This window comes from Gastrolobium bilobum, unplaced genomic scaffold, assembly GCF_033153095.1.
Source record: "Gastrolobium bilobum isolate Gb01-03AN ecotype WA unplaced genomic scaffold, APGP_CSIRO_Gbil_v1 utg3810, whole genome shotgun sequence".
Taxonomy (NCBI): Eukaryota; Viridiplantae; Streptophyta; class Magnoliopsida; order Fabales; family Fabaceae; genus Gastrolobium; species Gastrolobium bilobum.
Genome location: NW_026899073.1, coordinates 276,689 through 378,312, shown reverse-complemented (window position 1 = coordinate 378,312; position 101,624 = coordinate 276,689). Strand labels below are relative to the sequence as shown.

The following is a 101,624-nucleotide window of genomic DNA, read 5'->3' as shown; positions in this document are numbered from 1 at the left end:
GGTGAAATGCTAGACACGCGAGACTCAAAATCTCGTGCTACAGAGCGTGGAGGTTTGAGTCCTCTTCAAGGCATAATATTGTGATCCGTTATTGAATTGAAATAAATTCGGCAGCAGATCACGAAATGTTGGTGATCTTCTCTATCTAATAAATGAGAAGTCCGTTTTGAAATCATCTGCCCTGCACCCACCCCCCGAGTATACGCTTCAACAGGAATCACACAGGGGTAGATTAGAAACCTCTGGTAAAATGCCCACCTACTCATAACCCAGCGGATAAAGTACATTACATAGTCCGTTTTAGGGATTGGCGACTTACCCATTCAATGACTTTGGCACCGGACGTTTCCAAAATCAAATGGGTACTGTACTCTCGGGTCGAGGGAATTCAATAATAGACACCTGTTAGCATTCCAACCTTCCTTCTCCTTTCAGGGCCTATCCGAAAAGAAAGAGAATTCAGTACTTCTTGGTCGTGAATATCTGAATAGGACAAACCGCCCCGTGGATCTCTTTGCTTCGGAACAAAACAATTCGAATTAGGCTCGGTCAACTGGAATGTGTATTATCGATATAGGGGATCTTTCAATTGAGAAGATCGATCGACCTGAGACGAAGAGAAAGAAAGGTCTATCTATTTTATTTAGTTATTCAGTTAAACCAATTATTCGTTATTGGAGCAGATAGCAACAACCATCTCATCCGGGAAAAGCCATCTTTTTATCAACAATGTCTTTGTCATTTGATCCAATAGCGTTCCGTTAGATAGGAACATATTTGATAAATATTGATAACTCTCGGATAGAGTATTAGAAAGGCAAAATCCATTAGATAATGAACTATTGGTTCTAAGCCATCTCTGGCGATGAATCGACAATTCGAAATGCTTTTCTTGCGTATTCTTGATAAGGCGGACATTATTTATAGAATAAAAAATAATAATATTTTAAAGACATGTGAGATTTTTGTCAATAGAAAAATTACGTTAGTGTTTGGACCATGTTAATTTGATGCTTCATTGAGCCTCACACGTGTTATAGTTCAAGATGAGAAATTTAATATGGTTTGGGACTTTGGTGATCGACTTAGAGTATGTTACTTGCATCAAATTTTTATTTTTCTTTTCTTTTCTTTTCTCTTTCCTCAGTCTTTTTTCTCTTTTTTTCTCTTTCTTTCTCCTCGCTTCCACCAATTCAAAAGTGCTATGGGAGCACTAAATTCCTGCTCCGTCCAGGATGCTTTTGTTGGGTTTGGTCAGGGTCCCCACTTAAAACAAAGGGGAGGTAAACAAATCAAATCATGGACCATTTAGGAGCCTTTTGACCCGGCTCGTGAAGGTCTAAGTATATATGTCTAAGATTGATTATTAGAATCAAGTTTGGACTTGTATAAAAGCTTGTTTAATAAAAAGGTCTCAGACTACAATTCAAAAGTACGGCCTTAGAGCTTCTTAGGCTAATCTATTATACTAACTTTTAATTTTATTTTATATTTTTTATATTACTCATAATAGATCTCTCTCTCCTCAACCCATTTCAACTCATTTTATTGATTATACAGAATTTTTGAATAATTTTGTTTTATATTATGTTGTTTGGATATCTCTAGATTTAAGAATCTTTGAGGAATTATTAGTGATGTTGATCGTATATTTTATTTGTATAAATTTTTATTGTCTTGTATTTTTTTAATGGGTTAACATGTTAAACTAGGTTTTTATTTTTTTGTAAATAAGTCAGGTCATAAGCCAATAATTATATTCATAATAGGTAATAGACTAGGCAAGAATGATATATTTAAACACAAACTAAATTTTTTAAGATCAAAGTCAGGTCCACCCGTTAACCCCCTAAGAATATCTTATAGTATAAAATAAAATTACCTTATAGTATAAAACTAAATTGAAATTATTTTGAATAGTTATTTTAATAGTTTTATATTAAAAATGACTGGTGAACTCTATTAATACAAACAGTAAGTATTTATTAAATATAATTATAATTATCAAATTAGTTAAATATATATAATACAAAAATGATCAATAAAATCATTAAACATCTCGTCCAAGCTATCAGATAAGACAATAGACTTTGTTATCAAATTAATGCATCAGTGTATAATTACGTAAGAAGGGCGCTCCTTCTTCGAGGGGTTATTTATTCCAGTCAAACACGTCTTGTTTACTTTTAGGAGATATTTGGTTGAGAAGAAAATTTTTGAATACTAGATAAATGTAATTAGTAGAGAAATGGTTGAAAAGTAAGTTTGGTAGAAAAATGTTAAAAAAGTTGTTTGGTTGGAAAAAAATTTACCGGGAAAATTAGATAAATTTTATAAAGTTTATGTTTGATTTGAGGTAAAATATAGATGGAGAAATAAGTAGCAATTACGAAAATATTCCTGTTTTTAAAAAAATTTGAATCACCTACCATTTACCTTTACGAAAATAAGTAGCAATTAGCAAAAGGTGAGGATATGTTCGTCATCTAACTTTTCACCCATTTCTCCATTTAGGTAAACAACCTCCAATATCACATTTGAATTGAGAATCGGTTGCCTTGCATTTGAGTCCAATAGATATGCAAAGTAGATGGCTGAGGGAGTGATTTTCGCTAGCCAAATATTCCAAACTCGTCAACTAAACACGGTCAATGAAAAATCTCACTTCTCCAATGTCTATCTATCTCATGAGATAACTCCAACCAAACGTCCCTTGAGACTCGTATTACAAAGAACAAATTGAATAGATTGGAAAAGAATATGAATTTGATTCTTACTGAATATATTTTTAAAGATGGTTAAAAAAGTTAATTTTAATTGTGATTAAATCTTAATTTAAAATTAGTTCTATATTTTCAAAGAGTGACTTAACTCAAAAAAATAATTAGAGTCTGTATACAAAAAATTGCACTTGAATTACAATTTAACTTTTATCGTATTTATGTGCCTTTTATGCCCAGCGAAACCCCCCCCCCCCCCCCCCCCAATCCATTGAGTAATTACAAGAACATTGTTTCGCATAAGATCAAAGGATACACATGCATATACGAGATTTGACTACCCTGACTTTCTGTAATTAATGCCATCACCATGGAGCAAATATTACAAAAGCACTTTCTGTTAGTGAATTGATTCTTTTTTATATGTGTGTATGCTCAAACATTTTAGGAGCACAACAAAAAGAAACAAAACAGGCAACTATTTCAGCAATTATGTCATCTATAAGACTTTTGATAAAATAAAAATGTTGTACGATAACTAACCCTTCGAATCCAGAATAACTAACTGGCATTACTTTATTATTATTCAGCAATAAAGCATTTTATATGGTGCTTTGTTTTATTTCTCTTATTATATAACCAGCGGCGCTAGCTATGAATCCTGCTAGCTAACCCTTACATACAAGACAAGTAATTTAGTCACCGCAGTCAACAAAGTCATAGTTAACGGTAAGATGGCCTTGAGCATTCCCATTCCCGTCCGTGTCCAGCTTTTGGAACACACCGATATCCAAGTCAAGGCCCCCGTTGCTGCACTGATCAACAATTCTCACTGTTTCCTGAGTGTTTGTTCGAGTGTTTGTGACCTGCAACGTAACACCGGCCCCATCAACAATTTGTGTCATTATATATACATATATATATATATATATATATAGCTTCATCAAGCATATATATATAAGCAAAAATTAATTAGAATATGTATATATGCATGTACATGAGTAGAGTAGTGCAGTGTTTAATTAGAAAGGAAAACGTACCTTCAAGCACTTGCCACAAGCTTGCTGGCCCTGAGGCCCAGAAGGTCCACAGAAGGCTGTCCAACCATATTTGCTGCGCCATGACAAGGGCTTGTCAGCATCCCAAGTTGCACAATATGCACTCACTGCGAGTAAGTCCCAGTTATGCTGCTCTGGTTGGTATAAGTGATAAGTAGCTCTTACATTGGTAGCACTCTGAGCAGAGGCCAAAGCTAGAACACAAACCATGCACACTGCCAACAGAGAAAGCTTTGCCATTATCGTACTTGTTTGTATATATTGCGCTTAATTTAAGCGCTACAGGTACTTGTATTTATAGGGCTTCTCTAGGATGATGAAATTATGCAAATACCCGTCCTTTATTTGAAAAGTATGCAATTTCTATTCTGTTAATTCTCGACTTCTCGGTTAATTACGAGAAGTTATCATTGAGCGAATATTGTCCAAGAATAATATAATAGAAAATAATAAAAACATCTTTAACATTATATTACTACGGGTTTTACAAAAAGTGATTGTGTTATGTTATAGAGATTTATTTTCTGTGCCTTAGTTTTTTTTTTTTGCTTCAAAATATGCGGGTCCCACAAAATATTGTGCGTGTAGGAAATTTTTTTTGTAAAATATTTTTACTACCAATCCATTACCACTTTAATATTATTATATATTTTTAAAATTACATTAAAAATTGTTTTTTCATCTTTTTCAGAACTTTTAAGGGGCCGTTTGGTACAAGAATTTTTTTGGATTATCTGAAAAATTGAATGTGGTAATCTTATTTATCCATGTTTGGTACAAAAATTTTAAAATTTTCCCTAATTTTCGCGAGATTTTATTTTGTGTGTAATTTTTTTTTAAAAAACCATCCAGGAATACCATCCAAGAGGTGGTATTTTAGGATTTCTATGAAAAGGAAAATTTTAATACAACTAAATATAACATCAAGAAAATTAACCCAATATTCCCAAGAATATGTTAGTCTACCAAACAACTTTTTGGTAACATTCCCAAAAAACTCATTTTCTCATCATATTCTTGGAAATCGTGATTTCTGAATAAATAAAAAAATTTACTCTACCAAACGCCCCAATATTGTCCGATGAAAAGTGAAATCCAAGTATCCAACGATAACAGTTAAATTGAAGGGGTTTGCATTTGACATTTAACATGACACAACAAACTTTCGTACACACACAACATTTTGTGGGACCCACATTTTTTGAAGAAAAAAAATTACGGCACGCAAAACGAATCTCTATAACATTACACAACCACTTTTTCTACAACATAACTCTTATAAAATCCTAAATTTAAAAACTTAAAAGTTAAGTGAAAATATTTTATTATTTTATAATATATTATTTTTTAACACAACTAACAAATAATTTAATAAAAATAGAAGCGGTTTAAATAATTTAAATATTATTTTTATTCATGATATAGATAAACAGGACACATGGCTTGAGGTGCAGCCTCACATGTAGCAATTTTTTTTTAGTTGTACCGGTGTGGACCCTTCACAATAAGGTCTACCATCATAGTCGACATTGTGCCAAACATGTTATTTTTAGAAGGAAAATTCAAAGTCTTGAAAAAGATTGCAGTAGTTGAACATTCTACATGATAGATAAGACGAAGATAAAAAAAGAAGCTTCTGATTAATAAGATACAAGTTTATGAAAATATTTTGGACTTTATCATGGTGGATTTTACCGTGCACCACTTAAATTTACCTTCTTTTTTTTTTGGTAAGCACTTAAATTTACCTTTAATTTACACGTTTTGCCTCTTTAAATAAAATAAATTTTCTATTAGTAATTTTGTTTGTATTTATTAACAAACAAATTGTCTTCAATGGATGAGGTAAGCAGTCATAGTGGGAAAAATAAAATTCCATTGAATCTTCTACCAGCGTTGATGGCTTGTTGTATAATCGAATTATAGAGCTGCATACACAAAAAATATTTTTTTTTTTTTTTTTTGATAACAACACAAAAAATATTTTAAACGCAAATTTAGGAGAATATTGATGTCTTTGTAATCTGCCTGGCTCAAATTGAATTGATCGACGGTGAAACGATGGAGAAATATAAAAAAAATGCATATTCAATACTTCAAATAAATTTAATCAGACACTAGATAAAATAAAATTAAAAAAAAAAAAAAAAACAGAAAGAAAATTGCACCTAGTTACTTATTCGAAAGAAAAAAAGATGCGTATTGGATTTTGAAATGAGAAGTCAGACCTATATGTTGGATATAGCCTAACGGAATCAAAGAAATTCGACAAAAATATGACGACGGTCACCATAAGAAATTGAACTTCTTTCAAATATCACGAGTCCTTTATCTAAAGATGTGATTTATGGAAATTTATTATAAATTTGTATGATCACCCCGTAAATTTCGCAACCACATGCGGCTTGATTCGCTTGAACAAAAGTTTCAGCAGCCTTCTATAACAGGGATTTCATTGACCTCTTCCACATTGTAGTTTCTGGCTTCTGAACATTCTAAATTCTGAACGGAGTAGGGTGGCGCAAAAGGTAAAGAAACAAGGAAAATTAGTATCTAGCAAAAACACTAGCTCTTCACGGCAACCACGCCTCCCCAGTGAGTTTTGCATAAAATTATGAAATATTTTGCTAATAAGTTTTTTAAACCGGATAAACTTTAATACATCTTATTTCACTATTTTTATATCGCTTTTTTTATTTATTTCAAAGTTTTCATACATCTAACTCCTCTATGATGTAACCTTTTTATCAAGGTTTTAGTATTGATTCTCTTTTAAAGAGTTACTCATCACCTTGTAAAATTTCACAATATTGAAAATCGACAATCCCACGACACATACAAACCGAAAATGAAAAGAGAAATGTGAGAGAAAAATGACACGGTAATTTATCCTGGTTCAACCAATATAGACTACGTCCAGCTTGTCTGTATTATATTCACTTCACCGCCACTCGTTTTCAAGTCACTTGATTTACAAGAGAATATAATTTGGATTTAGAAAACCCTAATAATAGCAGTTATTCATTGACTCAAGCCCAAACTACTAAGAAAAATAAAATTATAATAAATCAGAGACCCACAGTACCATATCTCTGCAGGCTCCCAATTGTCGTCTTTATGCTGAGCCCGCCAACAAGAGCCCTCTCGTCAATATTTGAAGTATGAATCATACTCAACACCAACACGGAGGAGGTAAATATAATTTATTTTTATTCTGTAATAATCATAATTTAAAAATGGAAATGTTTACTCATCAGGTTGATATCAACTCATGAAATCTGCATGCCTTCCCAAAAAATTGCAAGAGGTCCTGGAATCTACTTATAAAGAATCTTGGAATACACCACCCCAAAAGCTAGCTCAAAGGGTGGGAGTGATCAAGGCCCTATAAAGGCCACATTAGTTGCCTCACACAATCAATGCGAGACTATATATCTCAACACGCCCCCTCACACGAGAGCTCATTGGCTTGAAGCGTGAATTATGCACAGACCCAATTTTTGGTTTACCTTTTTGTGCTTTTTATTTTAATTCCACTTTAAAGTGGGGGCGGTGAGGATCAAACTTGTGACCTTATAGTCACTCAAACGCTGATACCATATAAAGAACCTTGGGATACACCACCCTAAAAGCTAGCTCAAAGGGTTGGAGTGTCAAATGTCTTATAAACTCCACATTACAACCAATGTGGGACTATATATCTCAACACGCCCCCTCACGCAAGAGCACTTTAGGCTATAGAAGGGTAGAAATTACACAGACCCAATTTTTGGTTTACCTTATGTGTTTTTTATTTTAATTCCACTGTAAAGTGGGGGCAATGAGGATCGAACTTGTGACCTTGTAGTCACTCAAGCTCTTATACCATGTAAAGAACCACTTCAACCCAAAACCTTAAGGTGTTGGTGAGGGCCTTTTTAATGATTTATATTATTCTCTAACACACCCCCTCACGCAAGAGCCCTTTGGGCTTCTTTTTAATGATTTATATTATTCTCTAACACACCCCCTCACGCAAGAGCCCTTTGGGCTTGAAGCTTGGATATTGCACAGGCCCAATTTTTGGTTTACTTTTTTTGTGCTTTTTTTTTTTATTTAATTCCACAAGTGGAGGCGGTGAAGATCGAACTCGTGACCTTCACTCAAGTTCTGATACCATGTTAAAGAACCACTTCAACGCAAAACCTTAAGGTGTTGGTGAGTGCCTTTTTAATGATTTATATTATTCTCTAAACTACTACTACAATAAGTCATATTCTCTCTTCCACGTATAAAATAAAATTCATTAACAAGATGGTAAAGAAACGATAATAGGATCTTTATGTACAAGTGATCATATACATGCTTTTGAGAAGTGATTTGGAGCGAAGACCATCATTTGAGAAGTGCTATGTATGCGGATTAATTTTGTTGAAGAAAGATAAATAGTGATAATACCACTATATAAACCTGACAGAAAAGAAAGATAGACACAGTCATGAAGTCCAAAAATAGCAGATTATGAAAATAAGTGTTTCAAGTACCGGTCTAAAGTTTATCATATGACATAAAACTATCACTTATACACATATAAAAGTGTGTGGGACTTGTGGATCTATGTGAGAAGAAGAAAAAAAAATTAGACATCACACAATTTTATATATGTAGAAAATAATTTTATATTATGTTATTATTAGAGTTAATAGTGGGAATCAAATTTAATTGGTTCCCAACTATATAATTAGCTAGCTATATTTGAAATGGAACCCCGAAATGGTAGTAGTGACAATGAATAGTTAATCAATAACTTTTGGTTCAAATATCATGAATTTGTTACCTTTAATTAAAAATTTAAAGAGTCACACTCAATATAAACTCCACAATACTAGAGGTGAATTAAATTAGTTAGGAAACAAGAACTTAATTCAGATTAACTCAATAACGCAATTTACAAAGCGATAACTATATATAATTATAAAATTATACAATTAAAATTTAATATAAAATTATATTATAAATAAAAATACTCACAATACTTGACGTACAACACAAAATCGGTAACCAACTATAACCAAACGGGTAATGAGAATGGCAAGTCAAAAATGAAAAAAAAAAATGTTTGACTTATAGACTAAGTTAGGTCAAACAGGTTTTGAAAAAAATTCTTATAATAAAAAACTCTTTTTTTATGACTTTAATGTTTCTATAATAAATGTATATAAGTAATCTACATTCACTACCAAAACGACGTCGTTTTGCGTTAAAAAATTAAAAAATTATAATTAAAAAGACTATTATAACTCCGGAATAAATTATAATTAAAAAAATATCTTGATTTTTGCCTCAAAACGATATTATTTTGGGCTCAATGTAGATAAATTATCTACATTGACTGTAGAAAAACGAACCTTTTTTATAATGGAAAAAAAAAAACCAAAATCTTCTAGGAGGAGCTTTTTTTAAAGCTCTTATCTGCTTTTCTTGAATTGTGTGCTTTTTTAAAATGAAAAGCTATAGAGATAGAGATAAATAATTTTCATGAAATATGTGTTTTTAAACTAAAAAAATTATGTAATTACCAAACAACTTTTAACTTTTTTTTTTAAACTCTTTTTTTTAGCTTTAACTTATAAATAGCTTCTCGTTTAAAAAAAAAAAAAAAGATCCAAACAGGCTAAGTGCCTGTTTGGATTCTCTCTTTTGTTAAGTTAGAAGCTACTTATAAGCATAAGTTAGACCAAATAAATTTTGAGAAAAGCTCTCTTTTTTATAATCAAGAAAAAAGTTAAAAGTTAAAAGCTTCTAGGAGGAGCTTTTTTTTAAGCTCTTATCTGCTTTTCTTGAATTGTGTACTTTTTAAAAAAAAATGAAGAGCTATAGAGATAAAGAGAAATAATTTTCTTGAAATATGTACTTTTAAGTAATTTTTAAACTAAAATTTTTATGAAATTACCAAATAGCTTTTAGCTTTTTTTTAGCTTTAGCTTATAAGTAATTTCTAACTTAAAAAAAGAGAGGATCCAAACAAGCTCTAAGTGAGACGAATTTTGCCACGTTTTTTTACCGATATATTAATAGCAAGCTAGTTATCTAACAATACAACAAAAGAAATTACGGCATACAAGGCATCAATTTTGGGCTGGGTGTTCTGCTAGGCCCTATAGTGTTGGGCTTACGGTGATGAGGTACTAAATAGTTACTTTTATATAAAATTATTATTTAAAACTTTTATTTTGTCCCACTTCTTTCCTTTGCTGCCTTATCTAGTTTCTTTTTTATATAACGATTAGAAAATCATATGGTAATCATGCGGAAGAAAATTTGAAAGAAAAAAATTCATTAAAACTAAAATAGACAAAATATGGTGTTAATTGTAAGTATGGAAACATAATAAAGTTACTCTTAGAGACCAAAATGTCACCGGCTCGAATACAAGAAACTTGAAAGAGATCATCCGGGCACCATCTCAATCAGCACATAGACTATTGACGCTGATTTCAGTACTGGAATTTCTTATGTAAGCATTCTCTCGCCGCAACTACCACCATGTAGATGTAGGAACTATATCGCGATCAAACTAATAATTTCTTTGGTAGGGATCTAAAATTTTAATTTTAAAATCCACCTTAAATTAAATTAATTAGAAAACAACGAATCGATTAAAATATTTATAAAATAAAAGCTATAATATCAATAATATAGCTATGAATTATTTTTGTTATCTTCTAGCATTATAGCACAAGATTATGAGCTACGTACATAGTGCAACTGAAGCAGGTAGCTTTCATGTGGGACAGATATGCTCGGTACCTAGACCAGTCCACGTCATGTCCTTCTAGCTGCTTCCATAAATAATTCATTCTCGGTTAGGCACATGAATTCATAAATAATATATCATAGATGGCATATTCGAATATTATCATTATCAGAATAGAGTTTAGGAATTTCACTTGTTATTGGGAGAATAGGGGAAAAATGAAAAGAAAAATTATAAATAATAGAGGGATTAATTTTATCTCTCCATACATATGTAAGTGAATGGAGTCTTATAAAAGAAAAAATAATAAATAAATAAATTCACTTACTTCCATATGTGTATAAATGTATAAGAGATAAAATAAGTCATTAGAATTAGCCTAATGATAAAGGATTTGGGTAAGTTGTATCAGATTATGGGGAATTCTCACTAAAATATAAAAAAGTATAAGAGATCAAATTAATTTATATTTACAATAAAAAAACATGAAAATCTATAATAAAAATATAAATAGATAGAGAATTAATATATATATATATATAAACGGAAATTATGACTATTTTTTATTTTAGTGAAATATTTAATTTATAAAGTCTTGAAATAATATATTTATACTTAATTTTAAATTAAATAAATAAAATGACATGGAAGATTTGGAGTTTTTTTTTTAAATTTAGTTAAAATAAGAAGACAAGAAACTGAATTTTTTACAACAACAAAAAAAAGATAATTGAAAAATTGTTAATGGAAAAGTAAAATTAAGTCCCACTAATGGACGTACAGCACGTCAAAATATTAAATATGTTTTTACCGGACACTTTAAAACCTGTTGGGCTGAATTGATTATTGCTCCATATTGATAAAGGTAACAAAATGGATCTGATGTATAAGGGTCGGTTCATTTAACACAACTACTTTAACAGGTTGAATTATGTATTTTAAACCACCAATCCAATAAATTCATATTATTAATTTGAAGGTTGGGATAAATCAACTCCCAAGTTAATTTTTTTTAATATCTGATACATAGTATATTAGTATGTTTTATGTGTATGCAAAACTTCTTGTTACATGGAAAAAAATTGATAAACCATAAATATTCTTTGAGAGATAATCTTATTTAAGGTGAGTTCAGTATTAAAACTTTAAACATTTCCAAATATAATACTGGGAAGGATCGAATACATACTCTTATTTTCAACTGCTCAGCTCTCATGTATCAACTAAATTACCATCATCCTCCTGTTGTGACATGAAAATTTTTTATTTCCTCTATAAAGAATCATTTGAACACTTTAAATGAGTTTATATTAATAATTTTATATCTATATTACGCACATTAATACAAGAGCCATGGATGAAACATGAGGCAAATGAGCAGATCAAAAATGTTAGGTAGTGTTCCAATAATTTCCTACAAACTTTAGATGGCAGTCGGACTGTATAAAATTTGTGTAGTCTGCGTTAACCTCAGGCTTATCTGTCATCATACTTCAATTTGTTCTTTTTTGCGTTACCATTATATTTCAACTTTAAAACTTAAATCAACAAATATGATTGGTTACCTTCAACTTTCAGTGGGTTTTTCCAACACAAAACACTCTTGCAGTTTGTACCCAAGTCGAAATTCATAAATTTTGATTCTGAGAGAGAGAGAGAGAGAGAGACTGTAAGAAATTAGGCTGATGCATGATTTTCATCTCATTAAGGATAACAAAATCCATGCCTAAAGGATTATTCTAAGCATGAGCACGTAGAGTATGATGTCTTTCCTAATGGAAACATATACTCTAGTCTCACACTCTGTTAATTACTCACACGGTCACTTTAATTTATTGATTATTGTTACAGAGACAGAAAGCAGAAGATTTACGCAGTTTATTGGTGAGCATCGAGGATTGAGAGTAAAGGGTTGATCAACTCCAGTTCATTCCCACAGTCCACAAACTGATAGTTGACAATTAGGTGGCCCTGTTGGTATCCTCTGCCATCTGTGTCCAATTGGTTGAACACGCCTACATCCAAATCTAACCCTCCGTTGCTGCATTGATCTACAATTCTCACAGTTATCTGCGCTCCCGTTCCTGTGTTTGTCACCTGCATCACCATTCATCCATCACATTTCACACCACGTTCCTTTCACTAATTCAAAATCATCTATTAGACTATATATATTGTATGACATGACAGATATAGAGAGAAAATATATACATCTAACAATCTCTAAAGTCTAAATAATAATTAAGATTAAGATTGCAAATATATATAATACATGATATTAAATTTTGATATGTTAATTAATTAATTACCCTGAGGCACTTTCCACAAGAAGCTTGACCGTGAGGTCCAACGGGGCCACAGAAAGCTGTCCATCCATATTTGCTGCGCCATGAGTAAGGTTTGGAAGCGTCCCAGGTGGAGCAGTAAGCACTGACAGCGTTCAAGTCCCATCCATGTTGCTCCGGTTGATAGTAATGATATGTAGCCCGAACATTAGATGCACTTTCTCCGCCGCTGCCGCCCCGACAGTTGCTTTGGCAGTTGTTAGAGGGAGAGCAGTAATCATCGGTGTCGCCACAGTAACCGTATTGGCTGCAGCACAGATTGTTTGGGCATGTCTGCCCACCCGCTTGTCGACCGCATTGTTCACCGTTCGCCGTCACTATCAAACACGCCAATACTGCAACGCTTATGATCCCAACTTTTCCCATGTCTCCTTCCCAACCTTGACATTTTTGCCAATGTTTGGTTCAGCATTTATATAAATAAGGGTTTTATTAGTGTTATCTTACATGATTTAAATGTTGTTTCCAACACACACGAATGGAGAGAGAAAATGGAATGATAAAAGAAAAAGAAAAATATGTGGACCCCACCTCTTTAGTGTGTGTAGGAAAGTGATGTTATATCATGATACATGATAAACATATATAAAACCCTATAAATAAATATATACCAAACCATCACTTTCCATTGGCGCTTTCTTCTTTATGACACAATACATACCCACATACGGCGGCTATACAATGAGAATAAAGATATCAGATTTTGCATGTAGGCTCGACCTGACCGATGGATGTGTATAAATTGGGGCGGCTAAACTCTAAAGGTTGCACAGTTGGTCAACAATCGGGTAGGGACTAGTCGGCATCATTATCTGTAAGATATTATTAGAAAATCATGACTCACTATCACTGATTTCTTTCTTTTTATTTGAATTGAACACGCAACCTACCCAAACCTCTCACACACACACCAATCCTAATACTCTTCAGTGACTTTTTCAGATATGGTAAATTATATGTTATCTATTCACATTTATAAACACCCATTATTTAATATTTGAAAAAAGTATTTATAATTTTAAATGACATAAAGTTATGTCGTTTTAAGAGAGATAGACACAGAATAAATTTTTTATTTAAATTTTAAATTAAAAAAAAACTCACCTACTTTCTCTCTTCTATGATTTTTATTTTTTGTGTTTATTTCTCTCTTAAAATAACATAACTTATATCATTTAAAATGACAAATACCAAATCCTTAATATTTATATCCAATTTATTATTTGATTTTAACTCATTTCGTATGGTGGATGGGGCACCGTGCATTCTTTTAGGTAGCGTTGGACATGAAATAACATTATTACAAATTTTGAGAAAAAATTATTTCATATATATCTAATACGTACTAGACATGGGAAAGTGACTCACTTTTAGATAATATCTTACTTTCTAACTTTGTTTGTTAGCAATTGATTAAAATTAATGAGTAACTCAAATTCTTGTAGTCATGAGTAACTCAAATTAACAACTATTTACATTCAATTATGTGTGTAAGGGGAAAAACCCAAGTGGACTCAAAGAATCGAAAAAGTACAAGCTATTGTCAAATTGAAAATTAGTGAGCCCATCAAGTAGATACGAACTCCGAACATCATAGAACCGAACCCAATAAGAGAAAGAAAAAAAAAACACATCAGTAATTTCGGGGGATACTAGATTATTATAATTGGGCAATTATTTTCTCCTTTTAAAAGAGAAAAAAAAAATTATTAGAAACTCATAGCATAACTGGGTTCTATTTTATTTTATTTTTCTTTCTATTATTTTGTAAACTCTACTTTTATGTCATGAGTCACTAATACCAGAAAATATTTTCCCTTATTATAATGGGTTTTATGTTTATCATGTGACATAATCTAACTCCATTTTCCTACACACACATCAAAGAGGTGGGGTCCATATTTTTTCCCTTCTCTTTCATCATTTCATTTTCTCTCTTTTTTATTGTGTGAGTAGGAAAATCAAGTTGAGTTATGTAACATAATAATCATAAAACCCTATTATAATTACACATATCATTTTAAAAGGAACTGTTAAAACAGTTCATAAGTGTGTCAAATCACCTAAACTCTGATGAGACTCCTACTAATGAAGTTAGGCTCCATCTAAATCCAGTGGATTATATTGTAACGTTTCTTCATGGTTAAATGGAGAGAAAAAATTATCAACTTGTTCAGAGAGCTTTTAAAAATGATTATTTCTAGAAAAAGTGAACTCTCAAAAATTTTACAAGATCATAATATTTCACATCTCGTTCACCCCAAATTTTTTTATATATATATTTTTGGAAAAGTTATATGTATCCTTTACAGGAGGCAATTCTATTCGAAGAGGATCTAGAGTTAAAACTTTCAAATCCCTCTCAAAAATAATATTAGAAAAGATCAATCAAAACTTCTACAAACTTCTATCTTTCTTTCTTTTTTAATAAATTTCTATCCTTTTGTCTTGGTACAATTAATACTACTATTTATACATGTCATCTCATGCAACAATCCACACTCTTCATCACCCTAAATTATTATCTTGGTAATAGTATTATGATTTTATATATATTGACATTTTCATGCTTCAATTAAATCCCACAATGGAAATTTGCTTTTTGAATTATAAATTTATTTTGGTAATAAATTGCTTTCATGATAACAACACTACTAGAAAAGTCTTTATTATCGACGGAATTTTTCGACGGAAAAAAATTCCGTTGAAATTATTGACGAAATTTTCCACGGAATCTGTTTTCCGTCTAAAATTTCGACGGAATTCCTTTTTCGTCAAAAATTTTCGACGGAAAAGTAATTCCGTCGAAAAAGTTTGAAAAGATATAATAAAAACAAATTATATTTTATGGACTTCTCGACGGAATTGAAATTCCGTCGAAAATTTTTGAAAAAAATAAAAGAAAAAGAAATTATATTTTGTGGAATTTTCGACGGAATTTCGATTCCGTCGAAGAATTTCAACGGAAAAGGAATTCCGTCGAAAATATTTGAAAAAAGAAAAAAGAAAAAAGAAAAAGAAATTATATTTTGTGGAATTTTCGACGGAATTTCAATTCCGTCGAAGAATTTCGACGGAAAAGGAATTCCGTCGAAAACTTTTGAAAAAAATAAAAGAAAAAGAAATTATATTTTGTGGATTTTTCGACGAAATTTCGATTCCGTCGAAGAATTTCGACGGAAAAGGAATTCCGTCGAAAACTTTTGAAAAAAATAAAAGAAAAAGAAATTATACTTTGTGGATTTTTCGACGGAATTTCGATTCCGTCGAAGATTTTCGACGGAAAAGAAATTCCGTCGAAAATTTTTGAAAAAAGAAAAAAGAAAAAGAAATTATATTTTGTGGAATTTTCGACGGAATTTCGATTCCGTCGAAGATTTTCGACAGAAAAGGAATTCCGTCGAAAATTTTTGAAAAAAGAAAAAAGAAAAAGAAATTATATTTTGTGGAATTTTCGACGGAATTTTGATTCCGTCGAATATTTTCGACGGAATTTCGATTCCGTCGAAGATTTTCGACGGAAAAGGAATTCCATCTAAAACTTTTGAAAATAATAAAAGAAAAAGAAATTATATTTTGTGGAATTTTCGACGTAATTTCGATTCCGTCGAAGAATTTCGACGGAAAAGGAAATTCCGTCGAAAACTTTTGAAAAAAAAAAAAAAAAAAGAAAAAGAAATTATATTTTGTGTATTTTTCGACGGAATTTCGATTCCGTCAAAGATTTTTGACGGAAAACGAATTTCGTCGAAAATTTTTGAAAAAAGAAAAAAGAAAAAGAAATTATATTTTGTGGAATTTTCGACGGAATTTCGATTCCGTCGAAGATTTTCGACGGAAAAGAATGTTAATCTCCTATGTGTGGTATGTTTTCAGGATGTTAGTCTATGAGTATGTCAATAATGGAAACTTGGAGCAATGGCTTCATGGAGCTGATAGTCATCCATGGATATCTTACCTGGGAAGCACGTATCAAGATTCTCCTTGGCACAGCCAAAGCGTGAGTATCTGCATCTGTGCTTCTTTTGGTTTTCTTAGTCCTCATATAAAACAATATACTTGTTTCAAGCTTGCGAATTTACACGAAGCAATCGAGACAAAGGTGGTGGTGCACCTTTGAGTCAGTATTTTGTCCTCTGCCCTATAGAGAGATGAACTTTTCCCATGCTCAATATTGTTAAACTTTCATAAAAAAAATATGTTTCTTATATTCTTTTTTGCTCTATATATTTCTCAGATATGTGGCTCTGAATATGCAAATACTGGCCTTATATATAGATAGATAGGTACGTGACTTTTTTGCTCTAAATATAGATTGCTTTTTATCAATGATTTAAGAATATAGAGTTAAATAATAGTTTAAATGTTATATCTTTTATTATTTTTTCTCTGTTATTTTTTGTACTAATAGTCTAATGGAGTAAAAGGACAGCCAGATAGAGTATTTCAGTACCCCCATTAACTATTTTAATTTGATAGTTAATTAATTTTGTTCACGTTATATCAGGTACCCACCCACTTACATTGGAACAGACATGAATTACAATTACAATCAGGTAGGCATAATAATCCGGTAGAGTTACAGTTGCACAATTTAATACCAAAATTAATTAAATGTATATATGAGGGAAAAAATACTTTTTGACGTAAGAAATATGATTTACAATTATAAGGCTACGTAACTTATAAAAGTTACGTTAGTTATATATATATAACATACGTAACTTATAAAACTAAAGTAACTTTTATATATATATATATATATATATATTAAAAAATTTGCAAAAAAATAAAAAATCCTAATATATATATATATATATATATATATATATTACAAATGAATTATTGTTGGTCTCTTTTCCTTCTTTTTTCCCCTCTCTGTTTCTTATGTTCATTTTTGGTTGTATTTGTAACCACAAGCTTATATCTACAATTTTTATCTGTAGACCATTAATATTACCTTTGCAGCAGTAAATTGTTAACTTGAAGAAGCCATTGGAAAATATGAGTAAGTATTTTTGGTTGGTTGTATAACTTCAGATTATATATTATGTTAGATTTGTTGTGCTTTTCCAATTATTTGTGTTTTAAATATTTTACATGCCTACAGGTACAGTTGCACAACAAGAGGAAAGGGTTGCACAACAATAGAAGAGGGCTCCACAGCAACAGAAAAGGGTTGTAAAACATGATTTTTGTATCTTGTTTGGATGTATATGGCATGGACATAGACTTTTTTCATTAGTATATAAGAGAGACTTTTGTACACATAATTATATTAAGATCAATATGAATTTGATATATTATTTACTGTCTTTATATTTGTTAATCAAGTGCAAAAGATAAATAGGTATTAATTTTGTAGAGCAAAATTAAAATAAAATTTGACAAAAAAACAATTTCGTTGAAAATTAAGGCAATAGTTTTTGACAGAATTTAATTTATTTTTTGTAAAAAATGATTACAAAATTTTTTGACGGAATTTTATTCATTTTCTATCAAAAAATTTCGACGGAATTTGTTTTTCGTCAAAAACTTTCGACGGAATTTATTTTTCGTCGAAAATTAATACAAGATTTTTCGACGGAATTTCATTGATTTTTCGTCGAAATTTTTTGACGGAATCAGTTTTCCGTCGAAAACCATTACAACAATTTTCGACGGAATTTTATTCATTTTCCGTCGAAATTTTTTGACGGAATTTATTTTTCGTCACAAATCGAGACAAGATTTTTAGACGGAATTTCATTCATTTTTCGTCGAAAATTTTCGACAGAATTATTTTTCCGTCGAAACTTCCTACAGAAATTATTCCGTTGAAATTTTCATCGAAATTTTTCGACGGAATCTGTAATTCCGTCGAAAAAATTGTTACCCACGAACATATATTCGACGGCTTCATTTCCGTCGAAAATTCCGTCGAAAACATCATTTTCGACGGAATTTTAATCATTTTCGATGGAATTTTTCCGTCGAAAAAAAAACATTTTCTAACAGTGCAATAATCTCAACTTTAAAACTTAAATCAACAAATATGATTGGTTATCTTCAACCTTCAGTGGGTTTTTCCAACACAAAACACTTTCCAGTTGATGACCGAATGGAATTCCATCTCATTAAGGATAACAAAATCCAGAACTAAAGCATTATTATGATAATGAGCACGTGAGTATGATTTCTTTCCTAATGGAAACATATACTCAAATCTCAGACAGTGTGTTACTCACACGCCCACTTTATTGATTATTTCTTCAGAGACAGAAAGCAGAAGATTCACGCAGTTTATTGGCGAGCATCGAGGATTGAGAGTAAAGGGTTGATCAACTCCAGTTCATTCCCACAGTCCACAAACTGATAGTTGACAGTTAGATGGCCCTGTTGGTATCCTCTGCCATCTGTATCCAATTGGTTGAACACGCCTACATCCAAATCTAACCCTCCGTTGCTGCATTGATCTACAATTCTCACAGTTTTCTTCGCTCCCGTTCCTGTGTTTGTCACCTGCATTGCAACATTCATCCATTACGTACATTTCACACCACGTTCCTTTCACTAATTCAAAATCTATTAGACTATATATTGTATATGATGACATGACAGATATAGAGAGAATATATATATATATATATCTAACAATCTTTAAATAATAATTAAGATTAAGATTGCAAATATAATACATGATATTTTAATTTAATATCTTAATTACCCTGAGGCACTTTCCACAAGAAGCTTGACCGTGAGGTCCAACGGGGCCACAGAAAGCTGTCCATCCATATTTGCTGCGCCATGAGTAAGGTTTGGAAGCGTCCCAAGTGGAGCAGTAAGCACTCACAGCGTTCAAGTCCCATCCATGTTGCTCCGGTTGATAGTAATGATATGTCGCCCGAACATTAGATGCGCTTTCTCCTCCTCCTCCTCCGCCGCCCCGACAGTTGCTTTGGCAGTTTTTAGAGGGAGAGCAGTAATCATCGGTGTCGCCACAGTAACCGTATTGGCTGCAGCACAGATTGTTTGGGCATGTCTTCCCACCCGCTTGTCGACCGCATTGTTCACCGTTCGCCGTCACAATCAAACACACCAATACTGCAACGCTTATGATCCCAACTTTTCCCATGTCTCCTTTCCAACCTTGACATTTTTGCCAATGTTTGGTTCAGCTATTTATATAAAAAAATATATACCAAACCGTCACTTTCCATTGGCCCTTTCTTCTTTATGATACAATACATAACCCACATGCGGCGGCTATACGATGGGAACAAAGGTATCAGATTTTGCATGTGAGCTCGACCTGACAGATGGATGTAAACAAAAGGGGGCGGCTAAACTAGAAGGACTTGCGGGCATCAAAATCGGTAAGATATTATTAGAAAATGAATAAGGATCAGTTTATAATTATTTTTTTTTACAAATTACACTAAATATGACAGGTGATACACTCTTAATTAAAGTATGACAGGTAATTTTTTTTTAGGCCTGATTCTATTTTTTTAAGTATGTTAATTAGTACGAATTATACTAATTAATGGAATGGAAATCGATCTGCATTTCTGAATTCTATTGTATTCTAGTGGTATAATGCACTCTACGGATAATATAAAAATATAAAATACTCTTTCAATCAAAAAAATCTTTTTTAAAATTCTATTCCCGTGTTCATATTTTCAAAGAAAATGGAATACAAATCGATTTGTATTACTTGTATTCCATTCCAACCGAAATATTTTTAAGATTTATATCTCGATGAACTGGCTTTTGCCAAAGTTATATATGAAAAATAATAAGGAACCGCGGAACCCCTACCCCTATTCTATTTTTTTGTCCCCTTCTTTTTTTTTTCTAAAAAAAAAATAGTTCTATACTATTAAACGGATACAAAATAGTGTAGTTTGTAAACAAAATATTTGTAAATATAAACTTTCCATTAGAAAATAATGACTCATTATCACAGACCTTTTTTTATTATTATTAAACCAAAGGTATCTCCACAAAAGAGTCAATTTTGTTCGGTGCGGATTCAGAAGTAAGATTTTAAATTTCTTCCAAAATATTATATCGAGGAGGATTACTTATTTTTTGGGATATGGTAAATTGTATTTATTCATTCACATTTATAAAAACATATTATTTAATATTTATATAAAAGATAATATTTTTCTTATGTTTCATAAAAAAAAAAATGAATATGAAACAGAAAAAAGTTGGTAAAGAGAAAAAAAATAATTATTCTAGAACCCATTTAAAAAATGTGAATGTAGGAGATAATAATTATCTTATGCAACATGAAAAAAAGTATTACCCTTATATCAATTTTATTATTTAACTTTAACTCATTTCAGGTTCTTATGGTGGATGGGCACCAAGCATTCTCTTAGGTAACATTCGACATGAAATAACATTGATCAAAATTTTAAGGAAAGAGTTATATATTTCATATCTAAAAATAGATATGGGAAAGTGACTCACTTTTTAATATTGCTTTCTAACTTTGTTTGTTTGTTTGCAATTGATGATGAATATTAATGAGTAACTAAACTTCTTGTAGTCACGTGAGTAACTAAAATTAACAAGTAAAACTATTTACATACAATTATATGTGTGTGTGTGCGCGTGTAAGGGAAAAACCGAAAAGGTACAAGCTATTGTCAAATTGAAAACTAATGAGCCCGTCAAGTAGGTACGAACTCCGAATATCATAAATCGAATCCAATAAGATAAAGAAAGTAAAACAAATCAGAAATTTCGAGGGATACTAGATGATTATAATTACCCAAATCCTTTTGAAAAATAATTATTAAAACATTTCATAAGTGTGTCAAATCACCTAAACTCTTATGAGACTCCTACTTATGAAGTTAGGCTCCATCTAAATCCAGTGGATTGTATTGTAACGTTGCTGCATGTTTAAATGGAGAGACAAAATTATCAATTTGTTAAGAGAGCTTTTAAAATTGATTATTTCTAGAAAAATGCACTCTTGAAAAGTTTTACAAGGTTATATTATTTCACATCGCGTTCACTCCAAATTTTTATCTTTTTGACTTAGTACAAGAACCGTTAACGAGGCTAGAGAACCAAATATGTAACTCTAGGAGGTGTAGTGGTTAATATAGGGTGTTTTGATAGCAATAGTATGAATTATGCCAAAAAAAAGTCTCACGTGATGTGTGTAACAATGGGAGCTAGGTGGTGTAAAATGGCTACTATAACTCTCAAAGTTGACAGAGTAACGGTTCATACAAAGTAAGTGATAGTGTCCCTTTATGATGTAAAAGAGAGGGGTATTTATAGTTAGGGTTGAGCCCTTATTTATGTGAGGAGTGAGTCAAATCAATTACCATGAGAAAAAGCCATTTCAGCCCAGTCTTGCAATGACAAGATGCTTTGCAGCTGCTGCATTGCAAATAGCAACTGTTGTGCTGGAAAAGTATGATGGAGGAGACACTTTGGGTGCCTGTAATGAAAAATGGGACGTGGGAGTATCCAAGTAAGACATTCTGATGTCTAATATTAGGAAAAATCTGCCGTAGTGGGTAGTGGGCCAGGGTTGACAACATTGTAAATGTTGCTCTGGTGGCACTGGTAAAGTGGGAAGAGGTTGCATGGACCCTTTGGTATTGGGCCGATAATATTGGACCTATCGAGTGAGCCAGCTAGATCAGTATAATACATACCCATATTGACATTTTCATGCTTCAATTAAATCGCCCAAGGAAAATTTGCTAATTGAATTATAAATTTATTTTGGTAATAAATTGCTTTCATAATAACAAAAATCTTCTATATAATCTCACAAGGATTTTTTATTTTATTTTATTTTTTTGAATGGAAGAGACAATTGAGTGAGAAGGGGAAGGAAGGTCATAGGAAAGAAAGGGGGAACACGTGATATAAATTCAGTAGAACCCTCATTGAAAGGCTGTTGCCTGAAGCACATGATCTAGTCTGGCGCACCTTATCACTTTGTCCCTTGATCTTATGTATCTCAACCGACCGGATCCTACTCCCTAATAACGTGACAGATAAGTGCACGTTGCATACTGCTTGAGAATCATATAATTGATGCTGTACAAAAAATAAAAATAAAAATAAAAAAGAATCATACATTGATTACAAGACCCAAACACAACCAAGTTAATACGTATACGCTGTATACGTTATTACGTACAACTACGAACGCAGATATTCTTATTAAAAAAGCAAACCAACGATAGATAATTGTCACATTTTTTACTTAGAAACAATAACGGGGGCTCATATGAACATACTCGATATCATTTCTTGCCTAACTATTTTGTCATAATATATATAAAATACACAATACATTTACAAGAAAACTATTTCATATAAACTTGGCTCCTATATTAGACTCGACCTTGCTCGAGCCAATTTGCTTCACTGGGACGCCGCAGAGATTGTTGACGAACGTGGAATCTAAAAAATTGACTTCAGCTTCAGTTCTTGCACTTTTCCAGTGCTCTCGGTGCTGTAAATCGGTAAATAACAGTCAGACCTAGGGTCATTACACCACATTAATTAATTAAGATAAGATCTTTTGTGTTTGAAACTTAATTTGGATCACTAACCTAGCCCGATTGCCTCATATCCTTTCATAATGCGCACGCGCTTGCATGATTCCCCGAACATTCTGTGAAATTATCTAATTTAGTAAGCAATAATTACATAGTAGAAATTGTGGTAAGATAAAAAAAAAAAAAAAACAATATTGCTTGTGGGCTCGACCTGACCGATGGATGTATATAAAAGGGGGCGGCTAAACTGTAACGGGTAAGGACTAGTGGGCATCAATATCTGTAAGATATTATTAGAAAATCATGACTCACTATCACTGATTTTTTTTTTCCGGATAAACTAAAAATATTTTTTACGGAAAATAATTTTGTTCAAGGTAGGTTTGGATTAAGATTTTAAATCTTTCACAAATATAATACTTGGAATGATCACTTACTTTTTAAGATATGGTAAATTGTATGTTTATTTACATTTATAAACATGTATTATTTAATATTTATATCAATTTTATTATTTGATTTTAACTCATTTCAGGTTCTTATAGTGGATGGGCACCAAGCAATTTTTTAGGTAACATTGTACATATAAGTGTATAACGTTAGATCAAAATTTTAAGGAAAAAGTTATTTCATATCTAATAATAGATATGGGAAAGTGACTCGCTTTTTAATAATCTATTGCTTTCTAACTTTCTTTGTTTGCAATTGATTACAATTAACGAGATACTAAAATTCTTGTATTCACGAGTAACTAAAATTAACAAGTAAAAATGTTTACATATAATTGGAAAAAGTGTGTATTATTTTAAAGGATATAAAATTATATCATTTTAAGTATAAGAAAGAGATAGATAAAAGAGGAGAGAGAGAGAGTGAACAAAAAAATATAAAGATGTGAGTCTCACCTCTTTATGAGAGTGAAATAATATAAGTTGTATCATTTAAAAAGACAAATATTTTTTCCTAATTATACATGTGCAAGGAAAAAAGTCAAGTAGACTTAAAGAATAAAAAAGTACAAGCTAATGTCAAATTGAAAACTAGCAAGCCCATCAAATAAATACGAACTCCGAACATCATAGAACCGAACAAAACAAAAAAAGCAAATCAGTAATTCCGAGGGATACTAAATGATTATAATTAGCTAATTTCCCAAATCCTTTTAAAAATAATTATTAAAACAGTTCGTAAGTGTGTCAAATCACCTAAACTCTTATGAGACTCCTACTTAGGGAAAAGTATCATTTTGAAGTTTTTGGACAAAAGAATTGCCCGGTTAAAACTGATTGGATAAGTTTTTTCAAAGTAATGCAGTCAAACATGTCGCCTATGCTGACGGGACTAGTCTCGTCACTGATACTGACGGGACTCGTGCCACGTAGGCAATCCAATTACCATAAATCTTCGGAAGACCATAACTTGTGACTCGGGTATCCAAATAAGATGATTTTTTTTTTGATTTCACATAACTTTTTGAGATCTACGCAATGATACCTCGTTTGACATATTTTATCTCCCACAAACATAGTTTGAATTTGTAACAATTGTATCACAATCACAAGAGTGTTTATCTATAAGACTATGTTTGTGGGAGATAAAATATATCAAATGATGTGTCATTGCGTAGATCTTGAAAAGTTATGTGAAATCAAAAAAAAATCATCTGATTTAGATACCCGAGTCACAAGTTATGGTCTTCCGAAAATTTATGGTAATTGGACTGCTTACGTGGCGCTGACATGGCACGAGTCCCGTCAGTATCAGTGACGGGACTAGTCCCGTGAGCATAGGTGACATGTTTGACTGCATTACTTTGGAAAAACTTATGCAATCAGCTTTAATCGGGCAATTCTTTTGTCCAAAAACTTTAAAATGGTGCTTTAGCCCTCCTACTTATGAAATGAGGCTCCATCTAAATCCAGTGGATTCTATTGTAACGTTTCTGCATTTTTAAATGGAGAGAAAAAATTATCTAACTTGTTAAGAGAGCTTTTAAAAATAATTATTTCTAGAAAAATGCACTTGGAAGAGTTTTACAAGGTTATATTATTTCATATCACGTTCACCCCAAATTTCTATCTTTTTGTCTTGGTAAACAATACTACCGATGCAAATATTTATGGGATTTGCTTTTCTCCTTTTGCAGAAAAATTGGCCAACTTCCTACAAATACAAAGAAACAATGGGTTCCATCATTTCATAAAAAGAAAATAAAAAAAATGAGACACGATTTTCTGTTAGTGCAGGAAAACAAATTCATTTACCTCCGGCTTAAGAAAAAGTTTGCCCAATATTTATACATCGTATCTCTTACAACTATCCACCCTCTTTACCACAGTAAATTATTATCTTGGTAATAGTATTATGATTTTATACTGACATTTTCATGCTTCAATTAAATCCCACAAGGGAAATTTTCTTTTTGAATTATAAATTTATTTTGGTAATAAATTGCTTTCATAATAACAATAATCTTCTATATAATCTCACAAGGATCTTTTATTAAAAACAATATATTGCTTTTAAATTTAGTGGAACCCTTATTGAAAGGTTGGCCCACCTTATCACTTTGCTCCTTGATCTTTTGTATCACAACGAACCGGATCCTACTCCCTAATAACGTGATAGACAAGGCCATTATTATTAAACCTGAGTCGTTTATTGACCTGGTCGAGGTACTTGGTCACTTGTTCAATCAGTGAGTCACTGGTAGGGGTGAAACTGGGTCGGATTGGACTACAGGGGTCTACGGCTCGGCCTACATCAGCCTAGACCTGACTTAGTATATTTTGTATAATAGGCCGGGCTCGGGCCTTAAAAAAACCTGTTTAATAAAAAAGTCGTAGGCTCACTTTCATAAGGCCGGACCTATAAGCCTACAGGCCGGCCTATATTGTACTATTTATTTTAAATAAAATAAAATAGAGTAAGTATGTCTTGAAGAAAAAAAAAAGATATAAATTTAATCAATTTTAATTATTTATAATTTAATTTTATTCGATTATATTTTAATAGAAATCTTACTTTATTTCTTATATAGGAGGAACCAACATCTCACATGTTAGATTGTGTATATGAATATATTAAAAGATTTTTGGGAGAGGTTACTACAAGCATCATGATGTGTTTGTTGGATTCATATAATTATTTTAATTTACATAGTATGGATTTGTTTATCTGATGAAATATATGTTATTTAGTTTGAGCATTTTGCTTTTGAAAATGACTTAAATGCATATTGTATTAGTTTTGTTATGATTCATGATTCTGTTTGGACGTTGAAATTATGATTTTTGGTGTAGCAACAGAATTTGAGTACTTTGTAAAGTTGATTCATGGTTATGCTTGGAAGTTAAAAATTAACAGACTAACGGGCCAAGGCAATTTTTTTTTTTATAAACGAGTCAAACTAGGCTAACAGTTAGACTCATACTAGGCTTGGGTCAGGCTAAATTGAAATTTTTTGACGTAGGCTTGGGCTTTTCAGGGCAAAGCTTGGCCCAGCCCAGCCCACTTTCACCCCTAGTCACTGGTTCAACCGCATGACCCGTTGAGTATATGTAAATCTACAATTTATATTAAAAGAACTATAATTATACTTAAATACTTATAAAAAATATACCAATTTCAAATATTTTAATATGAAAATAATAAATTACACATCATTGTCCAACAAAATATCAAGAGTAAATACCCTTTTGGGTCCCTAACAAAAAACACGGTCCCCACTTTAGTCCTTTACAAAAAAAAAATTAGTCAGTTGGTCCCTAACAAATTCAAAGTGGACCCATTTTAGTCCTTTTGAGGGACTAATATGGGTCTTTTTTGAAATTGTGAGGGACCACGATTTCAACTAAATAGGTCCACTTTGAATTTGTTAGGGATGAACTGACTAATTTTTTTTGTAAGGAAATAAAGTGGGGACCGTGTTTTTTGTTAGGGACCAAAAAGAGTATTTACTCAAATATCAATCTAACATATAATATTTGTGATACTAGTGTTTCAGGTTCAGTAAACGACATCTCTAACTATAAATCAAATCAAAATTCCTTGCATATTGCATAATCAAGATAATATTAGTGTTGTAGATACATAATCTATGTAAGTTAATAAGCTACAAATCACTCAAATATTTCTAAAGAAAACAAATCATTTGTGTTTGAGAGTAAAAAAAAAAAGACATTAATTTATGAAAATAAATTAGCTTTTTTTATTTATAGACCGGGTCGGGTCATCGATTGAACCGACCGGGTCATCAATTTTTATGAAATCCGATCAGGTCGCACCGGTTCTGAAACATGGCCGGTCCAATATGAAAACTGGACCAGTTACATGACCGATTCACCAATTTCCGGGTCAACCCGGTTTTTTAACATTGGATAAGGGCACGTTGCATAGTGCTTGAGAATCATACATTGCTTGCAAGACCCAAACACAACCAAGTTAATACGTATACGCTGCATACGTTATTACGTACAACTACGAAAGCTAACGTTCTTATTAAAAAAGCACACCAACGATAGATAATTGTCACATTTTTTACTTAGAAACAATAAAGGGGGCTCATATAAACATACTCGACATCATTTCACGTCCCTAACTAATTTCTAACTATTTTGTCGTAATATATATAAAATACACAATACATTTACAAGAAAACTATTTTATATAAACTTGGTTCCTATATTAGACTCGACCTTGCTCGAGCCAATTTGCTTCGCTGGGACGCCGGAGAGATTGTTGACGAACGTGGAATCTAAAAAATTGACTTCAGCTTCTGTTCTTGCATTTTTCCAGTGCTCTCGGTGCTGTAAATCAGTAAATAACATTCAGACCTAGGGTCATTACACCACATTAATTCATTAAGATAAGATCTTTTGTTGTACCCAAAAAAAAAGATAAGATCTTTTGTGTTTGAAACTTAATTTGGATCACTAACCTAACCCGATTGCCTCAGATCCTTTCATAATGCGCACGCGCTTGCATGATTCCACGAACATTCTGCGAAATTATCTAATTTAGTAAGCAATAATTACATAGTAGAAATTATGGTACGAGAAAAAAAAAATTATATATATTAATGATGAAAAGAAGACTCACTCCCAGGGTACATCACCCACAAGCATCCAGTCTCCATCTTTGTCTTCATAAGTTGGTACGTAATCAGAGCCATTCAGAAGATCTATCAATTTGCTCTCATTTAGCAAGTCCTTCATGCCTTGGGATCCACATTTGCCATTGGTGAATGAACAAAACATTTTAGCCAGGGCATCTGACAGCTCTTGATAGCTCTTGTACAACTTCAAGTCCACCTTGCGTAAATAGGGTGCACCATCCATGCTCACCTTCACGAAAGCCGCTGCGGCATTGTTGGTGGTGGCTGCAGCAGTAGCTGCGGTGGTGGTGGTGGTGGTGGCGGCGGCAGCTGCTGCCACCTTCTTTTCTGCTTCGTTGTTGTTACTCCTTTGAACGTTAGCAATGTTCTTTCTGAATGACCGGACTGGTGGCCAACCCACCACTTGTGCCCTGCAAATTCAAGATTAATTACATCAACAAATTATTATCCTCATTCAAAATAAACAAGCAAAGGATCATTTTTATTTTTATTTTTTGTAATTAATCTAGGCTAGCTAAATATGGTAAATTATTAATCATCTGGCGTGAAACGGATTTACACAGAACAAGTAATTTCACCATCAAGGCAGAGTCATGTGGTTTGAGTTCACACTAGCTTTAAATTCAATAAAACAGATTATGGTTAAGTTTGGTATTATTCGGTATACAATAATTGCTTGTGTTGGGCACATGACTATGCAATAACATAATAATATTAGAGGGAGAGAGGGATGTGTTGCGTAACGCGTTAGGTGACCGGACAGGGGCGTGGACTATCCTTTTCCTTTTTGCCCCTTTTTTCCTTAGCTGGTTTGAGTCTGAGAAAATGTTAGGTGGATGACTATGAAAAAAGCAAGATTCCGTGTGTCTTGTCCTTTTCCACTGTCCACCCGACAATGAAGCATGCCATCCGCAAAGAAATCCAACCAAGCTTGCTTACCGTCCTATTCCTGGTCCTCATCCTCCATCACTCAATGCTTTTTTTTTTTTTTATTGCCGAAAATCTGGATGACATTATCTTTTTCTCCTCCAAATCCGGATGACTAATACATCTTAATTATACATTGTCCTTTTTACTTTTCCTTTTTAGTTGTTGCTTACTTAGTCTAACCAAAAAAGAAAAATACTAGAAACAACATCATGTGTTACCAATTGATCTAGAATGCCTAATTCAAATATCAAGTTCAGATCGGCCAATACCTAACCACTAGCAAACTCTAAAGTAGCTTCTGTTATATTTTAATTATTTTCAATGTAGAAGTTCAACAGATCATGTTAGACCGAAAATAATCCTCCCCTTTCCTTCATGAAATTTGAAATCTCTATAAACAAGATTAAGATTGCTTCCTCTGTCTCACTTATATGAAATGCGCATCATTTAATCGTTTCCTTAAGAGTTACGAATTGAACGAATTCAGTTAATGTTTAGTACTAAAAATCTACAGTCCCAAAGAACATCTAAATAATTTTTTTATTTTCCTTGAATAAAAAAAAGAAAGTAAAACATAAACATCACCCAGTTTCGAGTACTAATTTAAACTATAAAATCACCATGCATACAATAAACACTGAAGCAGACAAAAAAAAGCATCAAGAAACAGAGGAAGGAGGGAAAACTAACTTTGCAGGCGGTTTTGCTGGGTCGTTAGCGCGAGCAGGAGGAGCTGCAACAGTGGTAGCAACGGTCTTCTCTTTAGCCTTGTCGGCTGAGGCCAAGACATTATTTGATGAAAGATTAAGCTTCAAATCCACACTAGCACTGCTTGTCTCCGAAAAGCCTCTCTTTCCAGTGAAGGTACTACAAGTGTTCTTCAGTGTGGACTCTCCTTCGTTTCCATTCCGAGGCAGCCCGAGTCGCAACTCGGTTTCTTCGAAATTTATCATGCTGTACTTGTCTCGCTCTGACCCCATAACACTTGTCATTCCAAATTAACAACAACCTTCCGAATCAGTTGATCTCAGGACTCGGGTATATGCTACGCTATGCTTGGTTTTCTGGTTTGAGTTCAGAAACCTTAACTCCGTTTGAGAATTGAGGTTGAGATGTTGGGAGGAGAAAATGGTCTGCGGTTGGGTTAAGTTTTTGGTGATATATCGATTGAGAGTGCGGTGTGTTTTGAGGAACATCGGGTGGTGAACATGTTGCCACGTCTAAGAGATTCTTACGGTTAGATCATCCGCTTCTTGTTGGGTGATGATGTCACGGATGGTGTCATTATAATACATAATAATTGCGGTGTGCCTAGTTCACATCCTACTACTACTATCACCAATTATTAATTCCAATTACTAAATTTGATAAACAAGTTAAACACATTTCAATTAAGGGATAAAAATAATATATAAGATATATTACCAAAAATGGTATATACTAATATAAGAGATTTACACACACACAAAAAGTATATAAGAGATATTTTACAACCAGCATAGCTATGAGTTGTCTCTAGCTAGTGTGATGCTTTACTTTACTTTACTTTTTAAGTGTTTTTAATGTTGTCTGTAATTGAAATTGATTTAACTTCGGCATAAGCATCTTCGGTGAAAGAAGCTTTGCTCATGAAAATTCCCTTTGACTAAGCCTGTTTTGTGTGGTCCTCGAAACATCATAATGAAAATCACTACTATGTCAAGAAAAAAGATAAAAACTGCAATTGATGATTATGCTGAAAAAAGAGGGAAAGATAAGGTTTGCTATTTTTATGTTTGGCATTAAATCTTTTTCAATCTTTAATATACTTATCTTTTGTCCACTTTGCGTGGCGGCTATCTAAAGCGGCCCCCTAGGGAGGGTCCAACCACTGTTCTGGCTTTGAGGTCTCACTGTTGTCGACCATGCCTTAAAACATTACACATAACTTCAATACTTTTCAACCTTATTATCAAAACTAACTATATATATACAGTATACTTCACTTACAGTGCGGGTTCACATCCACATGGGTGTTGAGTTTTGGTTTGCATAAAAATTTGGGGTAATAATTACAATCAAATAAAAGCTTGGCACTCATAACCGTTCGAGTTCATATCAACAACTTTTTTGTTAGCAATTGCTTATATAATTTTAACTTATAGTGTGTGGTTAAATATATTTTTTTAAGTTATACACTTTTAATAATTTGAATCCTTAAAATTGCAGCCACTAATGTCTATTATGTTAGTATTGTTATACAATTATTATAATTTCTGAACGACTTACTTTGGAAAATAACTTCCTCTTTTATGTTTTTTCAAACCGTATTATTTATATCATCTTGTCGATGGTAGCTTATAAAGGGGGAACTCTCTCTCACATACACACTCTTTCTAAGCATTCTTTTCATTATTCATTTCAATGAAATGTTCTTCTAGACCATTATGGTCGTTTGACAAATCAAGTTCCACAAATAAAAATAAATCATTTCGTGTAAAACACACGATATCAGTAGGTTATCTATATTGCTCTTTTTCAAGTTGTCTTATTTTATCTCTTCAGATATTATATACTATTTATCATTGTTCTTGAATTTTTACTTAAACCAAAGACAATATGAAATGAACATATACGATATATGTTTGATTATTTTTAAGCAGCATTCTTATGACATTAAGACAAGAATAAATTTAATTTTTAAAAACATTTTAACATATTATTATGGGAAAAAAAAGGCTTATGTTGTAGAAAATTTATAATCTCATGTTAGACATATAATAAGTGCAGGGTCTCTCTATTAAAAAAACAGAAAAAAAAAGTGGCACACCTTCTTATGGTATCTGCAAGAAAGATTTATTTTCTCCTATAACATGAGAAAAACAAACTCTTATTATTATACTAAAACCTCTTCCGTTCTTTTTGAAATATAATGTATTCACCACAAAAAATATACATAATAATTTAAAGGGGAAGCATCCGTTTATAAAAAATTTTGAATTTTTTTTACAAATTACACTATGTTCTCTTTGGAGAACATAGTGAAACTAGTGTTCTCCCGAAAAAATATAATGTAATTTGTAAATAAAAAAATTTATAAATATAACATGCCCTTAATTTAAAAGTGAAAGTTATTTTAGTTACGTGCCACGTTCTTTGGAATTATTATTGGATATAAAATACAAATAACAAGAAATCTTAATTGGTTAAACCATATTTACAGGAGGGATATCATGACTTGTACGACACTTATTAGATCACCTTTGTCCTTTTATATTTTATATAAGAATTAGTTTGTACATGACATAAAATTAGCTCCGCTACAAGGTAATTATTTTGGGTAATAACGACCATTTAAAGGCATGGGAGAGTTATTCAGTTTTTCTTAGGGAGGTGACCACGAGGGCTAGTGTGCAGATGCAGTACCAGATTACCCCTGCATGCATGACAGACTGTAGATATAACATGCCAAGCAAGCAACCAAACGAGAATTTAATCTATGCGCTCGAATATTAGTTCGATTCTCACATATTATTTTTTGAAGAATTTAAATATTTTTATTTTTGACTCATTTTGTACTTTAAATTAGTCTTATAACTGACTTAAAATGTCAAAACTTATAATTATAAAAATACGAAAGAAAATTAACTCATCTCAAAAAAATAATTAAAATTGAATTAATTTCAAAAGAAAATATATCCCTTAAAAAAGTGTAACTGACCTAAACAAAAAAACAGAGAAATTGAGAATGACAGATACAGACCCAAACTGAATGGGCTATGCCAACTAATACAGACCCACAAAGTCATGACCCCTCGTGTGGCTATGGCCCTATCTACATCATCCTTGTCCAAGTCCCAGGCTCCACACGTGTGCTGTCACGCCAGACTTGGTTCTCCCCCTATATAAAATCCATAAAAACTCTTTTATGTCACCGCACGTGTGACATTTGTGTGCTGACGTTGACGTTAAACAACAACTATTTTATTGTATTTTTATTGGGTTTTATTATTTTCCTTCAACATAAGATAGGTATCTTATGTTGTAGAGATAAAATGGGTGGGTCCCACCATTACAAGAAAAAAGAAAAATGTGAGGTGCAGAAATCGAAGAGAGAGATTAGGAGAGAAGTAATCTTATGCAAAAGGAAAGTAATATTTCCCATTTTTATTATTGTTTAATTTCTATACGATCAGACATAAATGATCGTAATTCAATTATTTGATCAATAAAAAACATATTTTATGTAAAATAATTCAATGCTGTAAAAATATTAAATCTTATATCGTGTAAATCGATTCCTCCTTATATAGACATATGAAATATATATGAAAGTTTATATTATATATATTATACTTATAAAAATTTATATTGTTTCTAAATGATTTAATACTTCATGGATATATATGGGTTTTACGTTTGTTATGTTATATAACATAATTTTATTTTTCTACACACACAACAAACAACAAAGGTAAGAGAGAAAGTGAAATGATAAAAGAGAAACAAAAATATGTGAATCTCACTTCTTTATTGTGTGTAATAAAGTAGAGTTGTGTTATATAACATATAACAAACATAAAATCTTATATATATAAACAGAAAAATATTTCTGCAGTTAATGCAGATAAGTTATCTGCATTTACTTCTAAAACGACGTCGTTTTGGGATTGAAAAATTAGAAAATTATAATTATAAAGACTATAATAACTCTAAAATAAATTAAAATTACAAAAATATCATGATTTTAGCCTCAAAACGATGTCGTATTAGGCTTACTGCAAATAACTTATATGCAGTAACTGCAGAAAAAGCAAACTCATATATAAAATAAAATTTGTTATATTATGTAAAAACAATAAATACTTAAATATATTTTAATTGTTACTATATTTTTTAAGATTTGACACAAATAATCAAGACAATAAATATATATAATTTATGAAAAGTTAAAATATCCCTCCCTTAGTTTATTCTAAAATCATTTATCCCATGATCTTGTTATTAATCACTTGTCTATCTTATAAGATTTTTTAATTTAGCTCATTCTTAATGCTATTAGGGGGCGTTTGGTAGAGGAGAAAAAAAATTTTATCCGAGAATCACGATTTCTAGAAATATGATGAGAAAATGAGTTTTCTGAAAATATTACTAAAAAGTTGTTTGGTAGACTAAAATATTCTCAGAAATATTGGATTAACTTTCTTGATGCTATTTTTAGTTGTATTAAATTTTTCCTTGCCATATAAATCATAAAATATCATCCCTGTATAGTATTCTTTGATGGTATTTTCAAAAAAATTACACACAAAATAAAATCCCAAAAAAATCAGATTCCCGTGAAAATTTGAAAAATCGTGTACCAAATATGGATAAATATGATTACCGTTTTCAATATTCCAAGAATCCTAAAATAAATCTTGTAACAAACGCCCCTAAGAAGTTATATAGATTATCCATTTTATCCTCGTAAAATAATAAACGAAGCATGAACAACTGCGGTGCGAGAAAGCTAGATATCAAGTAGAGGAATTTGGGTTAAGAAAAATTATTTTATAATAATCATAATAGTGAATATTCGCTCGTGAACAATCAATATGAAAGAAACATATTATTTACAAAGCAAAAAGTTGTTTTTTCAACATGAAACTTGCTACAGGGGTGTAAACGAGTCAACTAAGTCAAGTTTTAGTCTAAATGAGTTAAGTTTGTGCAAATTATTTTAAACTTGTTTTGGCTTATTAGCTTTATACAGGTTAAATTATAAGCTTGGTTTAACTTATTTTTTAAGAAACACAAGGTTTGGCTTGACTTATCAAGCTTACTAAATCTTCAAAAACGACATGTTGCACTCCGTAAAATATAATATATAATTATTTTATTCCTTTTGTTTGTTTAACTTGGTGGAATGTATCTATTTTCTATGCACACAACAGTTCAAACTATTAACAATTTAACTATAAATCAAAAACAAAAAAAATGACAAGGAAGCAAAAGGCTTACAAGATATATATATGCATTAAATACCTGTAAGTCAAATAACATGCTATTTTTTTAATAGAAATTTTGGAAAAAATAAGAGTTTTGTCAATGAAATAAAAAAAGAGAGAGAAAAATACAAAGAATTAGAACTTACGATCAATTGTGAAAGTCTTGAGAGTCGGTGATAAGCGATAGATGGTTTGGAAGAAAAGAAAAGTTGAGAAATCGACAGAAGAATAGCGAAATTTGACAAATGGGGGAAGAGAGAAGAGCGGTAATAGCAAAGAAATTTAGGATTAAAAAAGTATGTGTTTGCCAAATGAGAAGAGGCAGGATTGCATTGCGAAAAATTAAAAAATCGTAAGATATTATTTAATTAAAAAATAACAAGAAAATAACAATATATTATTTTATTGAAAATAACAATATATTATTCTATAATAAAAATAATAAGATATTATTTCATTAAAAATAAAATAAAACTATTTATAATAAAAATATGAGTCGAGCTTGGAGGCTTAGAGTGTGCATGACAACCTTTCCGGAATCATTTTTTTTTTAATTTCTGTTCTCGAGAACAGAAATTGGTAGAAAACTCGTTTGGTAAAATCGGTTTATTTTTTTTGTTCCCGAGATGAATCGATTTTTTTTTTTGTGCTGGGGAATAGAAAAAAGAATAACAAAAAATTTGCTTTTTTTTTCCTCGAGCACAAAATGAAAAACATTTATTTCTCTCAATCATTCTCCACCAGTCACCACTATCTTCATCATCACCACCACCACCACCATCCCGACACGATCACAACCATAATGTCATCGTCGTCGTTGTACTACCAATGTTGTCGTCACTACCACCACGACTACGATGCCACCGCCACTACTAGGGGTGTAAATGGGTCAGGCTAGATCGGCCTTTAGCCTTCCTGGCCTAAGCCTACGTAAAAAAGTATTCATCCTATCTAGCCTATTGGCCTGTTAAAGGCTTTGTTTATAGGCCATACCTGACCTATTTTTAAAAAATAGAAAGCCTGATATGGCCTACAAGCCTTGTAGGCCTCCCACTGCAGATACTAAGCAAAGAAAATAATTGTACAGAGTAAAGAAAGTTTCATTCATGCATGCACTAATTCTTCTCATAAGAAATAAAAAATGACAAACAAGAGTCAATATAATACCCCACAGCTCTATAATGTATATCAGAGGGGATTAGAGTTAAAGAAATGGGGAAAATAAGAAAGAAATACAATTATTGGGTCAACCAAAGACGAAACTCAGAGACGAGAGTGAGAAGTCACTTAGAAGCGGTGGTGCACAAAAGAAATTAGGGTTAGTAGTTTGCCACCTAGAATAAATATTTTATTTTATTTTATTTTAAAAATTTAAATAGGTCAGCCTATAAGGCTTTAGGACAGGCTTGACAAAGTTGGCCTATGGCCTTTTTGTTAAAAAGGCTTTTATTGCAAGCCTAAGTTAACTCTATTTCTCATAAAGGTCAAGCTCAACATAGGTCGGACTGTAGGCCAGGCCAAGCTAGCCTGACCCATTTACACCCCTAACCACTACCACCACGACGATGCCATCACCACCACCTCCACCCATCGCCACCATCATAACCACCATGCAATTGTCACCACTACCATCATCGTCACCAACCACCACCACCATCATCGCAACCACTGTTGCCACCACCATCACCGCCACCGCCACCACCATCGTCGCAGCCACCACCACCACCACCATCGTCACAGCTACTACCGTCATTACCACGCCACCACCACTGCCGTCACAACCACGCTGTCGCCGCCATCGCCACACCAAATGGAAAGGAAAAAGAAAAAAATGTATGTTTAATTAGAATTATTTTTTATTATATTATTTATTGTGTTATCTAACGTAATTCTCATTCTCAGAATAAAAATAAAACATGTTATCAAACATATTTTTTTCTCAAGAACTGTTCCAAGTCACAGAAATAGAAAAAATTGTTTCTTTTCAAAAATAATGTCAGGGAACAAAATTGTTGTCATGCACACCCTTAGAGGTCATGCTTGCTCAAATCAGCTTATGGCCTAATTTCTAAACAAGTTTTTTTGATGAGTTTAAGTCTATATTATATTTAAAACAGGTCAATGTAAGTCAAGCCAAAAACAGATCAAACTGTAAGCCCCTGACAAAACGTCTAATTCATTTACACCTTTACTTGTTAGCCGAGTAAAACTCTGAAATGATGTTAGTTTGTAAAATAAATGAAATGCTGGAGTATCGAGAGATAAGGTAGCATTGGAGAAAATTCAACTAGGATGAAATTATGTGCTTTTGAGAATTGAGAATATCTCCTGCTAGATTACAGTATTTGATGGAATCTATATATGTATTTTATTCCTTTAACGGTGATAAAAAAATAAATTAAGTACCCATTTGAATGGGCTTTTAAAAAAAAAAATTATAAATTACTCTTTTAAAATAACTTTTTTAAAATATTAAAGTTATTTTGTGTTTAGATGCAATATTTAAAAAATGTTTTTTTAAGTAAAAATGTCATTTGGAAAAAAGTTCATTTTTTCACAAAAAAGGGTACTTTTTAAGTATAAAATTACTCGTGTGCCCTTTCTCCTGTATGACTTTTCTTCCTTCTTTTGTTGTGCCTTTTCCTTTTTTTATCATGGTTTATCATGCTTTTTTTTCATCTTTTTCACTATTCTACCGCAAAAGAAAGCAACGAATAAAGCATCATACATTGCAAGGACAATCTACTCCATCTTCGTCCCAAACAAGTATAGTGTTTTCAGTAGAGAACAATTTTGCAATATTGAGGAACCCCAAGACAAGTGTGGAAGATCCTTGTTTTGTTGTTGGTTTCTATGGCAGAGATGAATAGTGACAAAACCCTTCGACAAATTGCAGAGGCATTCAAGGACCTCGCAACGGTTGCCTCTAATTTGCTGAGCACATAGTTTGACAAATGAAATTCACAAACGCCAATTCCAGGGACCTTAACCCCGGAATTCCACTTCGAGTATTCCCGACTCGAAGGCAGCAATGGGTCAAATTTTAGCTTTTGACTTATCCTTCTTTCAAAAGCTAGAAATTTGAACTTTTTTTAAAAGTAAGATTTCTCCTTTTTGTGAGCTTCTGCTTTTGTTGAAAACTCACATACAAACATATTTTTCTTTCTCTCTAAAAGCACCTGTTTTTCTAAAAAAATAGCTTCTAAAGGAGGAGAAGCTCATCCAAACAACCACTAAATGATTACACGAAGAGACACAGACACATGTGTTTGTGTGTAAGAGAGGGGAATGAAAGAAGCTTATTTTGATTATTCAATCTTATATAATGACTAAAAATTAATCATACCTAAATTTATTTTTTTCCATTCATGCAAGATTAGATAGTTAATGAAAAAAATGTTTTCCCTTTTAAAGAAAGTAATTTTAGTTAAAATTATTATTATATATTTAATATTTACATTAAAAAAAGCCTCCAATTTTTTCTTACCATAATTTTTATTTCTTTCATTATAAAATACAATAATTTTATATCTTTTAAAAAGACAAACACTATCTGACAGTTAATATTAACTCCTCTCAGTTTTCATTTTTTTTTATACTCTTAAAATTAATTCTCTAGTTGAAAATTCTTAAGCTTGTACCTCCTTTTTCTTATTTTTTTTAATCGTTGCACACGTATATATATTGCTTGTATATTTTGGACACCTGCTAGATTCATGGGCTAATAATGGTGTATGATTTGGGCTCAACAGCTCCGTTTTCGATAAGACTTGAGCTAGATAATTTTTTTGGGTATTTTTTTAAGGATAACTTTCATTAAGGAGGGCTAAACATGTCGAAGAAAGTCAAATTACAAATGATTGTGGGGTATCCTAGGGCTTGTTTGGTGTGACGTACAAGGCATGATAGTATAAGTTTATATTATATATTATGACATTTTCAGTTATTTGGTGTGGCCATTTTGGGAGGGGTTTAAAGCCTTAATCCTGGACCCGTCCCGAATCGGATTAGTTGCGAAGCAATGAATCGATTGGAATATTTCCAAAAAAAAAGCTTATACAACATAATTCCTTAATACATCAAAACGATGTATAACTTAATCCGGCCTAAGGGTGAAGGATAATGCCTGATAAGAGATTGATGTATTAACATCGTTGACCAATGTAATTCTCAAAAATTAATATATTATTTTAATATAATTCTATTAAAATAAAAATTAATTTTTCAATATATTAACTTTTAAAATATTGAATATTTTTATTTTTATAAAAATTTACTTATATTTGGACACACTGACCAATAAATTTTTATAAAAATTAATATCACATGACATTTTTTGAAGAATTATATAAATTCTTTATTAAACGATATTTTTATTAAAAATATTTACTTTTATTAAAAATATTTATTTTTATCATATATAGTATTATACAATGCTTTACCAAATACTAGCAGATATTATCTTATACAATATATTATTTTATACAATACCGTGTCAAACACTGAATAGTATTAAAATTCAATCAGGTCTTATACAATCAGAACTTATATTATCAAATTTTATACTGTCATGCTTTATCCTATACTATGCACCAAACATGTCCTTAATCCATATACAACCTGGATCTGTCTTTTAGCATTGGAAATAAAAGATCTTAATCATCCAAAATTACCAGGCCAAAATGTGTGTTGTGTTGTTTCTTTTGTTCAAACTGGTCAATGACTTCTAGGCAATCCCGTTCCAAAATCACGATAAGGAAGCATAGACACTGGGCTAGTTGGAGGCCCAAAGAGGATGCATTGGATTTGATTATTTTTTTTTTTGGTAGGTATTGGATTTGATTTTTTGTTTACAGTGTAAAGCTTTTTTATACTATTATCAAATTATGCGTTATGAAATTAATTTTTTAGAAAATAATAAAACTTCAACAACAATTACCATGACATTTAATTCTTTTTCTTATATGTTAACGTATGATATATTATCAAATGAATAATATATATAGATTTTACTGCGGTTTTAATTTTTTTTCCCTTCCCCGTTATTATCTTGTATTTTCCTTTTAATTTTGCAAATTTTAATATTCATATTCATATTCATCTTCATATTCTTTCAACTATTTTTTTTTTATTTCATTATTTTTTAAAAAATGAAGACTTGTGTTCACCAGTGCCCACTAAACTAACCCATCACCATCGTTATGAGCATTCCATTGACAAAACTCACTTCGCTAACTTTAAAAGCCAAATGTGGCAAAGGGGGCTCTTCACGGCGTAATGCTTTGTAGTTGTAGCATGGATCTGCCCTCCTACATCCTCCGCCTCCACCATTCTTCTTTATGGGTTATGCACCCCACGTGTTTCGAATTCTTCGACTATCAAAACCTTTTTTTTTTTGGTAACATAAAACCTTTTTATATTTTCACTCACGTATCAATTTTTTTTTTTACAATATACTTATTATTTTTAATGACACAACATTATATTATTTTAAGTTAAATAAATTTATTTTGATATATATTTGTTAATTTTTTTACCTTTTCTTTCATCCACAAAATAAAAAGAAAAAAAGAAAATGCAGATGAAAGAGACAAAAAATATTATAGATAAAGATAATGTTAAAATCAATAAATATACACAAAAATATGATTATTTCACTTAAAAAGATATAAAATTTATCTCTTAAAATGATAAAATTTTTTTTTCGATTCCCAACCATTTTTCTAATTAGCTTGAAATTGCTTCACGGTAACAAGATTATGAGTGTAAATGGGCTAAGCAAAGGAAAGAATCGGTTATATTTTTCATATGATCTCCTCTTATGGATAGACTAATTATCTTTCTACGATTCCTATTTTTTAAATTTTTGTAGTTTTTTTCTTTTATATGATAGATCTATCATATAAAAGAAAATTCCCATTACTTACTATTAATTCATATTAATTATTAGCAATTAGCAATAATATTACTATAAACAAAAGTCAGTAATAAGAATAAAGAAAAAGAATGTTATCCAAAATTATATTTTTTATTGGACTTGGTCAGTAGACCAATTTTTTTTTTAAATTATTTAGAAAGCAGATCATAGATTTTTTTATACATGTCTAACATATAAGGCTATAGGCTGACCTATATCATATTATATATTTTAAATAAAATAAATAAAAATATCATTTTAATAATTTTGAATAATAAAGTAACATTATTTTAGTTTTTTTTAATTATTAATATTTAATACGTTTAAATAGGCTAACAAGTCTAGATCAATGCTTTTATTTTTTAAATATAGGTCAGACCAGACTTGTAAATAGTCTAACAGGTCAGGCTAAGTCAAATTTTTTTTACACATGCCTAGCTTATTTAAACCAAAACCTAATTTAGTATAATCTATTTACACTCTTATTTATCAGCTTTGTGCTATATCTGGATATTTTTTTGCATCATTTTAATTTAAAAGCATAATGAATTAATTTTTTAAATAAATAATTATTTATTATATCTTTGCTAAACAAGTTTTCTTTAAATACATTTTTCATTGTTACCAAAAAAAAATAAATACATTTTTCATAATTTATATATAATACTTAATGACATGATAATTTTTTAAACTTTAATTTTTTATTATAAAATTGTTATTTTAGTTATTGTTTTTTTATTTATTTATACCTTTATTGTTTTTTCATCTTTTTTAACTTTCTAAATAGAAAATAAAGTATATTTATTTTTAATAATAAGAATATTTAATAAGTTTATGTGAAACATATTTATTTGTAATAGGTCCTTTCTCATCCCTTTTACTCTTTTCCGGTGGATTCCATGTGAATTTATCAAAATTTTATATCTATGGACTATGGTGGATTCTTATTTGAACAAAAGTATATTCAAATGATATTATAGTTTTATTTAATTTGTACATATTTCATTTGATGATATATACTAATAATATTTAAATAAGAACCGTTAAAATTATTAATGAGATAATATAGCAAATAAATCTGAATTAATATATGTCTTTAAATAAGATTTACAGAAATATAATTAAGATGCAGTTAAACAATTATTTTGTAAATTGAAAAAATAAATATCAATAATTAGAAATATTTTTAATATCCTTTAACGTGTCAAAATAAATATATTAGCTTTTTATTCATTTAAATTATATATGTACAAAGTTAAAAATTGCACTTAAATAATATTACAAATAACATTTTAAATATGTACATTTTTATTATATTTCAGGAGAAGTAAATTTCAAAACTTCAACCAAATATATATTTTAAATATTTTGACTATAAAATTTTCTTGAAATAAAATGTGTCTTAAATATTTATCTTTTGAATAAAAAATTACAATGACAAATATTTAATTTAATTAAATATAATGCACGAATACATGAACTACTACAATCTAATCAAATCTCTCCCCGAAATATCACAATATCAATCCTAATAAATTTACAATAACAGCATTAAATGCTGGGCAAAACAGCGAACATATTCCGGCGTTTATAAGAGAAAGAGAGAGAGAGAGAGAGAAAGAGTGACGAAACCGAAACCTGAGAGAGAAACTGAGGAATCAGTAAAGGGCGTCTCCTTCTTCTTCTTCTTCTTCTTCTTCTTCTTCTATCTCTTTCTCTTTCTCTATCTCTAATTGGCAGTGGTGTAAGTAACAATTTTGACCTAAAACCCTAGTTTCGATGCTTTAACAATTAACATAGCTACAGAACAATAGATCTTGAAGAAGAACCCTAGAGCAGAGCAGAGCAGAATCAATGGCTGCTGAGTTAGGGCAACAGACGGTGGAGCTATCGACGCTGGTGACTCGAACTGCTCATGAATCGTACAACTCCCTCAAAGAACTTGTGGACAAATGCAGGTCCACCGAATTATCCGATACCGATAAGAAGATTAGCATCCTCAAGTTCCTCAGCAAGACTCAGCAGCGCATGATCCGTCTCAATGTCCTCTCCAAGTGGTGCCAACAGGTCTCCTTTCCATTCAATTCCTCTTTAATTTCTTCCACAACTCATTCGATTCCTTTCTATTGGTCTATGGAAAATTGAAAACTTTTTCTCTTATCGGCAAGAAAAGCAAAAGGGCAAACCCCAGTCTAGGGGTGAGGGTTCATTTTACACCGTCTTAGTTTGACCTTACTATGTATGTAGCAGTGCTACTGAAGAAGGGGAAGTGCAGAAGGGGTAAGAGAGAATAAGAGAGGGTTGAGAGAAAAGAGAGAGGAGTCATGAGGGAGTATTTTCTTCTATGACTATTCCATTCTATTCATGGGGCAAATAACCCCGAGTTTGTTACAAACTGAAAGGAAAATGCTACAACACAACAGAAACATTAGGGTGAATTGCAAGAATCTGAATTGGTTGTAACAGAATTAGCAATATAAAACTGAAAGGAAATGCAGTAATTCATGCAGAGAAGTTGTGGTATTCAGCTCATGGATCGGGTTGCTGTTCTATCACAGGGGCATCTTTACCACTGTCCCGAGGCTTGCCCTCATCCGCAAGAAAAATGAAAATAAAAGGCTTTGGTTGTTTTTGTTCTTGAAATGCAATTCTTTCTACAGTGCAATTTCGTGTTATTTAATTGAATTTCCGGGTACCTTCAGTGTGTTTGTTATGATAACTAGTGTTAAAATGATAACTAGTGTTAAAATAGGAAATAAAAAAAGACTTTCTTTATCGAATTTCCTTGTAATTCGTTGCTTTGCAGGTTCCTTTGATACAGCACTGTCAGAATCTGGCTTCCACTGTTTCAAATCACGACATGTGTTTTACTCAAGCTGCAGATTCATTGTTTTTCATGCATGAGGGGCTTCAGCAAGCTCGTGCTCCGGTCTATGATGTCCCTTCAGCTATTGAAATTCTTCTGACAGGGAGTTACCAGCATTTACCAAAATGTATAGAAGATGTGGGTACTCAGTATGCCTTGACTGAAGATCAGCAGAAGCCTGCTTTGAAGAAGCTGGACATGCTTGTTCGGTCGAAATTGCTTGAAATTTCTTTTCCGAAGGAAATTTCTGATATAAAAGTTTCTGATGGTACAGCACTGGTTAGGGTGGATGGAGAGTTTAAGGTTTTAGTAACACTTGGTTACAGAGGACACCTATCCATGTGGAGGATATTATATTTGGAGCTGCTTGTTGGTGAAAAAAATAGACCTGTGAAATTGGAAGAATCACGACGTCATGTACTTGGAGATGATCTAGAGAGACGAATGGCAGCAGCAGAAAATCCGTTTTTAATATTGTACTCTGTCCTTCATGAGCTATGTGTTGCACTTGTCATGGACACAGTTATAAGGCAAGTGCAAGCTCTTCGACAGGGAAGATGGAAAGATGCAATTCGGTTTGAGCTCATAGCTGAGGGTGGCATGGGTCATGGAGCAAGTTCTGGTTCTGTGCAGAACCCTGATGGGGAATCTGATTCATCTGGCCTACGAACTCCAGGGTTAAAAATTATATACTGGTTAGATTTGGATAAAAATGCTGGTATGTCTGAATCAGGTGCATGCCCATTTATAAAAATTGAACCTGGACCTGATCTTCAGATAAAGTGTCTCCACAGCAACTTTGTTATAGATCCGTCAACGGGCAAGGAGGCAGAGTTTTCTTTGGATCAGAGTAGTATTGATGTTGAGAGGTTGCTATTAAGAGCTATTTGTTGCAACAGATATACTCGTCTGCTGGAAGTTAAAAGAGAACTAGTAAAAAATATTCAGGTCTGTCGAACAGCAGATGATGTTGTGGTCCAGTCTCGTATGGGTGAATCTGATATTGAATATAAACAGGTTGGTTTACATTTATTGGGGAAATTTTATCTTCTTGAGAGTTTGGAGTGTCAAATTGGTATGTTGCATTGGGCTTTTCTGTTATATGACTCTTTTGGGCTTTTGTTTTATGTAATTATTGTTTGGTGTCACTGCTTTTGTTTCAGAGAAATTGAGTCTCAATTCATGATATTTAACTTCTTTTTTTTATTCTGGTATACTGGTACTGCAACTGGTTTGCTTTGTAATTGTTCATGTGGTAAATATTTGTATTTAGATAGAGCATGAATCTGCTTTCTTTTAAGTACTATGTGAGAAATCTATGTTCTATAAACTTTTGTTTCTGAACAGTCAATTTTGGCTAATAATGCTTATTGTAGATTAAGATAAACGGTTTTTTACTGTTTTTGGTCAAAAGTATATTCATATTCTTTCTACATACATGGAGTTTACTATGTTGATATGCATATTTCTGCATTTAAATAATCTTGAGCTTTACATCATGCGCAAACTGCAGTTGCAATTTTATAGTTTCATTCATGATACTTTCTTATGGATCTTCTGTGTGAATCTTATACTCTACCTTCTCCCATTCAATATTGCATGGCCTTTTAAAAATAAGATCTACTTCTGTTTGTAGAAGGATGATAAATGCTGCAGCAAGGACTCTGAGGGGCATGAGGTCTTGCGTGTGCGTGCCTATGGATCTTCCTTTTTTACTCTTGGAATTACTATCAGGTACTTACTTTATGCACTTGCTTTTTCCTAACCTCTCTGCATTTTAATTTGGGGTTTTTCAAATCCATTCCCCCGTTTTGTTATTCAGGAATGGCCGTTTCCTTCTTCAATCATCACAAAACATAGTTGTTTCTTCCGCTTTGTTAGAATGTGAAGAAGCTTTAAATCAGGGATCTATGACTGCAGCTGAGGTTTTCATAAGCTTGAGAAGCAAAAGTCTATTGCACTTGTTTGCATCCATTGGAAGGGTTTTAGGCCTTGAGGTATATTTTCTTGTTTTCTCTCCTTTGATCGTTGAAAGAAAGTTTGTTTGGACTGTCTTTGAGTTTATTATTGGGATTACTGGCTTCCCCAAGACCTATGACATATGGGGCACTCTTGCAGGTATATGAGGATGGATTCAATACAGTTAAAATACCCAAAAACATTTCAAATGGTTCAGCTATGCTAATGATGGGATTTCCAGACTGTGGAAGCTCTTACTTCTTGCTGATGAATCTTGATAAGGATTTTAAACCCTTGTTTAAGTTGTTAGAGACTCAGCCAGACCCATCTAGAAAAGATAATTTATTTGGCGACCTCAATCAGGTGTTGCGGAACAAGAAAATTGATGTAGGACAGATGCAGGTGCTTGAAGATGAAATGAATTTAAGCCTGGTTGACTGGGGAAAATTACGCTCTGTTTTGCCCAATGCTGCTTGTCCAAATCAAACATCCGGGAATGAGTTTCTTTCTGACATTCGCCTTGAAAATTCCATACAAATTGCAAGAGGTCATCCATCAGGTTTTCCATCTCTTGTGGATGAAGTGTTTGGACTTGAGAAAGGGTCTTCTGCCCCTCCATTCTCTGTTCAAAATCTCTCTTCATCCTTGAATACATCCCTTCCTTCGCATTATGGTCCCATGCCAATGAATCTCCATAGTTTAAAGGCTGGAACCCCTTCTCCAAAGTGGGAAGGAGGCATGCAGATTTCACAGGTTAATAATGTAACAAAACCTTCTGGTGTCGCTACCCACTATAGTGGTTCCTTGTTCTCATCAGGCAGTGCCAAGGGCCCAGTTCAGTCCAGTTCTGTTGGTTCAATTCCCACCGGACAAGGAAGGAGCACATCTGGGAAAAAGATATCTGCTTCAAAGTCTGAACAGGATTTGGCTTCTCTTAAATCTCCCCATTCAGTTGACACAAGTTCCTCTACTGCAATGGATGAAGAACAGTTAAGAGTGTTGAGTGATACTTCTAATGATGCTTTATGTGGAAGTCGGTCATCTCAACTATTATCTCCTCCCCGGCCAGCTGACTCTCGTATGTCTGTACCTAGTTCCAGACCTAATGGACCTCAAGTTGAATTGTTCAAGGCTGCTGGATCTAGTTCCTGTGCTACAACTCCCGTATGTAAGATACTTTCTTCGTGTCTATCTTTATCACACTGGGTATATGTTTGCTGTTATATTTTTTTCCTTTATCTTTCAGTAAGCCATAAATGAATAGCAAAATGAATCTTTGCAGCCCAGGCACTGGAATCCACAGTTAATTATTGCACTAGTGAAGATGTTATCTCCAAACATGATAAAAAATCTAAAAAACGAACAGCTTCAGATATGTTGAATTTGATTCCATCTCTTCAAGGTCTTGAAAACAACCCAGGAATCTGCAAGAGAAGAAAGATTTCAGATTCATCTGGCTCTCAGCTGTCTTTGCCACAAGGCATTATATCCACTGAAATGATACCTAAAACCGAAAGATATAGTTATGAAAGTTTAATTGCAGAAGCAAATAAAGGGAATGCTCCATCTAGCATTTACATAGCAGCCCTTCTTCATGTGGTCAGGCACTGTTCACTTTGCATTAAGCATGCTAGACTAACCAGTCAGATGGATGCATTAGACATCTCATATGTTGAAGAAGTGGGTTTAAGAAATGCATCCTCTAACATATGGTTCCGACTTCCATTTGCTAGAGGTGATTCATGGCAACATATATGCTTGCGACTTGGCAGACCTGGTTGCATGTATTGGGATGTTAAGATAAATGACCAGCACTTCAGGGATTTATGGGAGCTTCAGAAAGGGGGCAGTAACACACCATGGGGTTCAGGTGTTCGAATTGCTAATACATCTGACATAGATTCACACATACACTATGATCCAGATGGTGTTGTTTTGAGTTATCAATCTGTTGAGGTAGATAGTATAAAGAAACTAGTGGCTGATATCCAAAGGCTTGCCAATGCAAGAACATTTGCTCTTGGCATGCGGAAATTGCTTGGTATAAGAGCAGATGAGAAGTCAGAAGACCTGCTTACAAGTTCTGATGTTAAAATATCTGTTGCCAAGGTTGCTTCAGATACTGCAGACAAACTATCAGAACAGATGAGAAGGGCGTTTAGAATTGAGGCAGTTGGACTGATGAGCTTGTGGTTTAGCTTTGGTTCAAGTGTCCTTGCTCGTTTTGTTGTTGAGTGGGAATCTGGTAAAGAGGGTTGCACAATGCATGTATCTCCTGACCAACTTTGGCCTCACACCAAGGTTTTGTTAATTTCTCTTAAACTGTTTGCTATTTGTTTCTTGTTTTTTTTTCCCATTCTGTTGATTTTGGTGTCAGTAATAGATGATTATTCTTCTCTTGTGCCTTGGAATATTAATAATTATGTCAATTTAGAACAATATACGCATGCTTCATTATTAAGCCAGGATTGTTGGCTTCAAATGTTTTCTTGATTCACTGTGTTCGTTATTTCCGCCCATCATTCTTGGATCCCCCCCCCCATTTCATGATAATTAATAAACATGATCTTGCAATGGTATTGTTCTCCTTTGACTGTACCTGGGCCATTTCATATTTACTATGATTATTTATACTGCCTTCAAGGTTAAAGTGCTGTTGAACGTCTTTCTTTTGTTTGGTCAGCTGATTATGCGATATAAACTAGAAAATGCAGTATATTAGTTTAATTGTTATGGTTATTTTTGTTGATGTATGACTATGACAAGTAATGCTTGATGCCATTTTTTCTCTGATATTTCAGTGGTGAAAAGAAACCAGTTTACTTAGTGTGAAGTTGTCTTTTGTATAGATATATCAAATATTGTCCTGGATCTCTCCCCACCCCGTTCCCTAGAAAAATTGCTGGGCCTATATATTCACTGTCTTAGGTGTTTGTATTGTTTACAGTTTCTAGAAGATTTCATAAATGGAGCTGAAGTTTCATCGCTTTTGGATTGCATTCGGCTGACTGCAGGGCCCTTGCATGCGCTGGCAGCTGCAACCAGGCCAGCACGAGCTGGTCCTGTCCCAGGGGTTCCAGCTGCCCTATCTTCTATCCCTAAACAGACTGGTTATATATCATCGCAAGGACTGCTGCTTAGTAGTTCAACCACTAATGTTGGTCAGCCTACTTCTGGTCCTGGGGGGAACACTGTCATGTCTGCCGCTAGTGGTCTCACTAACCAAACCCTTTCAATGTTAGCTGCTGCTGGGCGTGGTGGCCCGGGCATTGTTCCAAGTTCACTTTTGCCCATTGATGTCTCTGTTGTGCTCCGTGGTCCCTATTGGATACGAATCATGTACAGGAAACAGTTTGCAGTTGACATGCGTTGCTTTGCAGGAGATCAGGTGTGGTTGCAGCCTGCAACACCACCTAAAGAGGATCGTCTTTCTGGAGGGTCCTTGCCATGCCCCCAGTTTCGGCCTTTCATCATGGAACATGTTGCCCAGGAATTAAATGGATTAGATCCTAGTTTCACTGGGCAACAGGTAGGTGGGGTGGCAAGTTCAAATAATCCAAATCCTGGTTCAGGGTCCCAGTTGATGGCTGCAAATGGAAATAGAATAAACCTGCCAACTTCTGCTGCAATGTCTAGGACAGGAAACCAAGTAGCTAGTTTAAACCGTGTGGGAAATGCTTTAGCAGGATCTTCAAATTTAGCTTTGATGACATCAGCAGTCTCCCTGCGTAGGCCACCTGGAACAGTTGTCCCAGCGCATGTCAGAGGCGAGCTGAATACAGCCATTATTGGCCTTGGGGATGATGGAGGTTATGGAGGCGGTTGGGTTCCTCTTGTTGCTCTTAAGAAGGTTTTGAGAGGTATTCTCAAGTATCTAGGAGTGCTATGGCTATTTGCCCAGTTACCAGATATTTTGAAAGAAATCCTAGGATCCATTTTGAAGGAAAATGAAGGTGCACTCTTGAACTTAGATCCCGAGCAACCTGCATTGCGCTTTTTTGTTGGGTAAGTCTTTTTTTCCCTCTCTCCTGTTGTGCTATATCAAATTTTTGTTTCTAGAAACTTTTCTTTTTTAATTTCTCTTTGCTATAATTTTTTGTATTTCTTCTTGATCCAAGGACTTTTACTATCTCTTTACCCTTCGTACTTAAAAAAGGGGGAATATGATGGAATTGAAACATGACCAGTTACAGTTGTGGTATTGGTATTGGATTGTCTGCCTTTATCCTTTCGTCTGCTATACTTTTTCAAAATCATTGTTTGTTTCATTGCCTAGTTCACTTGGGTAATTTAGCCTAGTGAGTTCTTGCAACAAGAATTTTCAATTGTTGAATTTTGGATAAGTATGTAAAATAAAATGCCTATGTATTACATTTTCTTATTTGAACTAGTTAATTTGAGCATGATACAGCAAAGTAATTTTTCCATGTTAATGAATGTTATGCATATGGATAATTTAAATGAATTATTAGCTATAGTTGGCCAAAAAAAAAAGCGCTTGATTGCATTTTGATCCCTTTAGTTTTATAAAAGTTCAATTTTAGTCCCCATATTTTCAATTTTAACAATTATCTGCCCATCAGCTGAAGAAGTTCTCTTTTTGCTAATGGAGCATTTTGGCGAACCGTCTTTGCATCATAAAAACAAGAAATTCTTTAGGGTGCTCTGGAAGGATTTTTCTTTCTTTGTACTATTGAATGTACTATCTCAGCTATAGCATTATAAATGTAGAGAAAGTGGGAGACAATGATGGCCTACGCTGAGGTGCTACACTTTCAATGATATAGAGCAAGAGATATCAAATTTAAAGCCATGTGAGCAAAAGCAGTGTGACTTAATTGCTTATATATGGAAACTACAGGGTAATGTTGCAATTGGAACTAGAGGAACCAAAATGAAATTTGGTGAAACTAGGACTAATATTGTAATTAAGCTTTAAAAACAAAAACTTAGTAGCTAGCATCTTCCTAGGCTCTTATTCTTAAATTCTTGCTATTCTTATTCCATTTATTAGGGGCACTAAACAGTAAGCTGCCTTTTCATCCTTCTGCAGGGGCTATGTGTTTGCTGTTAGTGTCCATAGAGTTCAGCTTCTTCTTCAGGTGTTAAGTGTAAAACGCTTTCACCATCAACAGCAGCAACAACAGCAAAACTCAAATCCTGCACCAGAGGAATTAAGTCAATCTGAAATAAGTGAAATTTGTGACTACTTCAGTCGCCGGGTGGCATCAGAGCCCTATGATGCTTCTCGTGTTGCATCATTTATAACTATGCTCACCTTACCTGTATCGGTTCTGAGAGAATTCTTGAAATTGATTGCTTGGAAAAAGGGTTTATCCCAGGCACAAGTTGGAGATGTTGTATCGGCACAAAAACCACGGATTGAGTTATGTCTTGAAAATCATGCTGGGTTGAACGCAGATGAGAACTCAGAGAGCTCATGTGCATTTAGAAGCAACATCCACTATGATCGCCTGCATAATTCTGTTGATTTTGCACTTACTGTTGTTCTTGATTCTGCTCACATCCCGCATGTCAATGCTGCGGGTGGTGCTGCGTGGTTGCCATACTGTGTTTCAGTAAGGTTGAAATATTCATTTAGTGAAAGTCCTAATGTATCATTTCTTGGCATGGACGGTAGCCATGGTGGTAGGGCCTGTTGGTTGCGTGCTGATGATTGGGAGAAATGCAGAGAGAGGGTGGCACAAACAGTCAAGGTTAATGGGAGCTCAGCAGTAGATGTAAGTCAAGGTAGGTTGAAATTAATTGCAGATAGTGTGCAAAGAACTTTGCATATGTGCATTCAAGGGCTAAGAGATGGTAGTGGGGTCACAGCAAGCTCTGGAGCAACGTGATTGTTTTGTTACCAGCACCAGCGGTTATATATATATGTTGGGTTAGTGCTGATCTGAAACGGTGCCGTGCTGAGTTAAGCATGCACTCATGTCATATGCAGTTCTATTGGAGATGAGTTTGCGCTGTAACGGAGAAAGTGCACGGTGGCGATTACAGATGATTTTGATAAAATTTGTAAGGAGATTGACATTTGACAGTTAGCCTTAGATAAGCGGGCACCAATTTTAGATTACTAACCAATATTTGACGTTTCTCAGATCATTACGATTCGAATTAGGTTGTACAATATTTTGCTGATATGTAGTATCGTGGTGTAACTTGGTGGTGGCTTTTCTTGTACAGATAGACATATCAAATGAATAGATTAGTGAAGGAAATTTGTTCGTCATTGTGTATCTTGGTTCAGACCATTGAAACAGCTATCTCAGCCAGTGAACCATATTTGATTGTGTGAATGAATTCTATTGACATAAGGTCGTGTGATAGGGTTTCAGTTATGTAAATACAAAGTAACGTTATTATTTTTTCTCTTTATTTTGATGTTGATGTGTATCTGGACAATTGTCTCACGTCATTTGAATATATAGAATACTTCGATTCAACTAATTTTTAATAATCTTAAATTACTAATCATTTGGTCTTTTGTTATTTTTTTTTTTAGAGAAAGGTTATATTTACTAATTTTTTTTACTACTTGTTACTACCAAATCTTAACCGTTGATTTCCGTCAATCTAACGGTTATAATTTGTGGAATTTGCAATAAGTTATAACCGTTAGATTGACGAAAATCAACGGTTAAGATTTAGTAGTAACAAGTACTAAGAAAAATAGGTAAGTATAACATTTTTTTTTTTTTTTTTATGTGAAAAACTATATTAAGCATTGCATCATTAGTATCTTTTTGATTAAATATTTCTTTTTATTAAACTATTTAATAAAATTTGGACTTTTAAAGAAAGGTTTAGTGTTTGTCCTTTTATATCATTTTAAGTGAGAGTGATTGATCTGAATCATGGAAAAAATAACTAAAAGAATCATCGTAACATGTCTTTGGCGGCGACAAACACTAATCAACGGTGACTAAGCTAGCCGGAGACCGATGCGCAACAAGAAAGTTGCCTTTTGTTTTGGTTGTGATGCTCTACAATCTACACACTATATCAATTAATTCCTACAAAAAGGAGTTATGTAATGTAATTGATCACATAAAATAGCACAAAAGAGAAAAGCCAAGTAACATGGCGGGGCAAGCTTGAGTCCCTCTCACCATCAAGATCAATTATTAAGAAATTTGCCTAAACTAAAATGATTGCAGAGCTATCTCTAAGCGTAAACTAATTTAAATAATAATGGAATGATATGAAGGATTAACCTAATTTAGTCCAGTAAATTAACCCAACGTAATCTCTCACTCCCGGTCCCACTTTCTCCGTTATGGTTAGGTTCAGTGACCTTTTAGCTAATTGTAAGGGACAATTCACTTTTTGAAGAAACAAACCAAACTCAACAACATGTATAATTATTTATTTGAAAATACTAACTTTTCCAATAGTCAGATGCTTCCAAACCGCTTTACAAGACAACCAACCATTTTCTAATTCAACTTGCATAAAAATTTTCTTCAGATACATCGTACACACACATTCCTTCCTTCTGATTGGTCCCATTTTCCACTGATTCAAAAATCAATAACAAAGAAAAAGAAGCATCCACTATAAATATTTGGTCATCCACCACCAACCCCACCATCGATATTTAAAGAGAAAATCATCAATAGGGGCTTTGAAAATCTTTGATCTTAACAATGACAGGAACACGCTGGGGCTCCTCCGGTTTTAACTTATTAGGAATGACTATCACTCCTTGTTTGACAGAACTTTAAAAGATTGACCAGCATCACGGACTTGACCCTTCCATCCAAGTATACAAGAAACTAGAAATACCCTTGTCCTAAGAAAGGGATAATGGATCAAATATGGGGCTGAGAATATTGTGCTAAACAAACCTTTGTGATGTCTGTCATGATATATTTTTGGTTCTAAGAATGGCTGTTTGATTCAGGTCTGATGAATGATGGTGCTTCTGATTGGGGGTTATAAAAGATGGCTGAGGCTAGAGATATTGGCATGATGCAAAGGGCCTTTGACTGAAGATATTGCATAGCAGCTCCAACATCTTCTTCCATAAGTTTAGCAACTTCTTGTTCTGTGCCATCATTGGACCACTTGTCCCAGGCTTGCTGATTGGCCCCACCTTCAATGTCATCACTCTACACATACAATCAATAAAACCAATGGAATCTCGTTAACATACACATACAACATTCAAAGCAAAAGCAAACATACCAAAAGCGTGCGATGAAGGAAAAATAAAATTAACATGTAGATACATTCCGTGGTAATGGTACAAGAACTTGCATGTGCCGTGCAGTGCTTAAAAAAAAAAAAAAGGGACAACAAAATTAACATGTAGATAGAAATAATGAACATAATATAAGGGAAAAAAAAAACTAGCACGTCTTTTGAAGTTGATCTTTGCCAAATTAATTACCTCCAGTGCAGATAGGGGAACATCAGCCACAAGCTGAGCAACTGCACCAGTTCCACCCATTCTACTCATGCTCAGGACCTGTTTGAATATGTAGATGAAATTAAATGACATGTAAAGGACATAGAGAAATAAAACAAGGTCCAACTTACTTAGAAGCTTTGGTACAAAGAAAAGCAAAGCAGGATGAAAGTTACACACAATGACATGACACAATATCTCAATCCAGGAATGACCTTGTAACTACTACGCGTATAAAGTAACAATAAAGGTCATAGATAATGTGCGATATTCCACATTACTGGGCCCTACTATGTGCTAACAGTCTAAAGACCGAAAAAATTCTATATACAACTAATGCAACGGTCATATTATAACTATATAGTACGGGTAGTATATAGTTATAATAATAAAGTTATTTTTTTTCTTAGATATTGTCGGCTGACGTGACAGAAAGAGAAAAAATAATTTTACCATTATAACTATATACTATATATGATACATAATTATAATAGACCGTTGCATTGAATATTTAGTGCAACGGTTGTCCTGAAAATGCTTTCCTAAAGACTTGGTAGCATTAACAATTTGGAACTAGTTTCTCAAAAACAATGACTTAGTGCTCTTACTTACATGTGCATTAGATTGACTTCAAAAGGCATCCATAAAATTAATAACTTCCAAAGAAAGAGATTTTAAACATGGAACTATGAAATAAAGTGAGTATTCGATGATTGTGAATATATTTGGAGCATCCTTACCTTAACCTGGAGCCTTAAGAACTTGACATAATCCACAATTTCGTCAAGCATCACTGCTCTGTCTGTCTACAACCAGTTTCATAACATATATATAAGCAAAACATAAAATCACATTATGACATGAAAAAACACATTGTTATCTTAAAGTACAACATTTTACTTTCTCTATGTATGTTATCCGTTACTTTGATTTGCTTTAAAGTGGACAGATGCCTTAATGGTTGTTTAAATAAGAAAGTATCTATTAGCGATCAACAAACAACGGATATTTTTTCATTTCAAGCTTTAAGAAACGATAATTTCTAAAGCTCATAAAAAAGGTATAGTTACTATATTTTAATATTGGAATTATTATTTATCATATTATTATCTTCTACACACATAAGAGTGTATAGAGCCCACGTGAAAAGAAGAGTGAAAAAAAAAATATGGGTCTCGTATACTTTTATATGTGTAGGAAATTATCATCTATAACATGAGAGATATTAAACCCTTTAATATTAATGCATTGCAAAATTAACCAACCTTATTGGCGCTGGGAACTAGTTCCTGCAATGCCTTCATTCTTTCAGCGATTCTTTCACGACGTAACTACATTGAATACAAAAGAATGAGAAGGAAATAAGCAATACAGAGATGCTCATAGATGGACAATAAAAAGAACGATATAACTAGTGATTTTTATTTTTATTTTTTTTTATTAAAGAGAAAACATGCATGCAACAAATAAATAGTGAACTTTTGAATAAAAAATTGTGTGGCTTACTCGCTCAGCAATACTGTGAGGGTCTGTAGCTTGCCCTCTTCTTGCTCGCACTCGAGGGCGTATACCAGGTGGATGTGGAACAGGAGCAACAGATACTGGTGTTGGTAGCTGGCTATGAAGGTGCTACAATGGCATCATAATTAACCAAATTATCGATGGCTGGAGTTGGTGAGCAAATTAATATTTTAATTGAAGTTGTAGTAAAAACTTTTTTTTAATAAAAATAATAATGATTAATAATTTATTTGATAACAATTTTCCTAGTTTTATATAACCAGTTAATGTTGAAACAATTAATAGAATTAGTTATCCATACAAAAACTTTTTAAAATTGTCTAATGCCTAAAATATCAAGCTGGTTTAGTTTAGGTTAGGGTCTCACATATGATCTGAAGTTTGCAAATTCAAAATGTGCACTTGGTATACTAGTATACTTGGCTAAATGTCCTATCCTCACAACATCAAACTGTACGTGAGATTCTTGGCAATTTTAATTATTAATTTTCAATCCCTATTTTAATATAGTTCCCTAAATCATATTTAATGCGGTTAATTGTTCCAGTCGGATTTTAATTAATAACATTTCATTTACATATTCAAAGTTTCATACTTAATTAAAAGCAACTTAAAGAATACAATTTAAGATATCCAATAAAAATATAAATAAACCATAAAAAGGGTAATAGCCATACCCTAAAAATCTCTATCAACTGATTTATATGTAAAACAGTGTCCCACACGCTGATTAGAATTGGATACTTTATGTAAATTATAGGGACATATATTTGAATAAAGGGTTAGTGGAGATAATTTTATTTTCTATATATGCATAAAAAAGTGTGGAATTCATATAGGTCTATATGAAAATAAGAGAGAAAAAAAAAAATAAGTCTCATACATTTTTATATATGTGTAAGAAATAAAATTATCTATAAGAAATATTAATCCCTTAAATAAAAATTAGAAAAATTAAAGAAACTAAGAAAAAAATGTAAAGATAGAATATGTAATGATGACTTTTAAATATTTATTTCAAAAAGTTAATGACAAAATAGTATATTCTTATTGAATAATTAAATAATATTTATAATTTTTTTAACAAAATATGAAAAAAATAAAGATTCTACTAACATTCTACAAATGAAATATAAATCAAAATTCAAAATTTCAAATACAAAACATAAAAAAAAAACTTTTTAACTTTTCAAAAAAAAAAAAAAACTTTTGAACTATTTTATTTAACAACATTAATTATTATTTTTTGTAAGAACATTAATTGTTTAGTCAAAAAGAGAAGACAGTATTCCGCACAAGTGCAGCGAAAACGCGTCAGGTAAGCGGTTCGAGTTATTGGGTGTGTGTGTGTCAGACAGATATCAGAAGAACTGCGTAATGACTAATAAGTCTGAGTAAAAAACAACACAGTCTCAGTCATTCACCAAATAAACTAATTCTATATATCTCCGCATACATTACTGTAAAACTAGTACCAAATGTGTGCACTTTAATTTATTTGTAAAGCATAAAATGAAACAAACAAACAAAACAAAACAAAACAAAGAAAGCCACCTATTCTGCGAATGCGAATATAGCCCTTGAATGGCTGAAAAACGAATCCAACCAGATAGTTGAAATTATAAAAGAAAGCCTCTAGACCCGATGATTGAATTGAGACGAGAAGAAAGGGAAAGGCAATAATGGGAGTAATTTAATTAATGGCTTCTTTACTCTCATATAATAAAGAGATAAATCACATCTTATAATAAGAAAAAAAGAAAAAAAAAATGACATCATAATTATCAAAGAGTCTATAACATAAGATGCAAGGTGAAGCAAATTATGGAATTTTTTTTAAATAATAGTAAATAAATGAATGGCCATAGGTGAAGCAAATCATAATCATAACTATGCAGAGGCATCTCCTCCTCTTTATAAGATTATCATAATTATGCTTTACAAGGTGAATCAACTTTAAGGTTGATAGCAATATAACATATTAAATTAATTGTCTTTATATAGGATTATTATTATTATTAGTGAATGTTAAATGAAAGGTGAGGAAGTAAATCATGGTTGAGCAATGAAGATTAAAATGGTTAATTATATATATATATATATATACAGGGTTCAAGTTTTCTCATGTTGTAGGATAGTAGGAGAGAAAAAAAGTAGAGTGAAGTTAAATGTGGGTCCCATCTTTTATATTAAAAAAGAAAAGAAAAATTAATTGACACAGAAAACGAATTTGTGTAGGAAAAAATGTTACTCTCACGTAGCATGAGAGTATTATTTCCCATATATATATTAGTTTCATATATACCTGGTGGTGGTGCGGGTGGAGTAGGGATTGAGCAGGAGATGGGACGGTGGGGCGAACAGACTGAGCATGAGCATGACTATGACTATGAAGTTGTCCCAACCCTGCATACATGCCCCTTTCCTGTTCCACACATGAAATAACAAAAATAATAATAATAATCCATATATATATATATATATGAAAATGAATGCCACAGCCATTAATAATAATTTCATTTCTTGTCCTAGCTAGCTAGCTCTATCTAGCTATTTCACTTAGCAAGAGTATCATGTTATGTTGTTGAACAGGTTTTCAGTAATATATCCATTTCATGGTAAAAGCAAGAAAACAAACAAACATCATATAATAATTGTTGGATATGATACTTACAGTGAATCCTGAAGTAGAAGAGGATGATGAGGTAGTACTGTTGTTAGTATTATTATGATGGTGGTTGTTATTCAGACGAAGATCATTGCTCGTGTGTTGTTGGTGTCTCAAAAAGCCTGGTTCCAAATTCAACCCCAAAGGCATGCCCATACCTATACCCATACCCAAGGACTCTCTGAACCCATCACCACCACCATTTGTGGACCCTAACTGCAACATCATTGGGCTCCTCCCATACCCTATAGCTCCTCCACCTTCAGGCACCGCCAAGATCTGCTCCAAGAAATCATCACCCAAACCCTCGGAGGAGCAATTACCCGCCATGCCTACCAAACTATAATTCTTCTATGCAAAGCTTTCAACTTTAACTAAATGAGCAAGTAATGTAATTGTAAAGTACCCTTTTCTATGCAAAAATAAAAATAAAAATAAATTCTTTCTTCGAGTTTGGAAAGCGGAAAAGAAGGAGAGTTTTCGGGAATGGAATTTGGGGGGTTCTACAACTCCACTTCCCAATAATGTTGTGAAGTGTTGAATTTTCTTTTTTGGTTATTTAATTTACGACCACTATTTTTATGATTTGATATCTGAGAAAAAAAAAAGACAAAGAAAGCATGTATGAAAGAGAGCGTGGGGCTTGGTTACTTGGTCATGGTGTTGTGTTGTTTTGCTCTTTCTATTTTCTATTTTTGTATTTCTGAGTTTTTCCGCTTTTCAGCTTTTGGTTCTGAATGCAGAGTGAAGAGAGCCCTGAGTGCGCTCTCACTTTAAAGACACAAACAATAAGAGACAAAGGCTCACAGAGGAAGATAGATGTGAAAGTTGCGCAAAGTTAATCGTGGTTTTGTCCACTTCCTTCATCTTTTTGCTACTTTGTTTAGTCTTTGTTACGTATACGCACGCGCTCACTCTCTTTCTTTTTTAGAATTATATTTAAATTTAAAAATTAAAAATAAGAAAAATAAGAAAAATAAAAGTATGTTTAGATAGACTTCACATAGATTGCCATGCGATTTATTTCAAGTTATCACTCATTCGAATTCAATTTTAGTAAAACCAGTTAAATATAAATGTTGCCACATCATAATTTGTATTCAGATTATACTAAGCAATTTATGTAAATATTACCATTCGTTGTGAGGGGGAGTGAATACGTATCCATTGATAAGCATAAAATTATGTTGAATGTGATTTCTTTTTAGGCGTGGAAAAAAGTGCGTTGCGTGTCACTTCTGTCTTGAGTTTGGGTTTAAAGTCTTCTCCTTAATCCGTGCAAGACTTTATCTCGAAAGACCAAAATAATTCGGCAATCTAAACAGGATTGAATTGGCTATTTTAATATCTAAATATATTTTGAAGTAAAAATTTCATAATTGTTAATGAAAAATGATTTTAATTTCTATATAAAATATAAGTACGACGTAAACAACAATAAATCGTGAATACGGCAAAAAAATTTCTATTAAATTTTTCATTAAGTACTACCGCTTACACTATTCTTTCACAACATACTCTACATTTTAGATAATAGACAATAATTACACGAGGAAATCTTAGGACATTGCCGATTAAGAGCTTATATATTACTTCGTTTATTTTTTTATTATTTTAACTATATTTTAATGTTATAAATTAGGTGGTATAAAAAAAAAAAAAATTTCAGATTTCTTATCACATGCAATTGCCTATTGAAACCAACTTTGGATTGATTTGGTTTTGACTTTGTCCACTACCGAATTTTCTTCTTTTGGTCCACTTGCACCATACAACGGGTTGAAGACTTGAAGTTGAATTAGTGGAGGAGACCAACCACGAATCAATAAAAACAATCTATTTGGAAATCTGACAAAAGTATTTCAATGTTAAGTTGTGTTTAAAGTGAGTTTGGAATGAAAAAAACATCACATGATTATTTAGAGAATTATAACCGTGCAAAAGTGAATCAATGGTAATAAAAGAAAAGAGGGAAAATATTGAAACAAATAGTATAAAATTATAATCATTAATTCATCTTTATATGGTTGTGATCTTCTTACATGACTATTCACTTTTGTTTTCACATAAGAGAATCCATTTCTATTCAGAATTCAGTCTTTTAAAAACTTAAAATAGAACTGTCTTTAAAATGAACAAATATATTTATCTTTTTATTTCTTTTAAAAACCGTGCATGTCCGAACGTCTAAAAGTTTAAAAGCCAAATCTTTTCCTTCGTTTTGTCGATGAAATCTTAAAGTAGTTCAATTACTTCTAAAACGCATTCTCAAATTAAGGTCGAATAGCACCGTGGTCCGTGTGTGTCAATTTACAAAAAAAAAAAAAAAATACAAAAAATAGCACTGTGTCACGACCGTAACTTATTTTGATAACTTTCGTCAATTTTAGAGATGATTCAAACACTTATTCCCATATTAATATATATATGTTATTTGCATCTCAAATAATTTATTTGTCCACTTCAAATTCACTTGTTTCAGACAATAAATTTAATTAAAAATCTTCACCAAATAATTAAAAGAAACAATGTGTATCATTTTAAAGAATGTAAATTGTGTCATTGTAAGTGAGAGAAAGAAATAGATAAAGAAGAAAAGAGAGTTGACAAAAAAAATATAAAAGTGTAAATTTCACCTCTTTATAAGAGTAAAATAACATACGTTGTGTTATTTAAAACGAGAAACACTTTTTTCATAATTAAAGGATACGGAACTTCCTCGCCATCGAATTGCTTTATTAGAAGTTTATTAACTACAGCGAATGCCTCAAGGTACTCGGATAATATTTGAATTAGAAAGGCTTCGCCATCAAATATTCTCCCAATTTGCAGGTGCTTGTAAAAGCACACCAATGGCAATAGCCATAATTGTTGACTTCTTGATGAGCGATGGTATACGAAACAAGCGAATTTTTTTTACACAATTTGCTACTTGTCATCTTTAAACTTTTCTTCTAATGACAAAAGGATCAGATTGGAAGTTCATAAAACCTTACTAAATATTTTTTAACACTTTTTCCACTTTCCTTCCTTCCTTTCTATACCTTTGTTTTCCACCCACATCCATACAAACAAAGGCAAGTTCAATACAATTGCTGTCAACCATGCTTGGTCCTCCCATTTGCTATTGAATGTACAATAATTTAAAGACATCGATCACCCGGTGACCTTAGTGAAGAAAAATTATCAATTTCTTCAACGATTTAACCCTCACTAGTATCCCTCCCCTAATTTTCTCCTATGCACAATCATCGACGTCTGTCGTCTACCAGCCAATATATTAATCTTTTATTTTAAAGCTTGGTCATGATTTCACTGATGACAGGCAGGAATATTAAACTAACAGATCTCAATTAGAGAAAATGGTTTCTTTTAAATGCATAAAATCATGGTGAGAATTTGGTACCTACTTATCATATCTTCTACAAATTTCATCCACTCTCCTTAGAACTAGACACCTCAATGTCTTGCTTCTCCTGTTCACTCACAGCAATAGGTTTCTCAGATGGACCACCTTCTGACGAATCAGGTTCCTTTTTAAGCTCAGACTCAAACTCCTTTGCTGCCTACAAGATTTACAAAATATAATAAATAAACATATAAGCAATGAGAAAAATATATAGCAGTTAATAGATAAAAATATAGCATTCACGTTTAAGTAGCCAGAGTCCAAATATTTTGGCCGCTTAAGTGCATGATGAATGCATATTGATTAGTGAATTTATCCAAATCCATATGCCGATGCCAATCATGGATATTAGGGGATCACTACAAGTTAACATAAAAGCTGAGGAATACAACAGCGCCATCTGACATTTTACTCCTACAAAGGTCCTTTCCACATTTAAGAACCAATTTCTTTTATTTATATTTTTTATTTTATTTTGCTTTTAAATAGTTTCTTTGCAAAAATATGAGTAAGGTTGAGTTACAATCGACCTTCACCCTTACCCTTGCAAAGGTCGATGAGTCTTTGGGCACTGGTACTGGTGTTTGTCTTTTTAATTTTTATTTTTTCTCAAGTATAAACTGGGGGCACTAAGAAAGTGAGCTTCAAAAGTGGTAAAACTGCTCCTTATTGACCAAGAGATCACCGGTTTGAATTCAGTGAATAGTCTATTTGCAAAAAATACAAGGTTAAGCCTACATTCAAGAATTTCTTTCACCCCTACCCTCAATTCCTCACAAGTTGGAATTTCATGGGGAATGGTTTTAAATTTTTTAAAAATAAACTAGGGGCCTTCACCCAAAGAGACTTGCTGAGGGCAATAGTTAAACAGCATGCCCGAAAAATTACAATGAGAGGTATATAAGCCTAAAAAGTGACTCCAAGACACAATCAATTAAGCTTTTCAGTTAAAGTTGAACCACCAGGCCCGTGGGGTCCTAAAAAATGCCGCTTAGTCTTTCTCGGGTTGTCCTCAATGCTCATGTGAAACACAGGCATAATTTATCATCTCACTTTGAGCCACTCATAGGAAGCCGGTTAGAAGAAAAAAGGGTCGAATTGTCCGATCAAAATATTAACAGGTTTAATATGAATATTCGGTACAGACTTTCATTTTTTGAATTATATGTTCTCCATGCTTGATGCCCTCTAATGAAGAGAAACAGAAACAAGCAAAAAGATGAATGTTCTAAGAGCTATGATTTAGAGTGCCTAATGCCTTCTTCCAATATCTTTGCAACAGTTATCTGGGGCTGATTGAATGAGATACCAACGATACAGAGCACCCTAAGCATGTGTAAGACAAGAGTGAGTGACAATCATGAGAAGATGCAAAGAAAGCACCTTAAGCAACTATTTACAAAATAGCACGTCTTGCTGGGATGTGTGGAATCGAAAGTGACAGAGTTACTGGCTTACTAGTGTCGTCAAAGAAAATGTTATTACTATCAAACGCACCAGAAATTCATCAGTGCCTACATCCTACACAACTCACGTAATAAAAGTCTTTCAAGAATATCCTAAGAAAGACAAGGCACCTTCTTAGTTGTTTCCCATATAAAAACTGACAGATGGTGAGCATGTGTGAAAAGTGAGTCTACAATGTTATTTGATGTCAAGTCTATAATAACTAACAAGTAGCTTTTCACAAGATGCAACTAAAACTAATATGTAAGCAGAACAACTCTTTAATTGATGAGAATACTCACTAACCTATTTTCACAAACAGAACATCCCCTTCTTGCGAATTTGATGGATAAAGTATGGAAATCTAGTTGGATATATATATTTAGATATTCCAAAAGACATCCATCCATGGATATGATGTAATTGAAATTCAAATGAGTAATTGAATGGATAAAAAAATACATAAATAAATAAAAAATTGAAAAGATAGAAATGGAGGAATAGGAATTGGAACCTGTTGGAAGCTCTTGACAGTTTTGCCGATGCTGCGACCCACTTCAGGCAACTTCTTGGGTCCAAAAACGAGGGCAGCGACACCAGCAATGACAACAAGCTCTGGTACGCCAAGTCCAAACAAGGCGTTGCAAGTTAGACCCTTGTTTCTTCTGCCTCTCGATTGCTTACGTGGACAGCTCAGGGTTACCTTCGTGCTATTCAACAAGTTGGGGCTGTAACACAAACATGAAGAAGACGAAGATAAACCAACGTTAATAGCGGGTCTTGGAATTGGGATTGAAGAAGACAACCAAACAACACTCCTCATCTCCATCTCTTATGTCTCTTCCTTTGCTTGCCTCTCTGTCACTCTGAGGCTAAGAATTTTTTTATTTTTTTATTTTAAAAAAATTAGATAACCTAATAAATAACCTTAACGAGTACAGCGCCAACATTGACCAATGACCATGGGCCATGGGCCTCTCCGTGAAAACACACAAGCAAACTCGTTCGTTATTTATTTGTCTTCAGGATTTGATTCCTTACATGTTAAAAACTTATGAATTTATTTACGATGTTTTCGGTGAAAAACATATAAATTCAGTCACCAATCTCAACTTAAAATTTCAGTATGGCCGTTTAATTATAATTTGATAATATTTGAAGGAGAATTGTGTGTGTGTTTATTATTATTTTTTATTTTGTGTTTTCATTGGAGTTTTCAATATTTTGAGGAGCGCAGTTTCAACAGTGTAATCCATTAAGGGTTTTGCATTTGTCTGTGCTGTACTTTTTTTCTTTTTCTTTTTATTTCAAACATGGTGAACCCCACACTTATTGTCTCTACAACATGACAGGAGAATTTTCTTACAACATGATACTTGTTTTTTCCATCCATTAATCCGTATAAATTAGTTGAAAACATTTATAAAAGGTATGTTGATCACCGAGTTTCTCCTTCCCCTTACATTAAGGTTGTGGTGCGCCTAGGATGTAGCATTACGTAGTTTAACGAGCATAAAGTATTGGACACATTAAAATGTATGACAAAACGGATGTACAACTGGCCAGTTCCCTCGGAGCTGAAGATGATTCTATTGGCATCTCGAGCAAGTTAATTGCTAGAGACCAAGTCAGTGCACTGATCATACTGCCACTAAGCGTGACACTAACTCAATAAATGAAGCAACCAAATCCAATTTCAATAAAACTAAATCTACCAACATTTCTTTGTCTCCTTTATGTATAACTAATCTTGATTACACATCAACAATGGATTAAAACATTTGGGGGTCCATCAAAAAAAGGAGTATCCAGAGGTATAACATGCTCAATCAAGGCTAAGAAACATCAAATTGATTTACAATATAGTTAAGCAAAATAGGCCCTTACTTACAAAACATCAGAAATAAATAGTTTTAGAAATAATTTCTTTCATGCAAGCATAATGTGAACTAGCTATTCTGTCACTGCTTTCCATTAGAAAGAGGTCCAGATGAATCGACACCGCCACGAATCCGCTTTTGAAGATGTTCCAAGCTAGTCACCCGCTGCAGGGAAGTTGTTCGCCCCATCTTCTTACCACCTACCACTGGTGCAGTGTTCTGCTGCACACTTTCAATCGAAGAAATGCTTCCCACCCCTTTGTTGACTCTCAGATCATGACTGGACACAAGATTGTTAGAAGTGGGTTGACAAAAGTTATGATTTGGGTCTTCTTTCACAGGAACAGCCGCATCAGTTAATGTCTCAGAAGGCCTTCCATCAAATAATGACATTCCCATTGATGATATCCCAGAAACAGCTTGAAACGTTGGGTTCAACCCAGTAATTCTTTTGACGGTCTCTTCAGCCATCTTCACCTAAAAATGAGAACAGCATGGAAGGAAATGATAAATATAAGCATGGCAGATCATTGTCAATACACATGAACCAATATTACTTTCCTTTCACTTAGTTTCTCTCCACTTTGATCAAGATGACACTCTGATTGGGCTCCAACCCTCATCTTGCCACCCAAACCAAACCTAGGGACTTAATTAGCAAGAGCCAGTAGGTTTTCCACTACAGGTTTAAATTATGCCTAGTGAGTACTTAAAGCAATGATAATGATTCACCTTAGCTCTTAATGTTTCGACATCAGCTTTTAATACTCTGTTGTCAACAGCAGCATCACTGTATTTCTGCCTCACATCCGTTAAGCGCTTTAACAATGAGGAATTTTCATCTCTTAATTGAGAGACCTAGGATAGAATATTAGGTCAGAAGACACAGAGACTCAGAGATAAGAAGAGTTAGAAGAAGTCGGATCTAAGAGAAACATCCACACCTGTGTCTCAAGCTCAGTTAAATGAGCCTGCTTTCTTCTTCTTGAGCGTCTGGCAGACTCCCTATTAGAAAGCATCCTTAAAGACAAAAGTCATTATGCATTAAATTAAACAAGGCAGAATTTGTCCCTGAATTGAACAAAATTAATGTTTTCCAATAAAGGAAAGTGAAGAAAGAATCTGTTTATGAAGATCCAATAAAATCTAGATTCATTAAGCTTGACCATTAGTACAAAAAGTTATTTCCACAACTTATTGGATAAAACAGGAGGTACATATTAATCGCTTTAAGAGTAATTATAATACTTGTGCAATCTTTCTTCACAACAGTACTGACGAATTTGCATCTGAATTTGATGGAAAAAAAGTTCAAGTGGGTCTACCTGAACTGAATGCAGTGATATCAAAAGTTAGTGCACAATTTGTGAAAATAATAGTGTAAGACACAATACTTGCACTTAAAAGATCTAATATGATACAATAAGCCAGGCCAGACACTTGATTTATTTATCAGGGCATGATATTAGAATCCACTCCTGAGACCAGAAGCATTAACGTTTTCTATGCCAAACACATTTAATTCCTAGACTATTTTTACCTCCTTACTCGTTTTGCATCAGAAGGGTCCATGTTTTCAATCATATTAATCTCTCCCTCAGCTTCCTCATCATCTGACTGTTCTTTTGATGATCCACTTGTTATTGACCTGATTGAAACAACAGGTTTGTTTTGCATGGAAAGCAAGCAAGGAACCCCAACTGGTACTTTGACACCTTTATTTTGTGATTTATATGGATCATTTCCAGAAGGGCCAGATCCTACATAGGAAAAACAAAGACATATATAATCTTAATAATTCAGTTTGCGTTATCCATATCAGGAGAGAAAAAACTAAACCTCTAAAGCATTCTGAATTAACAAAATTGTAAACCTAGATTTTGCGTTCACCCTACTCATGCAACTTCTAATAGCCAATGATTTATTTTACATTCCACATTCACCCTCACTCTACTCAGTGAGCCTATACTATCATTAAATTTACCTTACAAATTGAATCTACTTCCTTCGATGGATCTTCCATGTTTTTTTCTTACATGCATGCATAAACTTCATAAACACATCCAATTGTATGTACGATTCAAACCTTTCAAAGTACCCTGAGATCCAACTTCAGAAGGATTAGATGCCTGTGACCCACAATCAGGAAAAGTGGCAGGATTTTGAGATTTGACCATAGACCCCTATTACCATGAGTGGAAGAAAACATTAGATACTGGTTCAATCTCCAGTGGGAAAATTGGTAACCGAAATGGGGGGATAGTAACCTTATATTTAAACTAGGTAAAATTTAATAGACCGTGCATAGTAAATTGAACTTTGAATAATAGGATTGAAATACAGAAAGCCAAAAATAAAATGTAAGGTAGGTGGAGTGCAGGCATCAAATAAATTAAAGTACTTGCATGTCACATCTTACGTTGGAGGGAAAAAGTACAGAAGTTCACTTTAACCAAGGAAAAAGAATAATGTACTTCAATATTTAAAAGCAAATGGAAAGAATGGAATTAATGCAAAATACCTAAATAGGAAAAAGAATGGAAAGATTTCCATAAGAACCATGGCTAGAAGGTTAAGTGAAGGAGTTACCAGAACCATCAAGTTTAACTAGGCCTCAATGAACAAAGTTTTCCATTTACAAAACTTGCATGCTATGATGCAAAGTTCAATTTAACCATCAGATGAAAGAGAGTCAAATCATCTAGCAATACCACAAATTGGCATTGACAAGAGCAAATCTATGCTGATAAATAAGTTGGATAAGGTTTGTGATATCAGAACCTCGTAACAGAATTGACATTACTATAAGCCAGACCTGAGCAAATGTTTAGTGCAATGAACAAGTTACTATAAATGACTTTAAAGGCATATCAGCAACTAATAGGTACTTGGCCTTCCATTAACTGGGTTTCAGCAAATATATATATATATATATATAGGGTTTATCATCTATCATTTAACATGACCACAAAAAGTTTCCTACACACACAACATTTTGTGGGGCCCACAGCAAAAAAAAAAAAAAAAACTTCGGCACGCAAAACGAATCTCTATAACATAACACAATCACTTTTCCTACAACATAATTCTTATAAAACCCATATATATATATATATATAATATATATATGTATGTAGGTATATTTATTGTGGAAGGATTTCCAGTACAGTAGTTAACAATCTAAGCTGCAGAAAATCAATGTCAGGCTATACCAGACAGATGTCAGGGATGCTGATGCATAGGTAACTTAGAGGATTAATTAGATCTAAGTGGACTCGTCGAGGATTTAAAATATTAAATACTGACTAAATTACACTTGATCAGAGCAACAATTATTGAAGTTAATTGCAATACATTGGCTGAATAAATCTGAGAAAAAAATGGATGAGTCAAGCTGAATTAGAAGCCTATTTATCATCTTTTATTTGTCATAAAGCTTAGTGGACACATAAGTGATGTTGTATGCATGAATCATGCCAGTTATGATGAATAATTCTACTAATCCTAAGCCCTGCAAAGATCTTGAGGACAAAATAAAGAAACTAAAATTTATAGCACTGTTCTAAGGTACGGGAAGGAACGTATGAGAATGTTAGATGAAGAATAAAAGGATAGGCAGAAACTAAAATTTAGTGTATGTAAGGATTGAAGAGTCAGGACGAAAAGTGAGGGGAAGAATAATCTTTAATATTATTCCTCTGCTTTTAAAAATTGTTAAAAAAGGGACATGTTTACTTAAAATGAAAAAGAATCTCCTCCCATTCCTTCCCTCCAAACTTATCCATCTAATCTCACCATCTAACTTTTCTACTGATCATACGGAATTCTGCTCCTACAATAAGAGCAGTGTCATCCATCTTCCTGTATACCTATTGGTCGAAAGAAGAAACGTTCATTTTTCAACTGAAATTTATAAGTGTTATGGATACTCTTTATCTTTAAGGGGAAAACCCCCAGTAACATTAGGTAATATATATCTCTGACTTCACTTGTGTCATAGTTGCATGTGAATATGTTGTCTATAAACTTTTTAACATTATACTTTTGGAGTTCCAACTTCCAAGGGCCAACTGAATTGTTGGCCTTGTTTTAGTAAAAACAAAAAACAAAAAATGTTTCAAAAAATGTTTTAGAAAACGTAAGAAATACCCGAGTCAAAGCGACGGCGGCGCAAGCGAGATTGAGCTTGGTCTTGAGTATAGCCTGGTAGTCATCGGAATCAACAGAAACGGGGAAGTTGTTTTTCGCGAGTTTGACATCAACGGTGGACGATGCAGAAGAAGCTTCTTGTAAGAAACGCTGGAATGCCCATTCGGAATCGCTCCGATTCATCTTTGAATTTGACTTGCACGATTCATCCGACCAAAAGTACTGTTCCGATATTTCATCCACTGACAACACTCTTTCCATTCTCTTTCTGCCCTCTGTCACTGCTAATCTGCTATGCTTCCCAATTCCTCGTCCTCTTCTTCATGTCATGCCCATCTCTCCAATCTATGTTGTTTTTTTATTTTAACCGAAGACACTTCACACTTGTTGTTCTCGTTCCTATTCATTGTATAGTAGTAATTATATAAAGGGTAAGTAACTAGCAAATTTTTAATACTAGGATACACTTGTTGCTGCACTGTTTTTTTTCTGCAGTAACATAAGAAGTAGTTTCTCCTTATATAAATAGAAATATGGTAATTTTTGACAAGCTTTATCTATAAATGTTAAATACCTTCACGTTTTTTATTATCGATTAATATTTGGGTACTGTCAATATTACATGGCAGCCTTATCCATTTTGGTAGTTGGTCTTCTATTTTACATGCTAATCCATATCCAGCAATATCATCCATCGCTTTCATTCATCAACTTGTTGGTACCCTCCATTTTTGGAATCAATCTATCCACATGCATTACGCTTTTTCATCGCGACTTATTCAAGTCATTATTTTAACATGTGTAAGATTGCATTAATTATGAAAAAAGAAAGAAAGATCTATAATAGATCATGTCTTCTTCAAAAAAAAAGAAAAAAAAAAGATCATGTCTTTGAACTTTTTTTTTTAAAAATTTGAATATTTCAGAAAAAAATGTTATATACCTTACATAACTAATAATTTTTTCATGTTTCAATATCGATAATGGTATGCCTACAACAATGTTGAAGCACGGCAGCTTATTTTTTATTTAGTTTTTTTTAATTTCTCTCTTTCTTTTTTTGATAACAATTTCTCTCTTTTCCGTTGCATAATTTAATGTAAACAATAAACATAATTAATTACCATCATCGTTGTAGAGTATACACTATACACTATACATAAAGTATGTTTAGAGTTTAGACCAATGGGCGAAAAACACACTCTGTGATGATGACCGGATAAATCAGATTGGATAAAAAATAAGGGGTTAATGTGTAAATTTAAAATTATATCCTTTAGTCTATAACCCGAGAAATATTATTCCCAAAAATATACTAAAATAAATGGTAAAAAAAAAAAAAAAACGAACCGCACCATTTGATTGGAAGAAGGGAAGAATTGATTTGCGTGAGATGCGGCTTCTTGAGTTGTCACTGAGTCAGTGTGGATAGACATGAGTCATGAGTGTCTTGTTGGGCTCCACCCTCTGCTCGTCCTAAAAGAACACTTGAACGTCACCTCAATTGCAATACCCTTCTTTTCAAATTTTTTATTTTATTTTACGAGTTTTATAAGAGTTATATCGTAAAAAAAATAATTGTGTAATATTATAGAGATTCGTTTTGTTTTGTGTGCCTTAATTTTTTTTTTTTTTATTTCAAAAAGTGCAGATCTCACAAAATATTGTATGTTAAAAAAAAAATTATATCACGTGACATGATAAATAAATGCAAACCCCTTATTTTATTTTATTTACGTGCTTAGTGAGGACTGAGGACGAAGTGGAAGATGATCATTCCATCTATTTTTGAGTAACCCTCGAATGTTTTAAATATTGATTTTTTTGATGAAATAAATTTTTTATTTTTTATTTAGGCCCATTTATATGCGTTAGTAATTTTTTTATGTCTTATTTATTTTAGAATTATTTTATAAAAATTAAAGCTATTTAAACTTTTTAAAAAATATAATTTTTACTTTTTACTTTTTTAAAAGCTAAATTTTATAGCTTTCAAAAAAATAAAATTTTGACATTTTTGTGATTTATGTTTTTTTAAAATTAAAAGATCTAAACAGATAATTTTTTTTAAAAAATAACTTTTGGCTAAAAAAAACCCATTCAAATGGGTCCTTAGTATTTTAAAATTTATTTTTTAATTAGTATCTTCATTTAAAATTTTAATTTGTTTACTACATTCCTAATTAATTCTTTAACGATTATAATTTATAATAAGAGAAAATCATTTCTCTTTCTGCAGTTGCTCGTTTTGCATGCTATTTTTTTTTTAAATAGTGGGTCCCGTGTTTTTTTTTTTTTTTTTGGAAATAACCCGTGTTTTTTTATTACTATGGTAGATTAACGGCAGAAAAATAAAACCCCTATAATAATGGTAATATAAAATTTTGCATAAAATAAACATTTAAGCAAAAAGTATAAATATTTACTACCTCAAATGTTTAAAAAGTATGTAATAATTTATTCTTGAAGTGATTATGATTATTTAATAAAAATATTAAATATTCCTTAACCAGTATTTTCGTAACATTGGTTGGCAAGACTCTTAGTTGGTCTTTATTAATCAATTTATTTTAAACATGTTTTTTAATTATATGAAATTATGATTCAATTTTGAAATTATAATTGACTACTATATAAATTTAATTTAAAAATATTTATAAACGTAGGATAAGACGAGACGAGAGAATTTTAATTATTATTATTTATTTTTTCATGACGAGTTGAAATCATAATCGTTTCAAAAGAATAGACGGGGACAACTCCAATCCAACGCTCTCCATTGCATGCATAAGGCAGATAAGATATTTGGACTCAGCCAATCCATCCATGGGTTAAGTTTGGATTTGATCGGGCCAGAAAGTTAGGCCAGTTATTTGGGCCCTTATTGTGGATCCACTTCTTAAGATTATTTGATTATATGGTGGAAGCAAAATGTTGGTTTCAGTATTTTGTCAAACCAAAACAAGGAGTTGTTCATTTGAGGCCCGGTCGTAATTCAAGTATGAACAAGTGGTCTCTTGCGAAGAAGGAGAACATCTTTCCCCTTAATTTGGAGGGCTGAGCTCAGTTGGTTAGTGTAAAGAACTTGAAATTCAAATCTTGAGAGACACACTTTGAGGCTAGTGAAGAAAGTTGTACCCTTCAATTCACAATAGGGATTAGTCTCATCCCGAAGGGACGGGGATACCCTTGGGTTTACTTAAAAAAAAAAAAAATCTTCATAAAAGTGAGAAGGAGCAAAAGGACTTCTTGATTATTGGTGATGGATGTTAATTGGCATTAACCACAATATGTCCATTTAGGTAAGTGTAAATGTGGGTTACGGAATCAAATATGCAAGCTCTGTATATCTTTCTGATAAGGAAATGAATAAAACAAAATTATATTATAAAAGAGAAAAGGTAGGAAGGTGCGTGTTACATCCTTCCAAATCCAGGCAAGATATTGATTTTCCTATTACATTATTTATATGTAGGGATGTGCATAGATTGATCGAATTGATTTTTTTTAAAAATCGAACCGAATTGATTTAAATGGTTCGATTCAGAAGGGGTTCGCTTCGGTTCAAAACTGGTTGGGCTCAGTGAAAAACGGTTCGGTTTGGAATCGGTTCGGAACGGGTTCGGGTCGATCCTCTTTTGAAAAAAAAAATTAAAATTTTTAAAAAATAAAGTTATAAAAATCAATTTGATTCGGTTTGAAAACAGTTCGGTTCGGTTCAAAATGGTTCGGTTCTTAAACTGGTTCTAAGAACCGGTTTGGTTCATAAACTGGTTCTAAAAACCGGTTCGGTTCATGAACTGGTTCTTTAAAAATCGGTTCGGTTCATAAACTGATTTTTAAAAATCGGTTATTTTAATGGACAGTTCGGTTCATGATTGGGTTCAGGTTTTTGGTTATTTTACACACCCTATTTGCATGTGAGTGAGTGGGCAAACAAACAAAGGAAATCAAGTTGTAAAGGATGATAACACGAACAGAAAGGTAACTCCAAAAAGCGAAAGGGGCGTGCAATTTATTCATTCCTCTCATTCCCACAAGTCCAAAAATGAGAAACTGGTTAATTGTCTTAATGAATAAATGGTCACGGAAGCACAATGCTTTCTCTCATGCTGCACATTCTCAGGGCCACGTGATAAATGAATGAATGCTGTTTGTGTTGATCAGATGAGAATTTATCAACTTAGTTCCCAACTAACGACCAAGACAGTGAGACACACCCACCTACTAGGAAGTAGGAACAACGCACATCACCGTATCCCCGTGTGCTTTAACTAAACTGCAACTGTCGACTCACTCCAAACTCCAAAGGTCCAAGCCATCAAGTTTCAGTACGGTTTATTTTGTTGCTTAATATTAAAAAAAAAAAAAAAAAAACTAATTATCTTTCTTATATGTGCATTGTAAGAGAATCAAATATTTATAATTATGAATTTTTTATTTAATGAAAAGATTATAGTTAATACATATTTATATTGTTTACAAAAAAATACATATTTAAATTCAATTATTTAAAAAACAAATTATTTCAAAGATGATATTTGATTAAAAATAATAAATATATTTATCATGAAACTTACGTTTAAAATTTGATAATTACATAATTTAGTCCTATTTTATTTATATGTAACATTTTTACTTGCATATTTTAACTTTTAATACATAATTTGAATGAAAAAATATCATTATATTTATTTTGATATTTTAGGACATGAGAAAGTATTTGTAAAAATATTTATTTTTTAAATTACAGAAAAAATTTCTAACTCTATCTTAATTATATTTCGATTACCTTTTCTTAAAGACATTATATAATAACCAAAATGTATAAGTTATTTTAACATTTTATAAAAATATTAACACACCTTATGCTAATATAAATAAAATAATTATTTATAATCAATTAAATACGCATAAATAAAATAAAAATAATAAAAATACAAACAAAAGACAAAGTGTGTTGTAGGATTTCAAATTACTTATTCCCTTTGCATTTGATACAAACACAAACAAAACTGTGGTCTGAAACTTAACTTGTAAGATAAAGATTGATTTTTATTTATATTTTTAAATTTAATAGATTTGATTTGAGAGTATTTTAATAATTTCTACCATTATAATAAAATTTCTTTCATTTTTTGAATTTAGAAAATTCCATACACTTTGACTGGTATAAGTTATTCTATTCTATTTATTATTATGGAAGGAATGAGAAAGGAAATGTAGTCAGCTATAACTGTAATGGATCCAATAGTTGCGAAGAAGTAATAAACGAGTGGCTGACCATCCCTTCACACTTTGACACTCTTTTCTATATATAACTCTATGCATTCCAATTCCAAACCCACTTGCATCCATTATCTTCATTCTTCACTCCTTCTCTTCTACAAAGTACAAACCATTTCACCATCCATTTCGAGGTACCTCTCTCAACTATCTTCTCTTCTTTTCTCTTCTTTTGTGTAGATCCTCCTCTCACTCCATTATGCTGCATGTACTCCTTTTCTTCTCTTCTTTAATTTTAACAATTTCCACTGATTTCGGTACCAATATGCTTGATTTCTTTTTTATCCCACATTTTGTAAATATTACATTTTTTTAAAAAATAAATAAATAAATTGGGAACTAGAGCAAGCGAGTTAATAATACTCATATGCTTCTCTTATTTTATTACATTTTTATAATCTTGTTTCTTTCCATGTGTCGTGTATGATTCTTCTAATTTTTGTCTGTTCGGTTCTTCCTTAAAAACAGCAACTTGCATGAGTTGCGGGTTTCATGATGAGAATGTTTTGTAACTGGTGATTGTGGTCATGTTTTGTGTTCAATTCTTGTGTTTTTTTTTTTTTTTCTTTTCTGACTAATTCATGTGGTGTGCAGAATGGGAAGTTCTGGAACAACAGACTATGGTGCATACACTTATCAAAACCTCGAGAGAGAACCTTACTGGCCATCAGAAAAGCTCAGAATTTCCATCACTGGTGCTGGCGGTTTTATTGCCTCACACATTGCTCGCCGTCTCAAGACAGAGGGGCATTACATTATTGCTTCTGACTGGAAGAAAAATGAACACATGAATGAAGAAATGTTCTGTCATGAGTTCCATCTTGTTGATCTCAGGGTCATGGATAACTGCCTAACAGTTACCAAGGGTGTTGATCATGTTTTCAATCTTGCTGCTGATATGGGTGGGATGGGTTTTATCCAGTCCAACCACTCTGTCATTATGTACAACAACACAATGATTAGCTTCAATATGATTGAGGCTGCCAGGATTAACGCTGTTAAGAGGTTTGCAATTTGAGTTTCTGTTTTTGGAGATCATTGCGCAAACATATATGTTTTGGTGTCAGTTTCAATTACACAATATACTTTATCCATGTCACAAACATTTTTGTTTTTGTTTTTTTAGGTTTTTTTATGCCTCCAGTGCTTGTATCTACCCTGAATTTAAGCAGTTGGAAACGAATGTGAGTTTGAAGGAATCTGATGCCTGGCCTGCTGAGGTTTGTTGGTGATCTTTCGATATGTTCGTTTCAGTTATTTTGGTTATTCATTTGCACAATAGTGTTAGGATGAACGTGTTTAACGCTATGACTTTTTCTAGCCACAAGATGCATATGGACTAGAGAAGCTTGCAACGGAAGAGTTATGCAAGCATTATAACAAGGATTTTGGAATTGAGTGCCGCATTGGGAGGTTCCATAACATATATGGCCCTTATGGGACATGGAAAGGTATGTTGTTAACTCAGTTGCTAATTTTGCAGTTTTGTCTTATCTAACTCCATGAATTAGTTAATATTTTTTATTTTGTATCCTTTTGGATTTAAAATGTTTGTCACTTTGTTGTTCGTCATACAGGTGGAAGGGAGAAGGCTCCTGCTGCTTTTTGTCGAAAGGCAATTACTTCGACAGATAGGTTTGAGATGTGGGGAGATGGATTACAAACACGATCCTTCACCTTCATTGATGAGTGTGTTGAAGGCGTACTTAGGTATTGACTTACTGATTTTGTTGCTGTTGCAGCTATATTAATGATTTATTTATTTCCGGGGTTTCTCATTTTCATGATTTGATGAACGATGAAAATGGAGCCAGTAGAGTGCATTTTCCTTTAATATTTTCTATTCACAAATAATTTCAAATGTGATTAATTGTAAAATCTCTATACATATTCTGAAATTGCTAATTCTGAAAATGTGTTAGTTGATCTTATATTTTTCAATTTCCAAATTTCGGAAGTAGGTTTCTTTGTGAAATCAAGTAATTTGAGGTTGGGGTTTTTATAAGGAGACATTACTGGCTCAATTAACATACACTGAACTAAATGGAATCAAGAGTGATTTCGGTGCCTTCACAAAACTGAGTATGTACCTAATTTGGTTGAATAGAGAAACACGGTATAGTGCTTGTTGCGTCAAGCATATTTTAGCTTCTTTCATGTCTATCTTGTGTTTAGATTGACTAAATCAGACTTCCGGGAGCCAGTAAATATTGGAAGTGATGAAATGGTCAGCATGAATGAGATGGCTGAGATTGTTCTTAGCTTTGAGAACAAGAGTATTCCAGTACACCACATTCCTGGTCCAGAGGGAGTTCGTGGCCGCAACTCAGACAATACACTAATTAAGGAGAAACTTGGGTGGGCTCCAACTATGAAATTGAAGGTATTAACGTTTTTTAATGGGGTGAAAGTTACCTCCCTGTTTGCACTTCATACAATTTATTTCAGGTTCTGACTTCAGATAAAGGTGCGCTTACCAGTCATAAGTCCATCGAGTGTTCAGTTTAATGTGGTTGTGTAAATGAATTCTCCTTTTCTTCTGTTTTAAAAACTTTTTCTTACCAATTTTGATCATTCATCTTCAAGAAAAGAGTAATGGAAAGAGATATACTCATCGACATAAGACATTCCTTGACATAATATTCCTATGCAGTTTCTTCTGTTTCTCCCCCCTGTTGCTTTTTGTTCTTGTCTGAATCAACAGGATTGTGTGTTTTACTCACAATATCTCCATTTTGATACTGTAGGATGGGCTGAGAATTACCTACTTTTGGATTAAAAAGCAGCTTGAGAAAGAGAAGGATCAAGGTATTGATGTATCAGTCTATGGATCATCCAAAGTGGTACAGACTCAAGCCCCAGTTCAACTAGGCTCACTTCGGGGAGCAGATGGCAAAGAATAAAGTGACTAATGCATAGTTGTAGTAATCACCTATATGTTTCAAGTGAAGGGTTTAGCTTTTATGTTGCTATTTGGTAGAGAACTTTGGTTAATAGTTGATTAGTTGTCAAGTTTATTTTTTGGAGTTTGTGCGTGTGTTCGAAAGGAAGTTGTGATGCTCCTATTTCTCGGGTATATTTTGTAGCTTGTTTGAGGCAATACTTGATGCTTCAGGTATTGTTACTGCATTAGAAATTTTAGATTATGTGTTTCAAATTTAAGCATTTTGATTAATAATCATAGAATTGTTTTTTTCCAATGAATTTCAATATAAGTGATTTCTATGGTATGTTATCGGTTGCTTTTTTCATTGAAAAGAAAGATGGACCTGAGCTTGGGCCATCGACAAATAAACGAGTACGGTCCAAAAAGTGCCATTTTATGATGGAAGCCAAAACTTTGATGGTGAGAGCTCACAGCAATTGGGCGAACGGCTATTGGTTTTATTTGTTTCGATTTGTCATTTGTCTTACTTTTTAAGTAAATTCCGAACTTGAGAATGCGATGAACAGAAACGAGATCCATATTTTGAAAGTTGTGGGACGTGGCTGATTATGAGGGGCGAAAGATATTGGGACTCCGCCTCGTGACGTGGAGGCGCAATGAGCATGTTTTTATGTCCTCTTATGAAAATGACTTGGCTAATGTCGATTGATCTGACAATTTACAGCTATTCCTTGTCTTTGCCATCAGTTTTTTTGTCATTAACGTGCAATCTTTTATTTCTGTACAGAAAAAGAGCGTTATGGTTGACATTACTCATCATGCCGGATGATAGTTATAGCGGCCCTTCCCTGCTGGTTGTTGAGTCCTACAATTGAATCCAGTTTTATGTATGGTACCATTTGGCGGTTAATCAGGTTTAGGGTGCAATTAAAATTCATAATTTAAAGTACCTCCACATAAGTAAATGCATCGCCTAGCATAAACACTACTAAATTTTGGCTGCCTCGTGGGAAAGGGGCATGCGAATTACAAATGCTACAGAAATGGAGATTGACAGAGGAGGAAGAAGAAAGGAGAGAGAAAGAATCCAAAGAGAGGGAGAATTTGCCAAACATTTCTCGTCTATTTTCATTACCCCTTCTCCGTAGGTATACGTATACCCTAGGTGATTACAAGATATTTCCTAATGAAAATAAAGCTGAAATATAGTTCAAAACATTAAGACAAAAAAGAAAAATTACTAAAGCAAGGGTAGGGCCTCATAACTATTTTAGGACTGCAACGGTGTGTAATGAAACGAAGTTACAAACATAAAATGCTAAAAATCTGAAATTTGGTCCATCAATTAATCTCCCTCAAGGAAAGTCCTGATATACAGGATTAATCTCAAGCTGCTCTGCAAATTTCTCTAGGATATCCTTCACAAGTTTTACCAGCTCCTCTTTATCTAATTCCACAGAGTTGTTTTCTTTTACAACATCAGCAAAAACATCATCATAAAGAAGAGCAACTGCCTCGTCAGCTTCAGATAGTGGTAAACCCAACTCCTTAGCGTTACTCTCGAGGAAGTGCCTTAATATTTCTGTACTGCCTAATCCATCCTTTGCCTTGGGTTTTTCCTGCAACACCTTCTCCACAATGCTGTTTAATTCCTCTTCATTGGCCAATAACTGCAGCATTGTCCATAACATGAATTGATAAATAAGAGTTGGCTGGACCGAAGGGATCGAGATGTCACAGAAATCATAACCAATAAATGAAGTTATTATATCGACTTCTAAGAAATTGTCTCAAACAATTGCTGGGAAGTGGAAATAGGTACACACTTTAATAGGTGCTTCATGTTTTTCAATTATGACTTATGAGGACTCATGTGACCTGGAGGTCGAAGGTTCAAATCATATAATCAATCTCTTACAAAATGTAAATTAAGGTTGCCTACTAGAGCCATGGGTCTGACCGCACATACCCGGAGTTGTATAGCACCAGGTTGCCCTTTTTAAAAAAATTATGATGACAATATATTACTTTGTTATAAACTAGAAAGATGACCGATCTTTAATTTTGCAAAATGAAGATCCCATGGTACAAATATATTAAAAAAATATCTTAGATTGAAACATATACTTTTTAAATAATCTATGAAAAATACCTGTCTTAGCTTAGAGCCATTTATGATTTGAATATTCTGGATGAAGACAACATTCTTTTTGGTAAGTTCCTCTTCTAGATCTTGTAGTACAGACTGGAGAAGCTGTGCAAATTGTGCTTGACCCAATTCTTCTTCTCCATCCGCTCCATGTTTTCTCAACAAATCATTTAGCTGAGGAAATTCTGCTCATTTATGCTAAAAAAGTCAGTTTTATCAGACCAAGAAAATTGACTCGTATGGAGCTGACAAATTAAATAAATTCTACATACCAAATTACAACACTGGTTGTTTTCAAATAATGTAAAGTATAGTTTATAAATTCAAAAGTGAAAGAACATAAGCCATAAATGTAATAAGTATAGAAAGATATATGTACTGTTAATCAAACCAAGTGCAACATTGGCAAATAAGACATTAACACGGATGCTTAACAATCAGCGCATGTAAATATGGTCACAGCCATGTTGCATAAGCATAATATATGGCTTATGAGGACGTGAAAGCCTCACTGATTTTGAAGGGGGAAAGTCCAGTGGCCAATTACAAATATCCTCAAGGCAATCATCAGCCATTTTTTTTATTTGAGGTCCTAGTTCAGCTGTACACTTTAGCAGTTGCCTTATCCACTTTGGCAACTCCATTAGGAAAATCATTCTGATACTACAAATCCACACCAAACAAATTATAACTTTGATTTTGATATGTCTAAATGACATCCATCTGAATTAAGATTATATTTTCACTCCACATAAGAGAACAAGGCCTAAAGTACATATTACACAATATGAGATAGGAACCAGTGGACTGTCACGCTTTACATCTTACCCTTGAGGGCCATAGAAACATTCATATGGAAAACCAAAATCAAGAGAAAAACAAACATATTCTTCAAACTGAAAAATAAAGCGAACCTGAGATAGGAGGAATGCCCATTTCAACTCCCATTTCGTCAAGAGCATTCTGAATTTCACTCTTTCTGATTTTCCCCTTATCATCAGCATCTAAGTCAGTGAATAGATTTTCTGCTAGCATGGCAAAATCATCCTCGTCCTCTAACAACAAACGGAGAGTACTTCCATCCAAGATTGATACGACAAGAGGATTATCTATAGACATACAATTTGAACGTAAGCATAATTTTTATTTTTATTTTCTTGACAAAATTTAAGAAATATTTATTTGCTCGTAAAAGCATAACATGCGTAGATAAATTATTCCATATGAAAACTTATCCACATGTTCTACTAAGTTACAATACTCCATATCAAAAAGCAGAGGATAACATTTGCAGTAATTTTTACTCCTAACTCCTTAGAAGGTAAAATCCAAGTCCACCAACTGAAATTATCCACATCATGTTTCTGTCAAATTTGATCAAACAGGATATTGTAGAATTTTCTGCTTTGTAGTATTCTTTTCTCCGCAATTGTCCTAGTTTTGTACTTTCGGCATTTTTTCAGCAAGCGGAAACTCAAAAGTATAATAGCAAAGGGGGAGATCTACGCCTTCACCGCTGAGAATTAGTAAAGAAAATAATAAAAGTTTTTGCAATTTGAATCGAAGAGAATAGTAAAATCAATCAGACTTATTTTAGATGAGCTTAAAAAGAGGGCAAATATTAGAGAGATGGATCGATATTCGAGAACGCATATCTTAATAATCATAATTGTGCGCTTAATCGATCATCTATAGTCTAGGGACAAACAGGACCATATATCTTCCCTGCATCTTGAGAGAAAACGGTAAATCTTGACAACTAATATTTTATTCATTGTTTGTTTTCAGTTTGATGAGGATGACCGCACATTTGCACACACAAATTTACCTATAATGCAACAGCAGAAGAAGATAATAAACCTTTGAGTTCATCGGCGATGGCAGTGATGTAGTCTTTGAGAATCTCCGAGGCCTTGTCCCTATCATACTCGGCGGACCGCAAAGCGTCGATGTCAGGAGAGCGGAGGCGCGTGATAGCAGAGTCTTTGAGAGTATCAGGTAATGGCAGACCAAAGAGGGAAGAAGAGGCTCGGGAATTCGCGAGGTCAAGTATGTGAGCTCCGGTAACCGGACCATCGGAATCGGGCAAAGACAGATCCACGCTTGTAAGGTTGGTTCCGTCCAGTACCTGCAGTGCTCCGTCTGACATTTTGGACTCACCTTACGACTTTGCTCGGAGGGAAGACTTTCAGTTTAACGCTGTTGCCACGCCTACGGCTCTGCGTCTTTGTCTGAAATTGGATCAAATGAAACAAACTATGCCCAATAAATAATTGGGGAAAAGTTTACTATTCTTATAATTTAAGGGAAATCATTTTCTTATCTAACATGAGAATATGAGATAGTTTTATCATGTCATGAGACATTGAAAATTATGCTGTTCTTTTTATTTTATTTTCTTTTTTAATAAATGGTGGATCTCATTATTTATTGTATTTACGACATAAAAGATGATATCTCATGTAACATGAGAAAAGAAAAACCTTTAATTTAATTACTATTAGCTTATGTTAATCTAACTGTTATAATTAATTGAGAATTATTAAATTGTTTTTATTAATTAATTATGAAATTTTAAAAAATTATAATTATTAAATTAATGCAAATCAACAATAATAATTAAATTAATTGTAAAGATAATAAAATTTTATGATGATAAGTATATTCTCCCTTAAATAATTTGGCCTTTTTCTACTCAACAATATTTAAAGATTCATTATATATTTTAAGCAAAGTGTGGATATTCTAACTATACAAAATTCTTACTACTAATTTACTATCCACCACATCATCATTGGATCAAAGAGAAAGAATGTTAAAAAGTTTTTGAAGAGAGAGAAAATATTAATCTAATGGTGATTAGATAGGTAGTAAGTTGGTACTGAAAAATTTTAGTAGTGAAAATATCCCTCCTCATATTTTAATACTTCGTATGATATACAAGGAATTTTCGTTCTCTGACTTAATATTTCAGGTTAAGTTTTTTATTTTATATCTTAATCTAATATTTTTCCCTTTAACCCTTAAAAGTTTTATTTTTATGCTTCAAGTTAATATTTCATCCCTATACTCAAGAATTTATTTTCTTTTTTTAAATATCTTTATCCTCGAGATTTAACTCTAATAAAATTAATAAATTATACTCACCTACTATAAATTGTTTGAATTCAATATGTAAGTGTATATTTTATTTGAGCTTTACTTCTCTCGTATAATAAGAAAAAAATTATTTTATATTTTGAGACAAATAAAGTGGGATTTATTAATTTTTAGAAAGAAAAAAATTATTTTTTATATAAATATAATATAAAAGATGAATATGAGAGTAGAATTTTTCATCTTATTTCACTTTTACAATGTCTATCAAAATCTTTGCTGACTTGATTGACCATTAAAATCTTTGTAAGTATCCTTAATTCCTTGCCGTAAACTACTATACTTGTCCTCAATAGTCAATAGTCAATAGTCAATCCTCGTGATAGTTTGCTTAATACGATGGGTTTCCCTTTTTCAACGTTACTTAAAGTAATATTGTTCACAGTTTTCTCAATATTATTTTATAGATTTTAATACTTTTTATAATGTTGTGGATTCTATTTTTTTTTTTTAAATGTCAGAATCCATACGTGGATCATAATATAAAATATATTTGTCGCAAAAATTTTCATCGCAGAAATGACGAATCCTATTTTATATTACGGATTCCCGTTCACCAAGTGATTTTGTGTCGGGTGTATCAAGTGAATGCTAATAGGACAACGCAGGTTCCTGTAGTTTTTAATGAAAGTAGTGACAAAAAATTGTGTTTACCCAATTACGTGGGTTCTTTCTGAATCAGCTCATGAAAAATACCTATGAAATCTGAATTAAGAAATTAAAAATACATTTGCAATAGGTTGTCATAATTATATTGCTCAATTTTTCTCGTATTATAAAGGAATTATAACCCACCCTGGAGGTATTTTGTTAGGTAGGTCTATCCCAAAATAATGTAATAAGAAGTAATGGTGTTATCCAAAAAAAAAAAAATGTAATAAGAAGTAATGGTATTAGATAAATAGTTAATTTGCATTATTACCTACTACTTGTTAAATTAATTAGATAATTGAATCAATTAATTTGTGGTTAACTATTTAAATAATCAACTAGTAAAATAAATTTTTAATTTTATTAAAAATGAATGCACCCCACTCCTTGGGATGGAGCGGGTGGTGTGATCCCGTGTTATCAGTTGTTGCAACTTAGAACTCTCAGTTTTTCTTATATACAGGAAAAAATCACTCTTAGGCAAGATAAGAGTAGTTTTATCTTCTACATACTTATCGAAAACTGTGACACTTTTTTTTTTCTTTAAATGACGGACCCCACCATATGTATCTCTACAACATGAGAGAAGATCTCTTATGTAACATAAGATTAAATGAACCCATATTTTTATTGGATATAAAAGAACAAAAAAAAAATTTATGAAGGATATCTTTATTTTAGCTACTATAGCATCTTGAAGAGAATATAGACAAATATCTCACACTCTTGAATTCCTTCCGTTACCCAACGGAATATTCAAGAAACTCGTTGCCCTTTGTAGATCCCATAACTGCTCCAACATATATTCAAACAAGACATCAGTTAACATAATATTTTTGTTGACTAATATAATTACTCATACCATTTGAAGCTCGCCCAATGACCTTGACTCATAAATGGATGAGAAATCTTGAGTATCATAAATTTTATTGCGCTTCTGGTTCTGAAATTTTGCAGCCTCATCACACAAGGCGAAAGCCTCCTCTCCATGCATTGCCTTGTCACCCATTTGCAATGCATCGGTATCAAGCCTAAGTGGTACTATGACCCCCACAAGCAAGCAAATTAAGCTCGTCGTAACAAAGTTGAAGCATATCACGAAAACAATGGCCCCAACTTGGATCCCCATCTGTCTCAAACCCGCTCGAGTTGCACCATTCTGGAGGCCATAGAGGAGTCCTATCTCCTATGTATTTTTCCCAATCGGGCACCACGTAGAAGAGACGGCACAGTTTAGGCACCGCAAAGAGGCCGGTGAGGATGCCGCCGAGAGCACCGGCGACGGCGTGGGTGTGAAACACCGCCATGGGGTCCTCGATTTGCTTTAAGAAAGGGACCTTGTTGTGGAGTATCATCATTGTGTACCACGGAACACTTCCTGAGATCAAACCCATCAAGATGGCTGCCCACCCCTGCACAACTCCTATTCAGTTCACAAATGTTACTTGCATGTCATATTTGATTGATTAATTAATGGGTATATATTAAGGATTTTATATTTTTCTTGTGAGAAGAAATTTTTTTATATACCTTTTAATTTTCGTGCTAATACGAGTATTACAAATAATTTTTTTTAATATACAGATCTCTCAGATAACATTAATTTTTAGGGCTTTATTTTTCTTATGTTGCATAAGACAAGTTGTCTCATGCAACACACAAAAAGTTAATGGGACCCACTAAAAAAGAAGAGAGAGAAAATAAAAAAGCAGGTCCCACCCACTTTTTGTGTGTTGCATGAGACAACTTGACTCATGCAACATAAGAAAAATAAAATCCTAATTTTTATGACATAAGAAAAGACTTATATTTCATGTAACGTAAAAAGAATAAAACACATATATTATATAGATGAAATGTTTGTTATATTTTATATTTTATGGTACATAAAGTGTATTGTTGAATGAGATGTACCTGCGGCAGGTGTGATGCAAACGAGGCCAGTGATCATTCCCTGTATGGCGCCAAACACGGTGGGCTTGCCCAAGTAGAAAGTATCGAGTAGGACCCAGACGATGATGCTAGTGGCAGCACACACGTGTGTGTTAAGCACGGCCAGAGATGCCAGCGTGTTCGCCACGAACGGACCTCCACCGTTGAACCCGCTCCAACCCATCCAAAGCAGGCCTGCGCCTGCAAGTGCCACAACCATATTGTTTGATGGAAAAGTTTCTATGTCCTTTTCTGATCGTGGACCCACCTTTATATTCAAACGCCATCACATTAATTTTACCTTGAGATTTCGTAAGTAGTCATAATAACAGATCGAAGTAAAGAAACTAAGAAAAATAAATAACTATGGAAATGGAATGAATACCCAATAAGCTGCGGTAAAACCAGCAACTCCAGCAGAGAGATGAATAACATATCCACCAGAAAATTAAGTCAATAACCCCAAGCTTTGCCAACCAGCCTTGGGGGCTCCAAATGCTGAAAACAGTGACAGTGTATGAAAAAGTAACCCAAAGTGGCACAAATAGCATCCAAGCACGAATGTTCATCCTCCCCAATAAAGCACCAGCTATCAAGATCAATGTAATCCCCGCAAACACGCCCTGGAAAAAGACCATGGTAGCTGTAGGAAAGAGTCCCGAGAATGCTTTCCCTAAAAGGAACTTGTCCTCTAATGCCACACCAGGTTTTCCCAAAAAGAAAACCATTTTGTCGCCAAATGACATGCGGAAACCCCAGGCAACCCAGCAAAGAAGAACGGCCGCGAAGGCATAGAAGGCCATGAAGGCTGAGTTAATGGCCCATGTCTTCTTCACAAGGCTTCCATAAAGGATGACCAGTCCCGGAATGCTTTGGAGCCCCACCACCGTCGCCGCCGTCAGCTGCCATGCGTTGTCCCCCTTGTTCATCCACTCCGGGCTCGCCTCATCCGGCAACAGGTTCGAAGGAAGCTCCATCCTCAGTACTCGTATATGATCTTACTTTAATTTATGTCTACTTGTTGCATGAGTGTGCAGGTGCAGGTGCAGGTGGTACCTCTGTTTCAGTAAAGAAATTGGTTAATTAATTGGCTTCAACATGAGGTGCAGGTGCTCAAGGCCAAGGGTTTCTAACACTCGAGCTATTTTCAGGTTTCATCACATCAAGAAGTGAGAATTTAAGAGGCTTCAGAGAGATGCGTTAGATAATCAATCGTTTTGGGGTGTGCTTTTGGCATATTACATGCAACTTGTCGTTTCTATATTTTCTTGTATGAGCCGGTTTCGTTGGCACACAGTCTGAATTTTTCTTCCTCTGTTGAGCTTCATCGTACGTATATCATGGTATAAATACGATGGAGTATTTTAATCGGGTACCTTACCTTGGTACTTCGTTATGTTATATGACGTGACAAATCAGTCATACATAATTATACTGTAAAGCGCATTTGACAAGTGTTTACATGAACTCTGTTAACTAAACGCTCCATTTCATTTTGCTTTATGTAAAAAAAGTGTGGATTATTCACAGTAGTGAGCCTTATCTTAGATTAGCAAGATCCACTACATGAATCTAACCTTGATTTTGCATCATATATTCCTATAAAATAATATTAAAGAAGCTATACAAATTTCGAGTTATTTTTATCAGCTTATCCGGAGCCAGACATTTATTTTGTTAATTATTGAATTATTAACAAATTTAGTTTTATTTTTATTATCGCAGTCAGATATGTCACTTTTTTTTTGTTCTTTCTCACTTTCTTCTTTTATTTATTTATTTATTTTATTTTTGGATGGGAGTGACTAGTGAGGGCGCGCGGGAATTGCAGTTGCCGTGATTTTTTATGGGCCGGGACATTGGTGGTCCCTCTCCAAAATGAAAAAAAAAAGAAGGACGGAGAGGAAAAAAATAAAATAAAAAGTTAAAAATAGAAGAAATTTTTTCATTTATAAAAAAAAGACCACCGAATAAATAGTAGACCTGGAGCATATTAAATTTTTACTCCGTTTCCTAACTATAAACGTACAACAAACCTGAATTAGCATTTTTGAAGTACGAAGTACTGTTAGTATGAACAGTAAAGATGAAATTGAAAACAAGTAACGCATTTTGTTCCTTCGTTGCATTTAGTGTAACTTGTATAGTATCGTTAGATACCACCAGGCACCACTTCATGCAAACCAATATCAACGACACTTTGCAGGCAGGCCGCATTTAATAGTTTCTTTTTTTGTTTTGTTTTTTAAGGCTGTACTGATAATGACCAACTTCCTAAACTTCTAGCGAAATTCTCTCAATTATTGGTAAAGTCAGAATGACATTAATAGTGCGCTGTATATAAATTGGGATTCACAACTAGAATAAATATATAATTTAATTCCTGAACGATAATATACTTAAGCTATAATTTAATTCTTGTATTACTTTGGTCCTTCAAATGTTGAGATATATAGTCTCACACTGGTTGTATGTGCAACTAATGTGGAGTTTATAAGATCTTGGGCGTCTCACCCTTTGAGCTAGCTTTTGGGGTGGTGTATCCTAAGGTTCTTAACATGGTATCAGAACCTCGCCGCCCCCCACTTTCTCTTGTGACGTTTCTTAGCACAGGTAGGCTGAGTCTGTTGCATTGTCCACTCTTCAAGCTCAATGGGCTCTCGTGTGAGGGGGCGTGTTGAGATATATAATCTCACATGTCCCACATTGGTTGTATGTGCAACTAATGTGGAGTTTATAAGATCTTGGGCACTCCCACCATTTGAGCTAGCTTTTAGGGTGGTGTATCCCAAGGTTTTAACCAATGTGGGACTATACAAGAGAAAGCGGGGGGCGACGAGGCTCTGATACCATGTAAAGAACCTTGGGATACACCACCCCAAAAGCTAGCTCAAAGGGTGGGAGTGCCCAAGATCTTATAAACCCCACATTAGTTGCACATACAACCAATGTGGGACTATATATCTCAACATGCCCCCTCACACGAGAGCCCACTGGGCTTGAATGGTGGACAATGCACAGGCCCACTGTGCGAACAAAGAAATTCCACTTGAAAGAAATTGGGAGGCGGCGAGAATCGAACCTGAGACACGAGGCTCTGATACCATGTAACTTGGGATATACCACCCCAAAAGCTGCTCTGATACCATGTAACTTGGGATATACCACCCCAAAAGCTAGCTCAAAAGGTGGGAGTGCCCAAAGTCTTATAAACTCCACATTAGTTGCACATACAACCAATGTGGGACTATATATCTCAACACGCCCCCTCACACAAGAGCCCATTGGGCTTGAAGAGTGAAAGATGCAACAGGCCCAGTCTACCTGTGCTAAGAAACGCCACAAGAGAAAGTGGGGGGCGACGAGCCTCTGATACCATGTTAAGAACCTTGGGATACATCACCCAAAAGCTAGCTCAAAGGGTGAGAGTGTCCAAAGCCTTATAAACTCCATATTAGTTGCACATGCAACTAATGTGGGACTATATATCTCAACACGCCCCCTCACACGAGAGCCCATTGGGCTAGCTCAAAGGGTGGGAGTGCCCAAAGCCTTATAAACTCCATATTAGTTGCACATGCAACTAATGTGGGACTATATATCTCAACACGCCTCCTTACACGAGAGCCCATTGGGCTTGAAGAGTGGACAATGCAACATCACATCCTACCTGTGCTAAGAAACGCTACAAGAGAAAGTGGGGGGCGGCGAAGCTATGATACCATGTAAAGAACCTTGGGATACACCACTCCAAAAGCTAGCTCAAAGGGTGGGAGTGCCCAAAGCCTTATAAACTCCACATTGGTTGCACATACAACTAATGTGGGACTATATATCTCAATACGCCCCCTCACACGAGAGCCCATTGGGCTAGCTCAAAGGGTGGGAGTGCACAAAGCCTTATAAACTCCACATTAGTTGCACATACAACCAATGTGGGACTATATATCTCAACACGCCCACTCACACGAGAGCCCATTGGGCTTGAAGAGTGGACAATGCAACAACACATCCTACCTGTGCTAAGAAACGCCACAAGAGAAAGTGGGGGGCAGCGAGGCTCTGATACCATGTAAAGAACCTTGGGATACATTACTCTAAAAGCTAGCTCAAAGGGTGGGAGTGTCCAAGACCTTATAAACTCCACATTAGTTGCACATACAACCATTGTGGGACTATATATCTCAACGGTATATGCATAAAATAGTTTTCGAATTTGTCAACTTCCTTAGAAATTCAATTTCTTGTCAGGTTTTGTAAAAAAGATAACGCAAGATGTTAAGTAGATACATGTAACCTTAATTGCTAAATAAATTGCCTATATATATAAAAAAGAAATAAAAAATGACGTCGTTTCACATCCTCGTCTGCACACTCTCATATGGGAACGATTGAATATTCAAATCTATATTGCCCCAAAAACGAATGCATCTCATTTCACATTCTTTACATGGATAAAATTCTTCCACATGGTCATGTTAACTAGAAAGAATCTATTTCAATTATATACACATTCTAGTCACAAAAAATACCATCCTTTTGCTAGCACAATATCCATTCCCAAATGTAAATATTGATTTTTTTAAAATCATTTGGAGGAGCTGCTGCCATCCCCTACAGCTTTAGTTAAACTTGACAAATCTTGTGACATGACTAGCTAGGTTTAAAAACCTCTCGGATGTAGCTTCTTCTTCTTCTTTTGACAGTGTTATGGATCGATATAATGAGTCCATTAAGTGGTAAGCTCAACCAGAGGCAATCTAAGATATGAATTGATATTAACAAAGGATAGATATCCATCAAGCATACTAATCCTAATACGACAGTATAGCAAACAAGCTTAGGCCCTCATCAGAGATACCAAAGGCACATCCGCACTATCCACAGGTAACCTCTATAAATACAAGGTAAACCTTAAAGGTACGTTACGCTCTCTCTCTTACTGTTATGCTGTCACTGTGCGCACACATACCTCATTAGTTAACACCGTAACAATATTCTGTGCACAGTGATCTGCTTGACTCAAGGGTATCTCATTCATAGATACCTTGGAGAGGGCACTAGATCCAAGATCGACATACCAACCTACTGGACTGGACATCTCTGTCTCAAGGACAAAAGAGATAGTTTCTCGGATGTAGCTTCAATTATTACTAGCAGTGTCTCCCTCGTAACAACTGGCCTTTCTCTCCAAGTATATTTTGTGGGTTGAATGATGTCTTTGATTGTTGCCTAGCAGAATGTCGAATTAGTCCAAGACTCCAAGTGGTCTTAAAGGTAAAGCTGTCTAAAAAGTGCCATACGTAGGCCTGCACGTTGATTAGGCCCAATGTTAATTTTCACAAATAATATTCAATTATTAAATAATACGACAATATGTCATTAGATAAAAAAAAAATATTTTTTACAATTAAAAATTAAATTCATACATCATATATATTGAATACCAAATGGAGGAAGAAAAACACTACACACTGACCACGAGTTTTGACCAATTAATGCGTAGAAAAAGAAAATAATCCTATCGGCCGGCCAATCGACGAAAAAAGACTCTGCACGTGCGAGCAAACATATACACAGAAATCAATGCTTTTAATTTCTTAGAACTTGAAAAGAATAAAAAGTCTCCCCTCCGACAACGTGAAAGTTATACTTATTATTATTTTTATTTTATTATTTTTTTGATTATCGTTGAATCAATTTAAAATCAATGTCAGTTAGTTTTATTTTTAACTGTTTGTTCAATGCTAATTATATAAGTAATAAAAAGAATAAATCTAAAATGATAGTAAATATAATGCCGTCATTAAATAATTTGAATTATCTAGTGAGAAACTTATGTCTTTTTCTCTTAATATTGTGAAGTATTTTAAAGTAGTATAGTGCTCTTTGTTTGTTTTTTTTCCTTCACATGTATTAAATAAGTAGGATTTAATTATTATTAATGAAAAAAAGATAGACATAAAAAATTTGCACGACATTCTCATGTAAAATTTTAACAAGAGATATTTATCAAAAAAATAAAATAAAAATAAATTTTAACAAGAGAGTATACATTTCCCTCTTAGATATAGTTGTATGGATTAAAGAGAAGTTACCATAAGTTTTTAGACAAAAGTATAAAAGAGGGATAGTGAAAGCCGAAAGGGTCACACAATAATAAAATGCAAGATGATTTTACAATGACCGAAGATGGGTATTAAAAAATAGAAAGATATTTCCTAATTGTAATAGAAAGTCATAACCGTTTTCCCCAAAAAATTTCGTTGTTGTGCGTAAGCATGACATGTTTGCACCCCTTAAATAAGCCTATATAATCTGCTCGTAGGATAAAGCTGGTGAGGCTTTCTTTTGGGGGAAAAAAACTGATCTTTGATATTAACAAATAAAAGAGTACTTATGGTTAGAAAAATTTGGACTCGATTTTATTGAAAGGTATCTATAATGTATAATAGGAATAAAAATATTATTTTGGGCTATTTTGCTATTGTAATATTCTAGAATATTTTATTTCTCTTTTTTCTCTTCTATTTAAGAGCTACAATTATGTACAAATTAATCATCATCCAATTATATCAATATTTTTTCTTATTTCTCTTTGCCATAATGGTGTCGGAGTATTGTGTCGTATCTCATGTCCCGTGTTAGTGTCGATGTCAATGCAACATAGTATATAAGAGCTCCAATCATGTACAAATTATTCATCAACCAATGACATCAATATTTACCCTTATTTCTCCTTGCCATAATTCTAATATAAATTATTTCATAAAATGCTTTCTAATTAATTTAATATATTGTTACATTGATTATTTAAAAATTTGAACATTTTATATAATTAAATATTAAAAATGTAATAACATAAAATAGGATAATAGCATAAAATAATTTTATACTGACATTTAATAAAAACAAAACTAATTCGAAAAGAGACAACTTATATCATCTTAAACTTTTGTAAAAAGGAAAAAAGTTTGAAGATTCATGTATTGCTTTATATATTGTGTCAAATAATTATTTTGTTGGTTTTGTTAATATATGTGTACGCATTAGAAAATTGAACAAAAGTATTTTAAAATATAATTATTAGTATTAAATATTTTAAAATTTGAAGAATTAATATTTTCTTCTTGAATTAATCAAAAAGAGGTATAAATATATTCTTATTACGTTATAAAGACACATCTTAGCAAAACTTTAAATCTTGTATTTAAAATAATAATAAGATAATCATTCATTAACTTGTTCTATAAAACTTCTTTGGATTGACGGCCTGTTTGATATGGAATTATTTCCACTTTAAAGAAAACAAATTACATTCCGTAAGCACGTACGCTTACCACTTAATTACTAGAAGGACGTAAAGTAATGCTATTTACCAAAATGAAGTCAAAGCCAAAATGGTGGAAAGCGCCAACTAGTAAAACCAGTACTCTTCCAAGAAATTTCAGCGTCACAAGGGCACAACCCTTTCTCCTTCTCCGTACATGACTTTTTGGAGCTAGATATTTGGATTTATATGTATATTCTCAATTTTTTGCTAAAGAAATTCATGTACGATTCATTCATTCATATTGATCAATAAATTCCCAAAAGGCTATTTTGACCGTTATTACCTCTATCTCGCCAATTGGTCAAAACAAAAGGGTATACCTCATTAAGAAATACTTCCTTTTCAAACCTAAGTACATTGACCTTCTTTCGTACACTTAATTTGCGTAATTCATTAGTAAGTGCAAACCCGTAGTTTCTGGTTGGTCAACTGATCAATCAATCAACCTGCATATATATAAATTATAATTCGAAGAACGAAAATGATATATATCAGTGCTCTCTCCCTCTTTCTCCGTCCCCTCTTTCTTAATCTTGTGGGGGTTACAGTGTGCTTACTTAAATTTTGAGCTGCTAAGTTAAGTAGCTAGCTAATATCTTTTTTTGTTGTATAAAAGGATCGAAGCATGAAGGACGTCCTGAGGGAAGAGCAAATTGGTGAGTTTCTGGAAGCTTTCTGTCTTTTTGACAAAGATGGAGATGGTACGTACGTTACGCTTATTTATTTTGCATTTAATTAAAATCATCTACTCATTACATTCTTATATATATACTCTCAATTGAAGTTAATTTATCTGGTTCGACGTTTTTTTTTTCCGGTTTTTTGTTTGTTTGCTCCGTTGCGTGCTTGCTTTGTCCCTTAATATGGTCTCTTTTCTTAATTATATACCTGATGGCATGTCAATTTAATTTGTTATATTATAAAAGGCTGCATAACCATCGAAGAATTAGGCACTGCAATCAGATCACTAGATGAAAATCCTACGGTAGAAGAGTTGCAAATTATGATGAACGAAGGGGATATGAACGGCAACGGAACCATAGAATTCGGGGAATTCTTGAATCTCATGGCCAGAAAAATGAAGGTGCGTGAAAAGAAACATAATTAATTAATTTGGTTATCAACGAGACTAGTACTGTACAGATGAAAATTAATGTTAATCATGCATATTATTTGTTTCGAACAAAAAGGAAACCGAAGCAGAAGAGGAATTGAAGGAAGCTTTCAGGGTATTTGACAAAGATCAAGATGGTTACATATCGCTCAGTGAGGTTCAAATAACTAATTGTTTCGGGAATTATATATATATATATAACTTAATTTTTTTTTTGGTGCATTATATATCTTAATTTGTTTAATGACATACGTTCATGTAATGAACCATATAGTTGATATGTGTATATGTGTGTGCGTGCGTGCATGCAGTTGAGGTCTGTAATGAGAACTATTGGAGAGAAGGTGACAGACGAAGAACTGGAGCAGATGATCAAAGAGGCTGATTTGGATAGTGACGGTCTCGTTGATTATGAAGAGTTCGTGAGGATGATGTTGGCTGTTTAATTCAGTACTGTTAATTTTTTATGAGTACTTCAATTTTAACTTAATTACACACACACACATATGCCTAGCTAGGGTTGGGTGGGTCATTTATAGAAGGACCCGATCTTTTAAAGCAGGTAGCTATTTATGAATCTATCTAAATGGCATTATGGCCCGTTATTAACTCGGAGCCAAATAAATAACACGTGTACTGGTATATTTTTAATGTTTGATTAGTGTTTCCTAGAGGTAGGTAGGAAACTAGCTAACTAGATTATCGTAACTCTCAATCCTTGTTCGTTACCAAATTCTCCTAAATATATATATATATATATATATATATATATATATATATTATTAATTATGTATATAATATTTAATTGCATATATTAAAGTTATTAATTGATAAGAGGTGCTTATAAAATAAACAAATAAATTTGACAAGAGGAAAAAATCTCGAGTGTTGAGTTCTCTAGATAGTCATCCCAAACGTTTCACATTAGATTGAGGAAGTAAATTTCTCATTGGTTTTTCATCCAAGATTTCAACCAAGGAAATAAGCTCAATTCAACTATTGAAAAGATGTCTATATATTTCGATATAAATTTCATCTGTTGCACCTTCAAATTCCTAAAGCAAACCTAGACCCGATTTGCTCTTCCAAAATGCAAAACTTAATAAGATATTTCATACATAGGCCGTTGCTTTCCCATGGCATGCAATAAAACACTGCAAGAAACCACAAGTCAACAGTCATTTTCTTCTTCCTTTGTTCGGTTAATTAAGACAAATACGGAAAAGACGGGGAAAATACATTGACGAAGTTTCTGGTAAAGTGGGCTACTCAGAATTGTATATAAGGTGTGTCTCCTGCGAATAATATGCAGAGACACAGGAGAGATAATATAACCATAGAAATGTCCGCAGGGGCTAACTTTATCTCCAGCTTTGACGAGACAGTAAAACCATTGTATAAAGGGCTTCTCTTTTCTCATGTCACATGAGATATCATCTCTCATGTCATAGACACAATAAGTGGTGGGGCCCACCACTTACTAAAAAAGAAGAAAAACTAAAAAGATAGCACGAATTTCGATGTCTCACAACATGAGAAAACTATCTCCTATTACGTAAGAAAATGATTTCCCTTGTATAAAAGGCATCACGGAGTTCAGCTAAATAGAGCTTCGTCACATAAAAAGAGAGGTAACATCTTCCAAATCTATCTTGAGAAAAATCCTGCTCACATCATGTGCTTAACATCTTCTATATATTAGGTTATACGCGCGAATTGCCAGAGATGGATAGATCATGTTTCTTTAACAAGCTAGCTACGCCCCCAGGGTTGAGAAATATGGACAGTTACTTATTATTGACGGTCTATATTAATTAATCACGGACAGAACTAGGGTTGAAGGTATGAAGTTGAAAAAAAAAATGAATTAAAGTCAAATATTCTTTAGCATATATATGTTCATCACTTTAATTATAGTTAAACTAATTAATGTAATAAATATTAATATAAGTGTTCTGGACCGGCCTTCACAACCCAATTATACTACTAGGCTAATCTACATAGATCTCCTTTCCTATTTCCCTGTATAACTTATAGTAGTGCGCATCCTCACTCACAACAATGAGGTAATGGACAAATTAAAACATTTAGGCTTTTTCTCTCATATCACGAGGGGATATTATTTCCACCTATGTATATCCCTCTTCGCCACTGATGAGTCATCTTGCATCCATTATGTTAAAAATCTTGAGATATATCACCCCAAAAGCTAGCTCAAAGGGTGGGAGTGCTCAAGGCCTTCTAAACTCTACATTAGTTGCACATACAACCAATGTGAGACTATATATCTCAACACGCCCCCTCACACAAGATCTCATTGGGCTTGAAGAGTGGACAATGCAACATGCCCAACCTACCTGTGCTAAGAAACGCCACAAGAGAAAGTGGGGGGCGGCGAGGCTCTGATACCATATTATAATAAAAAAACACAGAGATTTATCGTGGTTCAGCCATAGGCCTACATCCACACTGATGACGTTTCTCCCCCTCTCAGTGATGATTCAGGAGGGGGGGTTCCATTCAATATAAATAATAGGTGATACAATAATTGGGCCAAATTATTTTGCCCACAATCAAAGAAATCATATGATTTGTTTCCCTCTTTGTGGGTTATATTTGATACATGATTACAATCAATCAAATCTCCTAATTTATTTTCTCTGATATCTCTAACACTCCCCCTCCAAGTTGAGGCGAAGATGTCAATCAAGCCCAGCTTGGTAATGATGTTTTGAAAGGAGCTATTAAGAAGAGCCTTTGTGAACATGTCTGCAAGTTGATCTTCACTTCGGATATACGGTGTCTCAATTATCTTAGCTTGAACTTTTTCTCGAACAAAATGGCAATCCACTTCAATGTGTTTAGTTCTCTTGTGAAACACAGGATTGGATGCGATATGAATAGCTGCTTGGTTATCACAGTACAACTTAATAGGGAACTCCATTTTCTTCAAGGTGAGGTCAAACAGGAGATCTTTGAGCCAAATAAGCTCACTGGTGGCTGAGGCCATAGCACGATATTCTGCTTTTGCACTAGAACGAGCTACTACAGTCTCTTTTTTACTTTTCAGGAGTTGTTACTCTATTGAATTCTAGAGTTAGGATACCCTTACACATTTCCTCTCTTTTAACCGTACTTGAGATAACACTTATAATGTCTCTTTTAGATCTCTGATCGATCCATATCATTGTCTCTTTGAGTACTACACAGTGAGACACTACACCCCTTGATAGACGCAGACCTAGCTCTAACTCCATATATACTAGCTCAATATGTAACCGTTAATTTTTTTCAATAGAAGGTAAAAATGAATTAATATTCTAAATTCTTATTTGCATGGATAAGACAAAAGTATTTAAAATAAAAATTCTGTTATAAATATTTATATTAAGTTTATCAAGTTTTTTAAATCACGGTGGGTAAGCATGCCTGCTTGCCACCCTAGATCTGTATATAATTAATGTCAACAATGCTCCTTGTTGCCCTGGACAAATTGAATTTGGAAGATTAGCAGGAAATAGAGACAGCTTCTTCATGACATACCGAATATTTCTACATGCTTTCTTCCAAATCCATTTTGGTGCTTTTGCATCATTTGTATGCCAATAGATAATTTTTTTTAGCAAAACTAACTAGTAATAGGACGGGCGAGATGAGAGGGGTCTGAGAAAGAGAGGAATTTTTTCCGTATGTGTAGAAGACATACAAGTTGATCAGAAAGATTCAATTGTTTGAAAGTAGTAAACTTCATATAATAAATATAGAGATATAACACATCTATGTGAGTAAGTTTAGTTTCAGATATCCTTTGTTCGGAAAAAAAATTAAAGAGAGGGGAAAGAAAAACTGAGAATGAAATGACACGCACATGCATTAATGCATTACTGTTCTTTCATTCTGTCCATTTTCTTCTTCTCCTCATTCCATTTACCCCAAGTAATTCCAGAAAGTTTGAGATAATATTTTCATCAAAATAATTAAGGTATGTAGTTTCCAAAATTTAAAGTTGTAAAACCATATACAAGAAACAAACCCTCTTATTAAAATCTAGGTGGCCCAAGTTGATGAAACTTACACATTGATAAGGACTTAATTAATTGATAGTATGTTATGCTCATATGCGAATAACATGCATTTTGCTATACGATGCTGCAGTTATGAATATTGCATACTATAATCAATTCCACAGAAAGAACCACAATAAAATTTAGTACCCTTTATGCAATTATGAAAACTTGTTTATTTTAATTAAATTGTCACTTCAAGCATCTCAATTAGGAATTGATAGATTGAAAATGGGTGAGGTAAATGAGAGACATAGATATATATACAGAAGAGGAGAAGGGGTGGGATGGGAAACTCCAATTTCCAATTGTTCATATCTATATATATTAAGTTTCTGTACGTAGATCTAGAAGTTTGGACTTGATCCTCAGGTAAGTAGCTAGAACGAAAAGGGAACGGGTTAATGTAAATATACAGATCATAAGATACATGAGAGTAGCAAAATTAATTTAGAACTAAGCATACGCTTCATAATAAATACAAACTAACAGTATGTGACCATGGAAAATTAAAAATTAAAAAAAAAAAAAAAAAAAAAAAAAAACCCATCTGTTTCTAACCCCTCTCCCTTCATGTTTCTTTTTCCATATCCAAGTAAGATGAATGCCAATTAAAACATAATAAATAAATTTAGAGAACAGAAGAATACAGCAATCTAGCCAAATTCAAAAAACATGCATATATTTATAGCTATGAATTAAAAAATGCATGAGGAAAAAGCAATAATGAGATAACTCATATATAGATAATCATACATATAAAAACAAAACTAGCAAAGGAAAAATGAAATCAAATTTTTTAGGGTTCCGCCATACCGATTGAAATCGTACTTGTGAATCAGAAGGCTAATTAGGGTTTCTATGCTTCCATTCAACAGGTGAAGCTCCCACATGATCTGTTCTTGCCACATATATAAGAAGAAGGTAAGCTCAGATCATGCTGGCAGCTTTAACTGCTGTTAGTGCACGATAGGATAATATATACGAGCCTTCCATCAATAGTAGCTTATAATCCTCATCTCTATTCAATCCTGCGGCTATGGATATATTTGTACTTCTTCAGATCTCGTTTCCTTTCCTCTTCTTTTTCAAACTTGAGGACTGCGTAAAGGTAAGATAGATAGGAGGATTAGAAACGTTATAGCTAGCAAAGGAATAGTAGAAGTATATATGGTTAATTCCTTTTTCGTTTTTGGTACTTTTTTTTTTTTAATAATATTATTATATATTAAGCTAGATTTGGACCATCTCTGATTCTAAGCAGCTAGTTTTGCTGTTTCCAGTGTCATCTGTTTTGTCTCATACGATGAAGATAGATCACTGTCTCTCTCTTTCTTTGGAGTTTTTGGAATAGCATCTACAAATGAATATTCACTGCATAAACCCCACATGTGTACGAATATCATTTTTCTAATTAAATTTAAAACTCCAAGAAGAGGTATAGTTAATTTATCTAGGTCAAAAAGATTAGGAAACAACAATTAGCAATTTAATATATAAGTATGTATTTAATTTTCATAATGTTATCCTTTTAAGGACATAAAATTCTTGCAGCCCTTATTCTCTTTTTTTCCCCCGTTTGGAGTGTTGTTGAAAAAAAAATTGCATGAAAGAGATAATTAACACTATTATGTTTCGTGGGGGAAATTTGGAGAAAAGTGACCATTAATCACGGGCTTTGGTTATTCTCCATTGACCATTTTGGTAACTTCACAATGAAATGGGAGACCATGCATGTATACAGGCATTAGAAGTTGAAAAGTAAAACAAGGAAACTACCAAAACAAAAGAAGAAAAGAAAAGAAAAGAAAAGTAAAACAAGGAGAAAGATGCATGCATATATGTGGTCCTATAGTATAGTTGAAACGAATTTAATAATATCACGCTCACGCCACCACATGCACCTACACACTCTAGTGAGAGTTTCTATATATCCGAAGGAGCTTTTAAAACTTTAGTTGGATGATCCTTTCATGCTTTTTTAACTTTCTCTTTTCTTATATTGTCTGTGTTGCATGTAAGGTAGGCATCAATTAGAATGAACCAAATAGTATATGAACAATGAGGATGTAGGGGACCACCTTGCAATTTTGCAGTTATGCACGGGTCCGATCAAATCGTGTTGCATACGGTTCACACAAAAGGGGAAATAAGGAAACCAACAAATTAATATAAAAACCTTTCTCTCTGTGATGCAAAGGGATATTTAGTGCTATACATCATTAAACTCACTGTTAGTAATTAATAGCCTTTAGTTCCCTAAATGATGGTACACCCTTTCCCTTGTGCAAAAATGAATAAATAAATAATAAAAGAAGAAAGTGCACCAAAACAATTCTTCAAGTTGATGTTTTGCAAGGGACATGTACATACATATAATTGCAGCTTCCTAGCAGTTGTACTGGTTCCTTTCTCTTTTACAAGACAGAACATATATAGATGTTTTTTGAAATTATCATTTTAATTTATTTAATTTATTTAATATATTAAAGCTATTTTTATTTTAATAATTTGAAAAAATTTATATGTTAGAAAATTATATTTTCTAATAATTATTGTGGGTCACATATTATATTAATAATTATATTGTGCTATTTATATATATTGGGTATATTAAAGTGATCAGTTAAATATTCCCAAATAGATTCCTAAGTGAGTATGGGCTGAATGACTGGATACCGGTGTTGGGCCAACTAGGTATAATGAGAGCTTATTGGCCCAACAATAAAGATACAAACACTATATAAGGGTTATGGTCCCCAATACGTCAAATGAATAACCCTAGTTTCTCTTCCCTATCAAGAGAGAGACGGCACACTAAGGAATTCGATTTTAGGGTGATTTGACTGAGGAAGACTACAAACCCCAAAAGACAAGATCAAAGTTATTCCGCTGCAATGGAGACAGGTATTCCTCCACCTTTATGTTGTTCTTATTTTTCTTTATGATTTGGTATGATGGATCTTGGCTTGTGGGTGATAGTTATCACCATAAGGTTTTGAGGAATTAAAAAAAAAAATTCCAACAATTGGTATCAGAGCCATCATCATATTGAATTATGAGGGAATTAAGTTTTGTGATTTTTATATATGATTAATCATGAAAAGTTTTGCTTTATTGTCTTTTGGCATAAAGTTTGTTATTTTTTGAACGTGAGTTCCATCTTATATATTTTGTATTAGCTATGTAGTGTTATTTTTGTTCCCTGACAGTGATTTTTTGGTTTTGGAACAAAAGCTACGTTTTTTTAGAAAAAGCTAGGATTCACAGTTTAATAATGGTTTATTATTTAAATTTTGAATCTGTGAATAGATGGAATGTTTGGAAGAATTTTGGCTTTATAATCGATGAGGTTTTGTTGTTTGAATTTTTTGAATAAACAATGAATTCTCTTAGAAAATTTTGG

The 101,624-nt window shown here is 33.2% G+C and overlaps 11 protein-coding genes and 1 pseudogene across 17 annotated transcripts; 3 read left to right on the top strand and 9 right to left on the bottom strand.

Moving 5' to 3' along the window:
* Positions 1–3,262: 3,262 nt before the first annotated feature.
* On the bottom strand, positions 3,263–4,035 carry LOC133286937 (pathogenesis-related protein PR-4-like). Its single transcript, XM_061484450.1, has 2 exons — positions 3,761–4,035; positions 3,263–3,586 (listed from the first exon to the last, which is right to left on the bottom strand). The coding sequence occupies exons 1-2, from the start codon at positions 4,016–4,018 to the stop codon at positions 3,416–3,418; spliced, it is 429 nt and encodes a 142-aa protein (XP_061340434.1). The 5' UTR covers positions 4,019–4,035; the 3' UTR covers positions 3,263–3,415.
* An 8,164-nt stretch (positions 4,036–12,199) lies between these two features.
* LOC133286923 (pathogenesis-related protein PR-4-like) lies at positions 12,200–13,235 on the bottom strand. Its single transcript, XM_061484428.1, has 2 exons — positions 12,824–13,235; positions 12,200–12,611 (listed from the first exon to the last, which is right to left on the bottom strand). The coding sequence occupies exons 1-2, from the start codon at positions 13,223–13,225 to the stop codon at positions 12,393–12,395; spliced, it is 621 nt and encodes a 206-aa protein (XP_061340412.1). The 5' UTR covers positions 13,226–13,235; the 3' UTR covers positions 12,200–12,392.
* Positions 13,236–19,100: 5,865 nt separating this feature from the next.
* Positions 19,101–19,973, bottom strand: LOC133286938 (pro-hevein-like). The gene is made up of 2 exons (XM_061484451.1): positions 19,566–19,973; positions 19,101–19,360 (listed from the first exon to the last, which is right to left on the bottom strand). Exons 1-2 carry the CDS (start codon positions 19,971–19,973, stop codon positions 19,142–19,144), a joined length of 627 nt encoding a protein of 208 aa, XP_061340435.1. The 3' UTR covers positions 19,101–19,141.
* Positions 19,974–27,873: 7,900 nt separating this feature from the next.
* Positions 27,874–30,579, bottom strand: LOC133286947 (auxin-responsive protein IAA16). 4 transcript variants are annotated; one of them, XM_061484465.1, is made up of 5 exons: positions 30,128–30,579; positions 28,853–28,917; positions 28,492–28,816; positions 28,331–28,392; positions 27,874–28,199 (listed from the first exon to the last, which is right to left on the bottom strand). In XM_061484465.1, exons 1-5 carry the CDS (start codon positions 30,427–30,429, stop codon positions 28,162–28,164), a joined length of 792 nt encoding a protein of 263 aa, XP_061340449.1. In that variant the 5' UTR covers positions 30,430–30,579; the 3' UTR covers positions 27,874–28,161. The 4 variants fall into 4 exon arrangements, with proteins under 4 accessions (XP_061340449.1, XP_061340446.1, XP_061340448.1 ...); XM_061484462.1 differs by having other exon boundaries at positions 28,492–28,771; XM_061484464.1 differs by having other exon boundaries at positions 27,874–28,226; positions 28,492–28,917.
* Positions 30,580–42,921: 12,342 nt separating this feature from the next.
* LOC133286914 (mediator of RNA polymerase II transcription subunit 14) lies at positions 42,922–52,555 on the top strand. 3 transcript variants are annotated; one of them, XM_061484414.1, is made up of 8 exons: positions 42,922–43,390; positions 44,130–45,206; positions 45,829–45,923; positions 46,012–46,186; positions 46,308–47,316; positions 47,431–48,449; positions 49,096–50,153; positions 51,202–52,555. In XM_061484414.1, the coding sequence occupies exons 1-8, from the start codon at positions 43,178–43,180 to the stop codon at positions 52,001–52,003; spliced, it is 5,448 nt and encodes a 1,815-aa protein (XP_061340398.1). In that variant the 5' UTR covers positions 42,922–43,177; the 3' UTR covers positions 52,004–52,555. The 3 variants fall into 3 exon arrangements, with proteins under 3 accessions (XP_061340398.1, XP_061340399.1, XP_061340397.1); XM_061484415.1 differs by having other exon boundaries at positions 45,826–45,923; positions 47,551–48,449; XM_061484413.1 differs by having other exon boundaries at positions 45,826–45,923.
* Positions 52,556–53,539: 984 nt separating this feature from the next.
* LOC133286944 (transcription factor UNE12-like) lies at positions 53,540–59,486 on the bottom strand. Its single transcript, XM_061484458.1, has 7 exons — positions 58,769–59,486; positions 58,400–58,519; positions 56,080–56,202; positions 55,839–55,904; positions 55,314–55,379; positions 54,556–54,633; positions 53,540–54,274 (listed from the first exon to the last, which is right to left on the bottom strand). Exons 1-7 carry the CDS (start codon positions 59,090–59,092, stop codon positions 54,044–54,046), a joined length of 1,008 nt encoding a protein of 335 aa, XP_061340442.1. The 5' UTR covers positions 59,093–59,486; the 3' UTR covers positions 53,540–54,043.
* Positions 59,487–61,750: 2,264 nt separating this feature from the next.
* On the bottom strand, positions 61,751–64,495 carry LOC133286951 (sec-independent protein translocase protein TATA, chloroplastic). The gene is made up of 2 exons (XM_061484470.1): positions 64,132–64,495; positions 61,751–62,328 (listed from the first exon to the last, which is right to left on the bottom strand). Exons 1-2 carry the CDS (start codon positions 64,444–64,446, stop codon positions 62,194–62,196), a joined length of 450 nt encoding a protein of 149 aa, XP_061340454.1. The 5' UTR covers positions 64,447–64,495; the 3' UTR covers positions 61,751–62,193.
* An 851-nt stretch (positions 64,496–65,346) lies between these two features.
* On the bottom strand, positions 65,347–70,029 carry LOC133286943 (light-inducible protein CPRF2). Of its 2 annotated transcripts, none has more exons than XM_061484456.1 (6): positions 69,647–70,029; positions 67,584–67,680; positions 67,038–67,257; positions 66,442–66,517; positions 66,230–66,355; positions 65,347–65,974 (listed from the first exon to the last, which is right to left on the bottom strand). In XM_061484456.1, the coding sequence occupies exons 1-6, from the start codon at positions 69,905–69,907 to the stop codon at positions 65,579–65,581; spliced, it is 1,176 nt and encodes a 391-aa protein (XP_061340440.1). In that variant the 5' UTR covers positions 69,908–70,029; the 3' UTR covers positions 65,347–65,578. The 2 variants fall into 2 exon arrangements, with proteins under 2 accessions (XP_061340440.1, XP_061340441.1); XM_061484457.1 differs by having other exon boundaries at positions 66,442–66,502.
* Positions 70,030–75,006: 4,977 nt separating this feature from the next.
* LOC133286934 (GDP-mannose 3,5-epimerase 2-like) lies at positions 75,007–78,078 on the top strand. The gene is made up of 7 exons (XM_061484445.1): positions 75,007–75,066; positions 75,527–75,937; positions 76,059–76,152; positions 76,254–76,383; positions 76,510–76,642; positions 77,108–77,315; positions 77,680–78,078. The coding sequence occupies exons 2-7, from the start codon at positions 75,528–75,530 to the stop codon at positions 77,833–77,835; spliced, it is 1,131 nt and encodes a 376-aa protein (XP_061340429.1). The 5' UTR covers positions 75,007–75,066; position 75,527; the 3' UTR covers positions 77,836–78,078.
* An 850-nt stretch (positions 78,079–78,928) lies between these two features.
* Positions 78,929–82,203, bottom strand: LOC133286956 (uncharacterized). The gene is made up of 4 exons (XM_061484490.1): positions 81,829–82,203; positions 80,883–81,077; positions 79,972–80,153; positions 78,929–79,489 (listed from the first exon to the last, which is right to left on the bottom strand). Exons 1-4 carry the CDS (start codon positions 82,115–82,117, stop codon positions 79,175–79,177), a joined length of 981 nt encoding a protein of 326 aa, XP_061340474.1. The 5' UTR covers positions 82,118–82,203; the 3' UTR covers positions 78,929–79,174.
* A 2,428-nt stretch (positions 82,204–84,631) lies between these two features.
* LOC133286970 (ammonium transporter 2 member 4-like) lies at positions 84,632–86,684 on the bottom strand (annotated as a pseudogene).
* A 6,981-nt stretch (positions 86,685–93,665) lies between these two features.
* Positions 93,666–94,600, top strand: LOC133286919 (calmodulin-like). Its single transcript, XM_061484420.1, has 4 exons — positions 93,666–93,741; positions 93,967–94,124; positions 94,231–94,311; positions 94,466–94,600. Exons 1-4 carry the CDS (start codon positions 93,666–93,668, stop codon positions 94,598–94,600), a joined length of 450 nt encoding a protein of 149 aa, XP_061340404.1.
* The last annotated feature ends 7,024 nt before the right edge of the window (positions 94,601–101,624 follow it).

What these genes read in the sequence shown, in the direction of transcription:
- LOC133286956 (XM_061484490.1), bottom strand. Translation starts at nt 82,117, where the DNA reads ATGTCAGACGGAGCACTGCAGGTACTGGACGGAACCAACCTTACAAGC. An exon ending in CATCGCCGATGAACTCAAAG is followed by an intron (nt 81,078 to 81,828) that starts GTTTATTATCTT and finishes GTATGTCTATAG; the next exon opens with ATAATCCTCTTGTCGTATCA. An exon ending in ATGGCTCTAAGCTAAGACAG is followed by an intron (nt 79,490 to 79,971) that starts GTATTTTTCATA and finishes ACAATGCTGCAG; the next exon opens with TTATTGGCCAATGAAGAGGA.
- LOC133286947 (XM_061484463.1), bottom strand. Translation starts at nt 30,429, where the DNA reads ATGACAAGTGTTATGGGGTCAGAGCGAGACAAGTACAGCATGATAAAT. An exon ending in CCAGCAAAACCGCCTGCAAA is followed by an intron (nt 28,918 to 30,127) that starts GTTAGTTTTCCC and finishes TTGAATTTGCAG; the next exon opens with GGCACAAGTGGTGGGTTGGC. An exon ending in ATCTGAGGCAATCGGGTTAG is followed by an intron (nt 28,200 to 28,330) that starts GTTAGTGATCCA and finishes ACTGATTTACAG; the next exon opens with CACCGAGAGCACTGGAAAAA.
- LOC133286919 (XM_061484420.1), top strand. Translation starts at nt 93,666, where the DNA reads ATGAAGGACGTCCTGAGGGAAGAGCAAATTGGTGAGTTTCTGGAAGCT. An exon ending in TTTTGACAAAGATGGAGATG is followed by an intron (nt 93,742 to 93,966) that starts GTACGTACGTTA and finishes ATATTATAAAAG; the next exon opens with GCTGCATAACCATCGAAGAA. An exon ending in TCATGGCCAGAAAAATGAAG is followed by an intron (nt 94,125 to 94,230) that starts GTGCGTGAAAAG and finishes TCGAACAAAAAG; the next exon opens with GAAACCGAAGCAGAAGAGGA.
- LOC133286923 (XM_061484428.1), bottom strand. Translation starts at nt 13,225, where the DNA reads ATGGGAAAAGTTGGGATCATAAGCGTTGCAGTATTGGCGTGTTTGATA. An exon ending in CTTGTGGAAAGTGCCTCAGG is followed by an intron (nt 12,612 to 12,823) that starts GTAATTAATTAA and finishes ATGGTGATGCAG; the next exon opens with GTGACAAACACAGGAACGGG.
- LOC133286937 (XM_061484450.1), bottom strand. Translation starts at nt 4,018, where the DNA reads ATGGCAAAGCTTTCTCTGTTGGCAGTGTGCATGGTTTGTGTTCTAGCT. An exon ending in CTTGTGGCAAGTGCTTGAAG is followed by an intron (nt 3,587 to 3,760) that starts GTACGTTTTCCT and finishes GTTACGTTGCAG; the next exon opens with GTCACAAACACTCGAACAAA.
- LOC133286938 (XM_061484451.1), bottom strand. Translation starts at nt 19,973, where the DNA reads ATGGGAAAAGTTGGGATCATAAGCGTTGCAGTATTGGTGTGTTTGATT. An exon ending in CTTGTGGAAAGTGCCTCAGG is followed by an intron (nt 19,361 to 19,565) that starts GTAATTAAGATA and finishes GTTGCAATGCAG; the next exon opens with GTGACAAACACAGGAACGGG.
- LOC133286944 (XM_061484458.1), bottom strand. Translation starts at nt 59,092, where the DNA reads ATGGCGGGTAATTGCTCCTCCGAGGGTTTGGGTGATGATTTCTTGGAG. An exon ending in TCCACCCGCACCACCACCAG is followed by an intron (nt 56,203 to 58,399) that starts GTATATATGAAA and finishes ATGCCATTGTAG; the next exon opens with CACCTTCATAGCCAGCTACC. An exon ending in TTCCCCTATCTGCACTGGAG is followed by an intron (nt 54,275 to 54,555) that starts GTAATTAATTTG and finishes TTGTATGTGTAG; the next exon opens with AGTGATGACATTGAAGGTGG.
- LOC133286951 (XM_061484470.1), bottom strand. Translation starts at nt 64,446, where the DNA reads ATGGAGATGAGGAGTGTTGTTTGGTTGTCTTCTTCAATCCCAATTCCA. An exon ending in CTGTCAAGAGCTTCCAACAG is followed by an intron (nt 62,329 to 64,131) that starts GTTCCAATTCCT and finishes TAAATCTTGTAG; the next exon opens with GCAGCAAAGGAGTTTGAGTC.
- LOC133286943 (XM_061484456.1), bottom strand. Translation starts at nt 69,907, where the DNA reads ATGGAAAGAGTGTTGTCAGTGGATGAAATATCGGAACAGTACTTTTGG. An exon ending in CCGCCGTCGCTTTGACTCGG is followed by an intron (nt 67,681 to 69,646) that starts GTATTTCTTACG and finishes TCATGGTAATAG; the next exon opens with GGGTCTATGGTCAAATCTCA. An exon ending in TCGAAACATTAAGAGCTAAG is followed by an intron (nt 65,975 to 66,229) that starts GTGAATCATTAT and finishes TCTCATTTTTAG; the next exon opens with GTGAAGATGGCTGAAGAGAC.
- LOC133286914 (XM_061484413.1), top strand. Translation starts at nt 43,178, where the DNA reads ATGGCTGCTGAGTTAGGGCAACAGACGGTGGAGCTATCGACGCTGGTG. An exon ending in ACTCTTGGAATTACTATCAG is followed by an intron (nt 45,924 to 46,011) that starts GTACTTACTTTA and finishes TTTGTTATTCAG; the next exon opens with GAATGGCCGTTTCCTTCTTC. An exon ending in AACTTTGGCCTCACACCAAG is followed by an intron (nt 48,450 to 49,095) that starts GTTTTGTTAATT and finishes TATTGTTTACAG; the next exon opens with TTTCTAGAAGATTTCATAAA.
- LOC133286934 (XM_061484445.1), top strand. Translation starts at nt 75,528, where the DNA reads ATGGGAAGTTCTGGAACAACAGACTATGGTGCATACACTTATCAAAAC. An exon ending in AGGATTAACGCTGTTAAGAG is followed by an intron (nt 75,938 to 76,058) that starts GTTTGCAATTTG and finishes TTGTTTTTTTAG; the next exon opens with GTTTTTTTATGCCTCCAGTG. An exon ending in CCCTTATGGGACATGGAAAG is followed by an intron (nt 76,384 to 76,509) that starts GTATGTTGTTAA and finishes TTCGTCATACAG; the next exon opens with GTGGAAGGGAGAAGGCTCCT.